Raw genomic sequence first — 122,859 nt, 5'->3', positions numbered from 1 at the left:
GGTAGATATGCTGTTATACTTTCCTCTACTTTGTACTCACATATGATCTTGATCTCTTATCTTTTTTTTTGTCTTCTGTGTATGTGCATTTTCTGGGAGGAAGGTTGGGTCTGAGGTAATCCTGCAGTGCTCTACCTTCCATAGGCAGAAAAGTTTTCAGAGATGGAGAAATGGTTAGATATCTACCAAGTGTTGCTGCCTTTTAGAACTGCTTCTAGAACTAAGTGGCATTTCAGACAGTACTAAACAGCTATGTTTTATATTTGAGACATGAAATTTATAACCTACAATAGGCCAAAATCCTATTAATTTAAAACAAATTTAAAAAACATTTTTGATATAATCATATAGGAATCCTTGCAAATTAAGAGATTTTTACCTTTATTTTGAAAAAGAGCCAACGTTCTGAACGAAAACATTCATTGACTTCGGTTGTATGTTTAGATAATAAGCCCTGTCAGCATGTAAATTATAATTTTTTTTTACACAGGTTTAATGTGGCAAAGTGTAATTTTCCAGTATGAGACAATGGTTTAAATAAATTTGACTTCACATATGGAGAATATTTTCAGTATACATGATTTTAGCAAACTATTGTGTCGCTTTTTGTTAAACTTAAAAAAACATTTGAGGTTGGCTGGTTAGGTCAACTGGTTAGAGCATGGCCTTGTAACACCAAGGTCAAGGGTTCAGATCCCCATATCTGTCAGCCACCAAGACAAACAAACAAACAAAAACACTTCAGCAAAAAAAGGGATCAGGAATTATAGGATTAAGTGGTTAAGAATCCTGAAATACAGAATTGTTTCCCAAAAGAGCGAACATTTTCATGAAAATAAAACTCAGAAACATGTTTTTATATGTCATGAATGCCTGCTTTTAAAAGAAGAGATTTATCATTGAATTTTATTTCCACAGTAATAAGAGTAAATGTTTATTATTTAGAAATGGTTAGTGGCTGGTTTTGAAGAATTATTCACAATCTTATGTCTGCAATAAATTGTTAAAAAATGCCAACAATTTAGCATATGTTTGTAATGTCTAGAAGATTTGTATACATTAAAAAATAAAGCAATTTCTCTCAACAACTTTAATAAAAAGAAATTTGCTATAGATTTTTATCATGCATAGATTCATTTTTCTACAGCTTTTTAAAGATCTCTTTACCTCTGGTGATCTATTTGAAAACTGTGATGCATTTAGGTATTGATTTCATCTTCATTTTATCTGCTTAAAATTCATTTAAGCTTGTTGAATACAAGGATTCATGCATTTAATCAATTATGAAAAATCTTAGGCTTTATCTCTCTAAATAGATCCTCTTTCATTGTCTCAATTCCCTTCTTCTGAAAGTCTTATTAGATGTACTTTTGGTTATATTTTTCATTACAAATTTTTGTTTCTTTGTAAAATATTTGTTCTTTTTATTGTATGTTTCTTCCTTATATTTTCTATGCTGTCATTGTAATCAGTCACTGTGGGTAATTTCTTTGTGTTGTTTGTTTTGTCCTTTCTTTCTGCTTCATTTTACTTGTCTTTGCTATGCAAGTTATATTTGGTTTGCTTTTGGATCAATTCAAGTTCATTTCTCAGCTCGTGGTTTGCTAAACCACACGAGTAGTGGAAATTTGAACTCCAAACCAGTGTGGTTACACATTCTCAGTGGAAACTTTTTGTCTGTTGTTTGCCCACTGAAAGTACCAGCCAAAGCAAATAAGCTTGTTTGCCTTCTACCTCTATTTACAAAAGGTTTTCTTTGCTGTTGTTTGTTTTGTTTTATTTTTTTTTTCCATCTACTTTTACTAACATTTTAGTAAATATTTGATTTTGATTTTCAGCTTTTTTCAGGAGTCTCATTTTCAACCTCCTTTCCTTTGTGTAGGTTCCAGGCCTGCTTTCCTGGGAAAGCTTCCTTTTTTTCTGGAACTATTCCACAGAAGAGTTACAGATTTCAGTTTTATTTCCCAATCAGTTTTCTAACTCTTTGACTTTTTTCCCCCCCAAGGATTCCACTATATTATAGTGAACACATTAAAAATAATTTGTTATATTTTATCCACATGAAATGTGCATTGTAGTGAGGTTTTTCAGGACATATATTATGCATTAAATAGAAACTCAGAAGTTTCAATTTTAATTTCATCTTTGATTTAAGAGTTCCTTAGTGGATAATTTTTAATTTGCATGTATTTGTAAGTGTCGTTGTTTAATTTTGGATTTTATTGAAGTGTTATTCTAAAATATGACCCATATTCCCCAGCTGAGGAATTTACTGGGATTATGTGGCCTATTGTAGCATCAATTTGATTAATGTGTTAAGGAAATGAAAAAGATAAAATATTTTTAAGGAAGAAATGTCAATTCTCATTCTAATAATTAAATCTATTAATTAGAGTATTCTGTGTTCATATTTATTTTATATCTAATCCCCTGTAAAAAGTTGAAAGTGGTGATAACATGCCCTGAAATGATTGCATTGTTTTGTTTCCTTCTCATTTTCTCTAGCAGTTTCTGCTCTGCATGTGTCAATACCACCTTATTTGCTCTTTAGATTTTGGTTCTATTATGTCTTCAGTGTGTATAGTAACTTTCATCTTTCTTCCATTACTGGTTTCATTTCAGAGTTCTGCTTCAATGGGTATTGATAGTCCCACTCTTTTTCTTAGGTGTTGTTTGCTTCATATATCTTTACCCATTCTTTTATTGTTTCCTTTTTTGCTATTTTTTGGGGGGGCGGCAACTTTTGTGTAGAGTACATATTTAGATATTTTGAAGCAGCCACATTTTAATTATGTTTTAATAGTGACTTTAACCTTTTTAAATTTATGACTGTACATAAAATATTACTCATATGAACATCACTGTGTTTCATGCTCTGTTTATTTTGTGCTTCCTGTTTCCTTTTATTTGTATTTCTCTATATTGGTATTTTGTTTGCTTAATTTCTACAGTGATTCAGAAGCCACACTGTCTTTATGTTTCTTATCATTACCTAAAAATTAATATTTTAAAAATATAATGTAACATTCATATTTAAAATTTTCTGTATCGGTGCAGAAGTGTTACCTGTTGAATTCCTCCTATGCAGCATGAAAAGCAGAGTTTTCTTTACTTCCTGTCCTCCGGCTGCAAGCCCCACACCACTTGTTAGCTTTAAAATAATCTGGATTCTTGGGTCCAATTTGGTATTAATACATGCTACATATCTTCCCTTTAAAGAATTACTTTTTATAGTTATGTGAATTTTTACAATCATTAGGTGAATAAAACAGTGTTCAAATAATTTCAGTGTTGATGGTCTGTTGTTTTGTATCATAACTTCCTCATTTTTGTGATCTCTATTTTAATTAATCTCTTATTTGACTGGTGATTTTTTTTTTTTCTAGAAGTGGATGTGGGCAGTGTATTTTCTGAGAATTTGCGTATGAGAGAACTTTCTGTTGCCAAAGTACATGACCAATAATTTGTCTGAAAATAGGGCTTTTCAGTGGTAATATTTTCATCAAAAAACTATTCTAGTTTTCCTCTAGGCATTTAGTAATGGAGGGGCAAATCTGATGTCAACATTTAAATAATTTTTATTATTAAAAAATACATATCAAATCAGAGATTCGGTTTCCCTTGGGGGAAATAGTGAGGGTGTCAGAACCCTGCATAATTCAAGCAGGGCCTTTGCCTTTCTTCCATTTCTTCCATGTTATCTTCTCCTGCAAAAGAAGCAAGACTTTTCAGACCACAGGTTACCATTTGCCTAACTGCCCACACCAGAGAGAAGGCATGGTCCCCTGGGACCCACCTGTGTCAGGAGCTTTCTTCCCTGCTGTCAAGTCTCTGCTTGGCTTGTACTGTCGGTGCCAGAAACAAATCCTGCAGCCCTCTCATTCTACTGGTGGAGCCCAAAACAGTATGTTCAAAAAAGAGAAAAGCCATCTAAGTGCTGTGCCTCCAAAGGCTAATCTACATTACCTCCTGGTTTAGGAAATAAAAATTATTTTAGTCCCCATTCCTAGCCTTCCATATTTATTTATACTCTGAATACAATGTTTGCTTCTTATAAGAAGAGACATGTGGTTCTACTCTCAAGTGTTGGTACCAACAGCACAAAACAAAAACTCCTTGACATAAAACAGATCATATAGATTTATGGAATACCTACGAAATGGCCCCACTTTGACTTTTACTGAACTGCACTTTGGTCTTTTATGCCATCTGAATTTGTGAAGGCTATTAAAGGAAACTCTTCCATAAAACTCATAAATTTATTAATTTTATTGGTGAAAATAGTGTTAATTACGTTGCACAGTAAGGCTGTCACCTTCAGTTTCTGCCCTAACCTGCGTTTTAAAACCTATCTTTTTCCTAAGCAGGGAAATTTTAAATCCTCTTCTCGTGGTATATTCTAATTCCCCAAATTAGGCTATTGTCCTGTAGCCCAGTTGTGGTAGCTCTAGTAAGGCTTTCTCAGCAGTTCTTTGTTCTGTCCTGTCCTTACCAGTTTTCCTAGGTATTAGATTGTTGTCCCTACACTCCAGATTCCATGATAGAAGGATATCTAACTGGTGCTAGGGGGACTGTCCTGACATAAGCTCTTCCCACCCAGACTTCTCAGATTCCTGTACTCCAGGCATCTCTTGCTCATTGACTGCACCTATCTTTGGAGCCGGTTCATTTCCTTTCGATTGCCCACTCCAGAGGCTTTCCCAGGTACTCTGTTATACCTCTGAGGGCCTATGTATCCTTAAGAAGCTAAATTTCTAAATCCCTCCTCTTCCACCATCCTCCAAGCCCCCAGTTCTAATGTCATGCGTATTTTTCACCAGAACTAAAGCAATTCTCAATGACCCAGAATCACCCATGGGTGACTAAAGTCATATGCCGTGGCAATAAATATTTGCAGTGTTATTTATTGAATATGCAATAGTGTATGAGGAGAGGTTTTTAGGGTTCATTCCAAGTCATCAGATACTAAAATCCAGTTTGTTAAAATTAATATGGTGCCTACTCTATACCATATAATTTTACCTTCTTATTGCATGTAAATAATTGACTTGTACTTAGACATGTGCTTTTTCATTTTCCTCTAATCATTCTCACAAGGAAAACCAGGAGTGGTTATTCCACCACTGGGTAGCACAGAGAAGCAAAAAACATACAGGTATCTCAATTTGTTTTCTGTGTATATAAGTAAACCTTGACAAAATTTCTGCAAGCCTTTTCCAGTAAGTAGAAATTCATTACTAAAATTCTGGCATTTTTAATTCTAAATCAAGAAATGACTGTAAAATCCAGGAGGGATGAAATTTTTCAGGAATTTTCTCTGAATGGTCCTTTTTGAATATATGGATTGAAAATGTCTACTTTGAATCTGATGATAAAAGGACAAAACAATCTAATTCTTTTGGCAAACAGTTGTTTTGTTGCTAGTCATTTTTTCTTCTTGAATCTTTATGTGGTTTGTTTGAGCTTATATGATGACTTTACACCTAGTTATTTCTATTTATCAATGAGCATTTATTAAGTGCCTGTTCCCAGTAAGATCCTTTGCTAAGCACTTCATGTATGCTACCTCACTCCATTTCACATCAGATCTTCAAGGGAAGATCATCGTCACCATTTCATAGATAAAAAACTGGGACCCAGAAAGCTTCTTAGTGCATCTCACTGTCACCTGGGCTTCTAATACAAGCATTCTTGATGGGTTGGGGAAAGGAGACCTAAACAGTAGTATGGAAGTAATGAGCTGAAGAATAGTGATGCTATGAAAAAACGTGTTTTATATTTTTTAAAACAAATATCCTGTCAGGCACTATTCTAGGTTTTAATAAATACCCGTAATGTACAAATATTAACTCACTTAATCCTCACCACAATATAAGAATTATTATTGTTTTCATTTTATAGATGAGAAAACAGACAGAGTCACAGAAAAATTAAATAACATGCCCAAGATAACTAAGTGGTGAAAAAAAATTTCAGATCTCAGCATGTGGGTTCCAGGGTCCATGCTTGTCACCTCCAGGCTCAAAAACAGTGTTAGGATAACATAGGCCAGTCTGTACAGAATGACATTTCTTCATAATGCTTTCCACACATTTGAAATTTTTGGATTTTGCATGTTTCTCAGCTCATTGAGAATGACAATGTTTCATGCACCTTTGCTCAGGTTTTTAAAAATGTACAGTAAAGTATGAAACCATCTACTGGCAAAGGAAATTAAAATGTGTGCTCACTGTGCTTTCTCCTTTGGGAAGGATACTTTCTAAGAAATGCATTATTCACAGGGAGAATTATAACAAAGCTGGGATATTTGAGTGAAACATATTCATAGAATTATTAAATTTGAAATACAAAGTGTAAAAAAAGAATACATTACCCAGAAGCAGTTTAAAAAATAAAAAAATTTAAATCACCCTAGCTTTAAATCTTAAGTTCATAATCTTCAGCATAAATGAAGAGTTGTTTATTTTTAAATAAGTGAAATAAACCTTATCTCATGTGATGTGCTATTAAAGGTGGCACCAGAAAATGTTTAAAAATTTATTTTATTTTTACATTTTTTATATCTCCCTGCTGTTCCTTAGAATTGGTTTCTTTAAATACTTTATCAGTCAGTGTCTGCCCCCTGTGGTAGGCTGAGGAAGCAGCAGTCATAGTCTACAGTAGTGTAGGTTATAGTATATATGTGATGAGGGACCCTGCACTTCTGCACAAAACCAACCCTGTGGTTTTCTTGGGAGGGTTGGTAGGAGGAATGGAGGACTAGGAGAGGGAAAAATAGCTCTCAGGATGCCCCCTGCTTCTGAGGAAGCTACGGCATTGCAGGGCCTGGCTAGGGCATATTTCCTGAGCCTCTGTGACTGCAGCTGAGAAAGCACTGGCCCAGGGAACAATTGCAGTGGGCCATGAGACCTGCTGTTTCCCCTTTGTGTCTGGGAGACCATATTAATGCATGGGTTTCTTTGCTTTGAAGGGAGGTGAGCTCATTTGGCTCATCGGAGATCACAATCGGTGGATCTGTTAAATTCGTTAGAGAGTGGCTGTGCTTTGTGGAAAAATATAAGTCAAAATGGAAACTATATATATTAAATATTTTCCTTTATTTACAAATAGCTTTTTAATTATCCACAGAAAGATAGATGCCCAGTTAAAATGCAGAGTTATGCTAATGTCAAATAGAATAATTTTTTCTTAGTCCAGGCAGTGTCTTTATAAAGGAAATTATATATATATATATAAAATACATATAATTTGTCTTTATCAAAATATTCAGGCAGTGTCTTTATCAAAACTTTTTGTTGATACATTGAATCTGTTTGCAAGCAGGCGGGAGAGAATAAGAAGTTCAAGGAAGTGAGGAAGGAAGAATATATCAACACTGACTCCGCAGAAACGTATTTCACCTCTATTCGTTGGGCTATTGAACAATATTCTAGCTATTGAGGTGGAATGCCATTGACTTCAACTCAGACACCGGAATGAAAATACCTGATTGTAATTAAGTGGGATGGGGTGAAGCAGGCCAGCTCACAGCTTTGTGAAGCAATGGAACACAGGCCGTCCACCGGGCAGCTAAGGGTCCTGGATCTGATCCCAGGTCTTTCACTCATCTGCTCTATGGCCTTGGGCTATTTGTTTAACCTCTATGCACAACAATTTCCACAACCACAAAACAGAGTGCATTACATTACTGTGTGGGAACACTTTGGGACACTTTAAAGTATAGATAAATGCAGAGAGCTCCCAGGAACTGCCCCACCCTAGAATTATCCTACTGAGATAAATGTTCTCAACAAAAAACGTGGGGGGTGGGGGCACGAGAAACTACTTTTGGAGGTGCTGGATATCTTTGCCACCTTGATTGTGGTGATGGTATCACAGATACAGGCGTATGTGTAAACTTATCACATTGCATATATTAAACAAGTGCACTTTTTTTGTATATCAATTTTACCTCCATAAAGCTATTTAAAAAAGAGAGAAAGAGACAGAAAAAAACCCAATAAGCTACAAGAAAACGTGACTTGTAGGCTTACTTACAAGATGCTTGACACTTAAAAGGGGGATTGTTCTGGGAGATCCAAGACCCAATATTACTATGGAAAGGCAGCTCTGGAGGGACTTGCTCTGCCTGCAGGAAACTGTTGGATAATTTCCTTCCTCCTTCCACGCCCATATAATATTTGTGGGATAAAAGTTTAAAACACGTGCTTCTCCTAGGGGTAAAATAAAACCATAGATGAGGAAAAAAAGGTATGATCTGACAATATTATACCCATGCTATATATCACATATGTGTAAGGTGACATTCCCAGACGTGAAAGATATCAAGGATTCTAGAACCCAAAGACCCTTCTTAAATAAACTATTTGACAATGAAATCCAGCATGTGAAGTAATAAGTGAACACCAAGAAATAGGAAATGAGATGTGGTGAGCCCTGAATTTCTGGTTAGAGAAAAGGATATAAGTATTATAAATTTAGCAGAGTAAAATTACAACTTAAAAAAAACTGGACCTAAAAGAGAGGAAGTGGGAAAAATATAATCATGCTTTCAAAGCAGGGAATTACTCAATACTGTCCAAAACTATAATAGACATATTATTTTATAACTGTTAATTAAAATGATGTGACATCTGTAGTAGGACAAGATTTTAGGCACCTTATATACAGAAGACCTGCAATGTGAACCCACAATACCATGACACACAGCTAATTGAATTTTTGATTTTCAACCGTAAAACATAACATTTTCTACTTATTTCACTCTTGTTCTCTTTTAGAATCCACAGATTTGGAGGCTCCCTCTGGTGGTGGAATAATATACAATTTTTATACTAGTAATGCTTAACATTTTAAAATAAAATAAAAAGCTGTCATCTACGTTGATATAACTTCCTGTGCAATACCAAAGTCTTTTGATTTTTATGATAAGGTACCCATCACGGTATGGTGATTACAGCAATGCTGATGATAAAGGTAAGAAGGATTCTACTCAATTCTCTGACACATGTTCATCGCCACAATCATAGACGATAGGATTGAAAACAACCTAGCAAAAACAAGAAGAGAAGTCAAAATTAGTTGAAAACAAATTATACATTTTTTAAAAAGCACAAAATTCAAAACTGAAAAAAGTTCCAGAAAGCAAAATAGAAATTGAGAAAACATTCCAGGGTTCACAAACAGTACAAAGAAGTTCCAAAATATTTAAATACCAACAAACACAGCATCAAGAACAATGCAGATACTAACAACATTTTTATTATTATAACCAATGTGCTGTCTTAAAAGCTTTATTATTTTGATGGATTTTTTTCTCTATTAACCCAAAGCAAAGTTTTCATTGCTTGAATAGAGAAATGATCACTTGAAAGTCTGATAGAAGAATTTACTTCTCCCTCATTCTTTCCCAGTTCTCATAAAACAAAGGGGCTTGATTTTTGACTCATCCTCAGCCCCCTTTTCCTTTCCACTGAGCAGTGATGAGGTATTGCTGTTACCATTTCCCTTTGTTTTCTCGATTACGGGGAAGTGGAGCTGAAATTCTCTTCTGCTGAAGTTGGAGGGAGCATCAGAAATTCCTCCCATCGTCAGGGTTCATTATCTAGTACATTTTCTTGGCCGATGACATAAAAAAGCATTAACTGTGGTGGCATGCGGGAGTTCTGGAAGTAAAAAGGGAACAGGGACAGTGGCTTTCTTTTGAGAAAAAAATCTTTGGAAATGTGAACACTATCACCTTTCTCCCATTATTCCAGTCTTCATCAAATTTCTTTATGCTTCTTTTTTCCAAATGGCATCCTCAGGGACACCCTGAGGAAAATAAGTCACATTAATCTCCTCCTCTGCACCTGATTGACATAAATTTTCATCAAGAATTCAAGAAATTTTTTTTCAAGAATTTTTTTTTGAAAGAATTTTTTTTCAAGAATTTTTAAATTCAAGAATTTAAAAAAAAAATCAGAGAAAAATAAATGGTCCCAAATACAGGAAAACCAAATTATTATTTCAGGTTTATAGGATCATATTTCAGAATCTGAGAATTCTCACAAATCTTCAAACACTGTCATATGAGGGAAACATTTGCCCCTCACCTCTGAGACCAAATATATTGGCGCAAGTGTACCTGTTTACACATTCACCATTATGTACCCCAGGTCATTTTTATGGCAAACACAGCAAAAAGAGATGAAGGATTGTTTGTCTCACAAGGTCATGTTACCTCAGGTTTTTTCCTGCCCCGGGAAGCTGTGCTGAGCCGTTAACTGAACAGTATGAGAACAATCTTAGGAGCCATTTATTGAGCTACTGGTTCCATTATCAGGGAGGGAAACCCATAGAGTAAAATTGAGATTGAGAAGCCCCCGTGAAATTGAAAGTTGGCAAATTCATTTTTATTTTTAAAATAAAAACCTTCAAACAGCCGTTTTGCTCCCTTCTCCCAGCCTATACCTACAGTGTCACCTTGCCAAGTATGCTTCCACAGGACACTTATTCAAGCACATTTGACAATAACACCCATCTTCCCTATCCTCCCAGCCTATAAACACCCTATGAACGAGTATTCAACAGAGTATGCTTTCAGGAAAGCCTCATAATAGCATTCATATAAATGCAACCGCTTAGTGAACAACTGACATGTGTACTTCTGTATATAATATACCATCCAGGTAGTTGTTTGTGCACAATTCACAATCCTTACATGTCTTTGCAGTGGCCTAGCGACAGTTGTCACCAGATCTCAACTCTGGCTGCATATTATAATCACCTGAGGAACTTTAAAAAAGAATGTCTGAGCCTCACACTTAGAGTTTCCAATAATGTGAAGCCAAACACTGGCATATTTAGAAGCACCTGAGTGGCCAGAAGTTGCAAATCCTTGGTAAATAGTCAAAGGATACCTCCATCTTTCTAAGTTACAGTTCCTTGGTTTCTCCCATCCTCCCTCCCCTTCTTGCCCCATTTTGTTGTTGAGGAAACTTCGCCACTCCTCTTCTTCACCAAGTGCTGGTTCACAGGGGCAAGAGTAATGGCAGCAAATAGTAAAAACAAGAAGAGACAGACGGATCCAATTGCTCTTCTGGATCAATCTCTCCCCACATTGCTCTTATGCTTAATATTCCGGCAAAATATCTCAGTGCTTCTTCGAAAATCCATTTAATTTTATCTTGAGCTCTGTATGCCAGAAATAACATAATCATTTAAGTGGACCTTAATTTTTTAAACTGAATCTGAAAGAGGGAGAGAGAGAGAGAGAGAGAGAGAGAGAAAATGAAAGGGGGAAAAAAAGACATTTGGAGCTGGGAAAATTCTTGTTCCCACTGTTTCCTATGGATGAATGTGGATGAAGTGGATGGGCACAGGGAGTCCCCAAATTTATTGCCATGACCACAGTGGGAAAGACAGGTGTTCCATACTGTCAACCCTAGCCACAGCTCCCAGCCCTCATGTGACTCCTGCAGTGATTCCAACATGCAACCTCAGCTTTGTGGTCAGTCCTGAGAGTAGGAAGCAGAAAGAGATATTTTAGTGATATACTCCTTAGCCTTGAAATCTCCTGGAGAGCCTAATGTGCCCATGGGCAGCCTCTACTTTCCTGTAAGAAAGTGTCTTGAAAAGTGCCTTCAAGACATTTTCCTACAGGGCCTGCCATGACTACTGGACTCTAGGACTGTGCACTCAGACATGATGCCGGGAAGCATTTTGCAACAGCCAAGCCCTAGTGATTGATCTCCCTATGCTTAGAACCTGACTGACGCCTGAAATGGTGATTCCTACTCCATAATCTGCCTTGTCCTTCTGCCTAATTTTTTAGATTTCCCTCTAGGTCTTGAAGATTCTTCTGGACTCTAGATCATATGTCTGAGTCCAGTGACTACATGTAGTTCTTGTCAGTCCCTTCCTTTCTGTGTCTGTACTTTTTAATGAAAGTTCTGCCTCCAAGGTTTGGCTCTTTAGGAAGCACCAACCATCTGGCTCCTACTTTTCAATCATAAAGGATATGTTACTGTGAATAGTATTATTAGATATTTTATCCATTAAATAGAATTTGTGGGTCTTCCTGAGATGCTAATATTATGACCAAAGGTAGTTTCTCAAGCAAAATGCACTAAATTCTAAAGCATCCATTGGCAGGATTCACTTCTCAAATAGCTAAACTATAAAGTCAATAGCACTTAGCAGACATAGGTAAAAGGTGTTTTGTTGGCAACATGTTTTCCAAAGAGGATGTTTGAATAGCAAGATCCTGTCATCTTTTAGATATCTTTGTGGTATCTAAAAGAATATCTGTCAATCAAAATAAATAAGAAAGAATTCAGTGTGGAGAACTGGCATGCAAAATTCTATTTTACTTTGTGTTTCTGGTGCTGTCTGCAAGAGAGTGTGCCCTAATGAAATCTGTCCAAAAGGGGTTTGCTATGTCACGGTTTTTTACACTGGCTGCCAATATGCAGGCACAATGCTCTTGTTCTTGTTGCTAGGTGCACTTAGATTAGTAGAAGGGTAGAAAAAGTCAGCCCTTAACACAAAATCTGCTTCATTGCAACTAAGCAGAAAAGTCAGTGAATTTTTTTTCTTTAAATGTTGAGATTGGCTTCTCCTCACTGGCTATGTATATTCACCTCTATTTTTCAGTATGGTCTGATTTCATCCTTAGAGACCAGTAGTTCCAGCTGCCTTGTAATTCTCCCTCCATATGAAGTTTTTTAGTGCCCCTCCTCCCCCCCAAAATAATAAAAAAAAAAACCCTTCAGTGGCAAAGTGGCTTAATAGTTCCTGTTCACATAATCTTGTGCAAATAAAAATTATCTCCTTATAGTTTTCATACTGTATTCACAGCAAAATTGTGGTAGCCAAACAAGTGTCTTCATCAGGATTATTGGCATAAGCTTTGGTCTTTCTCCAAAATCATATTTCTGCCAAGAGCCACTAAACTCAGTCATGACCAAGTGACTCATTCTATACTGTGCAGCTTCACAACATGTGACTCAAATCCATGTCTCAACAACATTACAGGTCACCTCATAGTGCACTTTGGGGGCTGCTCTTGACTTATCAAACTATGCATGTTTGCTTTTCCAAGGTGAAGGGTCTGCTGCTTTAATTTTCAACCTTTATGGGCTACAGCTCACATGCTGTTTTAGTCCATTTTGTGCTGCTATAACAGAATACCTGAGACTGGGTAATTTATAATGATCAGAAATCTATTTCCTCAGAGTTCTAGAGGCTGGGAACTGCAAGGTCAAGGAGCTGACATCTGGTGAGGGTGTCCTTGCTGCCGTGATGGAAGGGCAAAAGAGCTCATGAGAAAGAAAGAGAGACAAAGACAGAGACAGAGAGACAGAGAGAGAAAGGCAAACTCATCCTTTTACGAGTAACCCACTCCTGCAATAAATAATCCACTCTCACAATAATGGTAATCTATTCATGAGACAGATCCCTTATGGCCTAATCACCACTTAAAGGTCCCACCTCTCAACATTGTTACATTGGGGATTAAGTTTACAACACATGAACTTTGGAAGACACATTCAAACCATAACATATGTCAAGCAGCAACAACAGAGACTTTTCATTCCCAGGGCAATTTCCAACAGATTAGCTGAAACTTTTTCCATTTTTCTCCCACTCAAAATGCGCTATCAGAAATCAAATGAGTGAAAATGATATTATTATAACAATAACCTAAAACGATATGTTTTGTCTTTAAAAAAACAAAACAAAACAAAACAAAAACCCCAAAAACCTATGTAATATCACGAACCGGGAAATATTAGGAACTTGCAACATATCTCACAATAAATTTCAACACATCAGAATTTTACAAGTGCATGTTGTTTTTAAAGTGTTGGTCTATAGGTTTCACTGCAGAACAATGCAATGTTTTTAGCACTTTGCATGCATTCTTTATTCCATTCTCATAATATCCTTGTAAAGTAGGAGATGAACATATAATTTCCCTCATAATAAAAGTTTCTTTCATACGTATATGAGGCCATGAGTCAAGCACCTGTTCTGTGTTGCACATAGTGGACCGAGCAAGCATTTCCTGCATGGATGAAGGGGAGAGAAAGAGAAAGGGAGAAAGAAGGATGGTTTTTTTGATTAACTTTGAAAGGCTAACATTTAGAAGACTTTTCCTTTCTTTTTAACTGCGTCGCTTACAATTAGGAAATGATGCTGCTATTCCGGCATTTTCTAGAGTCTGTTCTACGAATTTATTTTTCCTTTGTAACGCTTTATAGAAAAAAATGAAGATACTGAATTCAAATAAGTTCCGGGAAATATTGCATATTATGTCTATCTTGTAGAGCCACAATGATCTTTTGCATATTAATGATGCTGAAAAGTTCTTCAGTAAAGAATCATGTTTAATTTTGTTTCAATTGTTTTATTAACATTTATTTGACCATGGAAATCTTTACTCCTATAACTCCTGTTAACATGACTTGGAATTGGCTTCTGAGGAACACACTTTGAGAACTGCTACATGAGATGTTAAACATCTCACGGCTCAAATAAAGTGCCCATAGATGTTTTATTCATTAGATTTTATATGAAAGAAAAAAATGGGTGAATTGTTATGAGAACCCCATATAAAGCCTCTTCCAAGATACTGAGAAATGTAACAAGATAGAAATTAAAATGAAAAAGAAAATATTTGTCAGTTCTGAAACTAATACTGCCACTTATATATCACAATTTTTTGGCAGGAATTACTACTAAATACAGTAAAATTTGAATCAACATGGAGAAAAACATCAAAGATTAATGCAAAACTTCCCTTCTTGAAAATGTATCATTTTCAGGGCAGTAAGTAAAGCAAATTCTGCCAATTCTCATTAGTAGTGAGTAATTGGGGAACAGGGCTGAACACACAGGCAGCCTTGGGAGAAACAAGTTTTTGCCTTAGACTGGCCTTGCCCCAAACCAAAAGCAAAGACAGAAAAGGGAACAACCACTCCTCAGTTTATTGTTACTACTCATTCAGTGGTGACACTTAAAATTAATGCATTTTCTTCAACATGACAGTGGATATGGAACCCTCATAAATCTAGAAACTCAAGAAGCAAGAGTGAGCAATTCTCACAGATGCAAAAGCAATTGTGCAAGAAACAGGGAAAAATGTAGCCTCACCAAACTAAAAGCCCTTAGGCCCTGGAGTTCTTTTCCAACCTGACTTCTCACCTACCTAGCTAAAGTAGGTGAATAATCTAGAATCAGAGGGGTACTCCTTACCTTCAATGCAGGAGACAGACACCACTCACCCTCTCCTGTCCCCACCTGCCCCCACCAATCCACACACACTAAAACTCACTAAAACTCACAAGACATTCTAGAACTGAAATGTAGTGCATTTTCCCCCAAGCATATATATAGAGAAAAAAAAAATGCAGAAATTAAGTTTCTCATGGCTATGCCACTTTTCCTACCTGCCTCCAGTACAGCTTAACTGAATTTATATTTATATCTGAAGGATGAATTATGGCTACTAGATAAACAGAAGGAGAACCACGAATACTCTATCCATACTGTTTGGGAGCAAAAAGCGAGTCTTGCACAGTCTTTATTCTAAGATGAATACAAGCAAAAAAATTTGTTAGAAAAACATGTCAGAAAGTACAGCATACGAAACGTAGATTAAGCATATTCTTTGCAAAAAGATTCACTTCAAAATTTTAAAGAAGAACTATAGTGTCAAGGGAATTATAAATCTAAAAAATAATATAAACTATTACCTATGGGTAATTTCTCTTCAAGTTCCCAGGGAGGCTATTAACTTTATATTTGCAGATTAAAGTATTCAGCCCTGTGCTTGTAAGCTTGAAAATTTGTTTGAAAGACATTTTTCCTGGAAAAATATAAGTGAACTAAATTGTCTCAAAACAAATCAACAATAAAAGAAATCACTGACAAATCTATTAATTAAGAAAATGTTATAAGAGATTTTTTCAGATTTCAAGGAAGAGTTTATTTCTATGAGCACAGAGGAAAAAGGAAAGCTTCACATTATTTTAAATAAAGTTAATGTAACCCTAAAGCAAAACCCAACTAAAACAGCACACAAATAATAAAACCACAGACCGATAGCAACATAAATTTAATAGCAAGTCAGTAGTAAATGTTAACACTTGTAGTTCATCACTGTATTGAAATTCTAGTATTACATGACCAATTGATACTCATTCTCAGAATGTAAAAATGGTTTAATGGTCGGATGTTTGTTAATAATGAAGGGAAAAATACTCTATGATCATCATAGGTGCCAAAAAGTAATAAACACCTATTCTACATTTTTTCTAAACTTCTTAATAAAGACTTTAATATGATTTTTTTTAAAAAAAGCTCAAACATCCAGAAATTTTTCTCTCAAAATTTATTATTAATGTTGTTCTAGAAATACTAATTGAAGAAGTTGTTAAAAAATGTTTTCAAATATAAAGTATAGATAATTGAAAGGAAGCATTATATTGTAAAGGCTCAGAATTTGTTAAATAATTTTTATTTGCAGATAAAATAGTGTTCTACATGAAGAAAACAAGAATATTGACTAAAAATAAAATAAGAGAATTCAGAAAACACATCCACTTAAGAAATCAATATTTTTAACAAGTTCAAGGAATTATTGTGATTGTTCTGTCTTCTTCTCCCCCCTTTTATTTGTTTGTATATTTATTTATTTATTTTTAGCTTCCACAAATAAGTGCGAACATGTGGTATCTCTCTTTCTGGGCCTGACTTGTTTTATTTAATATAATTTTCTCTAAGTCCATCCACGTTGTTGCAAATGGCAGTATTTCATTCCTTTTTATAGCAGAGTAGTAATCCATTGTGTAGATGTACCACACTTTCCTTATCCACTCATCTGATGATGGACAGTTGGGCTGGTTTGGAGGGGAGACAGGGAGGTGGGAAAGAGAAAAGGGTAAAGGGACACGAAAATCAACTACAATGTATATTAAGAAGTTAAAATAATTTTTAAAAAGAGTATGAATATATTAACAATCAAGTAAAATACAAAAGAACCAAACTCTTTAGTTAAAATGAAGATGGATGTGCTAACTTTAAGAAAACAAAAACAAATCAGTATTTTTAAATGTAGCTTTTCTGTAAAAAAACTAATTTGAATAAAATAAAAGTATTCCATTCAATAGCAATTGTTAGGCAATAGCTTTATAGACATCAAAATGTTATTAGTGAGAGATGGGAGTACATGTACTTATTTTCTACTTTCTTCATTTTTAGTTTTCCATCCTGACTAAAAAAAAACTAATCTATCAATTTTATTATAAGAAATGAAAGACCCATTCTCTTTAAAAATTGAAAAATAAGTACATTCGAATAAACAGCAACAAATTTTATCATTATATTTTAATAGATAATACAATTTAATAAAGACACTTCATAAAATTATGTTTTTTGTACTAGAAGACTCTTTAGAAGACATCCAAATCTAATTCAAGCCTGTATTTTCACATAGAAAGTTTAGAGCCTCAAAAGTTACAGGATTTGTCTTAGGTTTCTAGTCAATGGCAAAGCCAGGATTAAACTCAAGACTTCTGATTTCAAGTCCATGGTCTCTTTACTTTTTCCTAATATTGTCTTATCCATTCCACTCTTCATTATACTAGGAATAGTAAATTCTTTTTTTTTTTTTTTTTCTTTTTTGTCTTTTTCGTGACCGGCACTCAGCCAGTGAGCGCACCAGCCATTCCTATATAGGATCCGAACCCGCGGCGGGAGCGTCGCAGCGCTCCCAGCGCCGCACTCTCCCGAGTGCACCACGGGGTTGGCCTGTAATTCTTAGCTATTTGTCGGACTTAGATTTTAGAATATTAATAAAACACTCTCTCAATTCACCCTAATACTTGGAGTTTGGAATCAAAATCTATCAATAGAGATTAAGGGATCCAGTCTAGCTTGACATAGAAAATTCTTGCATGTAACTTTTCTCATCTGATACTGATTGTTCTGCCACAGGCATAAAATATTATTTTCTGCTAAATGGATAAACCTAAAAATGGGAAAATGTTCTCTTCCAGTGGCTCCTCTGGCCCCTGCTGTCTGTCCCTCCTATCCCTCTAAGAACAGAAACAGATGAAGGAGACATTCCCTATACTAAATCATAAAAGTACATAGCCTCCTTGCTGTTTCATAAAACTATCTAGAATAAAAGATTTTATGGCCAGATGCTAGATATTGCTTTATTAATAAAGCAGTTATACTGACTTATAATCTTGTTTCCATAATTCTAACTGATAAACTTGATTCAGAAACAAACAGGTCCTTTTAAACATAGTTATAAATCCCAACACAGCCTAACATGACCTCCATGGTCAACATTAATTATTAATGTAATAACAGACTAAGTTACAAAGTGCAGACAACTAGAGACCAGGAGAGTACGTAAAACACAAAAGTGAAAGCAGCACACTTCAGGCAGGGAAAGGGACAGTAATTCCAGCTGGATTCCTCAGGAAGCACAGGCAGAAGAGGAGAAAGGCTAAGGGTAGAACTCCAGCCTTTTTTGACTAGCCTTAGAGTGAGGAACTGCCCCCAGCTGCAGGGGTGAGGACACCTCCATGCACCCCTCCCCCCCATTACTTGCATGTGGTGATGATCTAATCCACTCTCCTGAATGACTCTTCCATGAACGTCTCTCTCCCTCCTTATGCCTGCAGCACCTCTCCTAGTGCCACTCAGCTGGTGGCTGTGATTCCTACTTTTGCTTAAAAAAAATAAAGCAATCAGAAGACACCCTCACAGGTTCCCACCATCACATTTGCCCGTCAAAGCTACCCTCACACACTCTGTTTTCCTGTTATTGTGGCTAAACTGCCTGCATGCCTATCTAAGGGCAGCCCCTCCATATAGTCCTAGGTTGCCTTCAGCCTAGTCTGTGCCTGGAAGCAGCTCCTCAAATCTCTCTTCTTTCCCCTTAGTCATCAGTTTCTCCCCTCCATACTAGATCATTTCCTTTACCATATGAGCATGTTGTTATTTCTTCCACTTTTAAAAATATTTTTAAAAAAAGAAACACGCACATTCAACTTTCTTGACCCCACCTCTCCCTCCAGGGTCTACGCTAGCTCTGCTTGCATGTCTCCAGTCCTCTCTTCCTCCAGCCTTTGCCACCCCACTGAGCCATGCTAAGATCAGTCTCCAATGACCTTCATTTTGCTGACAATGACCTCCATAACCTGACGAATTCTCAGTTTTCATCTTATTTGGGTAGCTAGAAGCATTTGAAACAGCTCTTTACTTGACTTTTCAGACATGCTCCTGGCTTTCTTGTCCCCCACTGGTTACTCCTCTTCGGTTTCCTTTGCTAGCCCTTCTTCTTCTCCATGGTCTTTTAATGCTCAGCTGCCTCACAGTTCAGCCCTTCAACTTCTCCTCTAATGACTTTCCCTGTAAAGGAGATTTTATCCTGATTTGTGGCTTTCAATATCACCAAGTTATGGAATACCCTCAAATTTACATCTGCAGCTGACAATTCTCCCCCGAACTCCGGGAGGGTCTAACATGACTCCTAGTTGAACATATGCAAAACAAAGCTGTTTTCTCTCTCAAATGCTGTTCCCCTTTCTTATCTTAGTTAATGGAATTACCATACATTCAAATGCTTGGATACAAAACCTTGGACTTACCTTTGAGTCCTCATTTTCCTTCACATCCTATATCCAACCTGTTAACAAATTCTGATGACTCTACTTTCAAATTATATATAGGATCTAACTTCTCCCTAACACCCTCATTGTTACCATCATGGACTAAGCCCTAACTTCACTCACCTGGATTGTTACAATATCCTCCAAACTGTTTTTCCTACTTTTACCCTTAACCCATGCCACCCTGTTCTCGACAGCAGCCAGAGTGATCATTTAAAAGTGTAAGTTGTATCATGTCATCTTTCTGCTTAAAACCTTGCAATAAATACCTCCCCACTCGAGGGCAAAAGCCAAATTTTTACAATTGCCTATGAAGCCCTGCACATCTGGCCCTACCATTACCTCTCTGACCCCTTCGTCCTGCTGTTCTTACCCTTAATCCTTCTGTTTCAGCTACAATGAATTTCCTGGTGTTTCTGGAAGAAATCAGGAGCACTTTTACTTCAGGGCTTTGGCAGTTGCTGTTCTACATCTTACATCCAATCTGTTAACAAATGCTGAGAGTTCTGCAGTTAACTCCAGAAACTAACTTCTTACCACAAAAATATTCTCACATTTTTTTTATCCAAACATCTATAGGGCTCACTCTTTGCTCACATATCACTGTGACAATAAAGCCTGCCCCCATTGCAATCCCTGCAAACCCCCTTACTTTCCTTTATTTTTCCTCATAGTACTTACAACATTCTTACATACCATGTAATGTAATTATTTATTATGTTCTATTGTCTATCTTCCCAACCAGAAGAGAAGCACCATATGGGCAGAGATTTTTATTGTTTTCTTCACTGCTTTATTACCACTGTCTATAAATAACTACACCTAGTACTTAGTAGATAATTTATAAATAATCTTCGAAGATATAAATTAGAGAAATGAGACCAAATTATTTGAAAATTTGTGTATTGAGAAGTGTATAAATGTGACTCTGCTAATATTTGGAAGACTTGTCTGTAAAGCAGAAAACATCATATATGCATGTGGGGGTTTTTTGTTTTTGTTTTGTACCTTCTTCCAGATGTTAAAACACAAGGGAATTCACAAAACAACTGATAGAGCTAATGCCAATTACCTTCAGTTCTGTCTCCTATTAAACCAACAGACCAATTCCCTGTAGAATTTCAATTGAAACTTCCTGGGAAATCAAATGGACAGTAGTAATTTGAGTTGGCGTTACAGGACCTGGTGTTTTCTACAAATTTAGAAAACTGGTAACGTGGCTGCTATTAGCAGCTTTCTGTGTTAGTGGTACTAAGAAGGCCCATCTTCCTTCTTTCCTAGAACCACTGCAGCCCCGAGTCACTGAACATTCTTTGTAAAGTGAGTCAGGCTAAGGCTCAGTGGGGGAGTCCATCTCTTGAAAGAAGACCTGCTACGAAAGCAGGAGATTGTTGACTGGGTAAATAAGGTCACCTTCTACCAGAACGCATCAGTTAGGTTTTCTGTCTATCACCCTGTTTCCCTCTCTGTCTCTGTCTCTCTCTCATGTATGTACGTGTACACACACACACACCTCCCAACATCGCTCAAACACATTTCCTATAACACACTTCTGTTTGCAGTTTGTAGAATCTCAATTTCATAGGCTCTTGTGGTCTTCATCAGACTTTTGTGTTAAAGAGGAGCATCTCCATGTACTGGTTTAGAGAACTGAGTGTTATTATATCCTAGTATAAATCTTATCATGACATGTAACTGAATAAAATAGATCATTTTTCACTATCTATACTGTGTTTATCTCCAAGCTAGTAAAAGTCTCCATGATTGTAAATTACTAGACTGTTTCACTTTCATAACCACAAAAAAAATCAAGGGTGTTTCCCACTTGTTTGGCAAAATGCTTCTCAGTCCTCAATCTATTTTACTACCACATAAAAGACAGAATGACTAAGTGAAGGAATAAAGTGCTAAAGAGCTACCAAGGAAGAAAGCTGCCTCCCACTTTCATCCCAGACCATATGCATAACTGAGGTGGGCATTTCCCCTGGGGAATGGAATGAGGAAGGCATTTCCCCTTGGGAATCCTGCCAGCCTGTCTTTCTGTGGGGTGCTCTGAATCCTGGGAGTGCACAGACCTTTGGGAGAGAGCCAAGTGACCAAGTAGTCCTGAATGTGCTTAATGGATATTTAATATCATGAGATGGTAACTTAGGGAATAACGTAAAAGCACTCAAAAGAGCCAAGTAAGTTTTAGGACCAATGTATTCATTACAAAGCCATATCCCTACCAAACAGCATGCACCAACAAAATTCACAATAGATTATAGAATTTCATCTTTAAAAAATCGGAAATAATAAAACCAGAGAAAAATCACTCTATCAACTTTTGGAAGGCCTTTCTCATTATAAAAAAGGAAAAAAACAATTTTAAAAGATCCATAAATTATTCTATATATTATTTTTAACCCTTTGGTTATTAAATACATCATAAAATTCAAATCCTAAATAAAATTTCATGATTGTATAATGTTTCATGTTAGATTCACAACAGGAATGATGTCATTACTTTTAATCTGTTGACAGGATTAATTTTAGGATAAAATATAGGGAAGCACCTGAAAGAAATAATTTAAATGTATTTATCATCTTATTCATGTGGTGATTTTCTCTTCACCAGAAGTTTTCTCACCTACATTACTCTAAATCTCATGCTTTTGATAAGTGCTGTCAGTTACAGTGTTTGATACTAAAGTCTGGGATGAAAATGTGAAAAAAAATAGTAATGTAGAAAAAATGTTTATAATATATGGCTGAATGAAAAAAAGCAGCTAAAGAACCAGCAGCTTCTGTGCCATGAGACCTATCCCAGGTGAGTCCCTGCCCCCTGAGTGGCATGACACACTGACCCCCAGTCCCTGAGGCAGTAGTGCCAAACCAGCAGCCCCTGTGGGATCCAGACACCAGGTGGAACAAGGGGACTGTGAAACCCTCTAACGCAATGACTAAACACCAATGGAGAGATACCAGAAATATGAAAAACCAAGAAAGGATGACACCACCAAAGGAATATAATAATTCTCAAGTTCTAGATCCTATAGGACAGGAAGACCTTGAAATGACTGACAAGGAATTTGGGCAACAAATCTAAGGAAACTAAATGGATATAAGAAGACTCAGACAACACAATGAGATGAGAAAAACTATACAAAACCTGAAAGAAGAAATGTACAAAGAAATCAATTCCCTGAAACAGAATGTAGCAGAGCTCATGGAGCTGAAAGATTCATACAACAAAATAAAAAACACAAGAGAATTTAAGCAGCAGGCTAGAACAAGCAGAAGAGAGATTTTCTGACCTCGAAGATGGCCTGTTTGAAATAACACAGGAAGACAAAAAAAAAAAAAAAAGAAAAAGAAAAAAGAAAAGCAAAGAAAAAAGACTTTAAAAAGTTGAAGAAAATCTAAGAGATATAACAGACAACCTTAAGCACTCAATATCTAAATCATGGCTATTCCAGAAGGGGAGGAAAAAGGAAATGGCATTTAAAACATATCCAATGAAATAATAGCAGAAAACTTCCCAGAAAGCCACAGGTCTTCAGATTCAGGAGGCTCAAAGATCCCCAAACACATGCAACTCCAAAAGGTCCTTTCCAAGACATGTTATAGTCAAACTGGCAAAACTCAAAAACAAAGAGAGAGTCTTAAACGCTGCAAGAGAGAAGCTTCAAGTCATCTATAACAGAGCCCTTATTGAATTAACATCAGACTTTTCATCAGAAACCCTAAAAGCCAGAAAAAAATGGGACGGTATATTCGAAATAGTAAAAGATAAAAATTGCCAGCCAAGAATACTTAACCCAACAAGGCAATCCTTCCAAAATGAAGGACAAATAGTCAAACAAAATATTTCAGAGTCAAACAAAAACTGCAGGAGTTCACTACCACACCACCAGCCTTACAAGAAATTCTCAAGGGAGTACAGGGTCTGGTACCGAAAAGAAACCATCATTGCCATGAATAGTCAAGAAAGAACAAATTTCATCAGTAAAATAAAAATGCTAACAATAAAGAGAATAAAAAGTTTATCTACCATACCAAGAAACCAACAAACACAGAAGACAAAGAGTAAATCAAAAAGAAAGGAACAAAAGCTATTTAAAACATCCAAACAAAAAACAATAAAATTCCAAGAGTAAATCAACACCTTTCATTAATAACTCTTAATGTAAAAGGATTAAATTCCCCACTCAGAAGACACAGACTAACTGATTGGATTTAAAAGATGGACCCAACAATATACTGCCTTTGAAAGACTCATCTCACCTATAAAGACACACATAAACTAAGAGTGAAAGGATGGAAAAAGATAAGCCATGCAAATGGAAATGAAAATGAAAAATTAGCTGGAGTAACTATTTTTATAACAGATAAAATAGACTTTAAATCAAAGACCATAAAAAGAGATAAAGAAGGACACTATATAATGAAAAATGGATCTATCCAACAAGAAGACATAACAGTCATAAATATATATGCACCCAACATTGGAGCAGCCAGATTTATAAAGCAAACACTATTAGACCTAAGAAAGAGATAGACAATACCATTATAGTAGAGGATGCAAAAATATGGAAAGATATTCCACACTCTTGGATTGGAAGAATTAACATTGTGAAAATGTCTATACTACCCAAGCCAATCTACAGTTTCAATGCAATCCCCATCAAAATGCCAATGACATTCTTCATAGGAATGGAAAAAAAAAAAACACTTAACTTTCATATGGAACAACAAAAGACCCCAAATAGCCCAAGAAATATTGAGCAAAAAAAAAAAAAAAAAAAAAAAAAAAAAAAAAGCTGGTGGTATAACACTATCTGGCTTCAAATTATACTACAAAGCTATTGTATCCAAAACAGCATGGTACTGGCATAAAAATAGTCACTCAGACCAGTGGAGCAGAATTGAGAACCCAGAAATCACCCCTCAGGCTTACAGCCATCTAATATTGGACAAAGGCCACAAAAATGTACACTGGTGAAAAGATTGCCTCTTCAACAAGGAGTGCTGGCAAAATTGGATATCCATATGCAGAAGAATGAAACTAGATATGCACATCTCACCATAAACTAAAATCAACTCAAAATGAATTAAAGACTTAAGTATAAGACCTGAAACTATAATATTACTAAGGAAAAATATAGGTGAAACACTTCAGGAATTAGGTGTGGGCGCAGACTTTAAGAACATGAGCCCAAAAGCACAAGCAGCAAAAGAAAAAATAAACAAATGGGACTACCTCAAACTATAAAGCTTCCGCACAGCAAAGGAAACAATCTACAGAGGGAAACAACAACCTACAGAGTGGGAGAAACATTTTGCTAACTATGCATCCAACAAGGGAACAATATCCATAATACACAAGAAACTCAAGCAGTTATACAGAAAAAACCAAATAACCCAATTAAAAAATGGGCAAAGGAACTGAATAGACATTTTCCAAAGGAAGACATACAAATGGCCAACAGGTATGTGGAAAAATGCTCAACATCACTAGCATCAGCGAAATGCAAATTAAAACTACATTGAGACACCATCTCACCCCAGTTAGGCTGTCGATAATCAAAAAGCCAGTGAATAAAAAATGCTGGTGAGGGTGTGGAGAGAAGGGAATTCTTCTGTGCTGTTGGTGGGACTGTAAATTCATACAAACACTATGGAAAACAGCATGGAGGATCCTCAAACAACTACAGATAGATCCTCCATATGGTCTAGCAATCCCACTTCTGGATATATACCCAGAGTAATGGAAATCATCATGTCAAAGGGATACCTGCACTCCCATGTTCATTGCAGCTCTGTTTACAATAGCCAAGACATGGAACCAAACTAAATGTCCATTGATGGATGATTGGATTAGGAAAATGTGGTATATATACAACATGGAATACTACTCTTCAATAAAAAAGAATGAAATACTCCCATTTGCAACAACATGGACAAGCCTGGAGAAACTTATGTTAAGTGCAATAAGCAAAGCACAGAGGGATAAATAATGCATGTTCTCACTCATAAGTGGGAGCTAACAGAGAGAGAAAGAAAGTCCACAGTGGAATTTTGAACTTGTAGAGGGAGAGAACATACTCTGGGATACAAAATGGAGTGGGGGGAAAAGGGAGAGGGGGAGGGAGGTGAGAGATAGCTAGGTGGGTGACATGGGATACAAACACAATTTGTGGTAAGGTGCATGCTGATAGTATGGATCTGGCCTTCACATCTTGGGGATGATGGGCGACAATCAGCTTTGTATCTCATGAATATTCATAACCAATACAAAAATAGTAGGGGACTTGAACACCCCACTCTCAATATTGGACAGATCATCTAGGCAAATCATCAACAGAAAAACACAAGATCTAAACAACAATATAGACCAATTGGACTTGGTAGACATCTACAGACATTTCATTGAACAACCACAGAATATTCATTTTTTTCTTCAGCACATGGAATGTTCTCCAGGATAGACAACATGTTAGGTCACAAATCAATTCCCAACAACTTCAAAAAAATTGGAATTATCCCAGGTATTTTCTTTAGACCACAATGGATTAAAATTAGAATTCAATAACAAATGAAACTCTGGAAACTATACAAATACATGGAAATTAAAGAGCATTAATGACATATGGGTCCAAGAAGAAATTAAACAGGAAATCAAAAAATTTATTGAAACTAATGAAAATAATGACACATCGTACCAAAACCTGTGGGATACTGCAAAAGCAGTACTAAGGGGGAAATTTATCACATTAAATGCTTACTTCAGAAGAATGGAGAGGTGGCAAGTAAATAAACTAACACTTCACCTTAAAGAACTAGAAAAATAAGAGCAATCCAAACCCAAAGTTAGTAGATGGAAAGAAATAATTAAGATCAGAACAAAACTAAGTGAAATAGAAATCCCAAAATTGATACTACATATCGATGAAACAAAAAGTTGGATTATTAAACATAAATAAAATTGACAAACTTTAGAAAGCCTAAAAAAGAAGAGAGAAAACCCAAATAACAAAAATTAGAAATGAAAAAGGTGATGTTACAACCAATTCCTCAGAAATACAAAGAATCATTAGAGATTACTATAAACAACTACATACCAACAAATTTGAAAATCTAAAGGAAATGGATAAATCTAGCCACACACAGACTACCAAGACTGAGCCAAGAAGACATAGAAAATTTTAATAGACCAATAACAATCAAAGAGGTTGAACCTGTTATCAGAGTCTCCCAACAAAGAAAAGCTCAGGACCAGGTGGCTTCACTGCAGAATTCTACCAAACCTTCAAAGAAGAATTAATACCAATTCTCTACAACCTATTCCAAAAAATTGAAACCGAGGCCATTCTCCCAAATTCATTCTATGAGGCACACATCACCCTGATACCAAAACCAGACAAAAATACAACAACAAAAAAGAAAACTACAGGCCCATATCCTTGATTAATATAGATGCAAAAATCCTAAATAAAATACTAGCTAATAAAATATAGCAACACCTACAGAAAATTATACACCATAATCAAGTGGGATTCATCCCAGGGATGCAAGGTTGGTTCAACATATGCAAACTAATAAATGTGATATACGACATCAATAAAATCAAGAGAAAAGGTATATGATAAACTCTATAGATGCTGTAAAAGCATTTGACAAAATTCAACATCTATTCATCATAAAGACTCTCTATAAATTGGGTGTAGAAGGAACGTATCTCAACACAATTAAAGCCATATATGGCAATCCCACTGCCAATATCATCCTGAATGGGGAAAAGTTGAAAGCTTTTCCCTTAAGAACAGGAACAAGTCAAGGATGCCCACTTTCACCACTCCTATTCAACATAAAGTTGGAAGGACTAGCCAGAGCAATCAGAGAAGAGAAGGAAATAAAGGGCATCCAGATTGGAAAAGATGAAGTCAAACTGTCCCTGTTTGCTGATGATATAAACCTATATAAAGAACAGCCTATAGACTCTACAAAAAAAACCTCTTAGAGTTGATAAATGATTTCAACAAAGTTGCAAGATACAAAATCAGCACACAAAAACCAGTAGCACTTCTGTACTCCAACAATGAACCAGTAGAAAAAGGAATCAAGAAATCTAGCCCATTTACAATTGTCTCCAAAAAAAATAAAATACATAGGATGTGAAAAATCTCTACGAGGAGAACTAACAACCACTGTTAAGAGAAATTAAGGAGGACACAAGAAGATGGAAAGATATCCCATACTCTTGGATTGGAAGAATTAACACTGTGAAAATGTCCATACTACCCAAAGTGATCTACAGATTCAATGCAATCCCCATCATAATTCCAATGAGAAATGGAAAAAAACAATCCTAACATTCAAATGGAATAACAAAAGACTGCAAATAGTCAAAGCAAATCCTGAGCAAAAAAATAAATAAATAAATAAAGCCAGAAGCATAACACTACCTGACTTTAAACAATACTACCAAGCTATAGTAACCAAAACAGCACAGTACTGGCAGAAAACCAGACACATGGATCAATGGAACAGAATAGAGAATCCAGAAATCAACCTATGCACCCACAGCCATCTGATCTTTGTCAAAGGCACCAAGTCTATACACTGAGAAAGAGAATGCCTCTTCAGCAAACAGTGGTGGGAAAACTGGATATTCATATGTAGGAGAATGAAATGAGACCTGTACTTCTCATCATATACCTAAATCAACTCAAAATGAATTAAAGAATTAAATACACATCCTGAAACAATAAAACTCCTTAAAGAAAACATAGGGGAAACACTTCAGGAAGTAGAAATGGGCAAAGACATCATGAATATTACCCCCAAAGTACAGGCAACCAAAGGAAAAATAAACAAATGGGATTACATCAAACTAAAAAGCTTCTGCCCAGCAAAAGAAACAATTAACAGAGCAAAAAGACAACCAACAGAGTGGGAGAAAACATTTGCAAAATATAAATCTTACAAAGGATTCATATCCAGAATATATAAGGAACTCAAACAACTTAACAGCAAAAAACCAAGTAACCCAATTAGAAAATGGGCAAAGAAGCTGAATAGGCATTTCTCAAAGGAAGATATATGAATGACCAACAGACATGTGAAAAAATGCTCAACATCACTCAGCATCAGGGAAATGCACATCAATACCACTTTGAGATACCAACTCACTCCAGTTAGGATGGCTAATATCCAAAAGACTGTGAATGATAAATGCTGCCAATGTTGGAGAGAAAAAGGAACCCTCCTACACTATTGGTGGGACTGCAAAATACTGCAGCCTTTACAGAAAATGGCATGGAGATTCCTCAAACAATTACACATAGATCTACCATACGGCCCAGCTATTGCACTGCTGGGTATTTACTCAGAGCAATGAAAATCATCATGTTGAAGGCATACCTGTTCTCCAGTGTTTAATGCAGCACTATTTACAATAGCCAAGAGTTGGAACAAGCGTAAATACCCATCATCGGATGAGTGGATAAGAAAAATGTGATATATCTACACAATGGAATTCTACTCTGCTATTAAAAAAAAAATGAAATACTACTGTTCACAGCAACATGGATTGACTTACAGAAAATTGTATTAAGTGAGATAAGCCAGGCACAGAAAGAGAAACACTGCATGTTGTCACTTATTTGTGGGAGCTAAAAATATACAAAGAAATAAATATACAAACAAATAAGTGGGGAGTGGGAGAAGACACAACAATCACAACAATTCCTTGATCTTGTTAAAAGCCAGTGAACAGATGTGATGTTGGTGCGGGAGGGGGAAGAAGGTGAAGGAAAGGAGGAATTGGTAAAGGGACACAAATTCAACTACATTGCATATATTAAAATAAATTTAAAAAATAAAAATAAAATAACAAAAATAAAATTAAAAGACGATTAATAAACTGAAAACATTATTTTAGCACCAAGGACGTAAAAGGGTTAATGTAGCCTAATATATAAACATGTTTTATAAATCAAAATGAACAGCTTAGTTGAAAAATAGGCAAAGGACATGAACAGGAATTTTATCAAAGAAGAACTAAAGATCATAAATAATATGGAAATATTCAATAAATGCATGAAAGTTCTATCTCATTAATAATGACAAAAATGAGAAAAAGTGACAAAAATGAATATTAAAAATAACGGTGCAATAACGTTTTTATGACAGCCTATGACATAGCTTTACATAAGTTCTCAAATCTCAGTAACTCAATAGAAGAAAATTTGTTCTTATTGGTACTACATGTTTATCCCACATTGGGGTGGGGGGGGTCTTCATTTCATGTAGTCACTTAGGGATTCAGACTGAGTAAGGCCCACCAACTATGGCTACTCCATCTGGAACCTGTGCCCTTCTTAGCCAATGAGGTATGAGAAAAAAAATCAGAGAATCACATGTGATCTTTTCTCTGTCTTTATCCAGAAGTAACTCATGTCACCTCTGTTCACAATTACCTTGCTGGTACTAGTCATATGCCTTTCCAATTTCGACATTGTTCTTTCTGTAAGTCTTTCGAATTGGCAAAGATTAAGAGGAAAGAACAAAAGAAAAAAAAAGAAGGAAGGAAGGAAACCTGTACTGATTAAGATATTTCTCATCAAAAGAGCAGGTGAGCAAAAGGAAAGAGACTTGGAAGTTTATGACACATTTGGAATTCTGCAAGGTATTTAGTTGGGAGAGAAAGGATGGTAAGAAATAGGTTGGAGAGGTAAAGAGAGGCCATCTGATAAAGGTCTCTAAAGAGCTGAGACTTTACTCTGAATATAATGTGATTACTCAAGGTTTTTAAGCAGAAGAGTGCTGCGATCTAATATGCATTTTGACAGACTGCTCCGACTGCTGAAAAAAAAAAAGAAATGAAGGTAGAAAAACTAGAAACTGAGAGATCAAGGAAGACACTATTGCAGGGAGTAATAAAAGTACAAAATAAAAATTAAGAATGTCAACTACACAACTCATGTGGGGATAGCTGTTATGTTAACCGGGGAGGGGGAGATCATATTCCTATATACACATTGCACAAAAACTAAGTATTAACAACTTAATCACCCAAACTACAGAATTAAAAGTTAGCAGTGCAGCTTGGACAAGAAGTTGCAAAAATCCTTTTCCCAACCATTCATACCACCAAGATCTTATCATCTTCATGAATGATTTATTTATTATTATTTATTATTATTTTTTGGATACTGTGTCCTCCTTCCAGTCACTGTGATGAGATAGGTTCTCACAAGCTGCAGCCTTCAGAAAGCCAGCTCCCTTCAATAGTATGCCTTCTTCCTTCCCAAGACCCACATGATATAAGACACGGGCTTTTCCGATTTGAGAAAGGGAGTAGGAATCTTGGTGTCATCTTTTGGCAGTCACATTCTGTTTCCTTCTTTCATGTGACTTTTTCATTCTTCTTCTCTATAGAATTACTTCAAAGCCCCTTTGTTCTTTTGCCTTTCCTCCTCTACCATTCCCACAACTCATATAATATCCTACTTGAGAGAGAGTAGAATGTAGGATTTAAGAGCACAGACTGAAAACAGACTGCCTGGATTCAAATATTAGTGCCATCATTTCATTAGTCCATGATCTTGAGCAAGTTACTTAGCCTCTCCATATCTCAGTTTCTTCTAAAATGAAGATACAAATAATACCCGTCTGCAGGAAAAATTGCAAAAATGGCCCCATTTCTTTACTCCTTCCTGGGTCTATGCACTTAGCACTGACTTCGTAGCTTTCGCCATCAAAAGGCAGAGTCTATTTCCCATTCCTTGAACTTGAGTGGCTTGACTTGCTTTGTCCAATAAAATACGCAGAATGTCATAGTGTGCAGTCTGAGCCTGGGCTGCAAGAAGCTTTGTGTGCTTCCACTTTCTTTTCTCTTAAAACTCTACTGTGGCCATGGGAACAAACCCAGGCTACCGTTTGGGAAAAATGAGAGACCATATAGAGAAGAGCCAAGCACTCCTATCTGAGTCCATTTTACATCTTCAACTCCCACCCAAGGAGGCAGCTGACTGAAAACATGTGAGGGAGCCAAGCCAATGTCCTTCACATTTGGTCTGTATCAACAGAAACAGTGACTTGTGTAAAATAACAAATGTCCATTGTAATTCTTTTTTTGCATTTTTAAGTTTTTGAGTGGTTTGTTATACAGCTTTATTGTGGCAATAGATAACTGATACACTGTTTCACAGGGTTGAGATTTTAAATGAGTTAATATATGACATTTAGCAGATGTAATTTAAATTTCTGCATTTATTATTACTTTTAGTAGTAAGAGTAGTAGTAGCAGTAGTAGTAATAATAAAACAGAAATGGTACTTAGATTGGAAATACAGATCTGAGGACAAGCATAATTGGTGGCCACAAAAAAATGACAATAAATGCAAGCCCTTGGAAAGCATATAAAAACCTACTTCATCTTCTTTTTAAAACATGATAGATTAAAGCATACATTTATTTTTGCTATATCTAGGAACCTCCCAAAATGTAAAGAAATAAAAATTGTAAAATTTCACTAAGGCAATGAGATCAAGAGGGGAGATAATGACAGGTGAGACATGTCAACGAATTTTTGAAACACGGGGGAGTAACTACTTTGTATAGTGAAAGAAGCTATTGAATATGTGCCTGCACTGCTGCTGGAAGAGCCCCAGGCATCCAAGCTGGGGGATGGGGGGAGAGGGGTAAAGACCGACATCTGCATCCATCCCAGCAATGACCACCAGGCTGCTGCTGGAAGCACGCAGGTTTCCCAAGCCAGGGTGGTGGAGGGCCGAGGGCCTGAGCCACGCCCCACTCCCCAAGTCTGCATCCAGCCCAGCCATAACCTAGTAGCTGCTGGAAGCCTCCTGGGCTCCCCTGCTGGAATTAGGGGGGATGCCACAGGCCTTGAGCACACCCTCCCTCTCTCCTTCCTCTGCCTCCCACCCTATCCTCCTTCCCTTTCCCCTCTCCACCTGCCTCCAACTGCTCCACGATATCTTAGAATGTAAAAAAGATAATAATAATAACAAATAAATTTTTTTAAAAGTGCCTGCAGAGGTAATGTAAATTAGAAGAAAATTGGTTCTCCTTAGTAGAAAGCCTTGTTTCAGGTTCTGTGGAAGGTGGGAGTGAAGAGTGTGGCTGGAAATCAAGGCACTGGAGACAAGTGTCTGTGCAACTTAGTTGGATTCCAGTCCCACAGTCCTATCCCAAAAAGATAAGCTACAACTGTTTCCAGCCATCCTTCCATTCCCTCACAGGAGTCTGAAATTTTATTTTCTGGGAAACAAAACCTGAAGGACTAAACTTTGTAATAGCAAGCAGAGTGGAAGGACAAAGGTGAAGAGAAGAAATCAAGGAATAATGGAGAAGTCTGGATGCTGAAGAGTAGACCTCCATATATATATATATATATATATGAGTTTATATATATATATAAGTTTATATATATATAAGTTTATATATATATAAGTTTTTATATATATATAAGTTTATATATATATAAGTTTATATATATATATAAGTTTATATATATATAAGTTTATATATATATATAAGTTTATATATATATAAGTTTATATATATATATAAGTTTATATATATATAAGTTTATATATATATAAGTTTATATATATATGTTTATATATATATAAGTTTATATATATATGTTTATATATATATAAGTTTATATATATATAAGTTTATATATATATAAAAGTTTATATATATATATAAGTTTATATATATATAAACTTCCATGCTTTTAACAATAGAAACAGAGAACAAAATAAAGAAAAATGGAGGAAAAAGACTCAAATAAATGGAGATAATGGAAGCAGAAAATGTACATTAAAATCTGTCTTCATCTTTCTCTTGACATAAAATAAAATATTTTAGCCACAAAACAAGAGCAGGATGTTATGCAAAAACAAGAACAGAGAATAAGAGCTCTTGCAAATTAAAAATACATATCAGATTTGAAATTTAGTAAAAGAATTGGAATGTAAAATCAAAGACATCCCTCACATATTAAAATGAAAACAGAAGTGGGGATAATAGAAGAAAGAGTATAAGAAAGTTAGAAAATCTTCCCAGGAGGTCTGTTATCTGATTATTGGAAGATCCAGGGGAGGAAGAGGAGATAATAGAAAATGAGAAATTATCAAAGAAAGCTTGTCACAATTGTAGGACATAAATCTCCAGAATCGAGAGACTGAAGTACATGCATGAACTAAACCCCACAGAATGGCACATCACTGTGAAATTTAAAATATTAGGAATAAAGAAATGATCTTAATAGCTTTCATTGAAAAGAACTGGTCACATCTAAAGTATGGAACTAAGATTAGAATTAGACTTCTTACTACCAATACTGGAATCTAAAATATGGAAAATGCTTTCAAAAATTCTACGGTAAATTATTTTCAACATAGAAGTCTGTATCTAACCAAACTATATACTAAGCATAAGAGTAAAATTACAATAAAAACATTTCAAGGTGTACAAATTCTCTGTTTGACTTAGAGTGATGGTGAACTAGGAATTCAGAAAAACCTTCCAAATGAGGAAAAACAAAAATTTAAATGAAGTAAAAATAAAATCTTAAAAGCACCTACGAGCTAACAAAAAACTGGGGGAATTTACAGAAAAAGATACCAGAAAGAAAAACCCAAAGTGGTAAAGCCTAACACTTCAAAGAAAATGCTTTGAGACTGAGATGAGCCTTTTGTGACCTCAGGGGCCTGTGGAGCAAAAGTCAAAGTCTTACTCCCACCAAAAATGGGGACTTTAATTAAACTCTCACTGCTTAAAATTGAGACAGCAAAAATTTGTACCTTCATTATTAGTAGTAACTGTAAGTAAACCAATCCTTCCATAGACTGGTAGCCTGGGTTTCACCATCTGCATGACACAGGAAATCTCAAGCTTCAACTCAAATTAAGATGGTTACAGACTGAAAGTGCCTCCAGATAATAGGAAAAAGCAAACAAAAGTCCTCTCTGGAGGAAGATGGCCATCCTCCTAGACTTCCAGATATTCTTACAAATAAGTTTTCAAAAACAATGTCTAGCACATAGTGTGATATAGCTATTTCTAGACATACAAGGAAACAAGAACACGAGTCAAACCATGTAGAAACAACAAAAGATATAAACATACCCACAAATACTCAATATACTCTTCTTATCACAAATAAAGCATAAGACTATAAAATGTACATGCTTATTTTAGTCAGTAAAAAATAAAACACCAAGATCAATTATCTCAGCAGGGTACTTGTAAACTATAAAAAGTGACATAGCAGATTTGAAAAAGAACCAAAAATAAAATGCTTTTGAGGTTGAGCACCAAAAAGAAAATCAAGAACAGAAAAACATAATAACTTTGAAAAAATTTTTATGAGATTTATCATTTGACTAGACATACTTAAAGAAAGAACAAATAAATGGAAAAAATAGATTAGAAGAAACTCAACAGTGTGAAGCACCAAAAGACAAAAGGATAAAAATATAGAGGAAAAGGTAAGAGACTTTGAGGGTACAATAAGCAAGCATAATATCTTTGCAGTAAGAGATAAAGAATGTGGAAGAGAAAATATTTAAAGAAATAATAGCTGAGATTTTCTAGAACTGATAAAAGATATTAAACCACAGATTCAAGAAGTTCCGTGAATCTAAAGCAGGATAAATAAAAACCATACACACCATACACATCACAGTAAAACTTTAGAAAAACCAATGGCAATAAGAAAAATCTTAAAAGCAACCATAGGAAAAAGAAGAGGTTATTTCCAAAGGAACAACATATACCATGGCCCAGCAATTCTATGTGGCAGAATGTGTTTTACAATGCATAGTCTCTATAAGTGAATTTTTAATGCAAGACTAAATACTCCTTGTGAAATAGGCCATTCCACCGTTAGATAGCTCTAAATGTTAGAAAGTGCTTCCTTTGGTTAAGCCCATATATCACAACTCTTATGTCTAATGGTGTTCTGGTAAATTACACAATATTTGTACCACTTGGTGACTTCTATAGTAGAATTAATCTCACCATGGCTGACCTCAAGCACTGACTGCACAGGTGAGAAGAGATGCACACAATCACCCCCTGCAGGCCAGTCTGAGCCCATTTCAGTACACCATTGATTGTATTCCTGATTATGTCTTTTTAAGCCAAAGTTAAACATCCATAATTCTTTAGCTTTTTTCCCCATGTAGTTGGCTATCTGTGGAATATTCATTCAATGGATATTTATTAAGGGCCTATAATTTGCCAATAAATGTTCTAAGTATTAAGGATACATCAGTGAACAACAACAACAAAAATATCTTTGTGGAGGTTATATTATAGTGGACAGAAAAAGATAATACACTCATAAGTAAATATACAATCTTTCAAATGTTGATAAATGTTATGGAGAAATATGTGGGGGTCAGTTAAGGGGAAGATGCCATTTTATATGGGGGAAGACCATATGATATCTTTCCACTTTGCTGTCACTCTTAGCCCTATGCTATTGATAAATTAGTAAAAAAAAACAGTTTGTGTAAAGAAATTTGAATTTATGGGAAGTTTAGGTAGAACCTGCATGGAGTATAAGAAGCACTGTTATAGAGTATAAGTATTGTTATAAAGCAAAGATTGCAAATCAAGTGTTCAAAAGAACTGAGCCAACATTTAAAAATTGGAAAGGTCCAGTAAATATTCAAATTTTCAGCCTACCCGGCAAGACTGGGAAATCAGACAATGCTGATCCTGTATTTCAACTTCCTTCAGACAAGGCTTGAGCTCTCCAGTCACTACAGTCCCCGGCAGGCTGTCTGCACTCACTTTACATTACTCACCCAGCTCCTGTAGGCACTTGAATTTGTGACCCTGCCAAAATTAATTCATAATTTTTTTTCAGAATTCCGTAATCCTTTTTTTATAAATTATTTTTTCATTGTTTTCAAAAATTAACCCATAATCAAAACACAAGAATTTTAAAAAATATGCTGGAGGCTCTGAAATCTACTGTAAGAGAGGTTTACAAGAAGGATGGTTGCATGAGTATGTAATAGGTGTATAAGTTAAGGTAAACAGTTGGAGAGAGAAAACAAAAATATTAGGAAGCAAAATTTCCAGTGTGTTGAAATATTCATTATACCTTATATCATAATTAAGACATAAAATATTATACAGATACTTATTGTTCAATGTGTGTCTATCCCAACAAAAATTGTTAGTTTCAGAGCACAGTTTCTTCTTTGATCACTCTACCCCTAGCAGCATTACTAAAATATAATGAAATATGAATGATGTCATATACTTTTAAAATATTTAATATATATTGAACAATATGGATGAGTTTGACCGCATTAACTACAAATCAATTCAAATATTTATTCATCAATTATGGTAGGGTAAAAATAGTCAAATTATTGTCTGTGTAATTCAGACAAAACTTTTTTTATTCACAATTCCAAAATACAAATAAATGTTAAGATAAACAGCAAAACCAACACCTACACTAGTTTATAAACCATATTTCATGGACTCAGTTTATGCAACATAAACTTCCATCTGCTAAGACACTTAAACATCATATTTACAATGCTGCCTAGAAACCACTATTAGTCATCATAAATATTACTATAACCAAATAACGCCCACAAACCAAATATCGCAAATAAAACAAGTCATTCTTGAATTCTTTCTAGAACCAGGCCCCTCAACTTGAAATGGTTGGAGTGTTTGTTCACTGGAAGGAATAGGAAGAGATCAGAATAACTAAAGCTGATCTTACAATTGCAGTAAAAAGCATTTTCATTTGAATAGTAGTATTTGAAGAAAAATGTTTCAATAAATGTTTAACATAAGAAGCTATTTCATACTTACACAATCCTATTTTTATATCTATTTCTCACTATAGAACACACAACACACACACATTTTTTTGACATTAAATCCATCTGGAGACCACTTTTAAAAAGAAAGTCTTGTATCATTTTTACAGAGTTGTCCTATCTAGATTCTATGAAGTTTGTGGATATTGAACATACCTGGATAAGAAGTGTCTCATAGTCACAGCTACATTTTGAACATAGCCATATATGCTAGACACCGCTGCTGATATCAAATACTCAAGATGTAATCATATTAGTGGATTTGTTCTTTAAATATATGACTTAATAGAATATCTCTAAAATGTGGAGTCAGTCTACATCTAGGATTTCTGAGGAGGTATTCCAATTAATTTATGTCCTAGTTACCAGCTGAAGATATCAGAGTGAATAAGCACATCTACCTCTAATATGATATTGATTACACCCATACTGAGGGTCTGTGATGTCCAGGATTTGTACTAAACATTGAGAAGAGAACCACGAATAAGATAAGTGTCTGCCCTCAGGCCACCATGCAAGTCTAATAATGTGACATAAGTAACAGCAGATTCATTTATTCAATAAATGTACACCAAAAATGTACACTTGCCTTAGAGCTTGATTACTGGCTTTCCTCTCTCCAGAATGCACTTCTTACATATGACTGACACATGACTCACACACTCACCTCCTTCAAAGCCTTTGCTCAGATGTTACCTTTCCACTGAAACCTATTTAAAATCACTCCTATTTAAAAACGCCCTCCCCCTCTACACACATACACATATCTCCTACCCTGACCCTACATTTCTCTATAGAACTTAATAAATTTATTACATTTTATGTAATTTCTACTACTTTGTTATATATTGTTTACCTCTTAAACTGATATGCAAACTCAGTGTAACAGAAATTATTTTCGTCTTTTGTACACTGATATATCCTGAGCACCTAGAACTGTGGAAAGCACATAGTACATATTACCTGGTAACTACTGAATTAAAAGAAGGGTGATTTAGGGTTGGGAGAGACTTGAGCACATTTATAGGCTAACTTTGACTATTCACAGGAAGGAAGATCAGCCTGATTAATGAAGTTTAGGATGATAAAAGCAATCTTTATAAGATTTTCTTCGTATCTTCATAGAGTGTATATAGTACATTTAAAATAGTAAGCAGATGAAAGCTGTTCAAAGAATCTTATTGGCTAATGAAAGAGTGAAACTGATTACAATTATGTGTCTTTGCCATTTAGCCTTTATTTCTAGGAACATAAAATGTACTGCTAGAATAAACAGCTGTGCAAAAATTTTGTTGGTGCTTTTTCAGTGGAAGTAATTCACTGCCTTGGCATCAACATTTCAGAAACACGCATTGTTTGAGCTGGAACTTACTATAATGGAAAAAAGTTCCAGTTAATTTTATTTGCTGATACAATATATTGAATTAGCTGCATCTGAACAGTGGGAAAGTCCCAAAAGGGAACTGCAAAGAGGTCTATTTGCAAGAACATGTTTACCATAAAGTTTTATTTCCTTTTACAGTTTAATATTCAATAAAGATTTTGCAGGAAGAAGAAAAAAAAGAGAAATTGTAATACATCAAATTCAAATTAACCAATCATATATTTATTAAGGGCATCAAGGGACTAAAAAGATTCAGAAAAAAATTAAGATAATAGTGCTAAGATTAAAGCAACATTAAAGTGAGATTAAACAACAACAGCAGCAAAACTATGAATTTGATTTGCTTGATATCTTCTGATAATTTTCTAAATTCAACCTCCTTAGATTTCTTTGGATTTCTATTTTTTTTTTTCTTTTCATTTTGATACTAATCTTTGTGGCTCTTGAAAGTCCTTAATTTTGTTATTTGGTTTGGCTTGGTTGGTTCTGGATTTTATTTTAAAGTCATTGACTTATATCTGGTTATTACTGGAGAATGCCTGTAAAAACTTTTAGTTGCATCATCAGATTATTCTTAAATAATCAATACACTTGTACACACAATATTTGTTTTTGTTTTGTTTTATTTTTGGTTAGGCCTCATTGTAAGCCATAAGACCATGTAAATAAAAGAAAAAAATATGTATACTAAAAAGCTTTGAAAAATAATCTCAAATAGTTTAACATGTAGAGACATATTTTTGTGTTGTAAATAGCCCTAATTTCATAAAGTTTACTTTTGAATAGAAAAGTTATAATATAGATTAGTTTAGAATTAGAATCAAAGTGATCTCACTTTTCTAATATAGAGAAAAGTTTAAAGATCTCAGGGAAGGAAAATGATATAGAATATCATTATGAAAAGCAGAAAATAACAGGAAAAAGAAAATTTTACATTTTACTGCTTAAAACAATGTCTTACCAATGATGATCAGAAAAAAAGCTAGTTGGTCATTAAAAAATCTGGAAGGAAGGCAAATTCTCTCTGTCTTCTGGAGTTAAGACACTCTTCTTTTTCTACCCTTGGACATCAGAACTCCAGGTTCTCCAGCCTTTGGACGATTGGACCTGCACTGCCAGCCCCGGGGTTCTCAGGCCTTTGGCCTCAGGCAAAAAGTTACACCATTGGCTTCCCTGGTTCTAAGGTTTACAGACTTGGAAGGAGGTACTCTACCGGATTCTCTGGTTCTCCAGCTTGTAGACAGATGGCCTATTGTGGACCTCCTTAATCACATTCTTTTGGCTCACCTTTCTATTAATTTAATTCATGGCTTCATAATTATTTATAAGGTAGCCATATAGGGAGCAACATGGTGGAGCTGGACTCTCCAGTGATTGTCCTCCTGCAGATACATCAATTTTAACAACTATCCACACATGACAAAAACCTTCACAAGGACTAAGAAAATCAGGGGAGAGAACACATTACCTGGTTGCAGCACATAATAAAAAAAATGTACATTGAAGAGAGTAGGAATGGCAGTTTTACATTACCTGTATCAGGTAATAACAACCCCCCTCCCCCAACCCCAGGCAGCACAACATGGAGAGAGATACTATCTGCTTAGGAGAAAGAGAGGGAAATGAGCACAGAACTTTGCTTTAGACCCCAACACTATGGCCACCACAGTAAAACTCAGCACTGGGAAGACCTCCACAGCCCCATATTTGAGACCAGTACCTAAGGACTGACCTTCTAGACCTGCCCCAGCACCAGGTAGGAGCAAATAGCCCCAGACTTCAGGCTGGGTAGAAAACTCCCTCTCTGAATTGCACTACAGCCAGGCTGATATCAGCAGCCCAGTGATCAGAACCACCCTTGGAAGCAGGTAAGCCTCAGCAGCCCTGGGCTTCTAGCCTGCTCTACTGTTGCACCTTCTGTAGGGGGCCCCAGGCTTCTGATAGCAGTGAATTAGTTGCAATTGCACCAGGCTTCTGTTGTGAACTAGCACCACACCAGCCACATCTCCCCGGACTTCTGGCCTTCCCCAGTGTTGCGTCTGCTGTAGTAGGCCCCAGGCTTCTGACAGGCTTCCAAGCCAGTCACAACTGCCGTGGGCTTTTAGCATACCCCTACACCACAATCTATCACTTTCATGACAGAGACAGTCTATGAAGACTGAAACAAGCACTTATTTCTTCAAATAAGTGGACACTGATGCATGACCATAGGATCAAAAACAATTAAGGAAACATGACATCGCCAAACAGCCAAAATGAGGTGACAGTGATTGACCCTGAAGAAATAAAAATGTATTAACCACTTAAAAAAATATAAAAATGACTGCTTTAAGGAAGCTGGGCAAACTAAAGGAACATACAGAAAAACAATTCAACGTGATAAGGTGAACAATAAGTGACCAGATGAGAAATTTAATAGAGATACTGAAATTTTAAAAAATCAAACAGAAATCCTGGAGCAGAAAAATACAATGAACAAAATGAAAAATCCAATAGAAAGCATCAGCACCAGAATTGATTGGGCAGTAGAAAGAAGCTGTGAGCTCAAAGACAAATTATTTGAAAACATACAGGCAGGGTGGAAAAAAGAAAAAAATAAAAAAGAATGAGGAAAACTTACAGGATTTATGTGATACCATCATAAAAGCTATTCAAGTCATTGACATTTAAGAGAAAAAGAGAAACATAAAGAGGCAGAAAGCTTATTTAAAGAAATAGTAGCAGAAAACTTTCAAAATCTGGATAAAGTTGTAAATATCAAGGTACAGAAAGGTCAAATGGTCTCCAATCAGATTCAATCCAAATAAGACTACCTCAAAACATATAATCAAACTGCCAGAAATCAAAGACAGAGAAAATTCTGAAAGCAGAAAGAGAGGGAAAAAATAAGTAAAATATAAGAGAGTTTCAGTACACCTAGCATAAGGCTTCTTAGCAGAAACTCTTTAGGGCAGGAGAGAATGGGATGACATATTTATAGTGCTGTTTTAAAAAAAAAATCCTGACAATCACGAAGACTGTACTTAGCAAAGTTGTTCTTCAGAAATGAGGAAGAAACAAAGATTTTATCAGACAAACAAAAGTTACGGTAGTTCATCACCACCACATGTGTCTTACAAGAAATGCTAAAGGGAGTTCTTAAACCTGAAGGAAAAGGATGCTAATGAATAAACAAAAACACCTGAAAGTATAAAGTACACTGGTAAAAAGTACACAGTCAAATTCAGAATACTCTAATACTGTAATAGAGGTGTGTGAATTACTTATATCTTTAGTATCAAGGTTAAAAGACAAAACTATTAAAAATAATAACAGCTACAATAATTTGTTAAGATAGGTAATATAAAAACATGTAAATTGTGACATCAAAAATTCAAAATGTGAGGAGGAGTGCAATAAAAAGGTAGAGTTTTCATTTTCTATTACTAAAGTTGTCAAATTCTTAAAATAACTTTTGTAACTATAAGATGTTTTTTGTAAGCCTCATGGTAATTACAAAGCAAAACCCTATAGTAGATACACAAAAAATAAAAAGCAAGGAATCAAAACATACTACTAGAAACAATCACCTAGCCACAAAGGAAGACAGCAAGAGAGAAAGAAAGGAACAAAGAATCTATAAAACAATCAGGAAACAAATAACAAAATGGCAGTAGTAGGCCCTTACCTATCAATAATTACCTCGGTTGTAAATAGATTAAATCCCACAATCAAAAGACAGAGTAGCTGAATGAATAAAACAAGAAGACCCAACTATATGCTGCCTACACAAGACTCACTTAACCTGTAAGGACGCATGTAGACTGAAAGTAAGGAGAAGAAAAAAGATATTCCATGCAAATGAAAACCCAAAGAGAGATGGAATAGCTATACTTATTTTAGATCATTTAGATTTTAAGTCAAAGACTGTAAAAAGAGACAAAGAAAGTTATTATATAATGATAAAGGAGGTCAATTCAGCAAGATATAACAATTATAAATATATATGCATCCAACATTGGAGTGCTAAATACATAAAGCAAATATTAATAGATCTGAAAAAAGACAAAGACTGCAATACAATTATAGTGGGGACCTTAACACCCACTTTCATCAATGAACAGGTCATCCAAACAGAAAACCAATAAAGAAGCATTGGACTTAAAATACACACTAGATCAAATGGACCTAATACATTTACAGAACATTCTATCCAACAATGTTATAACTACACATTCTTCTCAACTTCACATGGCACATTCTGAAGGGAAGATTATACATTAGGCCACAAAACAAGTTTTAACACATTTTATAAGACTGAAGTCTTATCAAGTATCTTTTTCTGACCATCCTGGTATAAACTAAAAATTAATAACAGAAAAAAACTTTGAAAGATTCATAAATCCATGGAAATAAAATAGCATGTCTCTGAACAACAAATGGGTCGATGAAGTAATTAATGAAAAATTAATAAATTTCTTGTGGCAAATGAAATTGCAAAATACTGGAGCCTATGGAAATAATAAAAGCAATGAAAGCAGTTCTAAGAGGAAAGTTTATACTAATAAACACAAACGTCAAAAAAGAAGAAAAATCTCAAATAAACAACCTAACTTTGCACCTCAAGGAACTAGAAAAACAAGAACAAAGTAAGCCTGAAGTAAGAAAATAATAAAGATCAGAGTAGAAATAAATAGAGGCTTGAAAAACAATAGAAAAGATCAACAACACTGAGTTGGTTTTTGAACAAGATAAATAAAATTAACAAAACTTTCTCTAGACTGAGAAAAAAGAGACAAGACAAATAAAATAAAAAATAAAAAAGGGAGATCACAACTGATACAACAGAAATAAAAAGGATCATAAGTGATTACTATAAACAGTGATACACCAATAAATTGGATAACCTAGAAGTAATGCATAAATTCCCTGACTTATGTACCATACCAAGTCTAAATTATGAAGAAGTAGAAAATCTTAAAAGACCAATAAAGAGTAAAGAGATTGAATGAGTAGTAAAAAGTCTCCCATCAAAGAAAACCACAGGACCTAATGGTTTCCCTGCTGAATTCTATCAAGTATTTAAAAAAGACTTTTCAATTCTTGGAAAACTCTTCCAAAAAGCTGAAGAGAGGAGAATACTTCCAAACTCATTTTACAAGGCCAGTATCACCCTCATGCCAAAGCCGTACAAAGACACTATCAAAACAAAAAGGCAAAAAAAAATAAAATAAAATAAAACCCAAAAACTACAGGCCAATATCCCTGATGAACATAGGTATCATAATCCTCAACAAAATATCAGCAAATTAAGTTTAATAGCACATAATAAAGGTCATTCACCATCAAGTGGGATGCACTTCAGGGATGCAAGAATGATTTCACATACGTAAATCAATAAATGTGATACATCACATTAACAGAATAAAGTACAAAAACAATATGATCATTTTAATAGATGCAGAAAAAGTATTTGACAAAATTTAACACCATTCCATGATAAAAACTTTCAATAAATTTAAGTATACAAAAAATGTACTTCAGTATCACAAAGGCAATGTATGAAAAACCCACAGCTAACATAATACTTAATGAGGGAAAGTTGAAAGATTTACCTGTAAGATACAGAACAAACAAGAATTCCCACTCTCAGCACTTCTATTCAAAATAGTAATGGAAGTCCTACCCAGAGCAATTAGGTAAGGGAAAGAAAGAAAATGCATCCAAATGGGAAATGAAGAAGCTAAATTGTCCCTGTTTTCAGATAAAATGATCATATATATAGAAAACCCTAAAGATTTCACCAAAAAACCTTTTAAAACTAGTAAAGAAATTCAATAAAGTTGCAGTATATAAAATCAACATACAAAAATCAGTAGTGTTTCTACACATTAGCAATAAACCACTCAAAAAGAAATTAAGAAAACAATCTTTAAAAATTAAATTAAAAAAATACTTAGGAATAAATTTAACCAAGGAAGTAAAAGATCTGTACTCTGAAAATTACAAAACATTAGTGAAAGAAATTGAGGAAGACTTAAATAAATAAAAATATATCCGTGTTCATGGATTTGAAGAATTATTACTGTTAAAGTGTCTGCACCACTAAAAGTTATCTACAGATTCAACATAATACCTACTAAAATACCAATGGTTATGTTCACAGAAATAGAAAAAACAATCCTAAGATTTTGTATGAAACAGAAGACGCTGAATAACCAAAGCAATTTTGAGCAAAAAGAACAAAGTAGAGGCATCAAACTACCTGACTTCAAAATATACTACAAAGCTAGAGTAATCAAAAAACCATGGTACTGGCACTAAAACAGACACATAGACCAATGGAACAAAATATAGAGCCCAGAAATTAATCCATGTATTTACAACCAACTGACAAAACCAAAATACACAATGGGGAAAGAACAGTTTCTTCAATAAATGGTATTGAGAAAACTGGATATTCATATGCAGAAGAATGAAATTAGACCATTATCTCTCACAAAAAATCTCTCAAAATGGATTAAAGATTTAAATGTAAGACCTGAAACTATGAAACTGCTAGAAGAAAACATCCATGACATGAGTCTGGACAATGACTTGTTAGATATAATCCCTAAAGCATAGGCAACAAAAGTAAAAATAGACAAATGGACAAATGGGATTACACCAAACTGAAAAGCTTCTTCACAATAAAATAAGCAATCAACAGAGTGAGGAAACGACATAAAGAATGAGAGAAAATTTTCGCAAGCCATACATCTGATGAGGAGTTAATATCCAAAATATATAAGGAACTCAAACAACTCAATAGCAAGAAAACAAAGAACTCAATTAAAAAATGAACAAAGGACCTGACCTTTTTTTGACATTTCTCAAAAAAAGCATACAGATAGCCAACAGGTATATGAAAAAAATGTTGGATATCACTAATCATCAGGAAATGCAAATTAAAACCAAATGCAAATTATTGAGATGCCACCTTCCACCTGTTGGAATGGTTATTATAAAATAATGAAAAATAAGAAATGCTGGTGAGGATATGCAGAAAAGGGAACACTTACACACTGCTGATGGGAATCTAAATTAAGTATAGCCATTATGGAAAACAATATAAAGTTTCCTCAAAAAATTAAAATTAGAACTATATATTATACAGCAATTCCACTACTGCAGATATATATAAAGGAAATGAAATCAGTATGTCAAAGAGATATTTGCACCACCATGTTTATTGCAGCACTATTCACAAGAGCCAAGATACAGAATTAATCTGTGTCCATCAATGGATGAATGCATAAAGTAAATGTGGTTTACATATACTATGGAATGCTATTTGGCCATAACAAAAGAATAACAGGGTTTTATGTGAAAACAGGGATGATTCTAGAGGACATTATTTAAGTGAAATAAGCCAGGAAGAGAAAGATAAGTACCCTATGATCTCACTCATATGTGGAATCTATAAAAGCTTATTTCATAGAAATACAGAGTAGAATGGTGGTTACCAGGGTCTGGGCTACCTGGGTAAGAGGGGAGTTTGGGGAGATGTTGGACAAAGTATACAATATTTCAGTTAGAAGAAATAAGTTCAAGAGATCTATTGTACAACCTGGGGATTATAGTTAATAGTATAATGTATTCTTTAAAAATGCTGAAAGAATGCATATATTAAGTGTTTGCACCACAACAATAACTATGTGAGGCAATGCATGTGTTGATTAGCTAGACTTAGCCATTCCACAGTGTATAAATACTTCAAAACATCATGTCGTACATGGTAAATACATTCAATTTTATTTGTCAAAGTAAAAACTAAAATTAAATAAAATTTTAAAAATCTAACGAGGAAGACATGATTAGAAAACTTTTTAGTTAAACATTCAGGAGAATTGCTAACAGAAAAAGAAAGAAATCAAAGCATACAGCAGTTGATTTAATAGGGCATGTTACTCAAGATTATATGATGCTCTTCTCCACTGTTTGAAGAAATCATTGGCACATAAAACTCAATGGTTGAGTGTTTTGGTCTCTTGAAAATTTCAATATTTGTGTTCTTTTCATTAAAGTATATACGTCACTGACAACTAATATATAAATTCTTAAGTGAGCATGTTAATGGTAGGTTTAGGTTTTTCAGATGTCAGTTAATTGAGAGTAGTGACTAATATCCTAGGAATCCAGGAAGCTACAAGATTACTATTACTATTACTTTTTAGATTACTCTTTATTGACTTCATTACTGTTATAATACATTTAATCATTCCACGTGTCATATATGAGTTGATGAATGTCTAATTGCAGTCTAAGGCGATAACAAGTACACTGGAACAAACCAGGCTTGCCTGAAGAAGAGGCAGACTGGACTAATTTTCTAATCTAACAATAAAAGAACTTAAATAAGACAATTCTCCATATTAGGAAAATAAGTCTAAATCTATATTTAATATTAGAATTTTGACAAGTTTACCAGAACCTTAGACATATCGATATCAATGAGTAATCTGTATTGTCACATTCCTGGACGTGAACACAAATTTGCTCAGAGAAAACTCTGTAAGAGCAGCAAGTCAAGACTTGTGCAGTCTGATATCTCCCTTTTTCACAAGTCAAACTTGGGTAGATGTGTAACTTGAAAGGCATTCTGTTGACTGCAGAGAATTCCAGGTTGAATAAGACAGTTACTGCAGTCCAAGAGTGCATAAGAACAACTCAATATCCTCAGATAGTAACTGGATAATAAAAAGGGGATCTATCCGGGGATTTAAGCAAAATATTTTTCCACTTTTTCCAATTAGTTTACATAAAGAAAATTGTGGTAGTTATAATCTTCTCTAATTAATCTTCTATAAATGCGGTGGTTAAAAGTGTAGTCCTTCTAAAATCTAGTAAATAAAAGAAATCTCTGATTGTCAACAACACATCCATTAGCATAAAAATGGATTGGATAATGCAGATTACAGAAAAGCTACCTCTGAAAAATGATTTGGAAAATATTAGATTTCTTTCTTAGACAAGACAATACTCAGTCCAGAAGTACACAAGTTAGCGCCATAAGGAAAATTTCGATAAGGAGAATAAAATTAGGTACCAGTTACATAGTGGATTCTGACTGCTTAGAATTATAGAACTTGACTGAAATTAGAGGAGAGAGATGAAAAAAGCATAAGAAAAATAAATAAATCTGGTATCTTGAGTTTCTTGCTTTTATCAATATATAGATATGCTCAAACACTTATACTTGTAAATGAACACTTCCATTACGCCTTACATGCCTTTTAAAGCATTACCCTATTTATTTTACCAAACCTTTTTAAAAAGTTGTCCCCTCTCACTGTATTTCCTTGTCCAACCACCCTCAAACTAGAATATTGTTTCTGTCCACACTACTCTTCTCAATCTCTTGTCATGAGGACTATGGACAGTCTCTGCTCTGCCAATTTCAGTAGACACACTTTTCAGTATTCACTTTGCTCAACCTCTTTGTGACATTTGGAAACTCTGACTACTTACTTTGTTTTGAAATTATATCTTCTGCTGTCTTCTGGCCACTGATTCTGACTGTCCTACTTTGCCATCCAGTATTTGTTGGTTTTATTGGTGGGCATCCCGTTTCTCCATATACCCCTTAGTGCTCGTATCTCAAGGATCTTCCTGGCATTGCTTCTCTCTTCTCAGGTTGGGTAATTTCATTCATTTCCACGGCTCAGGCCATTACTGACCTACTGACACACACATCTCCAACAGTGTTCCTGATATTCTCACTTGGTCATGTTGATTCAGCGTTCAGAACAAATCTTTTTATATTCACTCTTGTAATGCTCAAAATTGACAGTCTCATCCTATCCCCGAGCTTCATGCCATGAAATTAAGTATGTTGTATTATGGAACTCTATCTAGTAAGTCTTCCAGAAACAAATAGTTCATATAATGCTTAAACAGTTACAGTTTTAGAAACCAATAGAAGTTCCAGTTCCTCTTATGAAGCTAGCAAAACCTGACAAAACTAGACCAATCTCAGTTGGATATAATATAAAGAACAAACATATCTTAATTAGGAATATGGTTGTAAAATTCCAAGTTAAATATTAGGAACTTGAGTTTAGCATTATGCTAAAGTTATGGTTTATTCAGGAATGCAACATGTAAAAACATGACCGTGTAAATAGACGCTCGGTAGTCATTTGATAAAATGCAAAATTCATTCCCAAACTCAGGCTTGAAAATCTAACAGTTGTGATTTAGAATTACAGGCTATCCACTTATAGCCATTTTTCCATTGGATAGGTGAATTAACCTTTTTTGGATCCTATTTTATTTGACTATAAAATAGGTCTAGACTAATCTTAAACACGATTTTAAATAAATAAATCACCAACCCAGGCATGTTTGGTTTATAGACTTCATTTTAAAAGTCACTTCAGCCTCAGGTCTGTTCAATCCCCACCTCCCACTCTAGGTTCCAGTTAAATGGAAATACAAGGCATTTCCCACTCCGTTCTGTCTCCTCATTTGCTGCCCGTATTCTCTCCCTCTTTCCATCTCCCTTCTGCTTTCACACTTTCTCTTTCACATGTATTCATTCATGCATTCTCGCTCATGTGTTCTCTCATGGTGTCACTCAATATTTAATGACAACCATGTGCTAGATTCCTTTTAAATGAAGTAAGCTGGACTGGGCACAAGAGAAAAAAAGGCCAGTGTGGCTGAAGCATAGTGAGCTGGGTACTGGGGAGGTTTGGAGGGGTTGGCAGGGCCCAGATTATACAGGGCCTAGAGGGCCTGGCACGCAGCGGGAAGTGACCAGAGGTGGGAAGTGTGATGAAATCCTGCTGCTCTGAGGAGAAGGAAGAGGGTGTGGGCAAGAGCGAAAGCTGGAAGATCCCTGAGACAGCCCTTGCAGTCACCCGGCATGGTTTATTTTAGAGATGGAGATGACAGGACTTGCCTGTGGATTGGATGTGGGCAGTGAGACTGAAAGAAGAATCGCAGATCCAAGTTTCAGGCTTGAGCAACTCTCTCTCGCTCTCTAATTCACTGTTATTCTCTTTCTTTTTCCCTCCATCCTCTTTTCCGCTTTTCTTTGTTCACACTGTAACAGAATCTGGAATGCTCTTTGCCAGCCCCAAGTTATTTTCTTTTCAGGTGTCAGTTTAGAAGTCAAAAACTCCAGAAACCTTTCCTGAAGTCCCCGCCCTGGGGCAAAGGCACACCCAGCTGAAGCCGTCTCTCTACTGACAACACTTTCTACATTAGTGCAAACAAGGACTTCTGACACAGGACTTCCAAGCATGAACCCTAGAGGCAGAACGCAGCAGGTTTGTGTCCAAACTGTTAGCTAAGTGAACTGCAGCAAGTTACGTAAGGAAGTCTGAGTTCCCACATCTGTAAAGCGCTGATAAGAAAACGGTCTACCTCATAGAAAGTTTTGCACGAGGTGACATATGCAGATACTACATAAATGATAGCCTTTATTACTATCGCTGCTGTTGCTACTGGTTTACATTACCCACCTTCATCCAGGCAGGGTTTCCGCAGAATTTCAGAAACCATTCTAAAGCAAGAAATACCTAGATAACTCAGGCCTGGGGGAAGAAAATTAACATCTCAGCCACACACAGTCAAGACGGATAGTTGTATTTATTAGCCAAATTAGGCAAATGTGCACGTGGGAGTCATAGTTATTAATTGTTACAGTGAGTTTCCATGCCCACCACTTATTTGGGGGATGGATTTTTCATAGATACTACTTACCAGATGAGGTGGACCCACAGGATTATTTCTCCTTGAGGTCCCACCTGAGCAGGTAGAGGACGGCGGAAAGCGACTGATTAGAGAACTTGGAGGGGCAGAGGACGTGGGCCTCTCAATCATTCTTCACTTCCTTTTTTTAAAAGACGACTAGGCACAGTCCACCACATCCGCGCCAGGAGCTGCGACGCCTCCTGGGTGGTGTCCGCTTGCGATTGCCCAGCTTGCGCCCCGCACATTTGTGGCTTCCATGGACATTAGCAACTGATGGTTTTAGTTCCCAGTTACACAGCTTTGCCAAGGCGGTTAGAGGTCATCTGGAAAGTCTTTTACCCCAAATCGCTCCAATTCAGAAGGCCAGCGGGATGGTCCTGCAGTGCTCTGGTAATTCGCGCCCTCCTCTGGTCCTGGTCCAGGTGCACGAGAAGCGCTAACGGAGGACGTAGGTGCCCCGGAGAGGGGGGATGGTGAAGGTGCCCGGGTGGTGAACCCAAAGATTGATCCTGCAGACCAAGCGCCAAGTAGAAACTGAAAGTACGCTGCTGGCTGATCCTACGGAAGTTATGGAAAAGGCAAAGCGCCGAGCCGGGCCGTGGAATGTGCCGCCCCCCTTGGGATGGATGAAACAGCAGGCGCGGCGTGGGTGAGAGGAACCAGCCGCAGAGACCGCCCTGCACGGCACGGACTCCCGGCAACTCCGCGGAAGATCAGGGTCCTGGGAGTGACTATGGGCGGCGAGAGCTTGCTCCTGCTGCAGTTGCGGTCATCATGACTACGCCCGCCTCCCGCAGACCATGTTCCATGGTAAGCGCTCCTCTCCCGGGCGCACCAGTACGCGCGCCCCGCGCGCCGGGAATCTCTGGGACGCGCTGCCGGCCCCCGTGCCAAAGGCAAGTCCGGGAATAGCCCGGTCTTGCACTTTGGACTTGCCGAGAGCACTGGCTCTCCCACGAGCTGCTGTCTGCCCAGACGCCCCTGAGTACCGTGGCCCATAGTCACTGCACCTGGGGCTGCTGCGCCTGGCTGGCTACGAGAAGCAGTCCCCGATGCCTGCTTTCTTCCCTGAGACCGAGCCTTGCAGCCTCCGCGTGGCTCAGCGGTGGCAGCCCGCAGCTGGGTCTGAGAGGTAGCCAATGGCTGTCTGTTTCTATGTCTGTCTGTCTGTATGCCCCCAGCCCCGCTGTCCTCTGCCAATCCGGCGCCAAACCCGCCCTTCCCGTGCTCCTGGCCACGCCAGGTTACTCACAGGCGGCCCGGGTTCGGCGAGGAGCCGGGCTCCTGCAGCTTCGAACTCCCTAGAGAAGTGAAAGCGAAGCTCGCACGAGACACGTTTTTAAACCCTAAGGGAACAGGTCTCTGGAAAACCCCGTTTTCTCCCCTCAGTCAGGCTGGGAGTTTCCGACCGGGGCTGTACCTTGCGCCATTTGCTGGGAACCCAAGTCCTGGGGCTGGCACTGAGAAAGGCCAGCTTTTGTGTTTTCTACATGCGCGTTCCCTGATGGAGGCAGGATCAAATGGGCATGGCTCTAAATTCCAGACCCTTGCTAGGATCTAGCATGTTTGCGCGAGCAGAATGGAGGCGCGATGGGTTCCGGTGGTAGCCGTGTGGCCAATGTAAAGAGCCAAAACATTTACTGGAAGAAAAAAGGGGAAAGGGGGATGTGAGGGAGAGAGCATCTGCTTAGGGAAATTGTAGTTTTACACTAAGTACTTCCTCAAGCAAAAGAGGACGGGTGGGGGAGGGTGCGGGGATAGGGAGCTGACTGCTCTTCCCTTTGGTGCGCGCTTTCCCGGCTACTCAGTTAGGTCGAGTCCTTTCCCCTCTCATAGACATTAGAGAATGAAAAATTGACATAACCAAGGAGTACCAGCTCAGTAGCAAAATTAAGATGGGGGAGGGGGGAGAATACCAAAGACAATTATGCAAGAATATTTTTAAGGAGTTTCCTCCAGGGGGTTAATATAGAGTTAGAAATCGAACACATCCTTGTTTTCTTTGCAATGCCCATGGTTGTCTGCAATTATTTCCTTACGGATCACTGCTGGTTCTAATCTTTCATTATTTGTGATCTAAAGAGAGGTAAAACAAGGAAAGGAAGCTAAGGTGTGCATTTTAAACAAGAAGTCTTTATTTCCTGCAGTATATCTGTATTAATCATGCACCATAAGTTAATAGCAAATAAAATATTTAAATTTTAAACTTCTGTTAATGATAATTAGAATGAGTGGCTTTCTGCATTTTGTTCTGAGAGATATCTCTGGAAGTTTAAGCACAATCAGAACGTGAATAGGGTTACTCTTTACCCTTTTTCTTTGCTATTTCTTTTGGGAATTGAAGTAGTTGAGGACCTACCATATACTCCTAAACTGTGCTATCTGGTTTGGGTAATTTCATCATAGTTGAGGACCAAAAAATAGAACATGAATAAAAACAGAGAACTGAGAAAGATTAGAAATCCTGAGCAAGTGTGAAGAACTACAAATGGTACCACATTAGTTTAAATATATTAAAACAGTAATGGAAAGGTTGTTTGATTGGACATGTCACATTCACAGTCGTGTGAGATCTTTTTTCTGGTCTCACCGCTGACACATGACCTACCACAATAAGAGCAAATATTTAGTGCCTTTTTTTTTTTTTTTTTTTTCTGAGATAAGAGTGTATGATGCAGTTTCAGAGCTTGGCCAGGAAGTACCTTAGTAAGGTTCCTGCAGAGAGTGATGATTTTTGCACACTCCCCTTGACTACACATACAGTTATTTTTATAGGAAGCAGTGTAGTTTAGTGGCTAAAAGCTGCGTTTCAATACTCTTCTACCTGATAAACCTGGATTTGAATCCTGGCTCTTACTAGACACTTTCTATATATGAAGATTTTTTTTTGTGGCTTAGATTTTCCATCTTTAAAATGTAAATAACTTGTATTTACCTCATGAAATATTTATGGAATTAAATTCTTAGTGAAAATAGATTTATGTAATGGACATTTGGTAAACACTTATCAGTCTTAAAGACTGATAAAAAATTGGATTTGATGGACTATAGAAACCAATATGTTTATATTCACTTTGACCCCATAACTTAAACAGCTGAGGATTGAATGTATTATTTGGCTTAAATTAAAAACCAACAAGAATTTTTAGGCAGCCATCATTCTGGTTTAACCAAATTCCCTGCTGAAAACAAATTCTCCAGTTTCAGTCCCTTCTGGAGATCTGAAGATAATTCCACAAGCTCATGCTTGCTTTGCATTATTCCTTATGTTTTATCTTCTCTATAACCTAGTAAAAAGTTCAGGCTGCAGGGGTCGGGGGGTGTCTACGTAGTATGAAACAAATGCAAACAAAATAAAGTAGACTTCTTTTCCCATTGTTGACAACAGTGTCAAAAGCACTCTCAAACCAGGCAGTCTCTATATGTTACTCTCCACGTGGTGTGGAAAAAGGATTTCAAGTATAGAACAAACTGCGCACCATTAATGAGAGAGCCTGGAACCTATGAGATGTGGGTCTGAGGCCCTGGATGTGTTTGCAGCATTGCCCGTGAGGCAGTTTCAAATATAAAGAGTTTCTGTATTTGGATAGGCAGGTAGATTCTTGGAATTAAGGTGCTTGAGAGCTGAAAGAGGTATTAAAAGATCATTTGGTCAAAATTTTTCATTTTAGAAATCAGGTAAGTGAAGCTTGAGTGATGCTCTTTCATTCAGTCAGTCACAAAAATCCACTGTAATACTAAGTTAAAAATCTCAAGTCCCCAGGTTTGAAACCCTCTGTGTTTTGCATTGCCCTAGTCCATTTGGGGCTAACTTACTCATCAACAAAAATGGCAAAGAGAAGACTCTCTTTAAAGGCAAGTCACGCTATGTTTTAGGATTGAGACAGTTTTAATACAGAAAAAGACTGTGAATTTTCCACCAAACTGTCATTGAAAAGCATTGACAAAATGCCATTGAATGGAAAAATAGGTTGACGTAAATTTTGGGAGCATCTGCTACTGAAAATTGCAGTGAAGAAGACTACCAATGCTCACAGAAAAGAAAACAACCTCACTTATTAAAACATAAAATGTGGACCTTTAAAATAACATTTATGCACAATGGTAGACATATCTATCTTTCACTCTAATATTTATTTTATTATATTCTCCTTAAAGCTCATTTCAAGGTATATGCCATATAATGCTTCCTCTTTTGTCTACTCCTCCCAAAGTATACCTTTTGGTCACCTGTAAAATGTCAGGAAAATAAAAAGTTTAGTTCTGTATAATCTATACAAATCTGATTAGAAGGTCGGAACCTAGTAAATAATTAGCATTTTATCATTGAGGAGATTCAGAATGGAGGAACAGTAGTAGAAGAGAGAGGCAGAGCTGAACAATATTACATGGAAGTGGTTTTCATTCAGAAGACCAATAGGATTACATGGTATCAAAAGATTATGGTCATTTCTGATCAAATCCTGGTGCGGCAGCAAGCTCAGGTTAGCATTCAGACCTGGCACATGGTAGGTGCTCAGTTAAAGGTAAAGAGCATCATCATCATTATTAATCCCCTAAATGAATCCTTCCTCATCATGGATATAGGTACTTAGTGGCAGAGCTATCAATATATTTCTCCTGTATTTTTGTTTTTCTTCCTACGTCAAGTGTCAGTCACATATGGTGAGAAGTAGGATTTATGTTGCTCCCATAAATGCTATCCAGCCTACTTCCTCTATTTGGAAAAATGTGGGTCACTAATAGCACTTAATTTGTTGGGGTGTGCTACTAATTGTTTTCTATGACAGATAGTGATATAATAGATGACAATGTTATTAGTAACCTTATGATATCCTTAGCAATCTTTAGGCTATTGTCACAATGTTAGTCCCTTAGGTTTGAAGGAGTTTTGTTTGAATTCTTAATCAGATAAGACACACTTGTGAAATGTCTTGCCTGCAGCAATCACAGTTAAAGTTCATTTGAGAAATGCACAGAAAACATGCTGTCAACATAACTGAGAGTTTACAGAAAGAAACAAGACACTATGGCTGGCTTATGAAGAAATAAGTCCCTATAGAACCAGATTTTAAAGTTTCTGGGAATCCCTGGCTTTCTATCCAGTGTATTTTTACTGTAAATGATACTATTTATAATTTCATTCCTTTTGGTTAGATAATTGACTCTTATTGGAAAGGCTTATCAAAAAGAGATATAACTCTTTAGTTAACAGAGTGTGAATTCATTTACTGGGTTTTTCTAACATGGCAAGAAGCTGGACGGAGCTGTGTTTGAAAAGAATAAGGGTCTCTGGCCACGTAGAGACAGAGGGTGATAAAAGGATAGGAAGAGGAGTCCTAAAATACAAACCTCAACTTTATAAGACTTTTGACCCTAAACCCTTTAAGGTCCATTATTTAAAAGAAAGAACATAATCACAGTGTACTACCATGGAGGTAAACCTTCCACAGTGCTGCCTCCGTAAGGCAACGAAACACGTGGACCACCATCACATTTCAAGTAATTATATGATGCTTTCCATAGATCATAACATTTCAATAATATGTAACTTTTGGAACTGTAGTGTACTAATTACCTGTAGATGTCTTTTCTTACAGGGAAGTTGAACATAAATCCAAACTGAACAGACCATCATTACAACCAAAAATGTTTTTCAGAAGCAAAGAGTCTCTGATTTCATCACACCTGTTCTATACTTTCCTAAAGAGTAACTCCTAAATAAAAACATAAAATAAACCTACACTTCAAAATGCTGTCCCACGTTGGTGGTTATATAATTTTAATTTTTGGGGCCCTTCCTGCACTATCTCAAAACCGAGATACATTTTAAAAATTACTAGAACGAAGTGATTGAGCCCATTGAAGCACCACAATCAAATGTAATATGGCATAACATTTAGCTCATTCTTATTTCCTGTTGCATTTAGTTTCTTTTAGGTATATCTTTGGAATTCCTCCCCTGATCCTTGTTCTGTTGCCAGTAGCATCCTCTGACTGTGACATTGAAGGTAAAGAAGGCAAAGAATATGAGCATGTTCTATTGGTCAGCATCAATAAATTGGTATGTGCTTGTTTTGTTTTCCTCACATTTTCAACCATTGGGAAAATCTGAAATATACTTTGGGTATGCAGTTTTATAACCACATTTCCATCTATATTTCTTGACAGGAAAGTGAAATAACTACAGAATAAAATGTCATGAGCTATTAACTATGTATTATTACAGTTGGCAACATTATATCCTGTAAAAATAATTTTTCCTAGACCCTAAGACTCCCACAACTGTCCATTTCAGTCCTATTTCCTCTCAGTACCAAATTTCTTGTAAGCACAGTTTAGCATCACTGCCTGCATTTCCTCATCTCCCATTTACCTAGTTAGGCCCGTAGAAGCATTACCTTAGGAGAGGGAAAATAACAGAGTGTAACCTTTAAAAATTATGGTGAAGAGAGATGTGTAGTTATTTTATCCAAATATGTGTGCATGCACACATATATATGTGTATTTTATACATATGTGAAATACATACTTTGCTGTTAATTTTTTTACTTGCTATGGAAAAAAATTTTTTTTAATTAATAGATTTTATATTTAGAGCCGTTTTAGGCTTACAGAAAATTTGAGTGGAAAGTAGAGAATTCCCATATACCCCCTCTCCCTCTGCCGTTTCCCCTATTACCATCATCTTGCATTAGTGTGGTACATTTGTTAGAATTGATGAGCCAATATTGATACACTATTATTTATTAAATTTTATAGTTGGCATTGGGGTTTACTCTTTGTGCTGTACAGTTCTGAGGGTTTTGACAAATGCATAACATCGTGTATCCACCGGTACGATATCATACAGAATAGTTTTACTGCCCTGGAAAATCCACTATTCTCCACTGATTCATCCTTCCCTTCCTCCTTCTGAACCCCTAGCAACCACTGATTCATTTATTGATTCTGAAGTTCTGCCTTTTATAGAACATCATATAGTTGCAATCATGCATTATATAGCCTTTTAAGTTAGATTCGTTCACTTAGAAATGTGCATTTAAGGTTTCTCCATGACTTTTTGTGGCTTCGTAGCTTATTTCTTCTTATTGCTAAATATTATTCCATTGAATGGATTACCATAGTTTGTTTAGCTATTCACCGATTGAAGAATGTGTATTAATTGTTTACAATTTTTGGCAATTATGAAAAAGCTTCTATAAACATTCATGTGCAGAGTTTTCTGTGGACCTGTTTTTAACTCATTTGGGTAAATACCCAGGAGCATTATTGCTGGGTCATATGATAAGACTATGTTTAGCTTTGTATAAAACTGCCAAACTGTCTTCCAAAGTGGCTGTACCATTTTGCATTCTTACCAGCAATGAAAGAGAAATCCTAATGCTTCCCATCCTCATCAGCATTTGATGTCATCTGTGTATTGGATATGGGCCATTCTAATAAGTGTCATGGTATCTTAGTGTTTTAATTTGTAATTACCTAATGACATATGATGCTGAGCATCTTTTCAGATATTTATTGCAATCTGTATATATTTTTTGGTGAAATGTCTTAATTCACATCTTAACTGACATCTTAACAATATTGAATCTTCCTATCCAAAATCATGGAATATCTATCTTTGTGAAGCATGGCATGATTATAAGAAACATGAATTTTACTAGACTTTCCACATGATTGCATTTTTAAAGTGTGCTGGTTCTTTAATATAAATACAGCATCTAATTAATGACTGAAAATGGAAGCCTCTGTATTTGTATATATTTGTCTGTATGCGTCTCTCCTAAGGAGTTTACATTTTGCAGTAAGTATTGTAGAGGTTTCAGTCAATGGTGAGCTTCAAAAAGGATATTTGTGCTTCTCGTTGGTAGTATCCCATCCAGAAGTCTCTTTCATTAAAAACCATGTAAGTGTTTGAAAAGCATGACCACCCACATGACATGCAAAGGACAATGGCAGAGAAGCTTAAAAGCATCTTCCAAACAGCAAGTCACACAAACAAGACCTCTATGTTAACAATGCAAAGAATTCATTTACTTAGAAATATAATCAAAATGGCATATTCTTCAATACAATACAAAGTACAAAAAGTGGCTGGTTTGACTAAGTAATAAACCAAAACATTTAGTGCAAGTTTATTAATAATTTTTCATAAACTGTCTCTTTTCTGGTGAACAATAAATAAAAGCTCAATTGAAAAATAAATAAATAAATAAATAAACGGAGGAAGAGCGACTGTCATACTGTCATTTCAAACAAACAAACTGATTATGAACCAAGCTCAGAAACAAAGAGACATAAACTGTGTTCTAGAGGCAGTAGAGTAGATGAGTTTGGCTGAAGGAGAGAGACCACGCTGATGGATGCTGAGCTGATGTCCAATATTTTTTTAGATAGTGTATCCCTTCAATAAAGTTTGATGAACCTGCACTTCCAAAATACATTTAGCACTTACTTATATATTATAGTACTTCCACAGTAATTTAATATACATTAATAATAATACACATAAAAATGAGAATTTAGGAGAATGAGAAAAAAACAAAACGTAGAATTTCTAACATTTCCTCCTAGTGGACGTGCAATAGGATTGTAGAAATCAGAAAATACAAATGATGCTGACTGTAATATAGAGGCCAAATAGGGCCCAAGGTGAGTGTGAGACTCATTCTTTCTACCTACCTCTGAGGTAAGGGGGGTTCATATGGACTTTATATGGGCTGCCAAATATGGAACGCAGATTCCTAGAATTGAGATGACAATGTTAAATAAAATCAGCATTTTAAGCTTCTGGATACAGATTACCAAATAGTTTTTTGGAAATGATATGTAAGTTTCCATTTCTTACAGCAGTGTTTAAGATCATCACTCTTGTCAGCTTTGAGTATCTTTGTTTTTAAAATGATTTACTAAGGCAATGAAAAATTAACCTTTTGTTTTTATCTACATTTCTTCATTTGCTAGTGACATTGAATTCTTTTGTGAGTGTTCATTATTTATGCTTTTGTTTATTTTACACTGAGATAAAATACATCCTTTTAAAGTGTACAGTTCAGTGGCTTTTTATATTCAAAAGTTGAAAAATCATCATCACTAATTCCAGACCATTTTTATCACCCCAAAAAGAAATCCTATTCTCATTAACAGTAACTCTCTATTTCCCATCACCATGCAGCCACTAATCTGTTTTCTGTCTCTGTGAACTTGCCTATTCTGGATATTTTATACAAATGGAATCGTATAATATGTAGCTTTTCATATTGGGCTTCTTTAGCTTAGCATGTTTTTAAGGTTCATCCGTGTTATAACATGAATCAGTACTTCATTTCTCCTACTGGTTCAATAAGATTCTATTGTATGGATATGCCACATTTTGTTTATCCATTCATCAGCTGCTGGACATTTAGGTTTTCCATTCTTTGTCTATTTTGAATGAGTTCTCTATAAACATCTGTGTATAAGTTTTTAAGCAGTTTTCTTGGGTGTATACCTAGGAATGGAATTTCTAGGTCATATGTTAACTATATATTTTACTTTTTGAGGAACTGCCAAACTGTTTCCACAGGGGCTGTTCCATTTACATTCTCACCATCAGTGTATGAATGTACTGATTTCACTACATCTTCACCAAAAGTTGCTGTCATCTGACTTTTTTATTCTAGCCATCTCAGTGGCTGTGAAGTGGTATCTCATAGTGATTTTGATTTGCATTTTCTTGATGACTAATGATGTCAAGCATCTTTTCATTACTGGCCATTGTTATTGGCTATTTCATATCTTCTTTGGAGAAGTGTTTATTCAAATCATTTGCTTGTTTTTAAATTGGGTTATTTGTCTTTTTATTGTTCAGTTGCAAAAGTTCTTTGGGTATTCTGAATACTAGACCCTTATCAGATATTGCAATTGCAAATATTTTTTCCCATTATGTGGGTTATCTTTTCACTTTTTTGATAATGTCCTTTGTAGCACAAACATTTTTTATTTTGATGAAGTTCAATTCATTTATTCCTTCTTTAGTTGCTCATGTTTTTGATGTCATATCACAGAAACCGTTGCCTAACCCAAGGTCACAAAGATTTACACCTGCTTTTTTCCTCAGAGTTTTATAGTTTTAGCTCTTACGTTTAGGTGTTTAATTCATTTTGAGTTAATTTTTGTATATAGTGGGTGGTAGGAGTCTAATTTCATTCTTTTTATGTGACTATTCAGTTGTCCCTGCCCCTTTTATTGAAAATACTATTTTTCTTCATTGAATTTTCTTAGAACCCTTGCTGAAAACCAATTGAACACAAATGTATGGGTTTATTTATGGATTCTCAATTCTATTCCATTGATCTATATATCTATCCTTATGCCAGTACCACATGGTCTTGATTACTGCAGCTTTGTAGTTAGTTTTGAAATTAGAACTTTGTCCCTCCAACTACATTCTTTTTTAAGGTTGTTTTAACGTTTATACTCATCATTTATATTGCTGCAATTCTTGATATTTATTCGATGGATTGCCTACGTTTTTTTAGGGATTTTGGTGTGAAATAGCTTTAGAATTAAATGTACTGTAAAGCTCTCTGGTGATGTCATGGCTGTGCAATCATTAAACCACACAACTCCATACATTAGTAGGCATGGTCCAGCCAGTGTCATAGACTGAAGCAATGACAGACTGTGAAGAAGTTGTAGGTAGTTTACGGATATACTCTCCCTCATCATCCTCAAGATCCTTTTTCATTCTCCTATTGGCCTTTATTGATATTCATTTGGTAAGAGTGCCATTATATATTAAGTATAATAACTTTATACTTGTCATATTTGTTGAAAACATTTTTCCAGTTATCATTTACTTTTTTCTCTTGCTTTTATTATATAGATTTTATTTTTATGTAGTCACATTCATCTAATAGAATTTCACAGGGTACAATGTGGGCACCAAGTTGGGAGTGGTCATTTCCCATTCAGAAAGACGTTGACCAAGGCTTCATAGAAGACATGATTTTTTTAATCTTAAAATATACATAGATGTTACAAAAAGGAAGAAGAAGTTGGAGGATGGCTCCTGCAAAGGAATGTAAATAGTAAACCAACTGGCATGGTACAGTTGTATTGCAGGATACGAGATAAGAACTAAATACTCAGAGAAGGCCTGGACCACTGAGTGCTGTACTCACCACATAAAGAACTCTTTCCTAGTCACCAGGAATTCATTGAGGAATTTGGAGTGGGTGGGGAAGACACTGAATGTAGGTGTCATTGTAATAAAAATCTTTGTTCTTTATTGAAGAGCTAGAACACTCAATAAATATTTGATCAATGAATGGAGAATGAAATAACACCATCAGGTTTCCTCTTATAACTTTTTCTTGCAACCATGTAGCTAGTTTGTGGGATAGGATTGAAACAAGGAGAAAATAGGAAACAACTCTAGTAATTCAGGTGAAAGACGTTGATGGGCATGGACCAAGGCAGTGATTCTTAACTTCAGGGTGCTTCAGAATAAACTAAAAGGCCTGTTGAAACACAGATTTCTAGGCTCCACCCCCAGTGCTTTCTATTTTTGAGAATTTTTGGTGATCTGGGAGGTCCACTGGAGAACTTACATGTATTTCCTCTCCCTCATATGGGAAGAATTTGTGAACTTAGAGAAAAGATTAGAAAAGTGCCCTGATTTAATCTGATATTTAAATTCTATTTTGTCAGGTCTGCAAATCCATATATCACACTCCGTGTGTATTAAATGCTTTGAGTGTGTTTGTTTGTTTTCAGTATTTAGCTCAACCACAATATCAAAGTATAAATAATGTAGAAGAAAAAATTGCCTAACTCATAAATTCAATTAGCAATTTTTTGGGTTATTCATTTTCTTTTAGGATCTTTGATTAAAAATCCAATTTAAGGACAAATAAAGCAATCCTCTGTAGCATGGATAAATATATTTTATTTACCCTTGATTAGGGTAAATAAATAATACCCTTGATTAGGTTACTTTTTAGTGAAACAGCATTGCAGTGTAGTGTAAGGGACACTAGTAAATGATCAGAAAACTTAAATTGTTATTAGCTTTGTTATTAGCAAGTGCTGTGATTGTGGATACCTCATTTAACATCTTGGGACTCTTCAGTTTCTAATAAATGTGGAAATTTGATCTAACTTGGAGGTCTCTTGCAGTGGTCAGATTTTTGAGACATGGGAAAAACCAGGTCTTATTTCTTATTTCCTTCTTTTCTGCCCTCCCTGCATTCATTGCCTGCCTGCCTTGATTATTTCCCTCCTTTCATAAATATTTATTGCTCCCCTACTATGTACAGTGCTCTGTGTCGGGTGCTATGCTTCCAAATAAAAAGAAAGGGAAAAAGGAGGAGAAGAGGAGCAGGAAGGAGGGCAGGGGATAGTGAGTCCAACAGACATATAATCAAGGACTGGAGTGAAATTTATTTAGAAATTGTTGTCCTATAAAGCCATAAGTATTTTATGTCTCTTTAGTGCTATTGTAAGTGGAATTGTTTTCTTAATTTTATTTTAAAATTGTCTATGATTTTTAACTCTGTACCCTTATACACTCTTATTTCTCCATACAAGGTGTGTAAGCATCTTAAGGACAGATTTTATTCTTGATTCATTTTTACTTCTCACAGGATCCTCAGCACAGTACTTTACACATGAGAGTTTTGCAAATACTTGGGAAATATAATATATGAGTTGTAAATCAATGTCATAAATCAATGAAAACTCAAAACTTGTTTCAAATCGGCTAGGAAGCCTTTTTTCTTGAACATGTGTTTCTTTAGGAATTTGTTGTGACTCAAATATCAGGGGTTTTTTTTGATATCTTATATGAAATAGTTTGGGATGTGATGCAATATTATCTTGTCCATAAAAATTATTTTGCCTAAACATAACTCATTAAGTGAACTATGTAACTGTCATCAGAACAGAGGCTGTTTTAAAATAAATCCTGCTTGAAATGGCCAAATACTTCCCAGAAATGACTCAGTCTAACTATAGGCACATGAAGGGCTGCCCTGTTATTATAAGTTATGATTTTATAAGATCTAAAGACTAATAGGTTATACTAGACTTTTATAATTTCTAGCATATTTAACTCTGACTTTGTTTCTACTCTAGAGGCCCTCACGTATTCAACTTACATCTTAGCACTGATAGCTCTCAAATTGTCTCAAGTCTGCACCTTTCTCATGAACTTAGAACCATTTAACTCAAATATCAATTAGAAATCTCTACCCAGATCTACTGTGGCACATCATGCATAACAGTGAACTAATTATCATCACTTTTAGTGTATTTGTGTTCCTGTATTCTTTATCTTAGGTAATGTCACTCAATCCCGAGAGCCGGGAATTGTCCTTGACACTCTTGCTCCTTTGTCTCATCCATCACCAAATCCTATAGGTTAGTATATCTCTTTAACGCCTGAGTCAGCCATTCACTCTATTGACTTCTACTGCCAAGTCTTAGTTTGGGCAGTCGTTCGACCTCACTGGGACCACATCCATAGCCCTCAGCTGGTCCTTGGCTGGTCTCCCTTCCTCCAGAGCTCATCTGTCCTCTTTACGGACACTAGAGTCATTGTGCCCAAATTCAAATCTGATACTTGCTCTTTTTCAAAAACTCTTTAGTACTGTAAAGTTCATTTCCACTAATACCTATCAGGCTTTTGTTTTGCATTTGATTGGTTTGATAACAGAAGTGACTAAAGAAGGACTGAAAACTAGTCAAATATTGCTTTTGAAATATGTCTACATATATTATGTTTAAATAATTTTAATTAGCAGAGAAAAGATTTAAATTGACTAAAATAAAATTAAATTAGTTCTTTATTATATCAAGTTATGCAAGAGTATAAAACACACTTCCTGTGCATATAACTTAGCAGCATGACTGAATCAAGTGCAATCGAACAAGAGAAGTTGCCTTTTAAGAGGTGATTCTTTTGGTACTATGAATAACATTTTTTAGTTATAAAAATGAAAGAATACACCAGTTAAAAGACAGAGACTGTCTGAGTGGATTAAAGAAAGAGATCCAAGTATATTTTCTCTACAAGAAAACCACTTTTTAACTTTTTTATTTTAAATTCTCAATGTACATTGTAGTTGATTTTCGTGACCCCTTACCCTTTCCTCTTTCCCCGCTTTCTCTCCCTGCCCCCACATCATATGTATTCATTGGTCTTAACAAGTTCAAGGAATTGTTGTGATTGTTGTGTCTTCCCCCCCTTCCCCATTTGTTTGTATATTTATTTGTTTATTATTAGCTCCCACAAATAAGTGACAACATGCAGTATATCTCTTTCTGTGCCTGGCTTATTTCACTTCATATAATTTTCTCTAAGTCCATCCATGTTGCTGCAAATGGTAGTGTTTCATTTTTTTCTATAGCAGAGTAGTATTCCATTGTGTAGATATATCACACTTTCTGTATCCATTCACCTGATGATGTACATTTAGCTGGTTCCAACTCTTGGCTATTGTAAATAGTGCTGCAATAAACATAGGAGTACAGGTATCCCTTCAACATGATTTCTATTCCTCTGGGTATATACCCAGTAGTGAAATAGCTGGGTCATATGGTAGATCTATCTGTAATTGTTTGAGGAACCTCCATACCATTTTCCATAAAGGCTGCACCGTTTTGCAGTCCCACCAACAGGGGATGAGAGTTCCTTTTTCTCTGCAACTTCCCCAGCACTTATCATTCTCAGGCTTTTGGATATTAGCCATCCTAACTGGAGGGAGATAGTATCTCAAAGTGGTTTTGATTTGCATTTCCCCGATGCTGAGTGATGTTGAGCATTTTTCATCTGTCTGCTGGCCATTCATATGTCTTCCTTTGAGAAATGCCTATTCAGCTCCTTTGCCCATTTTTTAATTGGGTTATCTGGGTTTTTTTACTGTAAAGTTGTTTGAGTTCCTTGTGTATTCTGGATATTAATCCTCTGTCAGATGTATGTTTTGCAAATATTTTCTCCCACTGTCTTGGTTGTTGATGGAGTTTGTATGTGTTGTCCCCTCCAAAACTCATGTGGAAATCTGATCCCCGATGTGGCAGTGTTGGAAACTGATGGAGTCATGGGGGTGGATCCCTCATGAAGGGATTAATGCTCTCCCTGGGGGTGGGGGGATTAATGAGCGAGTTCTCACTCTATTAGTTACTGCAAGAGTTGGTTGTTTAATAGACCCTGGCACCTGCTCTCTCTCTCTCTTGCTTTCTCACGCCATGTGATCTGCTTGTATCTGCTGGCTGCCTGCTGCTTTGCACCATGAGTAGAAGCAGCCTGAGGCCCGTGAAAGATGCAGCTGTCCCAGAATCATAAACCAAATAAACCTCTGTTCTTTATAAATTAACCAGACTCAGGTATTTCTGTTATAGCAACACAAAACAGACTAATACGGTTATCTTTTCACTCTGTTGATTATTTCTTCTGCTGTGCAGAAGATTTTGGTTTGATATAACCCTATTTGTTTATTTTTCCTTTAGTTGCCTGTGCTTTGGGGGTCATATTCATGAAGTCTCTGCCCACTCCTTCCTGGAGTGTTTCTCCTATGTTTTCTTTAAGGAGTTTTATTGTTTCAGGATGTATACTGAATTCTTTAATCCATTTTGAGTTGATTTTGGTATACGGTGAGAGTACAGGTCCAGTTTCATTATTCTCCCTATGAATATCCAATTTTCCCAGCACCATTTGCTGAATAGACAGTCTCTTTCCCAGTGTGTAGACTTGGGGACTTTATCAAAGATCAAATGGCTGTAGGTGCATGGGTTGGTTTCTGGGTTTGCTATTCTATTCTATTGATCTGTGTGTCAGTTTTTAATGCCAATACTATGCTGGTTTGGTTATTATAGCTTTGTAATATAGTTCAAAGTCAGGTAGTGTTATGCCTCCAGCTTTATTTTTTTTGCTCAGGATTGCTTTGGCTATGTGTGGTATTTTGTTATTCTATATAAGTGTCTGGATAGTTTTTTCCATTTCTGAGAAAAATGCCATTGGAATTTTGATGGGGATTGCATTGAATCTGTAGATCACTTTGGGTAATATGGACATTTTCACAATGCTAATTCTTCCAATCCAAGAGCATGTGATATCTTTCCATTTTCTTTTATCCTCTTTAGCTTCTCTCAGCAGTCCTTTGTAGTTCTCTTTGTAGGGATTTTTCACATCCTTTGTTGACTTTATTCCTAAGTATTTTTTTTTGGTGACTTTTGTAAATGGGCTAGCTTTCTTGATTTATTTTTCTGTATGTTCACTGTTGGAGTATAGAAATGTTATTGATTTTTTGTGTGTTGATTTTGTATCTTGTAACTTTGCTGAAATCATTTATCAACTCTAGGGTTTTTTTTATAGGGGCTTTAGGCTATTCAATATATAGGATCATATCATCCACACACAGGGACAGTTTGACTTCATCTTTTCCAATCTGGATGCCCTTTATGTCCTTCTCTTTTCTGATTGCTCTGGATAGTAGTTCCAACACTGTGTTGAATAGGAGTGGTGAGAGTGGGCATCCTTGTCTAGTTCCTGTTCATAAGGATGATATTGGCAGTGGGCTTATCATATATGGCTTTAATTGTGTTCAGATACTTTCCTTCTATACCTAACTTGTAGAGAGTCTTTATCATGGGTGAATGTTGGATTTTGTCAAATGCTTTTTCAGCCTCTATAGAGATGATCATATGGTTTTTATCTTTGATTTTACTGATGTGGTGTATCACATTCATTGGTTTTCATATGTTGAACCAACCTTGCAGCCCTGGGATGAATCCCACTTGATCATGGTGGATAACTTTGTGTATGTGTTGCTGTATTCTGTTAGCTAGTATTTTATTGAGGATTTTTGCATCTATATTTATCAAGGATATTGGCCTGCAGTTTTCTATTTTTGATGTATCTTTGTCTGGTTTTGGTGTCAGGGTGATGCCTCATAGAGTGAATTTGGGAGAATGGCCTTTTTCAATCTTTTGGAATAGCTTGTAGAGAATTGGTATCAGTTCCTCTTTGAGGGGTTTTAGAACTCAGAAGTGAACCCATCCAGTCCTGGGCTTTTCTTTGTTGGAAGCCTTATGATAACAGCTTCAATCTCTTTTATTGTTATTGGTCTGTTCAGATTTTCTACATCTTCTTGGCTCAGTTTTGGTAGTTTGTATGTGTCTGGAAATTTATCCATTTCCTCCAAATTTTCAAATTTGTTGGCATATAGTTGTTTATAGTAGACTCTAATGACTCTTTGTATTTCTGAGGTATCAGTTGTAATATCATCTTTTTCATTTCTAATTTTTGTTATTTGGGTTTTTTCTCTTCTTTTCTTAGGCTTGCTGAAGGTCTGTCAATTTTATTTATCTTTTCAAAAAAACAACTTTTTGTTCCATTGATCTTTTGTATCATTTTTCAGGTTTCTATTTCATTTAGTTCTGCTTTGATCTTAATTTTTTCTTTCTGTCTGCTAACTTTGGGTTTGGATTGTTCTTGTGTTTCTAGATCTTTAATGTGAAGTTTTAGGTTGTTTATTTGCCACCATTCCATTCTTCTGAAGTAGCATTTAATGCAATAAATATCCCCCTTAGTACTGCTTTTGCAGTATCCCATAGGTTTTTGTATGATGTACCATTATGTTCATTAGTTTCAAGAAATTTTTTGATTTCCTGTTTAATTTCTTCTTGGACCCAAATGGCATTAGTCCAATTGGTCTAAAGTGCTGTTTAGATCTTGTGTTTTTCTATTGGTTTTTTGCCTAGATGATCTGTCCAATGTTGAGAGTGGTTTGTTCAGGTCCCTCACTATTATGGTGTTAGTGTCTATCTCATTCTTTAGATCTAATAGTGTTTGCTTTATAAATCTGGCTGCTCTGACATTAGGTGTATATATATAATTGTTATGTCTTCTTGATGGACAGATCCTTTCATCATTATATAATGGCCTTCTTTATCTCTTTTTTTATAGTTTTTGCTTTAAAGTCTATTTTATCTGATATAAGAATCGCTACTCCAGCTCATTTTTCATTTCTATTTGCATGGTCTATCTTTTCCCATCCTTTCACTCTTAGCCTACATGTGTCTATACAGGTGAGTTGAGTCTCTTGAAGGCAGCATATTGTTGGGTCCATCTTTTTAATCCAGTTAGTCAGGCTGTGTTTTCTGAGTAGGCATTTAATCCCTTTACATTTAGAGTTATTATCAAAAGGTGCTGATTTACTTCTAGCATTTTACTGATTTGTGTTTAGATGTCTTAAATATCTTTCATTCTCTTCTTTCTGATTTTCTGTTTGTCTTCTGTATTTGTTGATTTCTTGTGGTGTTAGATAAACTATGTTTTTCTGTATTGTTAGCATTTTTGTTTTACTGGTAGGTTTTGTTGTTTCCTGAGTATTCATGGCATGATGGTTGTTTTTCATGTGTCAAACCTAGTACTTCCTTGAGAATTTGTTGTAAGGCTGGTTGTGTGGTAATGAACTCCTGCATTTTTAGTTTGTCTGAGAAACATACTATTTGTTCTTCATTTTGGAAGGATAACCTTGCTGAGTAAAGTATTCTTGGCTGGCAATTTTTGCCCTTTAGTATTTAGAATATATCATCCCACTCTTTTCTGACTTTTAGGGTTTCTGATGAAAAGTCTGATGCTAGTCTGATGAGTGCTCCATTATGGGTGACTTGCCACTTCTCTCTTGCAGCTTTTAAGATTCTCTCTTTGTCTTTGAGTTTTGCCAGTTTAACTATAACATGTCTTGAAGAGGGCCTTTTTGGGTTGAATATGTTTGGCGTTCTTTGGGCATCCTGAATCTGAAGATCTGTGACTTTCCCTATACCTGGGAAGTTTTCTGCTATTATTTTGTTGAATGTGTTTTCAATGCCATTTCCTTTTTCCTCCCCTTCTGGAATACCCAAGACTCACATATTTGAGTGCTTAAGGCTGTCTGTTATCTCTCTTAGATTTTCTTCAATTTTTTAAATTCTTTTTTTTTCTTTTTTCTGGTCTGCCTGTGTTAATTCAAACAGCCTGTCTTCAAGGCCAGAAATTCCCTCTTGTGCTTGTTCTTGCCTGCTGGTTAGACTCTCTGTTGTGTTTTTTATTTCATTGAATGAATCCTTCAGCTCTAAAAGCTCTGCTACATTCTTTTTCAGGGCACTGACTTCATTGTACATTTCTTCTTTCAGATCTTGTATATTATTTCTTATTTCATTGTGTTGTCTAACTGAGTTTTCTCTTATCTCATTTAGTTTCCTTAGAATTCTTGCTTTAAATTCCTTGTCAGTCATTTGAAGGACTTCCTAGTCTATAGGATCTCGAGCTTGAGAGTTATTATTTTCCTTTGATGGTGATGTACTTTCTTGATTTTTCATATTTCTGGTATCTTTCCCTTGGTGTTTAGTCATTGTGGCAGGAGGTTTCATGGTCCACTCATTCCACTCTGATGTCTGGCCTGGATCCTGAAGGGACTGACAATTCTGGGCAGCAGGAACTGGCCTGTGCTGGGGGTCTTGCGGCACCTGCCTTTTCCAGCATGACTGACTCAGGGTCAGTGGGTCTGGTGGCTCTTGGGCTTCTCTAAGTGGTGGGGACCGACCTGGGCTGGAAGTCCCATGGCATCTTCCTTTCCTGGTGCTGACTTGGGGCATGTGGGCCTGGCAGCTCTCAGGCCTCTCTAAGCAGCAGGGACTGACCTGGGCTGGATGTCCCGTGGCACCTGTCTTTTCTAGAGTGGCTGACTTGGAGCATGTGGGCCGGGCAGCTCTCAGGCCTCCAAAAACCACTTTAAATATAAAGATACACAGAGATTAAAAGGGATGAAGAGTGATATCCCATGTTAGCACAAATGAAAGCTGGAATAGCTATACTCATTTCAGGCAAAGCTGACTTCAGAGCAGGGAAGACTATCAGGGATAAAGAGGAGCATTAATAATAATAAAGGGGTCAATGCTTCAAAAAGACGTAACAATCTTTAATGTACCTAAAAACTGCATCATCTATGAGGCAAAACTGATACACTGCAAGAGGAAATTTATAAGTCCACCATTATAGTTGGACACATCAACACACCTCTATCAGTAACCGACAGATTCAGCAGGCACAGAACACATTATGGTCCATAAAACATACCTTAAATTTTTAAAAAGTGGAAATCATGAGAAGTTTGCACTCAAACCAAAACATAAGCAAACTAGAAATCAATAAAATCGGGAAATTAAATGGAAAATCCTGAAATATTTGGTGATTAAACAATGCACTATTAAATAATATATGGGTCAAGGAAGAAATCTCAAAAAGAAATATAAATATATTTTCAATTAAACAAAAAGAAAATGCACATTAACAGAATTTCTGGGACACAATGAAAGCAGTGCTTAGAGCATTAAATGCAAAATATTAAAATAGCAGAACTGGGTGGGGAACAGGGGAAGGGAGAGTTAGTATATGTGAACTCTGTTCTTTTTTTCTAGTTTATCTGGAAACCTAAAATTGTTTTAAAAAATTAAGTCCATAAGAATATAAATAAATAAACAAACAAACAAATAAATAAATAATTTTTTTAAACTTAAAGGAAATTAGCAGTATCTATTTTATGGCTATGTAAATTCTCCATATCCAACATTCCTTGGTTTGTGCATCTAGTTGCTAGCAAGGAAGTAATCACATTTCTATAAATTGTTTCCTGGGCAGAATGAGCTTAAAAAGCCAACCTCTTATTTTTTGAGGTTTCATGATATTAGAATCTTTCCAAAAGACTGGTATCTTTCTGAATGACAGGAGGAGTTCCTGAGGAAAAGGATTCTTCATTGGTTACCTGGACTCAAGGCCAGGTTCAAGGTGATTATTGTGGGTAATTTGGTCTGAAAAAGAGTGTTAGGATTGGCATCACTTTCAGATCTAAGTACTCTGTTATTACAGATCTCTTTGGAGATAATGCTGGGCATATAAATATGAATTAAACACTGATAGATTTTGAATCTCAAGCCTGTATACTGTTGAAGCTTTTATACATATCTGGACCAGCAAGAACATCAGCCTTTGTTGCACTGAGTTTTTTTTTTTTTTTTTATCTTGATACTATGTGGCTGCAACAGAAATCAAAAACAGAAAGAAAAAACATAAAACAATAGCTGTGGATAGATCAGATAGTCCTGTTTTCTCTACATGGCATATGGAAAGAAACCTACTCATTTTGAACTGAATAAACTCTCCACATTCTTGGACAAATCAGAAGACTGAAAAGAGAGATTTCTACTAATCTAGCAAATGGGGATAGAGTATAATTGGAAAAACTGAAAAGATATGACCTTATGAGTACTCTCAATCTGCTGAATCATGTCAGACCTGTTTTTATAGTAAAGACTACTGTGATCTCATTGCAACAAAGAAATAATATCACATAGATTCTGACCTTCGTAACGGGCATTAACATACTGTATTAGGTGGTCAAACAAAGGAGTCTAAAGGTATGTGTACCACTGTGATTCATGGGTTAAAATGTATTGCTGGATTAAGATGGCAGGTAGAAGCATATTTAAATGAGCTAAAATTGGAAACTTAGGCTTAACAAATGTATAAAATAAGGAATCAAACTAAAGAAAAGATACTTTCTTATGGAAAAAGCTCATTAAAAAGTGGCAGCCAGAGAATGAGGAAAACAGTCCAAGAACTCACATGACTAACAGTGTCTCCTAAAACTTCATCCCTCTAAAAATAAAAATGTAGATGGCATAGTGGATTGAATGGAGATCCCCAAAGGATATGTCCACCTGGAACTTGTGAATGTGACTTTATTTGGAAATGGGTCTTTGCAGATACAATTAAGAATAGAATCTCCAGATAAGACAATACTGGATTAGACGGCCCTAAATTCGATAGCAGTGTACTTAGAAATGAAGAGTAAAAGAGAAAAGACACAGAGTAAAAGTCCATGCAAAGACAGAGGCAGAGATTGGAGTTACACAGTTACAAGGAACACCCAGGATTGCCAGCAGCCACCAAACGCTAGGAGAGAGGCATGAAGCGATTCTCCCTCAGAGCCTCCAGAAGGAACCAGTCCTACTGACACCTTGATTTTGGACTTCTGGCCTCCAGAATTATGAGAGAATACATTTCTGTTGTTTTAAGCCTCCCTGTTAGTTGTTGTTATGTCAACCATAGGAAACCCATACAGACGGTGACAAAGGCGAACAACATCCTGGAAAAAAATCTCATTCATAGTCCACTTTGGAGAGAGACAGTGGAAATGTCTGCTGGGGAAAGGCAGGTGAAGTGGGGAAATGACCCCCCCACACACACACACACATACAAGTGTCTCCATCGAGTCAAAAGCAAATCAAGTCACTCTCGGTTGGTAGGTTGCCCATGGGAGTCAGCTCACCACACCCCACAAAGCACTTTAACAAAAAATAGTTAAAAAGAGAGCACGGGGTTGATAATGGGGGAGTCTGCGATTGTGTGGGGGCAGGAGAAATCTCTGTACCTTCATCTCAGTTATGCTATGATCCTAAAACTCCTTTAGAAAAATAAAGTCTATAGTAAGAGAGCGAGAGAGAGAGAGAGAGAGAGAGAATGAGCACAGTCCTTGTCCAGAAATACAATTGCCCCCCCCATGAGGTACCACCTCCAAAAACCCCTTTCCACCTGCCCTGTGTTCCCAGACTTCCTCAAAGCAGATAGAAGAGATAATACTGTGGCCTCACTTGAAAGTTCTGGGAACAGACCCTGATAGGTGAGAAGGACATCATGAGATACAGAATCAAGTAAATATCATTACAGAGTGATCCACTTTAATCTCAAGATGAAAACAATGTGGCAGCCATACAGAAATACCACAGCAAAACCAAAAGAATGAAAGAAACCTAGCATGTAAAATAATTCATTCTGGAAGGGAACAGACTCCAAGAAACAAAATAAAAATCTCTATTACTGTTTTGCACCATAGCTCTTTAAAATCTGCATGGATTCAATGAAAAAAGCTATCAAAGATGAGATGCTAAAGAACAGAATGAGATGAAGTAGGGTATCATACAACAACAATAACAAGAAAATATCAAAAACCAAAAATATGCCTTTCTCCCATTTTGGGTCTACCAGATACATCAGAAGTAACATCAAGAAGAAACAAAGATAAACAGATTTGCTATAATTACTGTGAATGCGAAGTGAGAAGACAAATACTAAACAGCTACCAAAACAATAGTAGAGAAGGAGAGAAAATAATCAGCCAATTTACAGATAATTCTTCCTAAAAAAGAGAATCCACCAAATGGTGGGGTAAAATAACCTATGATAGAGAAGCACTTTCCTCCAAATGAAGGAAAAGAGAGTTGAGAGTTAACAAAACAAAGAGGCATATTATTTACTATAAAAAATGATACAAAGTAATTGTCAGTAGTTATATCTTAGTAAAGTGAATTTCAAGATAAAGAAAGAATAATTCAGGTAGAAATGGTAAGTCATTCTGGAGAGAAACAGACTGCTTCAGGGTTTTCACATCTAAGTGCAAAAAATAATGGAATAATAGCCACACAATTCTGAGGGAAATAAAATGTGACTCAAGAATTTTTACCTAGCCAAGTTATGGTTCAAGTGTAAAGTTCACAGGCAGAAAATTACATATGTTGGAACGTAGGTGATCGAGCACACCAACAATACACAGAGGAGGGGGAGGAGAGTGGGAAAAAAGAGAGAGAGAAGGAAATGAAGAAAATAACAGCTAATGGATGCAAGATCCAACCAACCAGAGAAAACTGCAGATACTGTAGTAAAAAGGTTAGTTGATGAGCACAAAACTCTCTTACCTCTAGAATTAGAGCTCCCCACAATATATGAGTACTATATTCATTTATTTTCTTCATGATTCTTGCTATTATCTGAAATTATCTTATTTGTGAGGGCAGAGTCTCTTGTTAATCACTGTATCTCCAGCAATTAGAATATTACCTGGCACAAACTAGACACTTCAAAAACATTCTTTGACTGACTGAATGGATGAACATACTTAACTATATTTACATCAAAAAAACTTAAATGTTATTTTGTAATTATAAGGTGAAAATGTTGATGTACATGAGTGATGGTTGTAGTCAGTTCGAGCTGCCAGCATAAAGTACCATAGACATGGTGCTTTATAAACATCAGAAATTTATTATTCACAGTTCTGAAAGCTGGAAGTCTGAGCTCAGGGGGGCAGCATGGTCCCATACTGGTGAGGGCCCTCTTCCGGGTTGCAGACTGCAGATTTCTTGTTGTATCTCATGTGCTGGAGAGAGGGCAAGAGCTGTCTGGGGTCTCTTCTACAAAGGCACTTAATCCCATTCATGACATCTTCACCCTAATGACTTCATTGCCTCCCAAAGGCCTCACCTCCTAATACTATTATATCAGAGGTTAGGATTTCAACATATGAATTCTGGGAGGACACAAACATTCAGTCCATAATAGTGACATCGTAAAATCTTTGTATGACTTGTAGTCTTTGCCATACTGGTTATACCAATGACTTCTCACCACTGTTGGTTTATGTGCTACTGATACAAATACTTGCAGCCTATCTAACGGCTTGCTTTTTGTTGCTGGACCAGGCAGTAGTGAGAGTTATGCTGTCAGAACAAAACACTTCCTTCTGATTCTGCATGACAGCTTGGTCTGCCTTACTTGATTATATTGCTTTTCTTGACATCTTTCTTTAGTAAATCTTCATCTTTGGTCTGCCTATGACCATCCCACTTCAGCTGGCCATAATCTTTGAATATATGCAATCTAGTACTTGGCCCCTCACATTGTCTCATTAATAAAATCCATCAGGTCCTGTAGTTGAAATCAATATATAAAGTTCAGGGAAGTGGTAAGGCATTTAGAAAGTAGAGCATATAAGCACTGTGGTGATTACAAATTCACATTTGGCCCAAGTATTAATTGCTGATTAGATTGCCACTTGTAGGATAGTACAAACCATTATGCATATTAACCTTAAGGTTGATGAGTGGTTAAAATCTTCTAAAATGACTCATGTGCAGAAGTTGGAAGGTTTGCTATCAGCTTTTCCAATTCTCTGCATAATCTCAACTTCTGTTCTTTAATGGTTCAATTAATTAAACATTTATTAAGGATCTGCTAACTGTAATCTGCCAATTCAAGACGGATGATATGCTTTGCTTTCCAAGAACACTTATGACTAAAGGGAGAATTACAATTTTAATAGGACTTTAAAGAATGGGTAGGTCTTAAGGAGGCAAAAATGAAAGGGAATGCTGTTTCATCAGAGAGGACTGTTTGTGTCAGAGCTTCCTATCCAGGATTTCCCATGCAATTTTGCATACATTTATAAAATGCCTGTTGGTGGGTATATGCAAGCCATTAGATATTGAATACAGGTATAAAAAAAGAGACCAAGACCAGTTGACCAGATTGGGTCCCAATCCTGTGAATCTCACAGTTTTGAAGGAAAGCTAGACTCTTAAAGAATTGCAACACAATGGGATAATGCTGATAGCAGCAGTTAAAAATGTTTTTGGAGAACAACTAATTTGACCTGGGGGTTCATTTAAAAATCAGTGGTCCCTAGTAGCTTGAATTGAGGTGGAGATATGAGTGTAGGAAGTTTGGAAGTTAGGGTATGATCACATCTTGGAAGGCCTTCACTGCCAGGCTGAGGAATGTGAACTTGATTTTCTAGGACTAGGTAATAGTGAGCTCTGAGGGCTTTTTAGCTGCAGAGTGGTAGAATTAGATCTGGACTTTAGAAAGATAACTCTGAAGCCCAGATCTAAAGGGTCATTAAAATAAATTGGAGATGGAAAGCATTCAGAAAGATAGGTTATTTCAGAATTCACAGTTTAACATAATCACTGATGACTATGGCATTTTACCTTTTAAAAACCATGGTAAAATTTGCAGATGGCAATGGATGTCGTCTGAAAGTTTGGGAGTGTGTGACTAGTGGTATTGTCATTCAATCAGTAGTTTGTATAATATATGGACATATAATGGAAAACTTGAAGATTGATAAAGTGTTTGTGCACTAGGAACAAGTAAATAAAAAGCAGTAAATACTGAGTTGAATTGACGGAGTTCTTAAAGGAAGGTTCCCTGAAGGAATAGTGATGCTGGAATGGCCTTCAGCACCCAGAGAGGAAAAAGGAAAGCTTTTCTGAGTTGGGGCAATGAGATGAATGCTAAAGCCACAACATGATTACAAAGTCTGTCCTAGAGAAAAAGAAAGGCCCCTTCAGAATTCCCTTTTTCATAGGGCCTATTATTGTCAAGACTTATTTTACTCAGACCTGGCCAACTTTTTATTATCAGTACATTTGTCTTTTTTATTGAATGTAGCTTCTTTGCCATGTGCATATAAAAGTGATCCCCAGCCAGATAACCAATCAAGACACCATAGATCACGTCATGATAATATTTGTGCTTCGGTTGTTTTTCTTTTAATGGTGATTATTTACGCATGTTATTAATTCAAGACCATCATTGGTGTTGAGGAATATGAGGTTAGAAACGTACTTTACAGAGATGAAATGTTTCTGTGCAACGTGAAGACCACGATATGTTTTCTTCTGCCAGTGAGTAATTTATAGTGCACCTATTTATGTCATAACCAAATGAACCCTGTGTTAATTTTCAGCCTGAACCTGCCACTTGCTAACCATTTGACACTGGATAAATTACATAATCTTTCTGTGATTTAGTTATCTCATTTTTCAAATGGGTATAAAATTAGTACCCACACATCATGGGGTTATTATAAGGGTTAAATGAATTAATATATGTAAAGCATGTAGAACTGTGCCTGGAACTTAGTAAGCATTCAACAAGTGATAGTTATTATAATATTATTCATGTTAGAAATAATGTATCTGCAACAATGCTTTCTTAATTTCCTGTCTCACATCCTGAAGAAGAGATAAAATAAAAACCTATAAAATATTTGAAAATGGCTATAAATTGCTCCATTTATGAGAATGAAATTCTATTAAAATTCAAATGTATTCAAGATGATTTTGTACTTATAGAACTTAGAAGTAGATCTTCAAATATTGTGGTTTTCAAATTTTTATTTAGCCATGAATTTTTTTTTCAAATAAAATTCTGCTCAGAACTCTGGTGAAGTCCTGAGCCCCGACTATTTTTTATCATCTTACGCCCACTTCTAAGTGGCCCCTGAGTCACCTTGTGGAACCCCAGGACTACATAGAATATGCATAATGTGTGAAAACTACTGCTCCAATCCAATGTACTCATTTTCCATATTAGGAAATTCAGGGAGAAGCTCTATCAAGTCAGCACAATGCTATATAAAGAACACTGAACTGGAAATGAAAATGCTTTGGGACTTTGGCTATGAGACTTTGGATGAGTCCATTAACTGCTTTAGAACCTCATTCTTCTAATTCATAAAGTTAGAATTTTGACTTGTATAATCTCTGAGGCTCATTCCTGCTGTAAAATTATTTAATGACAGTAACGGACACAGTTATCCACAAACTCTAGTTCAGTGTTCTTTCCATTGCACTTGATGTAGTCTAGTGAGAAAGTCCAGAAATGACTCTCATTTCTGACGTAAGTGAATCTCATAATAACATTTCTACGCACCAGAGTAGGATATGCTTACTTTTGTGGTCCATGGCACTGTACCAAGTACAGGTGGATATGCTGCAAGATTTTCAATAATTATGCAGTGTTTGTACTTGACACAAACACTGATACACTGATATCTAAGGAAATGGGCCAATTGTTGAATCATCTAGTTCCTGAAACACCATTTTTTATCCCCAACCTTACATAATCACACCTTGATTAACACAAATGACTAAAATACCACATTATGTATCTAAGGTGTGTTGGTAAAGTTGGAATGGTATCTCACGAATAGAAAATATATATTCACCTCCAGCAAAGGAATCCAATGCACGTAACACCTTGCACAAGATAAAAAAATGGGTTTAGCAACTAAGATGTATTCATTACCCTTTTGAGAGGTCCTCCTTTGTTCTATGTTCACACCACTGCTAGTATTGCTGATGAATTTTACATATTGTTTGATTTTTCTGATGTTGAGCCTCATCAAAGAAATTCTGTAGAGGTATTTTCACAAGAAGAAACGTAATCACAAGTTTTCTCTTCTGCATTAAAAAGCATTTGGGGGCAATTTTATAATATTATTTTGAAACACCATCTTTGAGAATGTAGCCATTTTCAATATTATTTTCAGACTGGTGTTCTTTGCTCTGATTCCTGGTGTTCTCTACAGTGAATTACCACCAATGTGAATTGTTAAAACATCTGACTTTCTATTTCTATTATTGTTTTATGTACTATAGAGACATGCAATATACAACATGCAGTTTTGTGAGTGTAAGCTAAATAAGAAACACAGCGACAGTAAATTACATGAGAATTGCTTCACTTGGGCTATTCTTGGTGATAGGAAGGATTGGGAAATTAACATAGATCACGTTTTTTATATACTCAGACCTTTTGTTAATTAACTTACCATTGTTAATTAATGGTAGTATATATTTAACTTAGAATTTTAGCATAAAATTTAGTAGGAAACACTTTGAGTAACAAATTACTGTATTAAATATATCCTTTTTTTGCATGTCAGAACATAGTTAATATTTATTCATTGTCACAGCAAATAATTAATTTTAAAGCCAAAAAATTCCAGCTACTCTTACCCCCCCTCCCCCCATTAACCTAGCAATGTTGGGCAGTAGATGAAGGGGAGATAAAGGATGCAGGGTTTCGTAAGGATCGGCTGTCTTACTTTTTTCAAATACTTGATATTGCTACCATCTCAAAACTTGTCCACTGAGGATGACTTATTATAGAGAAATCCAAAATATTATACAGGGTGAAAACAGTTAAGCTCCACAGATGTATGAGTTGTTCGCCCTACTCTTTTGACAGAAAATGTAGAGTATGATTTATAAATTCAGAGTTGATTACTTCATAGTTTATTTCATAGTGGATCTTCCAAGCTTAAAGAATGCCAGATTTTCTAATAAAATATTGCCAAATTGGAGCCAGTATCTTCATTCAGCTGGACGTACCCCAGTTGTACATTTTCAGTGAGGCAACATTCTTACAAACAGCCTTCCTTCTGATTCTTCTGCCTTTGTTCCTTCTCACACTGTCCATTTCCACACCACCGAATTTGCTTCTCCAGGCAAAGTGGATAAGCGTCACAGTCAGAAATACATTGCAAATACTTCCCAAATGTGTACTAATTACCACAAAGCTCAACAACTTTCCACAGGTTGTCTTCTGAATGCAAAGCTAATTCTTTATCTGGGCATTTGGAAAGCATAATCTGTTCTCTGTCTGCATTTCTAGCCTAATTACCACTCTCTATCTCCCCTTATACTCCCAACAGGATAACCAGACTGAGTTACATTACTATTTCCCAAACAAGCTTCACCTTTTTCTACCACACTGCCTCTGCTCTGTGTTTTATCATTCTGGAATTTCCTACTTCCCTTGTCTTTCTCTTCAAATATTCACATACCCAAATTTAAGTACCATTTAAGATCAAGCTCAGGTTCTACTCCATGTATAAGACCAGACAAAAGTAATCTTTTGTTTTTGTAGCACTTCATTTCGACTGCTACTAAGGCAGATATCACTCTATGTTTTATGCATAAAATCTGAATATGCATGTACATCTTTAGAAAAATTTAAAACAAATTTTTTAAAGTAAGCACATAAGTGAATAAGCAAACAAAAACTATTGCAATGTATATCATGTAGACAAGATTCAGGATTTAGAAAAGAACCTGTTGTCTTATTGGGTTTTTTTTTTTTTTTTTGCTAGAACCTATATTCTCTACTCTTCAATTAATCTCTGTTTATTGGAAATTTTAGATGAAGCTCACATTATTTATATGACAAACTTGGGGTAGTAGAAGAAGCATGGGCTTTGTAACTGAGAAAACCTGTGTTTGTATGCTAGCTCTGCCAGTCATTTAGTTTTCCCCCTTTGTGATTCTGCTTTGTCTGGGACTGTGGAGTGTAATGGTGGTGGTGATGGTTGTTACGTGTTTTTTACACCATCAATTATTCTAGGAAGAGGAATTCCTGGGATAGGAAATGTGACAGATTTTTTTTTTTTTAACAGAAGGAGGATGAACTTTCTTTTCTCTTCAGGGCTGGAAATGAGTTGCTTCAGGAATCCAAGTCAAGAGAGATTTAGAGCTGTTCTAATGCTATGGGTGAACTCCCTGACCATGTGAAGGGGTGGCAGGAGCAAGCCATAGATTTTCATTGGTGGCAGTGGCTGCATCAGAAAGGGGGCAGGGGACAGTTTTTAGAGCAGCCTGAAGCCAGGTCATCAGTTATGAAATCCTCCAAGCTGAAGAATGTCTGCTTGCTTCTTCAGTATGTGTATGTATTTACAAGTGTCGGTATACTTTCACGTATAAGTAGTGGAAAACTGACAATAAATGGGGTTAGACATTAAACAATAGTTATTGGCTTATATACTGAGAAGTCCAGGAGTTGAGTGCTTTCACTTGTGGCTCAGTTGGAACCTCAGCTTTATTTCTTTGCAGTTCTTTGGGCTTTAAATTTCTCTGTGCGTCATTCAGCTTCATGCTGTGGCTTGCTCAGAGTGACCAGGGTTTCCCGCTTCTTTCATATACAGGAGAATGATCTTTCCTTTACGTATAATTAACCACGGTGCTAGCTATACTCTGATTAGATTACCTAAGAGACAATTTTTATGCCAGTGGAAGGCCATGGCTCTTTAGCTTTAGACCTTGGTTAGTTGAGCAAATCACTCTGGCCAGGGAGATGGGGTAATCCTTACTGACTTAGTGTCTAAGTCTTAGACCAATCAAAGCTCAGCCCAGAGTGGCGGAGTGGGATTAAATTCTATGAAAACAAAACAAAAACAGAAACAAACAAACAAAAAAACATGACTGCTAAATAATGACCGGAGAGAAACAGATAAGATATGGAGTGAAAATTACAATGTCTATTAGAAAGGGAGTGTTTAGAATACCAACAGCCAGGCAGTAGCCAGAAAACCTTTTGACATAATAATGTCTGTTGCTCTTCACAACTGGAGTGGGAACTTGAGTAGTTCTCATTAGAGAAACAGCCTTACCCAGGAAAGTGGTGATTTCATGAAGGTTATCATCTCTAAAGGCAAATCATGACAGCAAGTAGAAGAATCTGAAGAGTTTATTACAGAGGACATGTTAGATAGCACCATGGGGGATTTCAGAAATAACATGACAGGTTGAGAGAAGTTGATCTTCATCAGATAGGAAGTTAAAGGCTTATATTACAATAATGTGTGTATGAAAAAGAAGAGTGGCTTTATGTTGTAATCACCAGATGGACAAACAGGTAAAGCTTTCCAAAAAAACAAAAGCGAAGAATTTAAATATCCATCTGTACATATCATCTTTCTACCTATTTCACTTCTGTGTATATATATGTGTGTATATGAGTATATAAATATTGGTCTGTGTATGTGTGCATATATATATAACTAAGAGAAGATTGATACCATGGACAGAGCAGATTGCTAAATCTGTGAATTATAAAAATTTCTGAAGAAAAAAATTAACAATGAATTAGAAGCAAAAGTTTCAGAATGGAAGAGCAATCTATTTCTGTATTTTAAAAATACATATAAATCTGCTGATTATGAGACAACAGTAATAAGAAGAGACAAACACTAGGATATATCAAGGCAAATTTTTTCAAGTAATTGTCCTCCCAGGAAGAAGACGGGGAAGGGTTTCAACAAAAGAAAACAAAATTAGCCTACCCTCCAATTTTTCACCAATGTTTACCTTCAATTGACCAATCTCTACTGAGTTTTGTGACTGTGGGTGTGGAATCCTAGGCCCAGGTAAATTTTATTCAATGCACCAAGGAAAATAAAGATACAAAGAGCTCAGCAAGGGTACTACTTCTTTATCCAAAACAATAGGAACAAAAACTTGACAGTAAGATAACTCCAACTAAACAATATAATATCAATAATAGAGAAATGGTGATATAAAACAACCACTATTAAATACTGAAATATTTGGTGGTATCTAAATAGTTATTATAAATATAGAAACAAAACAGTAACATGTTTTACCTGAGAACTAAAAATATAGTATGTAGTTATAGAAGGACTAGGAGAAGATTAAAAAAAAAAGGAAAAAAAGTTAAATACTTCCCCTTATATCAGGATGATTTGTAGATATGTGTACTCATTAAATTGATAGGGACTATAATTTTAATAATTTGGGGGGAAATACTTTTTAAAGAAATATAGTCTATTCGCAATAGGAAAAGGAAAATAAAACATAGTCATTCATGTACCAAAATTACAAAGAAAAAAGGAAGCAGAGCATAAATAGTAACAAATACCTGACAATAAATACAAATTATTTTAAACTCTGAAATTATGTAAGACTGATTATGTACATGTATATGTATATATAGACACAACAGTATGCACATGTGAGATATACCTAAAATAAAGCAGAGAAATATTTTTAAATGCCTAATATAAAATATACAAACTGATCATTGAGAAACAAACAACATAAGAAAGTGGATAAGAACAGGTTATTCATAGAAAAGGAAATTCAAATTGTTGATTAGCAGGAAATGATGCACATCCTCTAGCAGTCATGGAAATGCAAATTTAAGCTATCATGAGGTATATAGTTTTTCACATATCAGAGCTGGTAAAATGTTAAAGGCTGATGGCATCTGGTGGTGGTAAGAATGTAGCAAAATCGGTCTCCTTATTTGTTGGTGGAAGTGTGAATCATTTTTAAAATGCATATATCATTTTATTCAGATAATCTCACTTTTGAGAACCAATTCTACAGAGATGCAAGCATTAATAGAAAAGGATATAATACACACACGTGTATATGATAGCATTGTTTGTAGGAGCAAATACTTGAGTATTCATCAATAAGAAAGTATTGAATAAATTGTGGAATAAAGTTAATGTGGAATATTATGCAGTTATGAAAAAATTGCTGTAGATGTGTTTGACTTGGAATGATAGTCATGATATAAAGTAAAGTGAAAATAATACAAAAAGTTCAATAGTAATATATATACCATGATCCTATTTTTGGAAGAGGAAAATGCCCTCTAAACCCTAAACATATATATATGTGTGTGTATTTTGATGCTTGTATACCTAATACATATATGCATAGGTTTTTTTGAGCAAGGAGGATATGGTATTGTGTGTGTACATGTGTGAAAAGTATGTAAAAGGGCTATACAGTTTTGCATCCAGGGTTATGTGGCAAGAAAAACCACAGACAGCTCTTGAAGCTTGAGGAGCAAAAGGGTCTTTGCTAATATCTGTATTGCCTATGCCTAGCCTAGGTGGAACTGGCCATTGGTAAAATACCAGAAAAAGTTAGCTAAATCAGGACACCAGTTAGAATAAAAAGATACATAGCTTGCCATTTTTATTTTAAAATTAAATATGTAAATGTACATCTATTCTCTAAACAGGGGGCCGAGGCCTTTTCTTTGAATATGAATCTACTGATTAGAGTTTTCTGTCATTTTTCTTACAAAAATCAAAACTCATAATGCATCCTCTACAATGTCTAGATTCACCCTCTAGAGGGCCTGTAGATACTTGAGATGTAATTTGAGTATCACTTTCTTCTAGATCCTTTTGATTTATCCTAATGTTTTAGTTATCTCACCCATACCTATTTCAACAACTTGTAAGCTACTTCAATAAATGTCATTTTTATAGAAACAACTGTTTTTTGATGAATAAAATTTACTGTTAAGAGCAATTTTAGGTTCACAGTAAACAAAACTGAGCTGAAAGTAGAGTTCTCATATACACCTGTCTCCACAGGCAAACTCCCCCACTATCAACATCCTCTACTACAGTGGCTCATTTGTTACAGTAGATGAATCTAACATCATTATCACCTAAAGTCCATAGTTTACATTGGGGTTCATTCTTGGTGTACATTCTGTGGGTTTTGACAAATGCCATGTATCCAGATTACAGCATCATATAAAACAGTTTAACTGCTCTAAAAATCCTCTGTGCTCCTCCTGTTTATTACTCCCTCTGTCTTAATCCCTAGCAACCACTAATCTTTTTACTGTCTCCATAGTTTGGCCTTTTCCAGAATGTCATATAGTTGGGATCAAACAGTATATAGACTTTCAGATTATCCTTTTTCACTTAGTAATATGTATTTAGGTTTCCTCCTTGTCTTCTTATGGTTTGATAGCTTACTTCTTTTTACCACTGAAAAATATTCCATTGTCTGGAAAACTCACAGTTTATTTATTCACCTATTGAAAGACAACTTTGTTGCTTTCAAGTTTTGGCAATTGTGAAAAAAGCTGCTTATAAACATCCATATGCAGATTTTGCGTGGCCATAAGTTTTCAGATCTTTTGGGTAAATACCAAATACTGAGATTCCTGGATCAGATGGTAAGAGTTTGTTTAGCTTTATTGGAAACCACCAAGCTGTCTTCCAAAGTGGCTGTACCCTGTTGCCTTCCCAGCAGCAATGAATCAGATTTCCTGTTGCTCCACATCCTTGTCAGCACTTGGTGTAGTCAGTGTCTTGGATTTTGGCCACTCTAGTAGGTGTGCTACAATATATTCTTGTTTTAATTTGCATTTCCCTGATGAAATATGATGTTGAAATTCATTTCATATGCTTGTTTGCCTTCTGTATGTCTTTGCCTGTGATATATATATATATATATATATATATATATATATATATATATATATATATATATATATATATATATCTGTATTTGCCTTCTGTATATCTGTATATCTTCGGTGAGATGTTTGTTCAGACTTTTCGCCCATTTTTTTAATTGGGTTGCTCATTTTCTTATGGTTGAGTTTCAAGATTTCTGTGTATATTTTAGATAAGGGTCCTTTGTCAAATGAGTCTTTTATAAATATTTTCTCCCAGTCTGTGGCTTCTCTTCTCATTCACTTGACATTGTCTTTCACAAAGCAGAAATTTTGAATTTTAATGAAGTCCATCTTACCCATTATTTCTTTCATGAATTGTGCCTTTAATGTGTAGATTCATTTTTTTTTTTTAATGTAGATGTCTGGTTGTCCCAGGACCTTTCATTGAAAAGACTGTCTTTGCTCCATTGTATTGCCTTTGCTCCTTTCTCAAAGACCTGTTAACTGTATTTATGTGGGTCTGTTTCTGAGATCTCTATTCTGTTCCATTGATCTATTTGTCCATTCTTTTACCAATACCACACTGTCCTCATTGCTGTAGCTTTATAGTAATCTTTGAATTAGATTGTGTCAGTCCTCTAAATTGCTCTTATTCAATACTGAGTATGCTATTCTGGGTCTTTTTCCTGTATACATGAAATTTAGAATCAGGTCATAAAATAATTTTCTGGAATTTTGATTGGGCTTGCATTGAATCTGAAGATAAAATTGAAAAGAACTGACATCTTGACAATATTGAGTCTTTCTATTTATGAACGTAGGATATTTGACCATTTACTTTGTTCTTTGATATCTTTCACTGGGGTTTTGTAGTTTTCCTCCCACAGATTTTATACATATTTTGTTAGATTTACACCTAAGTATTTTATTTTTGGCATTGCTAATATAAATGGTAATATATTTTTAATTTTAAATTTTACTTGTTTGCTGCTGGTGTATAGGAAAACAGTTGACTTACATTTATTTGCCTTGTAGTTGTCAACCTTGCTATAATCACTTATTAGTCCCTGGAAGCTATTTTGTTGATTCTTTTTTATTTCCTACAAAGACAATCATGTCATCTGCAAATAAAGATAGTATTATTCTTGCTTCCCGATCTGTATACATTTTATTTACACTTTTTGTCTTATTGCATTAGTTGGGTATTCCAGTAGGATGTTGAAAGCAGTGGTGAGAGGGTAAATCTTTGCTTTGTTAAAAGGAAAATCTCAAAATTCTCACCATTAAGTGTGATGTGATGTCAGCTGTAGATTTTTTGTAGGTGTTATTTATCAAGTTGAGGAAGTTCCCCTCTATTCCTAGTTGAGATTTTTATCAAGAATGGATATTGGATTTTGTCATATGCTTTCTCTGCATCTGCTAGTATTATTGTTTTCTTCATTAATCTATTGATGTGATAGATAACATTAGTTGATATTCGAATGTTGAACCAGCTTTGCATACCTGGAATAAATCCTATTCAGGGCAGAGTAGAGTCTGGTGTCAGCACCTGCTTGCCACCATCCCCTGTCCTGCAGTCCCTACCACCACTGCCTCGAGACTGGCTGTATAATTAGGCCCCGATTTTCAGTGAATAAACATATTCCTTTCTGTGGTGTTCTTGGTCACACATTTATGGTGTTTCTGCAGGGCAATGGAGATTACTGCCAAGCATAGCGTGGTCACTATGCAGGCAAGTGAGCTGTAGAAATTCACTACTATGCTACCATGAAGCACCATAAAAGTGGTTAACCTGGACATAGAAGTGTCGAATTGAAATCTGCAGAGCATTTTACAAAAATTCTGACCTGGATGGGATAAGCCTTGGGGCACTTCCTTTCTATGCTTCAGTATTACTGGATTGAAGTAACACTGAAGTAATACAGCTGCTTCTTGTTAGGAGGCTCATTTCATTTACTATTACTCCCAAGTTCATACTCAAAGCACTGAGAAATTCAAGTGGAGAATATTGAAGTAACCTTCAGTTTCTTTGCATCATTGCTGAATTCAATTTTAAAAATTCTTTAATAATCCTATTGAATGTTTGTTTGACGAAATTAACATGACTCGAATGAACCTCCCAGCTCCTGTGGAAGTCTCGTACAAGAATGTGAGATTTCTTATTATACACAATCCATCCAATGCAACCTTTAACAAACTTATAGAGGAATTTAAGAAGTGTGGAGTTACCACAATAGTCAGGTACGTGAAGCCACTTATGACGCTACTCTTATAGAGAAAGAAATCCACGTTCTCCATTGGCCTTTTGTTGATGGTGCACCACCATCCATCCAGATTGTTGACTTGTCAAGTCTTGTGAAAATTAAGCTTCATGAAGAACCTGGTTGTTGTCCTGCTGCTGCTCATTGTGTTGCAGGCTTTGGAAAAGCTCCAAGGCTTGTTTCCCTAGCATTAGTTGAAGGTGGAATGAAATATGAAGATGCAGTGCAATTCATAAGACAAAAGTGGTGTGGAGCTCTTAACAGCAAGCAATTTTTGTATTTGGAGAAGTATCATCCTAAAATGCAGCTGTGCTTCAAAGACTGCAGTGGTCATGGAAAATAACTGTTGCATTCAGTAAAACCGGGATGCCTGATGCTATTGCCTTGGAAGTGAAACTTGAGACAGGACCTAATTTGTCATGCATATTAGCTTATATGTTGGCTTGGTGAATAATTCTAATAAAGCTTCCATAGAGTATTGACAGGCAGTTTTTACCAGGTCACAAGTTTGACAGAATTGCAAGCTCTGTAAACACGATCAAACTATTTGGACACTTAGGAAAACATTCTTGCTGTTTAGCATTTACAGTGTGCTTATCATTTGTACCAGTTGACCATTTCTGAAATCATGTAGTATTAAGTTGTGCCTTCCTTTAATCTATTCCCATGCCAGAATCTTGTCAATATATAAGAAATTTAGAAATATTAGGTGCCAAAATATTCGGCCCCAATACTTGGATATTTTTAGTATCATACAAACTAAAATCTCAGGAACTATGAACACTCTAGACCTTATGTGGTTTATTCCTTCAGTCCTTTCAAACATTGAAAGTAGGGCCTAGGAGGTTATTTTCCTGCTTATTTTATGTTTATATCTCCCACATTCATACCAGTACACAAGAATTTGAATCAATAATTACTAATGTTACAAAATAGAAAGCACTAAGCTTGGGTGAGTTCATTGGTAAATTCTAACCATAACCATTGATTTTTTTTTTACTAAGTTTTACAGTGATTATTTAATGTCTTTCTATAAATCTCATTTTGTTCTGTTATGAAAAACCTCCATTTTAAAAATCTACATTGCACAGAAGCACATGTCTTTAATGTCTCCAGACAAAAAAGCCTTATAATTAATGTTTGCACGCTGAGGTGCAACTTAATAGGGAAGGCTTGAAAAATGAGTGGGGGGAGGCTATTAAGTATTTGTAGTAAAATGTTGCCTTTATGTTATGCATGACATGTGAAATATGCTCTTTAGTAAAAATATTTTAAATGGTAGAGATACTTTCTTATTGTAGCTAAAACAATTCTTAATCATAAAAGTTCAGAAATTCTTATTTTTCCCCTACTTATCAGAAGTTATCAACTTTTTTTATTTGAAGTGTGATTATTTTTTACCTTCTCTTCCAAAACTCGCTTGAAAAAAAGTGAGTTTCTGCTAATGAATTGATTAGACATCTAATATTTATATACCTTTTGAACTATGTAGCTCATTATTTGCATACTTGATTATTTGTTTTATTGTGTAATTGATAAAACAGTGATATGTATTAATGTTAGTTCAACCATGTATTTATACTGTCTGGGAACGTGTGGTTATAATTCTGTAAGTAGAAATAATTTGTCAGTGTTCGCTGGCTTGCAAAAGCTCATTGCCAGAGCTTAAACATCTAAGTAAATAACGAAATGCAAAAAAAAAAAAAAAAAATCCTATTTGGTTGAGGTGTATATCTTTAAATATTATTGGATAATGCTTGCTAAGATTTTGCTGAGGATTTTTGCATGTATGTTCATGAGAGATATTGGTCTGTAGTTTTCTTTTCATATAGTCTTTGTCTGGTTTTGGTATTAAGGTAATGCTGGCCTTCTAGAACAAGTAGGAAGTGTTTCTTCTGCTTCTATCTTCTGAAAGATGTTTTACAGAATTGATATAATTTGTTCCTTAAATGTTTGGTAGAATTTTCCAATGAACTCACCCAAGCTTAGTGCTTTCTATTTTGTAACATTAGTAATTATTGATTCAAATTCTTTAATAGATATACACTTATTCATATTTTCTATTTTTTGTGTGTGTGTTTTGGCAGATTGTGTCTTTCAAGTAATTGGTCCATTTCATCAAAGTTATCAAGTTTTTAGACATAGAATTGTTCATAATATTTGTTTATTATCCTTTCAATGTCCATGGGATATTTAACAATGTTTCTCTTTCATTTTTGAAATTAGTAATTTGTGTTTTCTCTTTTTTTCTTAGTTAGCCTGGCTATAGAGGCTTATAAATTTTATTGACCCTTTCAAACAATAGGGTTTTGTTAATTTTTTCTATTAATTTCATGTTTTGATTTTATTGATTTCTGTGCTAATATTTATTATTTCTTTACGTCTGCATACTTCGGATTTAATTTGCTCTTCTTTTTCTAGTTTTCTAAGGTGGAAACTTAGATTATTGATTTTAGACCTTTCTTCTTTTCTAATATATGCATTCAATGCTGTAAATTTCTCTCTAAGCTATGCTTACCCTGCATCCCACAAATTTTGATAATTTTTATGTTCATTTTGTTCAAAATATTTTAAATTTCCCTTAAGATTTCTTCTTTGACACGTGTTATTTAGAAGTCTATTGCTTAATACACAAGTATTTGGGGATTTTCCAGCTATCTCTTTCTGTTATTGATTTCTATTTTAATTCCTTCGTGGTCTGAAAGTATACATTACAGAATTTTTACCACTTTGTAACAGGCAACCAAGTACGGCTGCTCTCTTCCCCAGTAATAAATGACTTGAGAGTCCAATGTTGATGCAATGTTTGGAAGCTTTATTATCATGCCTGGGACACAGTGAGACTAGAAACTGTCTCAGAGGCCCAGGAGCCTCCACAAGGGTTTTTAAACAGAGAAAGTGGGAAGCAAGGGTGGGAAGTTAGTCCCATCAGAATGCTGCTACATGAAACCTTGCAGGTTCTTGGCCTTCTTTTTCTCAGGGTCAGTTCTGTAACTCTTTAATTCATCTTTGGAATGTGGTATTATCTGGCTCCCACAAGCTGGATGTCATCTTGTGATTCCAAAGGAAGAATAGTTAGTTGAATGGCAAGTGACTGATTTGCTCTTATTATATTGTTCTTCCTGAGCACTAATTCCTACATCATTTTCCCATGAGCTATCCTGTGAGACAAGGTTACAAAAACACTTTTTTATGGCTAGAATTCTGGCTTAAACCTGTGTTCCACAAAATGGCTCTTTTAAGGCTAATTATCTATGACTATTTGCTGTGATGAGCTCTTACCAATTCCTCCCTGTCAATAGTTCCATCTATATCTATGGATACAGGCACTGACTCCTACTGCTTTGAGCTGGATCAGGGCAAAGAAGCAGGGGTTACTTTGGAATGGAACTCTTGACATGATGGAGGACATAGCTTTTGGTTCCCAGCTGGAGTGGCAGAGGAACCAAGGGCATTTGTTTATCTATTGTTTTAACAGTTGATTTGACAGAGCTTAAACCTAAGGGAGAGAACAGAGATGCCGATGATTATAATAATAACAATTTTTTAATCCAGATTGAAGTAGATTTCTTAAGCACAAAGGTAACCAACTAAATAAATCACTGAGGGGGTCAGTGGGCGGCACCTCTTGTAACCATTTGCATGAGTAAATATTTTATTTACTCGGGTCTCAACTTCTCCTGAAGTTTCAATGTAGGTACAACAGGTGGTGTTTGCTAAGGCACAAACCTTTCCCTGTTCTGCCAGTGGAAAATCTAAAGCCATGTGGTTATCTACTATTACTCAATGTTAGCAAGCTGTACATTAATTTGTACATCAACAATTTTAAGAACTTATATGAATCCTTTGTTTAAGAAACTGATATCTAATCCAAGTCCTGAGCCCCACCCCCTTCAAGGCTGTGAATATTTTTAGAGAACTACTTGTGTAACCAAGTCAACTTTAAGACATTATTTCCCCCTTTTTTTATCAAAACGTTCCTCATGGAAGCATTGATGATCAATTTTCTGACTGAAAAGATCCCTCGGTGCTGGGAAAGTTTATTCCCAGGTAGACAGATCCCTTGATGCTTGGAAGGCTCATTCCCGAGTATTCATGTCCCATGTCTACGGGGAAAGATGAAACAGCAGTTAGCCAAATTGGGCAACATGAAGTAGGATCAGGAACTTAGGAAAGACATGCCAATTGAATAATTTAAATGACCTTTATCCTGTCAAGTGAAAGATAGACATTAGAGGAGTAAGAGTCTCATTATGCAGTGGGGGGTTTGACAAACATTTTGTGAGGCACGTACATCAGACATGAAACCTATTCCTCAAAATTCATCCAGTTTCAGCCTATAGGGCTTCAGGAACAGAGCAGTTCCCAACTTCAGTAATTCAGTGGAAGAAAGGTACATTGGAGGAACCTAGGAGAATTTAAGATCCGGTCCAATCTACAGGTCGATAAGAAAAAGTCAAATATAATACCTGGAGCTACAATCTCATACCAGGTGTATCTTAGTTTTTCATTAGAAACTTAATTTTTTCTCTCTATGTTGATCACTTAGGAATTCCAGATTTTAAACCTCCTGAGACTAGGAAGTCAAATCAAGGCAGACATTAGACTACATCTTCAGTCTTAAAGTTCTTGAGTTTGGGCAGTAAAAGTTTCATTTATTCACACTAAGGCTGAAAACACTTGAATTCAGGCATTTTATACACATTCTCAAATGTGATATTCCAGTCAAGGCCTTAGCAATATAACTAATGTTTCCCATTGTATCTTCTAATAAAGAGAGCAAATTCTTATTAAACTTATGTAAATGATCATATTGTCGTAAAAATCATAAGCACACTCACAATTATCAAATTTTGGAGGAGTCAAAAAGCAAACACCTCCATCTTTGTTCATAAAAGTACATTTTACCAAATTTGCTGTAGTTATAGTTAAGAGGAAGTTTTTCTTAAATATGGAAGACAAAACATTTAAGTAAAGAACCAACAATGTTTTAAATAAGTCATAAAAGCATTATCTTTATCAGTTATTTAACCTAATGTAATTAATTTTTGCTTTGCTTGATCTTGATTAGCAGTTTTATAAATCCATTAGATTTCTTATTAGAGTTCTGAAAAACTTTTATTTTGTCCATTGATCTGAAATTTATTTGCAACTCGTATTAAATAGTACTTGTTACAGTCTTTCATGAATCCGATTGCAAATGCCTTCAGAGAAAAATCAAAATGGTGGATGACAAAGACTTAGAAACGTCATGGTTAAAATCAGATGAAAACTTGTTATAATTGACAGTTGACCAGGAAATTTGATTATTTCTATTGGATGCAGCACCTTAAGATAACAACCAGAATTGTGACTAATCAAGACCGTCAGACTTTTACATATTTTTTATAATCTTTAGAGTATTTATATCGACAGTATATTTATATAAATATTCCCTTAAAGAATATTTAATATAATAACCAAAATATGACAGATAACATATCACATTTTAAGAATTTTATATAACTTTATAAATTTGTATCAACAACATATCCATAAATGTAAGTGAAAGAGTACCTAATAATATATTTATCATTTGACAATCCTTCCCATGCAGCTTACCAAATAAGCTTAATCACTTAATATCTCTACAAGATAATAGATATATTCCCTGAGGTTCTCCAGAGACCCAACTAGAAAAGCCCAAAGACTTAATACTATCAAAACAGGATCACAGGTCACTGTGAAATAATAGTCATCTATTAAACCAAGGTGATAATCAGAAACTTCAAAAGCAACTCAGAAAGTTACATGGATGTAAACATCTTAACCTTTTCAAAGCTCAGTTTTCTTCAAGTAATGAAAAACCTAAAGACAGTATGTCAGTGTCAGATGATAACAGCAAAGTTACTTAAACCTTTTCAAGGGTAGAAAAAGTGGGGGCTGCAGGCAATTATAACCTGTAAATCATACACAGTGAGAAACATCAAGAGTTGAACTTCTGAGATATGAGTCTAAGAAGCTTCATGAGGAAGATTTTACCTCAAGAAATAAAATTCTTATTCAAATGAAGAAGATAGAATTCCCAACCTGTAAACAGGAAGATTAAATGAATCCCAGAAAAATGTGATAAAATAGAAACTGTAATTTAGAAGATTGCCTGTTAAACAGATTTTAGAATTAAAAATCAAAACCTCTTCAATTTTGTTAAGAGCAGATCAATACTTCAGGAAAACCTTTTTGTTCTAATATAGGGGGAAATTCAGTTCTGTAACAGTGGCTTTTTAATATCGAAGCTCACTCTTGAGAAATATTTAGAAATAATTCCCTTCTAGTTATAGCCAATTTAATGCCACATAAAACTCTTTTATGATTTATCCTTCACAAACTCTCACTACAACTTACTCAGACATCTTCACAACATGCTTTAGACTTTTTTTGTATTTTTTCCTTACACAAAATTATTCTTTTCTTTTTAATCTTCCTAACCAAAACTACATCTTCATATCTGTAACTTTCTTCCAATTTCCCTTCTCCTGCTTATTGATTCCCTTCTATCTTGCTCCTATTTCCTTCCTAAATTTATCCTTCAAAATAACTTTTCATAAGCTCTGACTTTTAGTTCTTAATAACCTTAATTTTAGTGAAACCCTAGGAAGAAAGCAATTTCTATTATGTACCAAAGCATTCCATGAATACATATTTGATAATTTTTAAAAACATAGGTTTCAGTGTGGACTAGAATATATTCATTAACAAACCTAAATTTCTTTTGTTTCTTTGAAATAAGTCAAAGGCATATAGTCTTAAACTCATATTTAGTAATTAATGTCTTAGTATTGTATTAGGAAATTATCTAGATATTTATTGAATACTCATCTTTTAATTTACCCAGTTTATTTATTTTTTAACAATTGCACCTAGATTACTTTTGAAAACCAAGATATTAGACAAAGCCAGTCATCCTTTTAAGTTAATCTCATGTTAAACATTTTATAACCCATGAATATCAAGTGTTCACCTAAGTAAGAACTTTAGCTTTAAATATGTGGGTTCTCTGTCAATAACTCAGAAGATACAGTTGTTTTTGTTAAACCAACAATATTAATTAGTTTTTTTCATCAAAGAATTACACAAAGATCATTCTGTTGTAGGTTGTGTTTATAATTTTAACCTTAAAATTACTCTGTAGAGACAAATATAATTCTGCCAAACCTATAAACCCAGTCAAAAATGTATGTGACAATTCTGAAAACATTTCTATTTTTATTTTATCAGTCAATTTAAAACCAGCTTATTTATTAAAGAGCTTTGAAGTCATGTGAACTAAAAAGGCATTTCTGGATGATTATGCCAGAGTTTACTATGTAGACGCAACAAATAGCATAATACATGTACATATGGGTAGACACACTGATACACGTATACATTTTTATAGCTTTTATTTCAGTCATGAGATAGTAATATAAACTCACCAATTAATAAAAGACAGTTGAGTCCAAATTATACTTCAGACATACTGGTGCCTATTCATATGGATAAACTTTATTTTCAGGTAATATAAAGGCTATGAACCAAACCCGAGGTAAAGTAATTTCACAGAAGTCTGATTTAAACCTCCCCCCGCTCCTTCAGTTTCCATTTCAAATGAGTTCAGGGTTAAATTCTTTAAAACAGAATCTCTAAGTGGCCTTGGATTTTCAAGTTTCTCTTCTTCCTTACCTCAGCTGAAATGCTATAAACATTGAGCTTTCGTCTCAACACTTGTGAGATACAGCAAAGTAGGAAGAGAAAAAAATAGAAAGATGAAAGAACTTAATGGCTCAGAATGTCCTATAAACAATATTTGTAATTCCACTTCATCCTTTCTTTGCCAAACAATTTTCTGTAAAAGAAGAGGCTTTTAACATTTTTTTCCCTTATGTGAAGGACTTTTAAGCTTTGAGATAGTTTCAGTTTTGCTGAACTGTGCACACAGACAAATTTTGTCCAGCAACTTAGCCAATTAATTGTAACCTTCTGGATCATAGTCTCTATTTCTCAAGCTTGCCAAGAAAAACTCAGACCAATTCTGTAGGTTGCATCCAGGAGGGTAATGAAGGTCTCATTACCCATTTTAACAAACACAAAACTTCAGAATCTAACACATGCATTGGCCAGGCAGCATTGCAATTGAAGAAAAAAAAAAAAAAAAAAAAACCTTGTTCTAACAGATTTCTACCATAGCACTGACTGCTCAGTTTCTGAATCTTTCATCACAAAAGCACTAAGATAGCAAAATCTTCCCAAGAAGTGTGACACAGTTCCCAAGGACAGTTAACCCACCCAAACACAAACTCACAGTGGGCTTGGTGAGTTTTAATGGGGGCCAAAGACCATCCAAGAGTTCTCAAAGTTACAAACATACATGGGAGGGCTCTAAATTCCTCCCAGATAGTAGCACAACAGCAGGCAAAGTGTACAACACAGGACAGACAACAGATGCACAGAGAGCTCATTCACACACCCTAATTGAAGTGCTTGCCAAACAAAAGGTCAGTTACAGTTTCACAGAAGTCCTACCCTGTACCAGAGGTACCTTTTTCTAACAGACAGCATGGACAGAAGACTTCCAACAGAGTACTCAGATGGAACGTTCCCAGACAGACTTTCAGAGATCCCTGCAAGTTTTATCTCACACCCATGGCCACAATCAGAGGCCTTCCACAATCAGATGGCACAAACAGAGGACTTCCCGGCGTACACCTCAGTTGTGGACTTACCTGACCTTGGGACTCATCACTCCCTCCCTAAAGCTTCTTTAACCAAAAAAGCAAAACTGGAAGCCTATACTGTGGCTGAGAACCAGGGAGAATCCCCAGGACAAAAGGTCTTAGTGGCCGCTTGGGAAAGTCCTGGAATCTCCACTGCAGGGCCTGCTTGCCAAGAGTGACGGGCACCCCAGATGACACAAGACAGTCCCACAGAGATGTGGCTAGGTTAGCCTTGATGCACTTCTGTGGTCAATTGCTCTAGCCATTGGAATATGGGGAAAGCTTAGGCCACCTGGGGTCCATGCCTCTCCTGGATGCCTTGACAAGCTGTAACTGGCAACCAAGTTTGGCTGCTATCTTTCCGCATAATAAATGACTTTAAGAGTCCAGTGATGTGAGGTATGGATGCTTTATTATCAGACCTCGGAGACAGACTACAAACTGTCTCAGATGCTCAAGAGCCTCTGCAAGGGTTTTTAAAGGGAAAAGTGTGGGAAACAAGGGGGGAGGTTATCCCATCAGAAATCTGCTACATGAAATCTTGCAGGTTCTGGGCTTTCTTTGTCTCAGGGCCAGATCTGTGATTCTTTCATTTATCCTTAGAATGCAGGTGTTGCCTACCTGCCACAAGCTGGATGCCATCTTGCAATTCTAAGGGAAGAAAGGTTAGTTCTTCAGCTAATGATTAGCTCATATTATCTTGCTCTTCCTGATCACTAAGTCCTGCAGCATTTTCCCACAAGGTATGCTGTGAGCCAAGGTTACAAAAACACATCTTTATGGCTAGCATTCTGCTTAAACCTGTATTCTACAAAATGGCCCTTCTAAGTCTAATTGTCTATGACTATTTGCTATGGTGGGCTCTTACACTTTTAAATTTGTTAAATTGTGTTTTATGGCCTAGAATGTGGTCTGTCTTGGTGAATGTGCCATGTGAGCTTGAGGAAAATACGTATTCTGCTGTTGATGATGAATCTATAGATGTCAGTTGTATCCAGTTGGCTGATGGTGCTGTAGAGTCTAACTGTCTCCTTACAGATTTTCTGCCTGATAAATCTGTCCATTTCTGATAAAGTCATGTCAAGGTTTCCAACTATAATAGAGGATTCATCTGTTTCTCCTTGTAGTTCTCTCAGTTTTTGCCTCACAGATTTTGACACCCTGTTGTTAGGCACATATACATTAAAGATTGTTATGACTTAGAATATTGACCCCTTTATCATTATTTAATGCCCCTTTTTATGCCTAATAACTTTTCTTGTTCTGAAGTCTACTCCATCTAAAGTTAATATTTCTCCTGCTTTCTTTGGATTGGTGTTAGCATGGGGTATATCTTTTCCATCTCTTTATCTTTAATCAACAAGTCTTTAATTTAAAGTGGATTTCTTGTACACTACATACAGTTGGGCCTTATTTTGGGGCCCATTCTGACAATCTCTGTCTTTTAATTGGTTTATTTAGGCCATTGATGTTCATAGTTATTACTGATATAGTTGGATTAATATCTTCTTTATATTTTACTGTTTTCTACTTATTGAATTTGATCTTTGTTTAATTTTCTCTCCTTTTGTTGAATATCAATTACCCCTCCCTCCTTTATTTTTTACTTTTTGAAGTTATTGCTCTAGAATTTGTAATATACATTTATAGCTATTTCAAATCTACTTCCAAATAACAGTATACCTCTTCATAGGTAGTACATATACTTTATAATAACAAAATGTAACTAATTCCTCCTTCCTGTTTCTTCTATCATTGCTGTAATTCGTGTTATTTATACATAAACATATATACACAAGAACTTCTTTTAATGTTTCCTACAAGACAATGTTTTGATTGTGTGAGAAAACTTTATTTCTCTTTCACTTTTGAAGGATAATATTACAGGGTAAAGAATTCTAGGTGGTGCTTTTTTTCTCTCAGCACTTTAAATATTTTACTCCACTATCTTCTTACTTGCATGATTTCTGAGGAAAAGAAGATAAATCAGATCTAATTCTTATTTTTGCTCCTCTGTTATTTTTTATTTTTATTTTTATTTATTTATTTATTTATTTTATTTTGTCGATATACATTGTGGCTGATTATTGCTCCCCATCACCAAAACCTCCCTCCCTTCTCCCTCCCCCCCCCCCCCAACAATGTCCTTTCTGTTTGCTTGTCATATCAACTTCAAGTAATTGTGGTTGTTATATCTTCTCCCCCCCTCCCCGGTTTTGTGTGTGTGTGTGTGTGTGTGTGTGTGTGTGTGTGTGTGTGTGTGTGTGTGTGTGTGAATTTATATATTAATTTTTAGCTCCCACCAATAAGTGAGAACATGTGGTATTTCTCTTTCTGTGCCTGACTTGTTTCACTTAATATAATTCTCTCGAGGTCCATCCATGTTGTTGCAAATGGCAGTATTTCATTCGTTTTTATAGCTGAGTAGTATTCCATTGTGTAGATGTACCACATTTTCCGTATCCACTCATCTGATGATGGACATCTGGGCTGGTTCCAACTCTTGGCATCCTCTGTTAAGTAAGTTATTTTTCCCCCTTTGCCTTCTTTCAGGATTTTTATTTATCTTTTGATTTTTCATTCTCTGTTTCTTCTCTTTCTGATATTTCCATTACAGGGGTGTTACACCTTTTGTAGTTGTTCACAGTTCTTGGATATCCCTTTCTTTTGTTTTTAGTCTTTTTTATCTTTGCTTTTAAGTTTTGGAAGTTTCTATTTTCATATCCTCAAACTCAGAGTTTCTCTTCTCAGCCATATGAACTCCACTAATAACACATACTTCATTTCAGCTACAGTGCTTTTGATCTCTAGCATTTCTTTTTTATACTTTCTTAGAATTTTTATCTCTGCTTATTGTCTTTACATGTTTTCTACTTTTTCCATTAAAGTTCATAGCATATTAATCATTGATTTAAAAATTCCTGGTCTGTTAATTCCAACATTCCTGCCATATCGGGTTCTGATGCTTGCTATGTCTCTTCAAATTGTGTTTTTTGCCTCTTATGAGGCCTTATAATTTTTTCTTGATAGGTGACCATGATGTTCTGAGTAAAAAGTAATGTAGTAAGCAGGTTTTTAGTGATGTCATGGTAAGGCATTGTCAGGGAGGGAAGTGTTCTATTGCCCTGTGATTACGTCTTAATCTTTTGGTAAGCCTGTGCCCCTGGACTGTGAACTTCACCAATGCTTCATTGTTTTTTCTCTCCCTTAGGTGGTACAGGATGGCCTTCTAACACCTGAAAGCCTAGAGGGACGTGGAGTTGGGAATTTTCCTTCCCCTAGGCAGGTCAGGTTCTGATAAAACCCTAGAAGGTTGGGTTCTAGTAAAACAGTTTTCTTAAGGTAGGCACTGTTAAGGAGAACAGAACACTCTGGCTTCATTATAGTTTCTTTTCCCCTCCTCCTGCCATAAACACAAGGGGATTTTTTTCTCTGACATTCACTGTGAGGACGAGGTAGAGCTTGCTGTGGATTGAATGTCCCCCGAAACTCATTGAAGCTTAGTCCCCATTGTAACAGTATTAAGAAAGTGGGAAATCCGACTACAGTGTCTGAAAGGTAAGGCCTTTAAGAGGTGATTGGATCATGAGGACCATGCTCCATGAGTGGATTAACCCATTCATGGAGTAAATGATTAAAGATTCAGTGGGTTGTCACACGAGTGGTACTATTGGTTTAATATTTTTTTGTATTGTAACCATCTTTTATTTTATCATTACACTATATAAACATTATTTGTGGCCTTTTATCAATTTCTTCTAATCCCCATCCCCTTCCCCTTTCCAACCTCTGATGTCCTCACTTCTGTTTCCTCATATTGAGAATTCAGATAATTACTGTGATTGTTGTTTGCTTGTCTGTTTCTTTCTTTCTTTCCTTTTTTTTTTTTTTTCCAGCTCCCACTTGTAAGTGAGGACGTGCAGTATTTCTCTTTCTGTACCTGGCTTATTTCATTTAACAAAATTTTCTCTAAGGTCATCCAAGTTGCTGTGAATGGTAGGATTTCATTCCTCTTTATGTCAGAGTAGTATTTCCTTTGCATATATGTCACATTTTCCTTATCCGGTCATCCATTGCTGGACATTTAGGTTGGTTCCAACTCTTAACTATTGTACACAGAGCTGCAGTAAACATTAGAGTGCAGATATCCCTTCGACATTATAATTTCTATTCCTGTGGATATGCACGAAGCAGTGGGATTGCTAGATCATATGGCAGTTCTGTCTACACTTGTTTGAGGAAACCGCATACTGTTTTTCACAATAGTTACACTAATTTACAGTCCCGCTAACAGTGTAGGGTAGTTCCCCTTTCTCCACATCCTCACCAGCATTTATTATTCTCTGTCTTTTTGATACTGGACACTCTAACTAGCATGAGATGATATCTCAATGTGGTTTTGATTTGCATTTGCCTATGCTGAGTGATGTTGAGCATTTTTTTATCTGTCTGTTGGTCATTTGTTCATCTTCCTTTGTGAAATGCCTATTCAGCTCCTTTGACCATTTTTTAGGTGGGTTACTTGTTTTTTTACTGTAAAGTTGTTTGAGTTGTTGTGTATTCTGGATATTAATCCCCTGTCACATGCATAGTTTGTGAATATATTCTCCCATTCTGTAGGTTTTTTCTCTCTTAATCGTTACTTGTGCTGTGCAGAAGCTTTTTAGTTTAGTATAATTCCATTTATTTATTTTTCCTTTTATTGCCTGTGTTTTTGGGGTCATGTTCATAAGTCTTTGCACAGTCTTACTTCCTGAAGTGTTTCCTGGACGTTTTCTTTCAGTAGTTTCAGGTCTTATATATATATATATATATATATATATATATATATATATATATATATATATATATATATATATATAAGTCCTTAATCCATTTTGAGTTGATTTTGGTTTATGGTGAGAGGCACAGGTCTAGTTTCATTCTTCTACATAAGTATGTCTAGTTTTCCCAGCATCACTTATTAAAGAAGCCATCATTTCCCCAATGTATGCTCCTGTTCCCCCTGTCAAATATCAGATGGCTGTACGTATAAGGGTTGATTTCCGGGTTCTCTATTCTGTTCCATTTGTCTAAGTGTCTGTTTTTATGCCAGTACCATGGTGTTTTGATGACTTCATAGTATAATTTAAAGCCAGGTGGCGTAAAGCTTCTGGCTTTATTTACTTTTACTCAGGATTACTTTGGCTATTCAGAGTCTTTTATTGTTCCATATGAATGTTAGGACTGCTTGTTCTATTTCTGTGAAGAATGCCATTAGTATCTTGATGGAGATTGCATAGAATCTGTAGACTGCTTTGGGTAATATGGACATTTTCACAGTGTTAATTCTTCCAAGCCAAGAACATGGAATATCTCTCCATGAATTTGTGTCCTCTTTAGTTTCTTTCAGCAATGATTTGTAGTTCTCATTTTAGAAATCTTTTACCTCCTTGGTTAAATTGATTCCCAGGTTTTTTGTTTTTGTTTTTTTAGTAGGTATTGTAAATGGGCTTGCTTTCTTCATTTCTTTTTCTGCTAGTTCAATATTGGAGAATAAAAAGCTACCAAATTTTGTGTGTTGATTTTGTATCCCACAACTTTACAGAAATAATTTATCAGCTGTAAGAGTTTTTTGGTAGAGTCCTTAGGTTTTTCTACATATAGAATCATGTCATCTGAAAACAGGGACAGTTTGACTTTGTCTTCTCCAGTATGGATGTCCTTTATTTCTTTCTCTTGCCTGATTGCTCTAGATAGTACTTCCAATACTATGTTAAATAGGAGTGGTGAGAGTGGGCACCCTTGTCTTCTTGCTGTTCTTAGGGGAAAATGCTTTCAACTTTTCCCCATTCGGGATGATATTGGCAGTGGGTTTGTCATATATGGCTTTTATTGTGTTGAGATACTTTTCTTCTATAACTTAATTTGCTGAGATTCTTTATCATGAAGGGATGTTGAATTTCGTCAGATGCTTTTTCTGCATCTATTGAGATAATTGCATAGTTTTGTCCTTGATTTTGCTGATGTTGTGTATCACATTTATTGACTTGCACATCTTGAACCACCATTGCATCCTTAGGATGAATCCCACTTGATCATGGTGTATAATTTTTTTGACATGTTATAGTACTTTGATTGCTAGTATTCTTGTTTTATTGTATCTTTGTGTGGTTTTGGTATCAGAGTGATGCTAGCCTCGTAGATTAAATTTGGGAGAGGGGCCTCTGTTTCAATTTTTTTGGAACAGTTTGAAGACAATTGGTATTAATTCCTTTTTAATGGTCTTGTAGAATTCAACAGTAAAACCATCTGGTCCTGAGCTTTTCTTTGTTGGGAGACTGCTGATTATTTTTCAGTCTCATTGCTTGTTATTGGTCTGTTCATGTTTTCTATTCCTTTTTTAAAAATTTTTATTGAATCAAAATTGATTATACATATTTGGGGGGTTCAACATTGAGATATGTTGACCAAATCAATATTACTAGCATATATATTGTTACAAATTGTAATTATTCTTTATGCCCCTTGTCTAATCTCGCTCATCCCTCTCTTTTTCCCCCTTCCCTGCATTAATTACCCTAGATTTCTTCTCTCCTTCTGAAAGAATAATGGTTACTCTGTTGATTTGTTGCCTAGATGATCTGTCCAATGCTAAGATGTGTGATCAGGTCCCCCAATATTATCATACAGCAAATACTTCTTCTGTCACTCTGAAATGGGCTTTGTGGAGAGAGCCATCCTCTTCTTTTCTTCATCTCTGCTGATGACTCTCCTTCTGTCAACACACTCCAGTGGCTGGCGAACCATCTGTGTGGTGGTTGTGGTGTCTAGCCTCTATCACAGCAGGCCTGGTTATTATGGTGATTCTGGTGAGCCACCCACATGGAGGTGATGTTTTTGGCATGCTCCTTGGTGCTGGCAGTGTACCTGGTTGTGGAAGGGGGGTCTGGTCCCCAGATCCATGTCCCAGGCCCCTGGATGGGGCCACAAAATACTGATGCAGTGTGCTCGGTGGTGGGCAGGAGTGTCTGGTCCCCAGGTCCATGCCCCAAGCCCCTGGGTGGGCCCCATGGCACTGGCAGTGTGCCTGGCTGTGGGTGGGGGTGTACAGTCCATGGATACATGCACCAGGCCACCACATGGGGCCGCAAGGCACTGGCAGTGTACCTGGTTGTGGGCAGGGGCATCTGGTCCCCAGATCCATGCCCCAGGCCCCCATTTGGGCCCTGAGGCACTGGTGGTATGCTTGGATGTGGGAGTGGGGTCCGGTCCCTGGCTCCAAGCCATGGGTTCCTGGGCAGACCCCGAGGCACTAGCAGTGTGAGTGGTTGTGGGTGGGGTTCTGGTCCCCAGCTCTACGCCTCATGTCCCCTGGTGGGCCCCAAGGTGCTGGTGGTGTGCCTGGGCAGGAACTAATTTTTTGTCCTTTGCTTTCTTCTAAAATTGGGGAACTTCCTGTAGGAATCAGTACTTGAGCTGTGTGCTTGAGCTAAATTGTTGCTTTGCTTCCGTTTCCCTAGGGAAGGCTTTTTGTGCAGCTCAGGGTTTAATGGTTGACCTTATAGGTACTTCTGGCTTTCCAGAGACCCGCTGCACCTGGGTTGTTTAGAAACTCTGATCTGGGCCTGAGTTTTTTCATCAAACTGCACCCCATGCAATTCTGCATTCCCGACCAGTCTCCTCTAAGTCATCCTGTGCCAGTTGGGGGTAGATTGGCTGTTGTTTCTGTGTCCCAGTGTTCTCCTGGTGGGCCTGTCTCCCCCATTGTTTGTGCTCCAAACACTTCCATGGGATGGTCCCTTGTGATGACTCACCAGCCTCTGAATGGCTCCCCTTTTTCAGCTGTTCTGGCTCCTTGCTCCTGCATAGGTCCACAGGAACCCTATTAGTGGTCTTGCTCTCCTGGGGCCCACCAAGGCCCTCTTCTCCCCTGCCACCTCCAAGTAACTCCATCTGAAGAGCACAGCTATGGCTTCTGCTGGCTACTGTTCCATGCGCTCACAGTTCCAGCCTTAAAGCGGCCATGCCCTGAAATGCTCCAAGTGGTTTTTCCTTTCTCACATCGGGGTTTCTCCTGCCTTCATGAACTCTGTAAGTCTCTCCTCCTCTTCCCCTGATCTCCAGTGGCCCCAGCTTGGCTGAGGTTACATTTTTATAGTTGTAAATTGGTTGATTTGTTGGAGAGAGTGATGCTGGGGACCATCTATTCTGCAATCTTGACTGGAACTCTGTTTTCTATTTCTTCTTGGTTCAATCTTGGTAGTCTGTATGTGTCCAAAAGTTTATCCATTTGATCAAAGTTTTCAAATTTTCTGGAGCAAAGTTGTTAATATTAGTTTCTAATGATTATTTGTATTTCTGTGGTATTGGTTGTTATGTCTCCATTTTCATTTCTGGTTTTTGTTATTTGGGTCTTCTCCATTCTTTATATAGTTAGCCCAGCTAATGGCTTGTCTAGTTTATTTTCTCAAAAAAAATTTTTTTTGCTTCATTTATCTTTTGTATCATTTTTTGGGTCTCCATTTCATTTGGCTCTACTCTGATCTTAATTCTTTCTTTCTGTCTACTAATTTTGGGATTAGGTTGTTCTTGTTTTTCCAGTTCTTTGAGGTGTTGCATTGGTTGTTTATTTGAAATCTTTCTGTTCTTTTGATGTAAGCACTTATTGCAATAAACTTCCCTTTTAGTACTGCCTTTGTAGTATTCCACAGGTTTGGGTATGATTTGTCTTTATTTTCATTCGTATCAAGAAATTTTTGATTTCCTGTTTAATTTCTTCTTGGACCCACAGGTCATTCAGGAACCTGTTGTTTAATTTCCATGCCTTCACAGACTCCATGGGTCTCTCCTCTTCTTCCACTGAGTTCTAGTGATCTCAGGATGGCATTTTTTGCATTTTAATAGCTGTAAGTCTATCAGTTGTGGTAGAGATTTATGATGGGGATTGTCTGTTCCACCATTTTTGCTATTTCACTCCCACAGTTTCTTAATGTTTTATTATATATGTATATTCTCTTATTAATAAATTTTACTTCAAAACAACTATCATGATATCTGCTTAATATTTCATATTACATCATTAACATTACAATTCTATTATAAGCTTGTTTTCCTACTTTAGTTTTGTTTTTCTTTATGAAGATTTTCTTTTGTTTTTCACTCAACTTACTTGACCTTTTAGTTGTCATTTATGCTATGGACCACCACCTCCTCAAAACAATCTATTTCCTTGGTTTTCCTTGTAACTCTCTGGCTTCACTATGTATGTATATATTTGACATCTGCTCTTGGATTTTGAAAGTCAGCACAAACATCATCTGTTTTAAACCAAGCCCTTAATTTATCCACTCCACTTCTTCTAATATTCCCTATCTCAATAAATGGCAACAATGTATTCAATTCCACACACCAGAAAACCCAGAAATCATCCTTGATATGTCAATCTTAATTTTCATTTTCAAATCATGTTAAATTTGCTTCCTCAGTATTTCTCAAATCTGGTCACCTATATCTAGATTCTCTTCAACCACCAAATTTAATAAACCATTATCTCAAGCACTAACCGTGTAGTAGGCTTATAAAGATTCATGCATACTTTCTTAACCTTTCCAAACCATCCAGCATGATGCTATCAATATGACATCTAAAAAAGGTAAATATGAGAATACCATTCCCCTGTTTGTAAATGAAAATATATTCAATATTCAATTATTGCTTTTAGGATTGAGACAGTGCTCCTTAACATGTCCTTAAGGCTATGCATAATTTGGTCTTTCAGCCTCTTTGGCTTTATGTGGAACCAGTGCTTTGTCTTGCTCTCTAGCCATATGCCTGCTTTCCCTCTCTGTCTTCCTTTCATACATACCAGCCATGTTCCCACTCACTTTAAGGCATCCATGCATGCTATTTCTATATCTTGAATTATCCTCTGTCCCTTCTTTATCTGGGCTACTTATGCTTCAGATCTCGGTTGACGTGCCCCCTTTCAGAGAAGTCTGCACTGAGATCCTTAAGTAAAATCTTATTGTACAGGCTTTCATTGTAGTATATATCATTCATAACAATTATCAAGTTGGGAATTGATTGTGGTTATTAGATTAATGTCTGTCTTTGCCATCAAACAGTAAACTTGTTGAGGGAAGAAACCATACATGATTTTGATTACAGTTGTATCCCCACTATTAAATTGTAGATGCTCAAGAAATATTTGATTGAAGAATAAGTGACTTTTCATTTAAAGCAGGAATCAACTACCAATTCATACTATAATTTGCTGAGCTACTTGACAAATGGCAAAATTTGTACCAACTGAGCAATTGTGTATCTTTTCAAAATTCCACGAGCAATATGTATCTTTTCAAATTTCATAGAGTACAGATTTCTCTAAAAATAAGCAGCAGGGACGGTCGGTTAGCTCAGTTGGTTAGGGCCCAGTGTTATAACAACAAGGTCAAGGATTCAGTTCCCTGTACTGACAAGCCCCTGCCCCTGCAAAAAAAAAAAATTAATAATAATAAAATAAAATAAAAATAAGCAGCACATTCTAAAAGATCCCCCTAATGTGTCTTCATATGGCACAAAGTTTGGGCCATGGGTAGGTTGTGATAGTAATGATCACAAATGATGAATATCTCTGTAAGGACCAAGTTCATTTTCAAAATACAGCAAGAGACATGAGACTGAATCTTTCTTTTTGATGTCAAAACTTTCTAATTCTTAGAACCAGTCCTATGAAATGAAAAAGAAGGAGGGGAGAAAGAAAGCAGCTAAGTAACTACTGACCAGAATCAGCTATGAACAATAAATAGATATTATTTCACTTAGAGAAGGTTCACGGTGGTCCACACTGACTTTCTCTCCTGAAAATAAAAACTATGACAGAGAATATAGCAATTAGGTAAGAAAGAACAGCTGCCCCAGTTTATTACCTTTGCCCCTTCCCCACTTATTTTTGAACAGTTAATTGATCCAAAAATCAATACTTCTCTATCAGTCAGCTCTTACTACATAGCAAACAATCACAAAGACTTGCAACAATGCATTTATCTTACATTCACAAGTATGTAGGTTGGCTGGGCTTGATTTTGCCTCCATATGTTTCATTCTGGGTTAAAATACAGAGGAGCAGCTGTGTAATAGTACTAACATGTGCCCACAAATTTTTGGCACTCCCCCTTTCAAGAAGTAAAGTTTAATTCCCCTTGAGTGTGAACTGGAATTAGTGACTAATTTCAAACCAGTAGAATAAGGTGGAGCAGTGTGACTTCAACAACTAGGTCATAAAAGGCATGTGGCTCCTTCTTTCTTTCTCTTGAATTGCATGTGTGGGGTAGGCCACCTGCCATCTTGTAAGGACATTTAAGTGAGCCTGTGGAGAAGTTCACATGATGAGAAATTGAGGCCTTTTGCCAAGAGCTACATGAATGGAGCATCTTAGGAGTAGAGCTTCTAGTCCTAGTCAAGCCTCAGTGACTGCTGACATGGTCAGTGTCTGGACTACAACCTCAAGGAAGATGAAGAGGCAGAAGTACCAAGTTAACTCCTCCCAGATTCCTGACCCACAAAAACTGCATGATAAGAAATGTTTATTGTTTTAAGCTACCTTTTGTGGTAATTGATAATGCAGTAATAAGCAATGAACACAAGCTGCTACCATATGCTTGTTCTCCTTATGTTGAAAGACAAGAGTACAAGAGGCCAAACTCAGTTGTACAAGTACATTTTAAGCCTCTGCTGTAGTCCAATCTGCTAACATCCACTACCTAAAGCAAGTCTTTTGGTCAAACTCAACATCAATGGGAAAGAAACATAGTTCTCTGTAGTAGATTAAATAATGGTCACCCAAAGATATTAAAATCTAATCCTTGGAAATTTATAAGGAAAAGGAATCTTTACAGATGTGATTAAATTAAAGATTTTGCATGGTGAGATGATCCTAGATTATCCGGGTAGGTCACAAATGCCATCATAAGTGTCCTTCTAAGAGACAGGTAGGGGAAGATTTGACACACACACACAAAGAAGGGGATGAGAAGATGGAGGCAGAGACTACAGCAATGTGTCCACAAGCCACGGAACACCAAAGAATGCTGTCAGCCACCAGAAGATAGAAGAGGCAAAGAACACATTTTTTTCCCATATCCTCCAGATGACACCTTGATTTTGGACTTCTGGCTCCAGAAATGTGAGAGAATAAATTTCTGTTGTTTTGAGCTACCAAATTTTTGGTAATTTGTTAGAGCAGCCCTAAATAATGTATACATCCTCTATGGGATGGGTGGAAACATTCAATACTGGCTGAACAACTGTTTACCTTAGCATCCCTTCAAAAATAACCAGAAAATCAAAAAGAAAAGTAGTATGCATTGATACTACCAAAATAAGTGAACGAAGGAATAACATGTAAATTCATAAATAAGCAAAAGGAAAATGAAGAATTTAGATCAAAAGATTAATTATCCATGATAGCAGTAGAAAATCTCAAAAATTTTCTTCTTAACAATTTCTAAGAAACCAAAGGAAAAAGAGCTAAAACAATACAATATTAGAGAAGAGATAGCAAAAAAATAAATAAATAAATAAATAAAGGCAAGCCTTTAAATTTTGGAGAAAAATGAAGAATAAAATAAAAACCAGAAATAAGTGCCCCATTAGAATAAGCATATGAAAGACATGGTGAAGAAAACTACACACAACGAAAATAATTTTTTAAAAGATAAATATATTTTTAAAAAGTGAAATAGAAGATCCATTTTATATATAATTAGTGTTTCTAAAGAAGAAACTTAAAAATGTAATAGAAAACAATTTCAAGATGGAAGAAAACCATGCCAATATGAAAGAAGATCTAATTCTACAAAATGAAGGGACATTATGTATTTTAGGAACAACTTATATAATATCATGTTTTATAATGGAAAATATTGCAGTTCACAGTCAATGTGATCTTGGCTTTTCTCTTGTGATCTTTGGCTTTTCTCTTGGCTTTTCTCATGTTTATAATAAATTTGAAGAAATCTTCACATATGTCAAGATGTCTATAAGAAACTATTGTTGTGACCTTGGTCAGGGAATTCTACTCTGCGTTAAATCAAGAGATGGATATCTAAGGTTCTTTCTAACTCCATGATTCTATATTCTTACTCTGAGCCACTCTTCTGATAGGCGTGAATGAAAACAATTTCAGAAACAACTGTAATTGGCATCCATGTAGACCTATGTTAAACGTATTCATAAAATGTACTAAAGTAAACTAGTTAATAATACTTGTGACCTCTATAGGAGTCATCCTTTTAAGGGCATAGTAACACTTTTATGTCCTGTGCCAAATGTGTGGCAAACAAATCAACTGGCATAGCATTATCTTTCTGTAGATCTACCAAAAATGAGTTTTATTAATTACCCAGAGAAATGGCCTAACCAATATGCTTTTCCAAATATTCATATGTCACGCAATTTGTTAAAATGCTCCAAGAAATTGGCACTAATTCTGTAATATATTTTCATATATTTTTGGTGAATTGTAAAATATCATACAGATTAGCTGCACATTTGTCTGTCTACCTTCTTTTTTGAAGGATGGTGTGGCAAAAATTAAATGCTTTATGTTTTAGCAGAGAAAAATTTATGAATGATTTATTATCCTTCTTAGAATTAAGTGGAAGTCAATAGGAAAATTACTCAATTAATTCTTCACTACCTTTTCAGGAATGTGTGTAATGGCAATGTGGAGATAGTCATAAAAATGCATCTTTTGCACTTGTGTTTACAGTATGACTCGGATGGTTGGCACTAACAAATCTTCTGTTCCCAAAAGCATACTTTTCCACAGATAAGAAATGATGCAAATGTGTCTAAGGGATGCACAGTCTGCCCTTTATATCAAACAGCACAAGAACTTGGGATCATGTTTTCTTATCTTTGTTTCCACAAAGAGCTTGGCAGAGGACCTTGCACATTGGTCCTTAGGAAGTGCTGAATGGTTAAATGAATGATTATGTATTAAGACACTACTTTTTGGGGGTAAAACAAGTAGTATATACATATTAGTCAGGTAAAACCAGAGTTTTCACAGGTGATAAGACTAATGTACACTTTTTTGAGAGGCAAATGAAGATTAAGCCCATGACCAAATCCTGTCATTGCTCCACTTTTAACCCTGTTTCTTCAGTAACATCATATAGGCTAAGATTGCTTGAAGTCCTTTTAGAAGCTCTGATAGCATGGAATTGCTAGATTACTGAACAGAACTAGTCCGACGCTGTGCATAAGAGTATCTAAGTCCTTAGGAAGTTCTTCCAAATATGTCAACTGAATCCTTGATTCAGGTAATCCCCACCCTCTTACACTACATTCCCTACAAATAAAAAATGAGTATTACCATTCTGTCTTCCACTCCTACATTTACAATAGACACACATTCAACCCTACTGTTTCTCAGTAAAATTCTACTTTAACCATCCCAGACAAATTGGATTGATAAAAATGCTGTAGAATGAATTTCAACCTTAACTCTCATTGCCAAGAGGTTTTCCCTCCCATCATTCTCATGTAAGTTCCCTTCCTTGTTTGTAGACAGTGGCAGAAAATTGGGTTGAATAACCTCTTAAATTCATCTCAACTTTATGATTTAAAATTTTACCATGTAGTACAACCTCTAAAGTAGGTGCTTTTATTTCCCTAAATGAGCCAGATTCTTTTAGTGATTCTGGGATTAAATTATGGAGTCTGGGAGATGCTCTAAATATGTGAGGGTTTGCATATATACTTATTTATTCTTTAACCAAAGAAAACTATTCTTCATGCGTAGTCAGCTGAGCCAAGCAAAAGTAATTTTCCTTAAAATGCACATGTAAATAGCAGATATGTTATTGTTATAATTACTACATGTTAGAAAAGCCCTCATTTTTAACCACATTATTTTATATTATTTACCACAGGACAGCATGAGAGATATTGATACCAATTGCCTGAATAATGGATCTAATTTTTTTAAAAAACATACATGTGAGGACAATAAGGTAATGATAATTACTTGGGGTTCATTTGTTATTCGAGCTTGATTTTACAGAAGCTCATATTTCTTGTTACTGTTAGATAATTATATTAGTTATATTAATAACATAGCCTTTTGGTTATAACCACACAATTCCCATTGAGCTCAAATTATAAGATGGTCTTTTTTAATACTTTTATTTTGCAAATAGCCCTATGCTTTGTTACATAACAGCTTTTATTTTTTTTCTGTCTACCATTCTATGTTTCACCTTGAAAATACTAGAACTGCTGAATTCAAAGGCGCAGATATCTCTTATTTCTAAATTTCTCATTTAGGAAAATACTTGTTAAAGTGATTGCTTGCACACATACAAACATAAGTTCTCAACATAATTTAGTTGTAGACATTTTGAAATTACAAAATATATATTTGCCTTTCATTAAGCCACTCTCACTAATTGGTATATAGTATTACAATTTACCAAACCTCCAAAAGTTTGTGTCATTTCTTCCTACAGAAACTAGTGTGCTATTTGATAGTCTTTTTAAAACTCACAATAGCTAAGTTAACTTCATGGCATCTCATGTTATAAATATAAATTCTTTTTTTAAAAAAAATTCTTACGTTAAGTATCTGAAAAACTTATGTTTTAGATGACTGTGGCCCTTTATTTTCTTATTTTCAGCAATTCATTCATGCTTCAAAACGTACAAAAATGGTTTTAAAAACCCCATACATCCTTTCGTCATTGTCGCTTCGAGAAGACTTGTCCTTTGGCTATCCTATTTAAAAATTAATAATCTTGCAATACTTTCACCCATAAGCTAGGTCACACATATAAAAATAGAGAAAAGAGTCTTTAAGAGTCAGATAATCATTAAACCAAGGTCTAAGCACTTCATGCTGTCACATAGGTGCTAAACAGTTTCAGTCCTGCTACTTGTCAGTCATGTGATTTACCTGAATAGAAAGCTGGGGTGGAGGTGGGGCATTACTTATCAATACAGCTCTCGCTTTAGGCTCCTTAAGAAAGCTTATCATGTCTTAATATTTTATTTGAATCACAGCCCTTCTGACTTTTTCCTGTAATAGGAAGGTATGTTTCTATTTCGTGCTGCTCGCAAGTTGAAGCAATTTCTTAAAACGAATAACAGTGAGGAGGATTTCAATCTCCACTTATCAATAGTATCACAAGGCATCTTAAAACTGTTGAACTGCACCAACAAGGTAAGCTAAGGACTGTTTAATTTGAACAAAAATAGAAACTACTCCTGGGCTAGAATACTGTCATTCTCTGATGATTGTATCCATTGTCATAGGTTTCCAAGTGCTTATTATTACTTAAAGTTGCGATACATTTACTCCACTGTAGCAGAGGAAAGTCTCAACTTGGAAATACCTTATCTCTTCGCTAGGGCAAATTAATAATTTGGGAAGTAAAAAGCAAATGAATACTTTATTGCCATAATAACTTCCAAGGAAGCTAGGGTGATAAGTAGGGTGGGGAATGGTAAATTTTTATCTCTAAAACTTATTAATAGTTTTAATACACATGTACACATTTATAAGAACTCCTAGACGATAAAACAGGAAATCAAAGGTATTTAACAAATATCTTAATATGCTAAAGGGCATATATATGTCCAACAATTTTTTTTTCACTTTAAAAACTTTGATACATATAGGGCTAATTTTCCCCTACATTTCTACTAGCAAACAACAAAACAAAATTTGGAAGACGTTCTCTTGACACATTATCTTGAGATTTTCAGATTCTTCATCTGACAAATGAAGAAAAATATGGTATCTACATTGTAGGGATGTTGAAAAAATTAAATGGCATAATTCATGTAATTGCTTAGTACTAAAAAGTTTTCAATGTTTAATGTGATGTTTTATTTTATTATTATTATTATTATTATTATTATTATTATTATTATTTACATCTTCAGGAATTTTACCAACTGCTACACAAAGTCAAAAGGTTTCCTGTGGTTTTAAATTTTTTTTTTAAATTATGATATAAAAAAGAATTATGTTTTCTTTTTTTTGAGTGCCAGTAGTTTCCCATAGAAGATAAAATGTTAAGATTATCTTTGCACTCTATTGGCAATAATGAAAATAGAGATTACATAACTTGAACAGCTTAATTAATTGTTGCTTTATCTGCTTGATGAAAGCCAGTCTCTTCTTGGTATCCTGGATTTGCCAACCTTATTTCCAACTTTGTGTCCTTACTTATGTTTGTCCCCTAGAGGGAATTTCTACTTTTTTTCTGTAAATCTGGTCTAACCTCTTCTATGCATCTTTCAAGGCCCAGCTCAAGATTCATAAAGACTTCATACTCTAGTCTACCAGCTTTTAATTCCTACTTACCGTTATTTCAAAGTACTGTCGAACACAGGGGTGGTAGATAGGTTTCATATTGCTTGCACATCCAATTCATTAGTAATGACTTCTGGAAATACTATGCTGAGGTTAAGCTGCAAATCTAGACTCAACTGGAAAGAGTACAGAAGAGATGAATGATATCACCTCTTGGCCTAGGAGGGGGTAAAAGTCATAGGTATGCTATATATTTACAATTGTACCTCTGATATGTTGAACTTTGCATTGGATACCATGTTCAAAAATCAAATAACTATAAAGGAAATACACAAAGAATTTAAATCTTGAAACTGAATTATATTACAACATTAACTAACTTGATACAGTTTACTTTTATTATATTACAACATTAATTAACTTGATACAGTTTACTTTTTCTGAAATAAGGCAAGATGTTAAGGACTGTCAGCTACATTGGATTTTCATGAGCCAGGCATGCCGCAAGCTTTTTACTATTGTTTTATTTCATTTTTCTTCTGATGAGTGAAGCTTAATAAAATATATAGCCAGGATTTAACAATTTAATGTTAACTTTATATTAATATTGATTTAAATTCAGGTTTTATCATGTCTAGTTATTGTACCCTTCTGTGTTAGTGCTGGGCATACCTGCAAAATTATGGACAGACGGTTCTCAGAAGATTAACCTCTCTTCTTAGCCATTTCTTACTTCTTCCTCTATTTCTAAATGAAATTAGTATTCTGTTGTCCTAACAATAAGGAATTTAAAGTAGATTCTCAAATAGATTAGATGAACTGAAAGTAATATGAAAATTAGCAGTTACAACCAATCAGAGGAGCAATAAAGGCTTAAAATTCAATATTGTAAATGTGACTTTGTTTTTAAGGATAAAGGACGAAAACCACCTTCCCTAGGTGAAGCCCAACCAACAAAGAATTTGGTAATTGTATAATTTTCTTAATAGTTCATCAGCTTTTTACTCAACCTAATTCTTTAATGTTTCTCTTTGAATTGTTTCTTTTCCTATGGTTAGTTTTTCAATTTTTCATTATAATGTTAACAAAAGGAAAAGGGAGGTACCCCTTAAAAATTGGATCCCTTTAAACTGCATTTTTTTTAAGAAACACTATTTTAAAATAGAAGAAGTGAGGGCAAATGTCAGAGGATTAATTTCTTAAAAAGCAACAACACTAAAATATCAGTAGGTAATAGGCAAAAGACAATGAACAAACAATTTATGTAGGAGACAATAAACTAGAAAGCAAGCACATGAAGGAAAAAAGCCATCCTCATTAGTTTGTAAAGAAATGAAAATTAAACAGTTAGGATCCATCGTATACCTATTCTATTAGTATGCATGGTACAGTATACATAATATATGATAGTATGTTAGCATTTATATGTTATATTTATACATATTATTAGACATTATCGTAGAAAATTATACAGCACTATGGAAATATTTATGAATTAAAAAGGCAGAATACTTAATTCAGAATACTTAATCAGAATCGAATTAAACTTTTAAATGATATAAGTGTTAACTAGGGTGAGAAATGGAAAAAATGAACATACCTGGGTCATGAGAGTGATGTGTTTTCTTTTACATATCCATTATTATTTTAATGTTATTTGACCAGTACATACATGGGGGCATAGCAAATCCTTACTCCTCTTAGAGAAGCAAAGTGAGTCTACACGGCCCGGTACTCAGGAAACCCTGGGAATTTCAGCTGAAGTGGAAGATTTGAAATGAATGAAATCAGTAAATAAGCTACAAGTAATATAAATAGACTGAGGGCTTCTGACTAAAATAATTTGGAGAGAAAGTTTAGAAAAGGACGATAGATAGTGTCTGCAGGATTTCAGAGGTAAAAACCAGGATTCTTTGTTTCTGTCATTTTAGTAAGTGCTCATTTTGATCTCTGAGGAAAAGTATGAAATTTTCAAATCTATGTGTTTCACATCTGCTTAGTCAAGTAAACTTCAATTTGTATTTTTAAAAAATGTCCTGGGACCCTCATTAAGAAGAATATGGAAATTTTTTCTTCATATTTGTCCAAAATCCATTGTTTAATTTTTGAAGTGTAGTATTTAAAAGGTATGTGCTAGTGTTACTCAATATATCAGTAAAAGAGATTCAGATTTGTGACTAAACTAAAAATAGGACAGATGAGCTCAAGATTCAGTCATTCTAGTTATGTGACACGTCACCTTGGCAGCTTATTTATCCTTTTTGTGGCTCAGTTTCCTCATCTGTGAAATAAGGTAAAATCAAGTTTACACCGTTACTAAGCAGATAAAATGAAATAAGGTGTGTAAAGCTCTGAGCACAATACCTGACCTATAAAATACCGAATAACTGGTTGTTACCTAAGTGAGGAATTACTCTAGCCTGTTGTAATCTCACTCCCCCAGGTCACAGGGCTCAGAGGAATATAACTGAATCTATGAAGAGCTACTCCCTTATATGTCAGTTTTGTGTAAGGTATCTCTTTATCCACTTTCTACAGGTTGTACAGGTAGCCCTTTTTAAGATTCTTGTCAGGTGCTAAAAACTAGCTATGAGGCAGGCTTCTGCCATACTCTGATGAGGGCCAGATTGTTGGGATGGACCCTAGGGCACAAGCTCAATCAGGTATATCCTTATTAATCTTTGCCAAAATAATATGAGTATTTTCAGTGTTAATTGTTCCTTCCACTAAAAATACATTTTTTCCATGTTAAAAAACTCTGTTGACTAATCTACAAACACCTTTCTCATGAAAGTTTAAACAGATTATGTCCACTGTTGCAGTGTGAAAATGGCAGCCAGCTGATGTAGTTGTTCAGTGAATGCTAAATCATAAACCACACCTGCATGTCCTACTTCCTCCATGCCAATGATCATAATTAGAAATTATAATTTTAAAATGTCATGCAAGGTTCCCCTTTTTATTATATCAAATTTTCAGTATAACAACATGATGGAAATGAAAAATTGAATATTTTTAAATGTATATTTTTATTAAAATATGAAATTAAAACTTTCAAAATCTATTTTTCTAGGAAGAAAATAAATTTTTAAAGGATCAGAAAAAACAGAATGACCGGTGTTTCTTAAGAAGACTGCTACAAAAGATAAAAACTTGTTGGAATAAAATATTGAGGGGTGCTAAATAACACTGAAAAATATGAAGTGGCAATATAGAAACGTATGAACTTTATTTGCATTCTCCAAGAATCTATCATTTTTGCAATTTTGGGGAGTAGAATGCCTCTATAAGTTACTGTATGCCTCCTGGTAAAAATGGATTTGATCCATATTGTAGTACTAGAAAATGGACATTAACAATGGAAATTTACTGCTACAGTCAACAAACTATTTTGTATGTATACGAATGTATATCAATTGGTATTAATTCTGTGCTATTTGTAAGACAGTCTACATCAGGTACCAGTTGCAATAATACTTTTTAAACCGATTTAAATATTTCAGGAGAAGACATAAATCTATGAAGTATGTAAAGGTTACAAGGATTCAAAATTAACATTGCTTTGTTATCAAAATAATTTTATGGCCCACTGTACATCAGTATACTGTATCAAAGGTGGAAACTGTCATCTTCAGTGTTGAAGATATTTTAGGGTTAAGAGTAACATATGAAGAATGCCTGTGAGAACAAGAGTCATATTCCTTAAAGAAGCAACAGCATAAAAGGATACTTGAGATATCAAGAGATGTTAATTAAACATGAACATATAACGTAGTGCCTTCAATAAATGGTATAATAAATGTTTTAAAATAAAAATAAAGAGCAATTTCAAAAAAACAGAAATTCACCTAGTCTACAGATGCTAAACTTTAGTATGAAGTTACTTTTTTCATTTATGTATAATAAAACTTGTCTAAATGAGTTTGCAATTTGGGAAGTGTATGTTTAAGAGAATAATATATGTTGTCTTTTTAATTAATGGAATGTATATATTTAATTTTGACATAGTATCTGTATATAAAAATATTTTCATATGGTATTATAAACAAATTGCTTACTTTGAATAACATTTCTCCTTTGATAATAAATATATCAGCCTATGAATTAACACTATCAGATTCACTTAATAAATCCCAACAGGATTTTTAAGACAAGAGTTTTAATACTGCACCATTATTTGATCTCCCACATTCACTAAATATATAATCTTTAATAGCTTATTACTGAGAATCAACATGAGACCATGGCCCTAAAACTATATAAGAGCAGGAATACTATTTCACACTCTATGAAAAAGAAAACTTTGAGTATACCAGACCCTGTTTAGAAAGGTCTGCAAACAGTCTTCATTTACTTGTAAAGGGAGATGAAAACACTATTCCAGGCAGGCCAGAGTTCTAAAACAGCTGCCAGTTTGCATTTTGCTGAACTCGCATCCTTTATACTCTTTCACAGCCTCATCATTATCGAGTTACGAGTTGACTGGCTTTATTCGATCAACACAAGATACTCAGGTGACAGCCTCAACGTGCGGTGATAACGCCTTCCTGCTCCTACTATTTCCAACCCATATGGAGTTTCATCCTCACTGGTGGAGATAGCTGTATAGACTAATATGGTCACTTACATAGAATTCACTGGACTTCCCCTTTAACAGGGCTTTGAGTCAAGTATTTTTTGTTTGGTTATCACTGCTGACTCCAGAAAAGGGAGTTGACTAACACTTTTTAGGAGCAAATGATTCTTCACCAAGCTTTCTTTTACAGATGGACTTTTTTAAGTAAGCTGTTTTCTTCCACCATGAAACATGGTCAATCAACTACATGGTACACCTCTACCAGGATGAACTGGTGCTATTGGTAAACGATCACCTAGGGAAATGTGGAAATTTATGCTTCTAAAGGTACACTCTTAACACTGTCCTTGAAAGTGTTTTCTTGAAGGCTGTCTATGACGTTCTCTAACAATGTTGAAAAATTCTCCGTGATTGTGGTGAAATAAGGGGCAATATTCTTTTAAATGCTTGCTAAAATAATAAAAATTTTCATCCTTGGTTTTTATCATTTGTTTATGATAGATTTGACTTTTAGAGAAAATTCACACTCAGAGAAGTTTATTCAGCATATACTCTGTTCCAGGTGCTTAGAAAAAATTTCTCATACATTTGTGAATGTATTTCTCTTTTTTTTTCCTAGCCACTAGCAAGGTAGGTAGAGGCAAGGAAGGCTGGTTTATAATAATCTTGGATGTTATATATTTTATTAACTCTATTCTCCTATTAGAGACTTGTCCCAATACACATATTTTTCAAATATGTATGTCAGTGCTTTAAATCCTCAATTTCTGTTTAATGCAAGAATCTCTAATCCTTATCACTGCTACAAAAAGGGGGGGAAAAGGAGGGAGGATTCTGAGTTCTGAGGTCAGATAAAATTTCTCTTGAAGATTCACAATTTGTGTAAGTGTTTTTAAGGCTCTGCAAACTCACTCATATAGCTTTTTAAAAAACTTAACATTAATGCAGCTTTTCTAAAACTTATTTGACTACAGAACACCACTTCTATAAAAACCATTAACTTAACACAAGGTTAATATAATACAAGGCTAATGTAATAGCAAGGGGGATAACAAAAACTAGGGAAGTATTGCTTTATACAAAGAGTCTCCGTTTAAAAAGTCTTTTAAAACAGGCTTTCAAGGAATATACTCTGAAGGAATACTTTTTTCAGGATTAAGATGATTCTTTTAAAGCTCATCCATGGGAAACCTGAACTAGGAATTTTCTTTGCTTTAGGCTATATTTTCATTGATAGCCAGCCTAAGAAAGACATTTCATCAACCCTACTATAAATTTTTCTTCAGAAGCACACATCTTGTATTCTAAGTCAGATAGTACTTACAGTGCTATGTACATGTAATCTTCATGTCTTTTTTTATTATGTTCTAACTGGTTAGAAAGTTCTTTTAAATCCTATGCAGATCCTGCTCAAATTTCAAGGGGCATCTCAGTTCCTTTCTCAATTGCTATGACTTCCATGATAATTTTAGATAATGTTAATATTTGTTCCCTTCGTTGCCCATAGCACTTAGTTGCCTGTATCATGCATTATTATTTGATCATGTTTATCTTAACACTTTATTTTAGATATAACTATAGTTTAAATAATTTCAGTCTGTTTAAAATGTCTTATCTCCCTTGAAAGAATGCATCATGATAAAGAAACATTCCATTAAAATGAGTCACTTTTTCTTTTGGTCCTAAGTTGCAATTGTTACATATCAGTTTCTCCAAATAAATTATATCAATTTAAAGGCAGGGACTTAATCAAATCTCATTTATTTTCCTGATCCCCCACCTTTCATAGAATAAAAAGCATTTTTTAAAGATTTTAAGTATAATCTTTAATTTTGTGCATCTTAAATTAGCTGGCCTAACCGCTTATTAATTAGTTCCTGTTTAAATAGATGCCACTCTCCTATTAGATAATGTTAGGCTAGATGATTGGGGGAGAAAAGACCCTTATCTAAAGGGAGATTATAACCTACTAAACTGTTATACAAATAAAATGAAATATTAGTGTAAAGTAATATTTTGAAGAGTACTTGGTTATGTACATGAGTGAAATGTTTGAGATACAAAATTTTGCTAACAAAATACTGTAAAGTATAAATATTAAATATTTCTATCACTTACTACCATGATTGTGTCCAAAATGAGCTGGGCACGATTTCTATAGAATATCAACATATGGATTATTAAAATTACACACAAAAAAACAACCAGAAACTACCCATTAAATAGCTGTAATTTTGTGTTGACAAAAAATCATATATTGCTAAAAGGCCTTTACATAATAATTGGAGACTAGTAATATTACATTATCCAAAAGTGCCCTCTACTGGCAAAAAAGTAATTCATATATAAGCTAGTAAGCAAAATTGTATTTAAACAGGAACATACCGAATAATATTTAACTGAAAAATTTCTAAATGAAAAAGAACTCACTGTGTCACTGCCACAGCCACTCCTATACCTGTCACCACTGCTACCAACCGCAACCAGCATCATCCAGCCCCAGAGTGCTGTGGCTCGCCACACACTGTCCATCCCACTCCCTGCTAATGCCCAGCCAGGGTACCACCAGCTCTACCTTGCCCGGATGCAGGTGTTCCTGTGATTTACCAGGCAGGAGGGAAGAAAGAGGTGAGTGAACACAGCCCATGTACCCAGAGATGGGAACTACTTGCAGAGATCATGTGCCTGTATTGACCCAAGAAGGGACACACATAGAGCCACCAGAAAGAAGTGAGTGTAACCCTACAAACCAGTGGCCCAACCAAAGGGGAAATTATACTGCCCACATGGTTGCACAACCGGAGTGGGAACTACCTGCACAGTCCAAGCAATAGCATTGACCTGGGCAGGGACACATGCAGTGCTGCCAGTGAGTGCAGAAACTCAGGATAGCCAAATAGAGCACAGAAGAAAATAGCAAACCACCACCAACCCATCCCGTAACAAGGAAAAGCAAGGTCCCAAGAGGATCCTCTGCCTGCAGGACAGAGGAAAGAGAAACGTTTCCCAGGGTCATCCATTCAAGCTGAGAGTTCCAGTGCACCCCAACACACCTATCAGTGTCACAGGACTCTAGCTGGGATGCCAACAAGAATGCCCAGGGTAACCCACCTCAGCCAAGGAGCAACAGGGCCCCCAGGCACTTCTCCCAAGAACTCAAGATCTTGCCCACATCCTCAACAACCCAACACAGTGTCACTCAGTTCAGCAAGAAACCACTGAGTGCCCCAGTACTGAGGCTAGAAAAGCACTCAAAGACAACTCCAACATTGAATATAGTTGAAGTAACCCTTGGAGACTACACTACTGTGTCCACCTGGAATCAAAACTAAAACACCCTGTCCAATGGCCAATATAAAACACATCTAAAGGAGGGAGTCTTTCTCCTCAAAAACCACTCCAGAGAAACAGAAGAAGCAACTGCTCCACCAGATGACCAGACAACAATGTATGGATACTAGATGTTAAAAAAAAGAAAAGAAAGAAAAAGAAAAAAGAAAATATGACACCACCAAAAGAATATAATAATTCTCAAGTACCAGACCCCTAACAGCAAAAAAAACTTTAAAATGACTGAAAATGAATTCCAACTAACAATCTAAAGGAAATTCAATGAGATACAAAGAGTCAGGCTACACAACAAAATGAGAACAACAATCCAGGATATGAAAGAGGAAATTCACAAAGAGATGGATATATTAATAAAGAATGTATTGGAGCAGAATTCCTGGAAGAGAAAGATTCTTTCTATGAAACAACAAACACAATGGAGTGCTTTAGCTGCAGACTACAGTGAGCAGAAGAAAGAATTTCTGATTGTGAACACAGTCTTTTTGAAATAACCCAGTTGGGCAAAAAAAGAAAAAAGAATTTTTAAAAATGAAGAAAATCTATGTGAGCTATCAGACAACTTTAAGAACATAAACATCTCAATCATGGTTGTTCAGGAAGAGGAGGAGAAAAGAAAAAGCACTGAAAACCTATTTAATGAAATAATAGAAAATTTCTCAGGTATTGGAAAAGATGCAGACTTCCAGATCCAAGAGGCTCAAAGATCACCAAACAGATTTAATCCAAAAAGATCATCTCAGAGACACATTGTAGTCAAACTGTCAAAAGTCAATGGCAAAGCAATAACCCTAAAAAGAGATAGAGATATGCATCAAGTCACCTACAAGAGAAACCCCATTGGACCAACAGCAGATTTCTCAGCAGAAACCCTACAGGCCAGAAGACAATGGGATGACATATTCAAAGCACAGAAAGAAAAACGACAAGCCAGACAAAAATACTATCCCCACAAGAGTATCTTTCAGAAATGAAGGAGAAAAAGTATATTTCATAGACCAACAAAAATTGTAGGAGTTCACCACTATACTACAAGCCCTACAAGAAATCATCAAGGGAGTCCTGCACCTGGAATCCAAAAAACAATAATCACCACCATTAATATATGAGAAAGAGCAAAACCCACTGGTATAGCAGGTATGAAAATGAGAAAGAGAAAGAAACTATGTCTTACCATTGTAAATATCCAACATGCACCAAAGATAAACAATAAAAGGGAAAGAGAGGAACAAAAGACATTTAAAACAACCATGCAAAAATCAGTAAAATGCCAGAAGTAAGATAATACCTTTCAATAACTACCCAAAATTAATG

At 35.7% G+C, this 122,859-nt stretch overlaps 1 protein-coding gene and 1 pseudogene across 1 annotated transcript; both read left to right on the top strand.

Annotated features, from left to right (window-relative positions):
• The first annotated feature begins 51,457 nt into the window (after nt 1–51,457).
• IL7 (interleukin 7) lies at nt 51,458–116,808 on the top strand. The gene is made up of 6 exons (XM_063080029.1): nt 51,458–51,467; nt 56,588–56,721; nt 111,238–111,318; nt 112,389–112,523; nt 114,533–114,586; nt 116,695–116,808. The coding sequence occupies exons 1-6, from the start codon at nt 51,458–51,460 to the stop codon at nt 116,806–116,808; spliced, it is 528 nt and encodes a 175-aa protein (XP_062936099.1).
• LOC134364088 (protein tyrosine phosphatase type IVA 1-like) lies at nt 87,425–87,943 on the top strand (annotated as a pseudogene).
• Nucleotides 116,809–122,859: the final 6,051 nt, after the last annotated feature.

This window comes from Cynocephalus volans, chromosome 15 (assembly GCF_027409185.1).
Source record: "Cynocephalus volans isolate mCynVol1 chromosome 15, mCynVol1.pri, whole genome shotgun sequence".
Taxonomy (NCBI): domain Eukaryota; kingdom Metazoa; phylum Chordata; class Mammalia; order Dermoptera; family Cynocephalidae; genus Cynocephalus; species Cynocephalus volans.
This window is presented reverse-complemented; position numbering and strand designations above follow the sequence as displayed.

Excerpts from the sequence above, each read along its gene's own strand:
- IL7 (XM_063080029.1), top strand. Across the intron at positions 111,319-112,388 it reads ATACATGTGAGGACAATAAG|GAAGGTATGTTTCTATTTCG; the intron begins GTAATGATAATT and ends TTCCTGTAATAG. Across the intron at positions 114,587-116,694 it reads CCCAACCAACAAAGAATTTG|GAAGAAAATAAATTTTTAAA; the intron begins GTAATTGTATAA and ends CTATTTTTCTAG.